We start from the raw sequence: 121,896 nt of genomic DNA, 5'->3' as shown, positions 1-121,896 counted from the left end.
TCAAGTTTAAGGCTCTAGAATGTTCCCAGATTACAAATCAAGTTATCAGTCTTCCTGCATCAGCTGTTTCATTTATTCTTGGCAACAGCACCCACCATAAGACCCTACTATGGATTAGGGCGGGAGGACAGTAGACATGTACCAACTCCAACATCACAATGCTGAATTGCCATGGGGACATATTTGAATCTAGACTTAAAGCTACCAGCCACATCAGTTATTTCATTACAAAGTGAATCTATTTAGTAAATCAATACGGAGGAACATCTCATTTTAGTGTTTTAGTGAAACAAAGAACAATAAAAGTGTGTGTTGAAGGGGCAGGTATAGAGAATTTTGGCAGCAGGCACTGTAGCGTGAAATCTGGAGCTACATTACCTGTGTCTGAACCCTGGCCTTGTCATTTACCAATTGTGTGACTCTGGACCAGTTATCTAACCTATTTCTGTGTTAATTTCCTCCTTAGTAAGAAAATGGGAATGTTGTTGGCTTTCATGGGAAAACCAAATGGAAACCTCTTTTCCAGAGGAGTTGGGAAGAGAAGTGCGACCTCAAAGGTCAACCTTTTTATGTGCATTCAAATAACTGGAAAAAGTCATGGCATTTTCCAGTTCAATAAGTATTAGATGTCTAGATATATGTCTACATTGTAAGTACGCAGAGAAGCTCACAATAAGTAGTGATTAAATAAAGTTTGACATTGGAGTTAAAATTACAATTCTTTGAAATTTGAATAGGAGGCAAAAATAATCCTAAATTTAAACAGATTAGACACATTTGCACTTCTGAAGCATTCTCTTTTAAGAGAAGTTCATGGAATACATTCTTTAAACACAGAAACACAGTACAGTCCTTGAATCTTAATTCTTGGTACAAGCTTACCAAGAAACTATTGAAAACCAGATAGGATTCAGGTGTTCAAAACTCATACTTGTAGAAAATTATTTTTCAAAGGGAAAAAACTCCTGAATAAAAATTGGCAAATTTTAATTTCACCATAATTAGATTTTCAATCTTATTCAAAAAAGATGCCACCAAGTATCTCAAAAGAGGTATTGTCCCCAAAGGATTAAAAAAGGAGTACAGAAAGCATGTTGAAAATATATTATTTTGCTAATAGAAAACCAACTTCACATTTCCCACATATCTTTGTTTTGTGATTTTTCCTCTTCAGGAAAATTCCAGTTATTTTAAAAATGGTCAGGACTGGGGATTTAGCTCAGTGGCTCTGCTGCCTGCCTCGCAAGTGCAAGGTCCCGAGTTCAATCCCTGGTACAAAAAAAAAAAAAAGGTCAGACTCTTACTGGTTTAAGTCAATCCTCTAATGAAATCAACCACAGCAACAATGTTCATTTTGAGCTATAGAAAAATAAACATATTCCTTTGACCCAACAATCCAGAAAAAAAAAAGCAGAACACAAAGAGAAAATGGACTTGGATTTTTAATTTTTTTAAAGATTATCTATATATATATATTAATAAAAAGTGCAAAGAATAGACCTTCATGTTTAAATTATATTCTAAAATAAAATATATATTTCCATTAATGCAGGAGACAACTGGCAAGTAAAGAGCCTGAGAGAGTCCAGTCCCTCTCCATCACTATAATGGACATACATTTCAAGGAAGCACCTATGAAAAACAGTAGTGTTCACAACACGTCTGGTAACACAGATAGCTTCTGGGTGTTCTTGAAAGCAGTTTGCTTGTATTTTCAATCTAACATGAAATAAAGCAAAAAATCCAATTCAGAAAGAGATGACATTGCTTAGAACAGTCTAGTATTCAGAATTCATGTTTTACATGGCTTACATGGCCGGGAGCCCAGCACTTCCCATGCAGCAAGCCACACTCACATGTGCGTTACTAAAAGCTATAGCAGTACGTCTCAAGTGCTGATCAGTTCTTTGTGCAATGAATGTCCTCTGCTCCTAACACTGCTGGTTTAGCCACATAGGTGAAAATCTAGTTAAAATTGAATTTTTTAAAAAGTAAACAATTTTTAGAAAGCATATCATGGCATTCACTTCTGTTACACAGAACTGAGCTTATATTTTGGGCTTAATTTTCACCAAAAAGTCTTAAAACCTAAAGAGCTTATAATTTCTGATTTCTTATGTATTTATGTTGGCAATGTTGGTAACAAATTGCAGAAACAAAAACTTTTAACAATAAAGACATACAACTTTGGACTTAAGAAAGAAACCTGGGATAGTTTCACAATTCAAATTCAGAAACTGACTTCTGTGGCTTCAGCAGCTATGCATCCACATGTAGAAAGGATTCCTTGGTTTTGATGCTACTTTATTTTTTTTCATAACTGAAAAGAATTTCTACTTTAGAAAAGGTTTGTTCTATACCTTTATGCCTGAAGCATCATATCTATAATACTGGCTATAGCTGCATTTTGCCTCATAAATGTCAGTAATATGCTCTACTGGATCTGGATGAAGTCATTATTAAAATATGGATAAGCTACAGACAATCCATTATGCATAACTTGGAGACTCAAAGGTCCATGGTTTCTTCTCTCCTTCTTTCAGACCTATTATAAAAATAATTTTGGTTACAAGTGTTTACACAGCACCAATTTTATTTCAAAAGCAGCATCTTTACTGAGCCACCCAAATGAATCTATAAGTACACATGCTCAAATAGCTTTTCTCATTTACTTCTGTAACTCTGAAAGACCAGTAATTTAATTAGATATTTTATTAATCAAAAATTATTCAGCAATTTTAAAACCATCAATTACAATGCCCTAAAAATACCCACATCGGCTGAATTAAATGGGAAGTTCCCTCTACATGCAATTGTATAATAAAAGAATTTATGCCTGCAGTTGATAAAACACTGTGTTCTGTAATAACAGAAGAAACAGGTCTCTAATAGTAAAAAAGCATTTCATAAAACTTTGTCATATATAAAATATCTTATTCTGACCATTCCACTTATGATTAAAGCATAAGTGTTCACTCTGCCTTCTGCTGTGGGACAATCAGGGGTCATATCACTTCAAAAAATAAGAGTGCATCTGTTTCCCAGGCTGACAAAAGAAACGGGTTCAATTACATTATTTCTCTTTCAAACTTGCCTGTACTTGTGTGCATATACACAAAGCACTCAGTTTTAACCTTCATGACACTTGCCACACTTTTTTCCTATTTCCAAAAACCTGTCAAGAGAAATGTGAATGGAAAATAACTGTTCTCGTCTATACTCAGCCTGGATCTCCACTGCTCATTTTTGTGATTTTGCAAGATAAAAGTCTGCAGCAGAAGGAGAATAGGCTTCATTCATCTTTCTCAAACCCTTTGGTTTCCATCTTTAATGTTACAGTGAATGTAGATTTGCCTCAGAAGGACTGAGTCAAAGGCTTTACAGATACTGAACCTGAAGCGCATTAAGAGAATAAACATCTGCCATATGGCACAGGAAAATTTAAAAAGTAGCAATAATAAACACAACTCCCCAATACATGAAGAATTGAAAATCATCTAAAAATTCTCTAAGAAATTAAATTCATAGGAGGGGTAGAATCATTAACAAAGCTCAAAAGATCAAATGCAACTAGATAATAATTGCATTCTCTGAAAAATACTTCACTTGCCTACCTTCTCTGCCCTACGTAGTTATTTCTTAAGTCTCCCACCTATAAACATGGTGGACCATGTTTATATATACTAAAGAAAAGGATTACATCTGATTTCAAAAGGAATAGAAACAAACAAGAGTTGAGGGCAAATAAGGGGCCAATTTTAAAAGAAAAGTGCTTTAAATGTGCTTCTGCAAAAAAATATGACTTGGGTGCAATTTGGAAGTTTTAACATAGATTAGGCAGAGTTATTCTTCTATGGCGGCAACTAAACTGAAATGTAAAACAAGAACTGTTTAATTCTTACATCCCCAAATCTTACAAAATGGAAAGCAAAGCCCCCTTTGATTAAAATTTCCCACCTTTAATGCAAAGTGCAAAAACAAGGGCTTCAAATGGGTGACAGGCAAGTCATGAAGCCCATTTGCCCATATCCCAAACTCCATTCCTTAACACACAGCACAGATCATCGATTAGCTGATGCTCTGCTCTCCTGCCATGCACATCCAACATTCTACTGGCTTCTTCATAAAGCCAGGTCTCTATTCTCAATAGTTTAAATTAATGAAAGAGAAAGATATGAGGAAATATATTCAATAAGCAAAAATAAAATAACTTGAATCTGACATATTTCATGTTATGGAAGTAATGACTGATATACTCTATAAAGGACATTAAAAGTGAGACAGTAGCATATAAAGAGATCAGACTGCTCTACCAATACTTCTAGAATAATAGTAAATTTTCCTGGAGTTTAACTTTCCATCTATTCTTCAAGATCCTAACAGAGTTATAGGTTCTTACTGAGTACCTGAGATCAGAATCAGGTTGCAAAATGCTTAAAAGACTCAAAATTATTTCAAAAAGGAGAAATGAGAAAAATCACTCAAGTTGAGAGGTAAGTTAACTATGAACAGGATAAAATTATTAGCTAAACATATGTTGACACAAGTCAAAGAGAAAACCAAACAAAAGAGGAAAGGAGGGAGAGGAAGGTAGACAGGAAGAACCAAGGGAGAGAACTGGTGGTCCTTCCTGTGAAGATTCCTTGTCTCCTAATGTAAATATTGTTAGACACCCTTGAAGGAGCCTGCTGTTCATGCTCTCTTCACAAGCATACCCAATGGTAACAAAACCAAGCGGCAGACAAACCCCAGGGAACACACTAAGAAGTTGGTGATTTCTTTGCCATCTTTATGAGAGCGGGCATATGGTCTGCAGATGTGGCCAATTTTGCTGGCTGAGCTGAAGAAATCTGTGACAGAAAATACCAAAAACAGCCCCCTACCCATCTTAGGGGAAAAATATGAAAAATACCTCCCAAAGGTAAATAAAACAGAACAAAAAAAAGCAGCCTTCTCCCTCCTAAAGAAAACCACACCAGAAACAAATGCCCTGCAAGAGTTCTTATGTGTGTTTTTACAAGGCAGGTAGGTTATTTTGTTTTGGACTCCACATAAATTTTATCTCCATCCCTAATGCCAAAAGAATGCAATGCGCGAGAGCTGTACTTCATTTCTTCTGGGCCAAAGGGAGCTTCATGGTCAAAATAGTAGAGAACCATGTTGCTTGTGGGTAGTTGCACTAGAGTTTTTAACTGTTTCTTTAGTTCTGCAACTGTTTGGTCCAGACGAATGCTCATTTCTTCCACTTGATCATTAAAGTGGACTTCTACTTTTGCACTGCTCTGGGGTCTTAGGTCCACTTCTGCCAAAGGTTCCAACTTCCCATATTTTGTGATCAGTTCATGATACCTAGAAGGATAAGAACAACAATGTCAGCTTGAACTACCAGCTCATGATCCATGGACTTCTTCTGAACTACAAGTACACTACACTGTTACTCTCAACTTTCTAATATTATTTACTAATATTACCCCTCTATTTCTATGTCTGTCTGTCTGTATATATGTACCTAGCTATTGGATGACTATTGTGGTTTCTGTGACCCGATACAGTTGCTCCATTGAGGCCTCAGTAAAACTATGTCCTTGAGGACAGAGGAAATGTTTCTACTGAAGATGGTCAACACCTGCGATACATTGAGAATAAGCTTAGAAAGGAAATAGAACCTAGAAAAGCAAATGCTACAGAGAAAAGAGAAGAGTTAAATATCTCCACAGAACTAGCTTTTTGGGGGTGTCACTGAGAAGGGCAGATATCTAAATACATGTTCTTTAGTAATAAAGATGGAAGGAGGTCAGTGGTGTCTGAGGCCTGAGAAGCCATAACTTGCAGGTAAAAACATATATGCTAGCTATTAACCCAACTCTTTCAGTGAAACTTGTCTGAATGTTCCAGTCTAGTCTCAGCTGTAATACAAGGATTTAATGGACGAGTTAAGGATACATTCTTGGGGGAAGAAATTTGACAAAGAAAGAACTCATGTTCTTTTACCAAGGCAGGGATAAAAAGCAAAGCACACCAAGAGGAAAGTGAATTGCAGAGATGATAATAGGGCCCACTAGGTCATTTCCCATGTGGAAAATCTTGTATCCACTTCCAGCCTTGGAAGATGTAGGTCTGATTTTATTGAGTTTTGTGCAGTTTCCTACATACCAGAGAGGGAAAAATACTGAAAAGATTTAATATTAGTTTTATTATAACTAAAAAACACTGAGGTTAATTAAGGATCACAATACCACAGTCACATAAGACTTATTATTCTCAAACCTCTCCCACTCCATTTTTGGCTTTTACTCAGTAAAATCAGTGTCATAACAAGGTTTGTAAGAACATTAATGACATGGTAAGACATCTGTGCTTAGAGATGGAGGTTATTATTTTCTTTAAATGGAGAAACAGGGTATGGCAAAAATAGCAGTGGTTCTGCCTTCAGAGTTTTGACTCCATCTTATAATTAGCTGTGTGACTTGGCAACTCACTCAGTCCTTTTGAATCTGTTTTCTCATTAGTATAATTAGGATAAGTCTTGTCCTTCCTACTTTATAAGACAGCCATAAATATTAAGTAAAATAGAAGATTAGTAAACATTTTGTAAATTGTAAGTTCATACACAAAAATATTAACATGACATCTCTGCTGCTCTGGAGTTTGTATTATTTAAGTAAACATACCCTTAGAAAATATAGGACTGAAATCTACTTAGGTGGGACTTCATAGAAAACATATTGATTCGTATGATCAAATGGAGTACAGAATCTGCTCCCAGAACTTGAATGAAAAACAGTATTTTTAAAAGGCATAAAAAAATCACCAGCAGTAACAAAAGAAGACATAATCTTATTATCACAGTGTTTTAAAAGGAAATAAAAGCGCTACACCATTTGGTTCAGTTAATCAAAGAACCACCCATGGTGGTTCCTGCAAACCACCATGGAGAACAAAAGCAGAGACAAAATTTTGACCATATTGACTTATTTAAAGAAAAGTGGATCAAGGGGCTACAGAGTCACCCAGATTATGGAAAAACCAGGTTGTAGAAAAACCTCAAGGAACAGAAGCCTCTATATACCACCGCCAAGTGTCAAGATTTTAGCAAAGACAAGTAAATCTAAAACCAAGCAAGATAAAAAAGCCCAAACAAAAACTGAAACTACCATGACTTGAAATGATCTAAGCCTCCAAACTAAAAAGATTAAATGACTCACAGTTTAAGAATATTTTCCCCAACTCATCTCCTAGGATATGCCTTCAAATAAGTAAAAGTAGATTAAGATAATTTTTTAAAAATTTCAGAAGACAGCAGAATCCATATGGTCAAATACCAGTTGAATCCCAACTCCAGAGACGTTCTCCCTTCAGACTACAGAAAAGTAGACAGACGGAGGGTTTAGCCTGGGAGGGACAAAATAAGAATGGGAAAGGCTCAAGGAGAGCTAAATCATGTTTCAGCAAAGATACAGTCTGGATAGAAGTGCCCACTTAAAAAAATTTTAATGAAAAATAAAACAAAATGTCATAACCAAATAACCAGAATAACAATAGTTAACACATTATGTATCACAATCTTTAAAGTAGTTATAGTATAAGACATAGACAAAAAACACTTCCTCTTACAAAGAAGAAACAAAAAGATAATAGCACAAAATTTCCATTTCTATGAACTGAAAGAAGCTAGGAGTAAATGAATCAAATTACTATATGTATTAAAATATTTTTGAAACAATGGAATAGGTAATTTGGGGGAATTATTTGAACTTCCCCCTACTTTCTATTTATTTATCTTCTATTTTGCTCTTTATTTGTATATACATTATTTTAGTTTCTCATATAAGAGAAACCATGAGATATTTAAGTCTGTGTATCTGACTAATTTCACTTAACATTAGGTTCTCAAGTTGCATCCATTTACCCACAAATGCCTCAAGTTTATCTTCCTTTATGGCTGAGTAGTATCCCATTATGTATAAATACCACATTTTCTTTATCCATTCAGAAGTGTATCCAACTTATATGCTGTTTCCAAGATCTAGCTATTAAAAATTGTGCTGCTACAAACGTAGGTGTGCATATATCCTTATAATATGAGGATTTTAATTTGGGGAGGGATATTTAAAAAGGGGATAACTGGGTCAAGTGGAATTTCTAGTTTTAGTTGAGGAATCTCCACACTGATTTCCATAGTGGTTGTACTAGTTTACATTCCCACCAACAATGTAAAAGAGTACCTTTTTCCCCACATCCTTGCCGGCATTTATTATTATTAAATATTTTATGATAGCCATTCTTTCTGAAGGTAAGATGTTATCTCGATGTAGTTTTTTTTTTTATGTAGTTTTAACTTGCATTTCTCTGACAGCCAGAGATGTTGAACATTTTTTTATGTATTTATTGCCCATTTGTAGAGAAGTGCCCACTTTTAGGCATAAATAAGAAAGACACAAAATAGCAACAAAGCACATACCACAGAAAAAAGAATGAAGGAGAGAAACACATAAACAAGTAAAAAGCAGAGGCAGAACTCAATCTAAAAGTTACAGATAACAGAGGAACAATTGCTCTACACTGTACGTTCTAGAAATTACTAACTGCACGAATATACAAAAACAAGAGCTCAAAGACAACTGATAAGCTGTAGCATGAGATGAAAAGTGAGAGTGCACAGCTAATGGAACACACTGAAGAGCAAAACAACACCATTAATGACCAAAAAGATAAATTAGAAAGGATGACCCAAGAATATTATATCTAGTTTAGCTTTGTTCAGGAATAAATTTAACAAGCAGATATTCTTTCTTTTTTGGTACTGGGGATCGAACTTGGGACCTTGCGCTTGAGAGGCAGGTGCCAGAACCACTGAGCTGAATCCCCAGCCCAACAAGCAGATATTCTGAAATGAGAAAGAACTTAAGGAATAGAGTGTCCTTGAGTCCTTTTAGGGGCAAATAAAAACAAAAATATAAATAAAATTATTCAGTTCTGAGATTAAAAGACTAGTAAAAAGGCTTGAATCTAAATATCAAACTAAATTTTATAATAACAGTAATTCTTGGACTCATTTATACTTGACACTATCGCCAATTGTATCAATCTCAATCACAGACATGTTTGCACAAAAAATTATGACCCACACACAGAAAGTAGCACAGTTGCTACAATGAGCAAGTAAATCTACAAATGAAATAACCTATAAATTGGAACACTGTGATGTTCTATAATTTTCTCAAAATCAACATGTCCAGAAACAATTCATGCCACTCCCATCCACCTTCTTTTCCAGTCTTTTATATCTCAGTAAATATTACTAAAATCTACCTAATTATCCTACTCAGAAACAAGATGGTCACTCCAATTCCTTCTCTATTTCTCTCATTCCATCAATTAACATGTCTTACTAATTCTCTGTCTAAATAATTGATTTTTCCACATTTCTCTTATCTAGTTTTCTTGTAAATTCAAGTCATTAAATAATTTGGATTGCTTACTGTTTTGTATGGATGCATAAGCTAGATGAGCTTTCTTAGTATCTGTTTCAACCTCCCCCAATAGGCCTTCCTATACTGGAAAGATAGGAAAGCCCTTAAATCTGTATTTCCTATACTACCTTGCAGATGAAATTTAGTGTCTACAAATCCTGGTCAGCTCTAGGTTTCAAAAGAGGTAGTAGGTCTAGCAGACATAGTCTTGAACAGTTTGGAGGCAGGCTTCCTAACTGCCAGACTTAAGTGCAAGCAGTCTGTGCTTGGAGTCAACAGCCCTGGCTGCAGATGTTGACCTCCAGATCACAGAAAAGGTGATGTTATCAGCACCAAGGACAGCACCCCGTTGTTCTTCCCCTGGCCTGATTCTGGTAGAGGTAGCAGTGCTTTGGTGGGGCACTTCCCTGTATGGTACCACCTATTCTAGAGGCAGTTCTAGGGAGGCAGCCTAACTAAGTCTGCTCCTCTAGGTCTTCCACGGATTTGGTAAGTACTTTATTCACTATGTGAAAACACTTTCTTCCTAAAACAGCTAATGACTTTTCCATGACTTCAGGGTAGACTCAAGACAACCTGTCTATAGTATTGTCAAAGTAATTATTATAAAACACAAATTTGATCACCTCCTTCCTCTTTTTAAAACACACAATACTCATCAAAATAAAGGCCTAACTAAATTTTTACAGGATTGTGGTAGGCAGAATTTCAGCCCCATGTCTGCATGTGCCTGATCTGAATCAGAGTTGTTTCTGTAGCTAGAAGTAGAAGTGAAAACCAGAGATTCCCCAGCTGGTAGCACAAGAAGGATTTGACACACCAATAATGGCTTAAAGACGGAGGGGGCCATATGGAAAGTGGACAAAAGAACACAATTCTGCTGTCATCTTGAATGAGCCTTCAGGGTGATTCTTCTCTAGTCTCCAGGAACGAAAACTGCCCTGCTGACACCTCGACCTCAGCCTTGTGAGACCCTAAGCAGAGAACCCAGCTAAGCCACACTTGGCCCAGAATTCTGACCCACAGAAACTGTGACAGAATACGTAGGTATTATTTTAAGCCACTATGTTTATAGTAATTTATTACAACAATGATTAAAAACTAATACACTGAATATAAAACGTACTTTGTGTTTTGCCTCCTTCCTAACTTTCCAACTTTATTTAGAGCCATTACTATTACCATTTCTGCACCTTCCTATTTGTTTAAACCTTAAAATTAACATGTATTTATTCATTTGCAGGTAAGGTCAGCAGATTTTATATTCCAGTTAGATTCTGGATGTGGACTATAAAAGAAGTACCCACTACTAAATAGAAATGAAGACTATTAAAGTTGTGATTCACTACACACACTGGATGTTTCCTGAAAAGTTACACAAATAAAAAGCAAGATTTTAAGATAACTTGTTTACTACCAATTTTCTTATTCTCCAATTTGTCTGCAGGAAAAATTGGTAAATATAACAAATCTTGATCTTACAAAATGCCCACTAAATCCCAGAAATCAATTTCTTCCTAGTCTTCAGCTTGCATACTTCATTCATTATTCAAAAGTCAATCCAAACTGAATTATATCTGCATTCTTTGTATTACCTGGGCTTTTTTAGTATCAGGTTAATGTCTTCCCAAACCTACAGTTTTAAGAGATAAACAGTTCCTGATGACTAAGTATTCTTCAAAACTAATTATCTCAATTTACACTCTACCAATCAGTACATTCACCTGGCAATTAACAAGTTCTTGATACTTACAAGTCTCATTTTGAAGTAGACAAAATGCTATAAACCTACTTTGGAAAATATTACTGATAGGGATATACTGAAATCATAAAATGCTAAAATGTAATATATACTGTATTTGTGTTTATATACAAACAGTATCTGGTCTATTTCACCAAGACCTTCTAACATACAATGATCAATCACAGGCAAAACAAAATTGACTGCATACCACATAAAAGCCAGCATGACCTCATGGGCAACTGAAAGTGACAAATGGAAACCAAATGGCCATTGAAACCTTGTGAAGACCTTTCACAGGCAAATGGAGGTGGGGGGGTTCTTCCTATTAAATATAGACACCCATTCTGTTTGAGAGAAAAACTCTTTAAAACTGCAAGGGTAAATAAATCATGAGTAGTTTGCCTCAAGCTAGCACCAGAGTGGGGCTGAAGATGGCACTACCAAAAAGGAAAGGAGAATGAAGCTGTTCCTGGCAGAGCTAGGTGAACTCTGCTCCCACTGTGTGTAAGCAGACCTTCACAGTCAGGGCTTCCTGCCTCATGGAAGGCTTGCCTAATGTGACATATGAGTAGATTTTAGGAGCATTATAGTCAAGTTTGGGAAAAGTGTATCTCTCTCATTACTGCCCATCCTCACTATTAATTCTCAAGAATGGGGAGCCTTTCAGTCACCATTCATAAGTCTATGGCTCCAGTATAAATGAAGACTTAATACACTACTTAAAAAAACACTTCAGGTTCCTACCATAAAATCTTAATCTAAGGGTGAATTTATGATTAAAAGTAAAGTCCAAAGATGGATAAAGATAGAAGATTAACTCATTCTCAAGGGTTTTTTGGTGTGAAAAGCTTCAATATTGAATATCATGTCCCCCAAACCTATAAAATAAGTATGGCAGCTTCTTAAAGAAAAATGAGGGGATTTGCATTTCCTGCAAATGCCTGCACCACAGTGCAATCATAAATATTTCAGAGATGTAGCCACAGCAATTAGACAAGAGAAAGAAATAAAAGGAATAAAGACAGCAAAGAAGTTAAACTGTGGTTATTTGCTGACAACATAGTACTCTACATAGAAGATCCCAAAAAACTCTGCCAAAAGACTTCTAGACTTAATTGCCAGATTCAGTAGAGTAGCTGGATTCAAGGTTAACACTCAAAAATCAATAGCCTTCTTGTACACAAATGACAGATTCACCAAGAGAGAAATCAGGGAAACAATTCCTTTCACAATAGCACCCAAAAATGAAATATCTAGGAATCAATCTATCAAAGGAAGCAAAAGACCTCTACAGCACCCTGAAAAAAGACATCAAAGAGGATATAAAAAATGGAAAGACATTCCTTGTTCCTGGGTAGGTAGAACCGATATAGTGAAAATGGCCATACTTACAAAACTGCTATATAGATTCAATGCAATCCTGATTGAAATCCCAACAGTATATTTCACAGAACTAGAGAAAACAATCCAAAAATTCATTTGGAACCAGAAGACTTACAATAGCAAAAGCACTACTAGCCAACAGAGACATGACAGGGGGTATCACAATCCCCAACTTGAAACTATAATACAAAGCTACTGTGATAAAAACAGCATGGTACTGGCAAAGAAACAGACCTGAGGATCAGTGGAATAGAAGATGCAGAAATAACTCCAGACATACTCAGCCACTTCATCTTTAACAAAGGAGTCAACCATCCTCACTGAAGGAAAGATAGACTCTTTAATAAATGGTGTTGGAAAAACTGGATTAAAGATTAAAAGATTAAAACTAGATTAAAGATTAAAACCAGATCCATATCTTTAACCATGCACTAAACTAAAATCGAAGTGGATTAAAGATCTAAATATTAAAATAGAAACACTAAACTTGCTGGAAGATAAGTTAGGTAGAACTCTTGAAGACACTGGCATGGGAAAAGACTTTATGAACAAAACCTCAACAGCACGGGAACTAACACAATCAACAACTGGGATCTCATCTTATTAAAAAGCTTCTGCACTGCAAGAGAAACCACCAACAGAGCTAAGAGACAACCTACAATGTAGGAAAAAATTTTTATCAGCTGTTCCTCAGAAAAAGGACTACTATCTAGAATATATAAAGAACTTAAAAAAATCAGACCCCCAAATATAAAGACCCAATTAAAAAATGAGCATCTGAAATGAACAGACATTTCGCAGACAAAGAAGTAAAAGGAGCAAATAAACATATGAAAAAATATTCAACATCACTGGTCATTTGAGAGATGCAGATGAAAACAATACTGAGATTCCACCTCACCCCAGAAAAAAATCTATCAAGAGATCAACCAATAACAGATGCTGGCAGGGTTGTAGGGTGAAAGGAACCCTTCTTTTCCGTTGTTGGTAGGAAACAGTTAATAGCAAAGCAGGGCAGGCAGAAGGCAGCAAAGCAGAAAAGCAACTGCAGCAGCCCTCTTTCTGTCCCTTACATTCCATCTGGGCTCCCCACCCTTAGGGCAGGGAGCACTCACACCCAGAGTGGGGCACCATTAATCCCAGCATCACATCCTTAATCCCGGCATCACACAGCCTAGATCCAGCCACCTGCAAAAAGCCCCACCTATGATGGGATGAGGAACTCAAAACTTCCAAATATCTTCTGACTGCCACAATCTAATTTCTTTTGCTGTAGTATTTATTCTGTTACTTTGATATGGTTTCACATCATAGCACATCAAAGAAATCTTAAAAGTTTTGTAACTGGAATATTAAACTCTACAGAAACAATTATGTTAGGGTCACCAATATTCTATTTACTAAAATGTAGTAACATCACATTTTAGAGGCAGAAGGAGTATTAGAAATCATCCATTATATACTTCACAGCTATAATGACTGAGACCCATTTTAACTCAGAGCCTCTTAGCTAGTGAGTGATAGGAGCAGTAGTCATTAGAATTCAGATCTTGTTCTTGGGCTATCTTTTTTTCCTTAGGTCTCATCATCTTCATGGTTTGCTGCAATAAAGAATATTTTTCTAGAAATTCCTTTCTCCTTCCTTCATTTTAAATACTCCCTTTCAATCTCTCTTCACAAGTTCTTGTTCCTCTTTTTGCCATTTACACATTGGTGGGTCTAAAATTTTACTCCTGGATTCTCTTCTCTTTTCTCTTTATGGATCTTCCATCACAGAACACATTATCTTACTTAAGTCATATGTGTTTCCTAACTGTATTCCTCAAGGCTCTGCATTTCACTTACCTCCAGAATTTATCTTTTACATATAGTAAAATATTTTGAACTGAATTCAGTATTTTCCACACAGTTTTTCATCAAAGCATGGGTCATGGAACTGAATTTGTTTCAACTCACACTTTTTAAAATGCAAGCTTTGTCAACATTACCAATGAATGGATAGAGTATGATCTACTCAAATGATAGAAAACCATACAGCAATTAAAAATGGTTCTACATTAAAATGGCTCCATAAATTTACATTTTAATGTACTTCTCCAAACTCAACAGTAATAATGGATAAAATATAAAACACTGAAATCCAAGAAGATAAAATACAGAGTCAAAAATGACAGAGCTCATCCACAGACCAGAAACTGAACATAAATACAAATCTTGGAACTGAGACCAAAAGATAATTGAGTTTCAAATCCAGAGCAGGTGGCAGCAGTTAGGCACTCTGGTCCACTATGGCAAAGGAGATTAAATGTACTCCATGGAAAAGAGGGAACCTCAAGCCAGGTTCACTGCCTGAAACAGGGTAGAGTGGGTGATGTGAGACTGAGCATGAAGTAATAGTAACAAACTCTGCTGCAGATCTACTGTCTGGGGCTACCTCTTTAGAGCAACAGGTCTAGGTAAAAAAAGAAAGAAAGAAAAGCTCTGCCACTCGAGGAATGGAACAAAATCATCTACTGCCTATGTGACAAGATCTGAACTATCTCTATAACTCTTACAAGACAAGTTCTCCAAAATCCATTGTACGAGTTCCTTCTAGATCATGAATCTGAGGAGATAGTTACAAGCAACTGCAAAACCGTTACACAAGGAGAAGCTCAAACTAAACAGGAAGACTTAGCAATTCTAAATGCAAATGTATCTAAAAACAGATATATACACAAGATAAATAAAACAATAACTGATAAAACAAAGAGTAAAAATAGACAATTACAGCTAGAGACATCAACATCCTTTTCTCAGTAACTGATAAAAACAGGCACAGAAAATAACTGTTAATCATTTAAGAGACTTGAATAACACTACCTGATCTAACTGACATTCAAGACACCACCCAGTAACACCAAAATACACATTTTTCCCCTACAGCGTGTGACATACCGACAAAGACCATATTGTAAGCCAAAATCATAACTCAAAAACACCAAAGCACACTAAAGAGAACTGAGATAATATTCCCTCACCCTAATAAAATTAAACTAGAAATAAGTAACAAAAAGATAATTGTAAAATTCTCAAATATTTGAGAAATAAGCAACATAATTGTAAATAACTCACAAGTTAAACAGGAAGTCACAAGGGAAATTAGAAAATATTCTAAATTTAATGAAAATACACATATGGAAAACTAGAGAATATATCTAAAGCAGTGTTTAGAAGGAAATTTATAGAATTAAATGTTTATAATAAAAAAGAATGATCTCAAGTTGAAGATCTAAGCTTAAGAGAGTAGTAAAAGAAGAAATTAAATTCAAAGCAAGGAGGAAAGAACTAATAAAAGATATGAGCAGAAACCAATGAAATAGAATACAGGGGGAAAAACAGAGAAAAACCCATGAAACTTGAAGATTCTTTAAAAGGTCAGTAAATTTGATAAACCTCTAATCAGACTGATCAGAAAAAGAAGATGCTAAAATCAGAATCATGGCTACAATCCTTACCGACATTAAAGGCTTATAATTAGTGAATATTATGAACAACTTTATATTTAAGAATTCAATAATGAAGGTGAAATGGGCAAATTACTTTAAGGACACAAACTACTAAGGCTCACTCAAGAAATAGATAACATGAATCATGATGTATCTATTAAATAATTAATTCATAGCTAAACCTCCAACATGGAAAATACCACACCCATTTGGCTTCACTAACAGATCCTACAAAGTATTTTAGAAAGAAATAACACTAATTCTATATGAGCTCTTCTAGAGAAATGGAAAGACCACTAACTTATTTTGAGGCCATACACACATACATACGTGCGTGTGTGTTGTTATAATCCATTATGACCAAATGGGATCTATTTTGGCAATTCAAAATTCAAGGCTTGTTAAACATTAAAAAATTCAATGGAGGGCTGGAGATTTAGCTAAGTGGTTCCACCGCCTGCCTCGAAAGCGCAAGGTCCTGAGTTTGATCCCTGGTACAAAAAAAAAAAAAAAAATTTTTTTTAAATTTCAATGGATATAATTCACTATATCGAAACATAAATTTTAAAAATGTTATGAATTCAAGAGATCCAAAGAAGTAAATTCTATATTCATGATTTTTAAAAAATCTTAGGAATCTTAATTTAATAAAGGTCATATACAAAAGGCCTACAGCTAACAACAAATTTAGTAATGAAAAGATTAAGATTCATATGGAGTCACAAGGGAATTCCAATAGCCAAAACAATTCTAAGAAAGAATATTACGAAGTCAGTGTAATCAAATCAGGGTGGTATTAGCATAAAGACAAACATATAAGCCAATGTAATAGAAAAGAGTACAGAAACAGAGCCTTATTTTTGAAAAAGGTGCAAAGAACATTTAATGGACTGCTAGGAAAACTAGGTATCAAAGGCCAGAGAATGAAGATGGATGGTAATCTGGCATTGTATATTAAAATTAACTCAAAATGGACTAAAGATCTAAATTTAAGATCCAAGCTAAACATGACATTATCATATGACCTAATACCTTCACTCCTGGATATTTATTCCACAGAACAAAAACTTACATTCACATAAAAATCTGAATACATTCATAGAAGATGACAGAGTATGACTGAAAAAATGTGGTGAATGTTTTAAAAATTTTTAAAAATTGTCCCCTTAAAATATTTCTCTTTACTTCTAACACACTTATCACATTGTTGTTTCCACTTCCTGAAACAATTCTGTAAGTCCACTTTTGTGAATATCTTTAATTATGCTGTCATAGCTACCTTGACGTCCTTAACAGATTTACAACATTTACCTTTCATGGTCATTTTGACTTTGGGAAAGAGCCGGAAATTGCATGATGCTAGATCTGGTGAATAAGGTACATGAAGACACATCATGTTTTCATAAGCTTGCCTTTCCAGCGAATGGCATTCAGTACGAGCATTCACTATATGTTTGAATACAGCTCATAGACACTCACAAAAGGGATCTTGGTTGTGATACTATATTATAGTTCTAAAAAATGTTGTAACTGGGAAAACTGGATAAAGGATATATGGGATTTTACCAAATTATTCTTTATAACTGCACATGAATCTATAATTATCTCAATAAAATTTTTAATTTAAAAGGGTTACATACTATGATTCCATTTGCATGACATTCTGGAAGAGTCAAAACTATAGGAACAAGAAACAAATTAGCAGGTGCCACAGGGTAGGAGTCAGAGAGAAAGACTGAGGAGCATGAGATATTTTTAGATGATGAGAACCGTTTCATATTCTGACTGTTCTAGTAGTCACATGAGGGCAGTATCTGTCAAAATTTAGAAATATAAACTAGTGCAAGGCTCTGGGTTTCATCCCAGGCACTTTAAAAGACATTGCAGATTCAGAAATGTAAACCTAAAAAGGCAAGATTTATGGTATGCCAATTACATATCAATAAACCTGACTTATAAAAGGCACAGTAATAATAGATAATCATTTAACAGGTCTGATTAGGAGAAAAGGCAAAGATAGAAATAAACATTTAAGAAATAAAAAATGAGATGAATAGTGATAGAATATATTTTTGTTTCTTTTTAAAAATTGATTTTAATGATACATTTTAGGTATACAATATAATGACATTCATCATTGGGAATTTGCACCTTAATCATTCTTGGTTCTTATTTTTTTCCCCATTCCCCTGCCTTCCCTTCAACCCCTCCAGCCCTCTCTATTTACAAAGACTTTCTTTTCATTTTCTCATATCAATTCCATTCCCTTCCTTCCTTTCCCCTACCCCTCACACTTCCCCTTTGCCCTTTTTCTTCCTATTTCACATTATCTATTATACCCTTTAGTCTTTATTTACACTTTAAGTTTCTCACAGTAGAGAAACTATTCGGTATTTACACATGTGAGTCCTATTTACTTATGTGAGTCCTATTTACTTCACTTAAGAGTATCGCCTTAATGTGCATCCATTTAGCTATAAATGTCTGTAATTTCACATTTTTTATGGCTGAGTAATACTCCATTTTATTTTTAAAAACCACATTTTCTTTATCCAGTCTCCAGTTGATGGGCAATTGGGCTGCTTCCAAGTTTTAGCTATCACAAATTGTGCTGCTATGAACATGGGTGCACATATATCACTGTGGTAGGATTCTTTTAATTCTTTGTGGAAGATACCCAGCAGGAAAATAGCTGGGTCAAATGGGACTTCCAGTCCTAGTTCTTTGAGGTATCTCCATACTGATTTCCATAGTGGTCGCACCAGTCTACACTTCTACCAGCAGTGGAACAGTGTTCGTCTCTCCCCACAGCCCTGCCAGCATTTGTTATTGGTTGATTTCATGATAGCAACCATTCTTTCTGGGGTGAGGTGGAATCTCAGCATTGTTTTCATTTGCATCTCTCGAATGACCAGTGATGTTGAACATTTTTTCATGTTTATTTGCTGTTTCTACTTCTTTGTGTGAAAAATGTCTGTTCATTTCAGATGCCCATTTTTGGATTGGGTCTTTCAATTTGGGAGGTCTGATCTTTTTAAGTTCTTTATAGATTTTAGATAGTAGACCTTTTTCTGAGGAACAGTAGGTGAAAAATTTTCCCACATTGTGGGTTATCTCTTCACACTGTTGGTGGTTTCTCTTGCTGTCCAGAAGCTTTTTAATAAGAAGAGATCCCACTTGTTGGTTGATTGTGCTAGTTCATGAGCAAACTGAGGTTTTGTTCATAAAATCTTTTCCTACACCAATGTCTTCAAGAGTTCTATCTAACCTCTGTTTCAGCTGGTTTAGCATTTCTATTTGAATATTTAGATCTTTAATCCATTTCAATTTCAGTTTAGTGCATGGTGAGAGATACAGGTCTAGTTTTAATCTTTGGCAAGTTGAAACCCAATTTTTCCAGCACCATTTATTAAAGAGGCTATCTTTCCTCCAGTGAGGGTGTTTGGCTCCGTTGTCGAAGATGAGGGGGCAGAATGTGTCTGGAATTGTTCCCGCATCTTCTAATCTGTTCCACTGGTCCTCAGGTCTGTGTCTTTGCCAGTACCATGATGTTTTTATCACAGTTAGCTTTGTAGTATAGTTTCAAGTTGGTGGTTGTGATACCCCCTGCCATGTCTCTGTTACCTAGAATTGCTTTTGCTATTCTACGTCTCTTCTTGTTCCAACTGAATTTTTGGACTATTTTCTCAATGTCTGTGAAGTATGCTGCTGGAATTTCAATTGGGATTGCATTGAGTCTATATAGCAGTTTAGGAAGTATGGCCATCTTCACGATGTTGATTATTCCTACCTAGGAGCAAGGGATGTCTTTCCATTTTCTGATATCATCTTCAATCTCTCTTTTCAGAGTGCTAGTTTTCAGAGAAGAGGTCTTTGATTTCTTCTGTTAGGTTGATTCCTAGGTATTTCAGTTTTTTGGATGCTACTCTGAAAGGAATTGTTTGCCCTATTTCTATCTCAGTGAGTCTGTCATTGGTGTAGAGGAAAACTATTGATTTTTGTGTGTTGACCTTGTATCCAGCTAATGTACTGAAGTTTGTTATTAAGTTTAGAAGAGTTTTGGTGGAGTTCTTGGGGTCTGCTATATAGAGTATCATGTCATCTGCAAAAAATGACAATTTGACTTCTTCATTTTCTCTCTTTATTCCTGTCACGTTTTCCACCCTTTAACTTGCAGTCTATGAGTTTTTTTAATTAAGTGTGTTTCTTGCATGCAGCATATTGTTGGATCTTGCTTCTTGACCCATTCTGCCAGTCTATTTCTTTTGATTGGTCAGTTGAGACCATTAACATTGATGGTTATAATTGATACATATTGACTTATCACTGTCATGACTTTTTTTTTTTGATTCTCCCCTTTTGTGTTTAATTTCTTGTCATGTTCAATGGATTCATTCTGCTGGGTTTCCTGGGGTTGTGATCCTCATCTTTTCCTAGGATACTGTCTAAAATTTTTTGGAGTGCTGGTTTGGTATTCATGAAGATCCTAAGGTGCTATTTGTAATGAAAGTATCTTATTTTCCATCAATGTTGAAAGATAGTTTTGCAGGGTACATCAATCTGGGTTGGAGGCTGTTTTCCTTTAGGGCTTGAAATATGTCACTCCAAGCTTTTCTTGCCTTGATGGTTTGCTTTGAGAAGTCTGCTGTGACTCTGATGGGCCTTCCTTTGTATGTGATTTGTTTCTTTTTTCTAACTACTTGTAGAATTTCGTTCTTCTGTTGGGTTTCTGGAATTTTAACTATTATATCCCTAAGTATAGATTTTTCTTGATCAAGGCTAATTGGAGTCCTATATGCCTCACTTATCTGTATGTCAAGTTCTTTTCCCCTGCTTGGGAAGTTTTCTGCCCTTATTTCTGTGAACAGCTTTTTTATGCTGTGTGTACTCTTTCCTGTTTCTTTATTGACTCCAATCAGTCTTATGTTATTCTTCTTTGCATCGTCTAGTAGCTGCTGGATTGATTTCTCATGTTCCCTTACTATTTTAAAGAAATTTTTCTTTTCTTGGTCACTTATTGCAATCTTATCTTCTATATCTGAAATTCTGTCCTCACATTGGCTCATTCTGCTGCGTAAACTTTCAATGGAATTTTTAATCTCCTAGAAATCTGCTTGCATCTGTTTTATGGATTCCATTTGTTTCTTATATTGGGATTCCATCATGTTCCTCAGCTCCTCTATTTTTTTATCTGTGTCTTCTCTGGATTTCTTAATCATGTCTTGCACTATGAACACAATCTCTGCTGTTATCTGAGAAATTATTTCTTTTTTTTTTTGGTACCAGGGATCGAACTTGGGACCTTGCCCTTGCGAGGGAGGTGGCAGAACCACTGAGCTAAATCCCCGGCCCATGAGAAATTATTTCTGATTTCATTTTTCCAGATCTTCCTTCACTGCCAGTTCAGGAAGTACAGGTGGTTGAGTATCAGATTGCTCCATCTCGTTTCCCTTTGGGGTTGCTTTAGGTTACCTGGAAGTCTGGTTTTGAGACTTGTTTACTTGTCTTCTCCTTTCAAGGGGGCCGGGGGGGGCCTGTGCTGCTGATGCCTGCGTGGCTCCCCTCCTTGGCGCTGGGGGCCGCTCTGTTCCTCGGCACTGGGGGTGGTGGTAATGTGGCCGGGAAGGTTCACCTCCTCTGCACTGTGGGCAGCTCTGTTCCTTAGCGGTGGGGGTGGTGGTAAGGCAGCCAATACGGCACATTTTTTAAATGACAAGATTTCTCAATTTGGAATGATATTTAAGACTATTAAATAAAAAAGGCAAAATATAGCAATGATTGTTTTGTAATCATTTGTGGGCAAAAATTATGCAATGAATTGCAGTAGAAATACAACAAGAAACTTGTACCACTGTTTGCCTACTTCAGTAGTTGCTAAGGATGGAGCAAGAAGACAACTTACAACATCTGGTTTAACATTTTTAGACTGGTTCCATGTGGAAGTATTACACATCAAAATAAAAATTAAACACAGTAAAATAGTTTTAAAACTAAAATTGGGCTGGCAATTTGGCTCAGTAGTGCTGCTACCTGCCTTGCAAGCTCAAGGTCCAGAGTTTGACCCTCAGTACCAAAAAAAAAACAAACTAAAATGTTTACTCTCAAATTATAAGAATGGAAATGGAAGAGATGTAGATAGAGACTAGGCTGGAGCTCATCAGTGGGTTGGGAAGGAAGAGTCACTGAGATCAAAGGAGAGGAGAGCATGTTTCCAGAAGAAGCACATACAACTATGTACAGTAGACAGTACTCATTAGTGTGATAAATGACTGTTACTGTTTTAGGTACTTATCATAACATGCTGTGCTTTCCATCCTTTAGAGCATAATCCTACTTAAATAAAAGAGTTTACTGTAAAACAGTGTGCTGCTATGCCAGTGGTAGCCTCATGTATCTTGTGTTTAGCTGCATATTTGGATAATATCAAGGGGCCATCACAGATGATTGACATATAACTTTTTAGTTTGCACTTAGAAGTTGGCACTCTGTGTGGTACTTTGTGATACATGTGGATGAAATTGCCTAATAACATATTTCTCAGATTATATTTCCATCACATGTCACATAACTGTATTGAAATTTAAATTTTAAAAAATTTGACTTATGTGGTGTCTACTAGTTAATTAGAATTTTTTCTCCAGACCACTATTTGTTCAATATTAGTTTTGAAAATCTTTGTAAAACAAATCACATCTTCTCATGTCTTGTTTTTTTTTTTTTTTTTTTTTTTTGGTACCGGGGATCAAACTCGGGACCTTGCGCTTGTGAGGCAGGCACCGGAACCACTGAGCTAAATCCCCGGCCCATTCTCATGTCTTGTTAATGCTTGAGATTTTTTTTTTAATTATATGGAAAAATGTTTAAGTACTTTTCAGTTTTGCTTTGGTTGAGTTCTATTATATTCGAATATTATTATAGTTTTTTTCCCTTGCATTGCTTTTCTTTGAATCATTTTAATTTTTGTATATGTGTGTGTTTAGTGAATGATAATAAAGTTATACATTATTTTTAAAAAAAGAATAATGGAAATGACTAAAAGGCAAATATGAAATTACCAACTCAGATCATTTAATGAAGCTAGTATAATTATCATAAAACCAGAACCACAGAAAATTATAGGTTAATTTTATATGTTAAAATAGATGGAAACACCTCTAATAACATTATAAAATGAAATTTTACACATTTTTAAAGAAAATGTCATGTTTCACAAGCAAGTTTAATATTCCAAAAATGCAAAGATGGTTCAACGTAGAAAATATACTTAAAATTGAGATTAAATGAAGAAAGTATGGTAATCTCAATGCAAATACTACATTTCTATAAAAGTCAGTGTTCATTTACAATAAAAGAAACCCTTAGACAACCACAGATAGAAACTACCTTAACGCAATGAAAAGTACCTATCAAAAGCCTACAGTAAAAGTCTTACTTCATATCAAAATACTTCACAGGGAAACTTTATTATCAATCCCTTCAAATGAGGAACAAGATAAAGATGGCCTCTTTTGGTGTTCATTTTTAATACTGCATTGGAAGTTGTATCCAAGGAAGAGAAATAAGAAGCAAAATCATTTGAGATATGGCTACCTAAATAAAAATGCAAAAGAAAGTAAAGACTAGCTATTCTACATGCCAATAAGACTGATGGGTAGATGATCACTATATAAAAACCAACAACATTCCTATACACCAACAATACCCAAAGAGAAATAGTAACAGAAAAATTCATCTAATTTAAAACAGCAATAAAATGATTAAGACACCTAGAAGGAAATTTAATAGCACAAGCTATTGTGAGAAAATCAGAAAACATTACTCAAGAATATAAAAACTTCTCTGAACTGAATGGAAAGACAACATCTGTTCACATATCATGTGTTCATAGAGCACATAATGGCAGTACAATGCCAATTCTCCCCCAAATAAGTCAAATTCAATGCATTCAAAATCCAATTACAGCAAGATTTCTGTGGAATTTATAAGTAATTCTAAAATTCATACAGAAGATAAATGATAATTTTGAAAACCACAACTTACCCTTAGTTACCCTTACCCTGGGTTGGAACTAAAACAAAATGTAATTTAGCAATGTTATTATAACGCTACAAGGATGGACATATACATCAGTGGACCTAAAACAGAACCATGCATTAAAAAAAGACATATGACTTAGGTGGCATTATACAGATGAATAGAGAATACAAATTATCCATATAGTGGAGAAGGAAAGAACGCTCAGATCTCTATCTGAAAGTACACAAAAACAAGTTCCAGGTGGGTCTAAGTCATAAATGTGAAAATTTCCAGCAACAAAAATTAGGAGATTATCTTAAGTGATCTTTGGAAAGAAAGAAACTTTTAAAAAATGATGCATTAAGAATAAAGCACATAGTAAAAGACTGATAAATTTGGCATTAAAATTAAATGCTCTTTTCAAAAAATATAAAGTAAAAAGATGAGATTAAAAAGCTACATACTTAGGGAAGAAACTGCAATGCATATTGACAAGAGAATTATAAAATTCCACTTAATAATTTAGTGGAGATGTAAAGAGTAGACATCAAAGATACACATCGAATCCATACTAGTGGTTACTGCTTGGAATAAGGAAAAGGACACAGGGCAGGGACAAAAAAAAGTACCAAATTTTATCTGTAATATTTCTTTTTAATTAAAAATGAAGTTAAGTAAAATATCAACTATCATCAGTTCTTAACACTGTAAATATCAATGTTTTATTATTTTCAGTATTTTTCAATATTTTTCTTAATTCTAAAATGCAAACAAAAACAAAAAACGTGAAACTAGTTTTCTGTCATGCCCCAAACAAAAGTTCAGAAAGAAAAAATAATGTCCCCCAAGACCACATTTTGGGAGGGCTGGTACCCATTATCTCTTTCCTTTGCAGGCATATTCAAATACTCATATATAACTCCAATCAAGATTAGGAAGGTAGCCTATCTCCACTGGGCTGGGAAAGTGGCAAGAAGTCAAAATAAAGCCCAAGGTAATTGGAATGACAAAGGCTGTAAGCAACAGGGAAAGCTAACATTTCAGAGGCTCTCCCTGGTGTGCCCAGGAGAATGACTCTTTTGTTTCTTAGTAGACTTGAGCTGAATGTGAGCAGTGCTGTGTCATGGCCCTTGTCAGAGGATGATGGAGCCTGGCAATATGGAGAACCCCAGGAGATTCGTGCCCAGTGTAGGAATGTTCCTTCACAACAGCAGGCCCTGTGTCTGGAAGGAATATGAGGTAATGAACCCAGCACACTAGGATTTCTCTAGCATCCAAGACAAAATGAGCCTTCATCAACCTGGTGTCCAAATACAGGCTGCTGTCCCACGCTCACAATAACATGGAGATACAATCAGCTCTATTTAGAAGAATCATTAGTCTCAAGCAGGAAAAAAAGTCATAATCTATATTTTAAAAAGCATACCACTAATGACATCAAATGAGCATCTGAAGAATTCATAGTAAAATCCCTGACAACAAAAAAAGCATTTCCCAGGACACAGTTTAAGGATTCCCTAGGACTGAGAGAAAACTAAGTACTAAAGGAGAGTAAAGGCAAAGAAACACCATCAAGAAACCTGTTAATGTCTCTGTCACTCTGACAACAGTATCTTTTCCTTCCATCAAACAGTTGTTTACTAGACTATGCCTCTTATAATTGCTCTTTATGGAAAGCAAAACTTAAGTCTGACAAAAAAAGACACCCTAAATCAATGTACTTAAAAATATAAAGAAATCATTGAGCCCCCAAAGATAGATGATATGTTGGTTTCTTTTTTTAAAAAAGAGCTGTATCTTTTTCCTTTCTCTTTAAAATTAAATAAAGGACTGTATTAATTTAGTAAAAGAAGCAATTTAAATTCAATCTTTCAGAGGAAATGGATAAAGGAAAAACTGATAAATGTAGACAACATGGACAGAGATCTGATAAAAGGCAAGGCAAATATATAAACATGTGGAAGAATGATAAACATGGAGGTTTTTTTCTCTTCAGATGATATTTATATACCCCTAAAGGGGTCAGGGCTATAAATGCCACAAAACAAAACTGTACAATGTGTTTTCTGGCTATTGCAAGTTCTACAGAGAAATTTAGTCCTAATATGTGTACCTCTCCAAAAAACCCAAGCAACCTCCAATACACTTGTCCTTTTTTATCAAGGTCTAGTTATTAACTAGGTCTCCAGGTATCTCTTAGCCTCTGCGTCTACAAACAAACCATAATCCACTCTTGAACTTTCCCTTACAATGATTTCCTACAACTTACCAGAAAAAACCCTCATGTTCTAGCACAGCAAACCTTCCCTGGCCCACACCATCTTCTCCAGCATCTGCCATCACTTCCCACTTCAAACTGCTGTCATTCCTTACCTGCACACAAAGAATTACTTTATCTTCTGTGATTTTACTTCCTAAGTATTCACCCCTATCCAGGATATTCTTCCTCACTCTCACCAGATTAATTCAATCATTATCTAGGAAAGTGCTATCTTCCAGCAGACCTAAATTCTCCCCCTGGCTCCCCCAGAGCATAACATGAATATTAATCATTTTACTGAAGACTGCTCCACTGCCTGGCACTGCTCTAGGCCCTGGGGAGATAACCAGGTACCCAAAAGAGTAAGTCTTACTTTTGCAAAACTTACAGTACTATGGGTGAAGACAGACAATATACCAGAAATATAGGTCAGGAGTTGATAAATTACAAGAGAAAAAAAAGTAGAGGGCCGGGGATTTAGCTCAGTGGTTCCAGTGCCTGCCTTGCAAGCACAAGGTCCCAAGTTCAATCCCCGGTACCAAAAAAAAAAAAGTAGGTTAAGAGAATTACAGGCAACAGAGGTGTGCTATTTTAGCTAGAGCAGAGAAGGAATCTCTAATAATATCCCAGCAATGAAGAGGCAAGCAGATAACGTGGTGCATTCCAAACAGCAAGTACAAAAGCTAAGCTACGAGTATGCTTAATGTATGTGAGGAGCAGCAAGGAAGGTTTGTTTGTCTGTTTGTCTGAATATATATAAACCTGGGTTCTTATCAACTGGCTATGTAGAGAACAGGCAATAGGGGAGCAAAGGTGGCTGTGGAGAGACTAGTTAGGCTACTACAATGTTATAGGTAAGAGATAGTAAAGGCTTGGACTGAAGTGAATGGAAAAAATAGCCAGGTTCTATATGTATTTTTTGAACATGTAACTGAAAGAAAAAAAAACAAATGGATTAGATGTAAGCAAAAGAGAAAGAAATCAAAGGTGACTCCCAACAGTTTCACCCTGAGCAACTAACTGGAAGAATGGGAAACATGCAAAGGAGCAGAAACAGAGGTGGAGCACTGGGTAAGGAAGGGTATCCAATCAAAGGTTGGGCTTCAGACACGCTGGGTTTAAACCCAGTTTAAATGTCAAGTAGGCAGTTGGAAATATTCATCTGGACTTCAAGGGCAGGTCAGAGTTGGTGGTACAGATTTGGCAGTTATTAGAATAAAGCAGGCTTTTAAAGCCATAGCACTGTTACAAGTACATGGAGGATGAGAAAAGAAGTACAAGGACCAAGACCTGAGATAATTCAACCTTTAGCAGTGGGGAGCACAAGGAGGATTCAGCAAAGGAAATACCTCCAGCTTAGCCCTGAGGGCAAGCTTCTTGAGAAGACACTACTTTTTTTGTCCTTTTATCTCTAGCGTCTGGCCCAGTGCCTCTAGGCTTTTAGTAGGTATTCAGTAAATAAATTAAACTGTCCTCTGAAACCCAGCTAGAATCTGGAGTTTTTTCCTAGAAGTTCTCCTTATAAGGCCTAAGAGTCCAATAACTAAAATATGACCAATCCAGGGAGGACATCTTTTCAACCACCTGTAGGCACACACTGAATTTATTGTGAAATACCACACCACAGCTACCCAGCCACGAAGAGTGGCAGACAAAGAAAGGCTTTAAAAGAAAAAGTCTATTGACTGGAAAAGCAAACACTGTGATGTTCAAAGACCAAGAGTCAAAAAACAGAAGCTTTTCATTTTTGGTTGTTTCACAAAGTAAATAAACATGAAACATACGGTTGACCACTCAGTTTCTGTGGGAGGCTAAAGTTCCAGTCCCACCTATCAAGAGAAGGCAATAAAAGAGATAATTGAGCACCTGTAAGAAATTATAAATCTCTTACAAGAAATACTTATAAAACGCAAACGTATTTTTCCCTTCAGGGCCCTAAACACTTTATTCTGGGATAGGAAAAACAGAACATGTAAATCTCTAGATCATACTCAAGGACTTCTATTGGCAAAATAACTTATCATATGGAAACAGATGTGAATAATCCAGCTGACTCAAAGATAACTTTGCTGCCATAAAGGACACTCAGCTGATCATAATGACTCTTTATTCATGCCCTCAAAGACATTTTGGGCAATTTATCTCACTTATGTCTAAGTAGTGCTATTTCACGTTTATCTGACACAAGATAGGAAAATTAAAGGAGGAGGAAAAGCTCAGGGAACCAAAATGAGGGAAGGTTGTTGTGACAGTTAAAATTCACAGCAAAATGAAGTCAACCATTGATTTAAAAACAAAAATGCTCGGCATGGTAGCAGTACTCAGGAGGCTGAGGCAAGAGGATAAAAATTCAAGCCAGCTTCAGCAATTTAGTATCCCATCTCAAAATAAAAAATTTAAAAAATGAATAAAGATGTAGATCAATGCTCCCTGGGTTCATTCCCTAGTAGTAGGGGGAAAAATCCATGACAAAATGAAATCTTTTCTCCAAAAGGAAACCTCCACCCTTCCCACAAACTAGAGCTCAAATGAGTTGCTGAAGGGCCAAAGTTTCATAACTATGCACTGTGCTCTTTATTACGAATATTTTAGGGAGGGATTATGCATGTAATTTGGAATACAGAGTAAAAAGTATGGGCCTAATGCTCTGTTTATACATCTCTATTCTTAATTCATGACAAACACATTTTAATACAAATTCCTGTGCTCCTATTTACCTGTCCCGCTTGACATCAGGGTGAATGCTACTACAGTTCCTTTTGAGTGCTTTACACAGTTTCTGGCCTTTGCAAAGGATTGAAAATACGTGCTGAGTAAGTGGATTGTTATGCCGGGATCTAATATGTCCCCTACCCCTCAAAATGTCTCATATATTGAAGAATTAGTTGCTGATGGGCTTTTGGGAAGTGAGTGGATCATGAAGCTCTAATTTCATCAGTGGATCAATCCATAATTTGGAAGTGAAGGGAGTGGGTAAAGGCGTGACCTTGGGGACAATATCTGGTCCCTGGCCCCTTCCTTCCTCTCTAGCTCTTTCTACACTCTCTCTTTCTCTATTTCCTGGCAGCTGTGAGTCAAGAAGCTTTCCTCCATCATATATCTTCTCTGCCATATGTTGTAATTCACCACAGCCCAGAAACAACAAAGCCATGTGACAATAGACTGAAATCTCTGAAACCATGAGCCAAAATTAACTCTCCCTTCTCTAAGTTGACACTCTCAGGTGTTTGGTCACAGCAACAAAAAGCTGACCAACACATGGATAATCCCACCACTGGACTTATATGAAAAACCATTAGGAAACAGGTAGTATATAGTAAATATATGTCAACTTTGGCTAGCAAGCATCTGAATGCCCTACTGATTGAGGAGGGATGCCTATTTTAATGAGTAATACAGATACGAGGTCTAAATGAGATTAGTAACAGTAGATATAGAAAAGGTAGAGCTTGCTGATGACCACCCAACAATCAGTGTCAGAAGCATATTTCATAGTGAGATAGAGAAATCTTGGCTGTGCCTTGCTTCCTGCCAATACTACTTCTCTATCTTCTTATCATTCTGTGAGTTACATAATATTCATTATTCTTTTACTAGCTTCCTACCTACTTCAACTGGTAATTAAGAAATTGTCACCAGACTGGATAAAGATGTGGTTTTTCTATAAAATGGAGTACTACTCAGCCACAAAGAACAAGAAACTAGAGACATTTATAGCTAAATAGATGCACATTGAGGCCATACTCTTAAGTGAAATAAATAGGACACACATATAAATACCAAATCGTTTCTCTGGTGTGAAAAACTAAAAGTGTAAAAAAGGGTCAAAATGTATAATTGATAATGTGAAATAGGAAGAAAAGGTCTAAAGGAGTAGGGGAAGTGGGAAGGGTGGGGAAAGGAAAGAAGGGAAACCAAAAAATATGAGAAAAGGAAAAAATGGAAACCAAGTCTTTGTAAATAGGGAAGAGAGGAGACGGTGAAGGGAGGGCAGGGGAATGGGGAAAAAATAAGAATCAAGACACATCAGGTAAAGATACAAGATCCCAATGATGAATATAACTGTATGTACCAATAAACTTAATGAAAAAAAAAAAGAAATTGTCACCAGGGAGTAGATTATGAGCAACAGATCCTCAGGTAATTATAAACAATGTGGTTTGATTTGTGGCCTACAAGGGGCCAATGAATATCATATTTGTGTTCATGGAAGACATTCTGTAAGTCTTCATGAAGCAGTGAAATAAATGTCATCAAGTCACATGGAAGGCTCTAGTTAATTGAGAGAGTGCTGAATGAAGGGCATGAAGAATTCAAGACTATGAGGTAGAGCATCTGCTATTCTACAGGTACAAGATAGGATTAAGAAAAAAATACATAAGGTAAGTCCCTACAAACTAGCCCCAATGTACAAACTGAATACAGGTACTGTTAAGAAAAGTATCTGCTTTTCTCTTGCAACAACAGAGCTGAGGCACCATGAAAAAAATTTTGAAAGATTGGATGCTCTAGGCTGAAGAATTAAAGTTAGTCCAGTTTGTATCCATGTTGCAAACATGAAAGTCAGAGCACTGATTAATAGAAAAAGAAGTGGAATGGCAGTGCCTTGAAAGATTGTGAGTTAGGTGTACCTTAAATCTCTAATTCTCACTTAGGCCCTTCCTTGCTAGTTGGGGAGCCCATCTTCCTTTGTCCTCTCTCTCTCTTGCTTGAGGAGGTAGTGAAATCCCCCTGCCTGAAGAAATTCTCTTGCAAGAGTAAACTAACTCCTATTTGCTTCATCCTTCCATACACACATCCTGCTCCACTTCCATGAGGTAACAGCATGCTTTGTGGGGTTAACTATCACATGAATTATAAGACTATGTTCATTAATATGGGTAAGCTAATTGAAAAAAAGTACAGGTATAGATTCTGACTGGTTTAGACAAGGAAGAAAAAGCAATTTTAGCTTCAACTGTTTGCTGATATAAGAATGCTTGTCAGAGATTCTGACAGAATTCTTGTCAGAATTCAAAATCTACCTTTAATACCTAAGAGGGGTTCTAAATGTTTATCCAATTGGCTGACTGGAAATTGGAGTTGGATACAATGATACTCTATGCTAAAAGAATATGTGTAGTGTCACATATTCTTAGGATAATGTAGAATTAAAAAACTGCAAGATATAAGAATGATGGATATGATTGTGTAGCTTATGTTACACCTTTACCCATTCTCTACCTATAAACCTTAAAATGGCCCAGAGAACACTTCCTACTTCATGCCTTGAAAATACACGTACAGTGGAATGTCCACATCTCTAAAAAATACTTTATAGGCCAAAGATAGAAGGCACCAAAATCAGACTACCCATTTCAAGAATAGAAGAGAAGCAAGTGGCATTTAAGTACCAGCGGTCGGGAAAGTGGGCATAAGTAAACAGGCAGCAGGCCAGAATGGATTAAAATAATCTGACAGTGTGAATCTTTTGCAGTAGTTTAAAGCATCACAGAGTCTTTCAGATTAGAATAAAGAGGCGCTCTAACATTAAACTAAAAGCATCATTGTTTCCTTAGAAGGAACAAAGACAGTGCTGCCACTAAAGACTTGATGATGACATACCATATCCCTATTCAACATTTCAGTTGGTAAGGGTCTTGAACAAAAATGCTGCCAGTTATTCCCTGGTCAGAAAAGTCTACAAACCTGGGGCTGGAAGTGAAGGACGTGATACATCTCAGGATTACATTCAGGGACTAATTTGTAAAACTGTTCTTTCATATTACTGAGCTCTGCTGGGTTCACGGGCTTTACACTCGAGAGAGGAATGTTTCCACTAGTACTATAATAATTACTCTGCTTGGAAGGTAAGTCTCTACCCATTTTAAATTCTTCAAATCACTCTGCCAAAAGCATACCACCCTCTCAAAAAAGTGTCAGGCAAGAAAAGTTACCTTGATGGTTAAGGAGAAATATAGCAAGGGGGACGTGTGAGTAGAGAGGGAACCCAGACTATCTCTGTAGCACTTCCTGGTATCTCCTGGTAAAAAATAATCCAAGATTGCTGAAACCACATGCAGGCAAAACTACCAAGGGTTCAAGTCCTAACACACACACACACACACACACACACACACACACACACACGCACAGATTTAAATTCACCTTTTACTCCAAAACAGGTTAAAAACAAACAAACAAAAAAACCTCTGTCTAAGTTACCTCAAGACAATCTTCATTGCATGTAAACAAAAAAGGCAGATAATGGAAGAGGAAAGTCATAAATACCATTTATGTATTCAGGGTCAATATAAAATGTGAGAATATCAATCCATACTTATATATTTATATTTTGTTTTTTGCCATTTCATGTAAATGTTTATAAATTTTAGTTAACTTTCCTTCTCTAATTTTTCCATTATTTTGTAAAGGGTATCCTGGCATGGTTAACTTTACAACTAAATCAATAGGTTCCAAGATATAGAAAGAAAGGAGAAATGGACAGATGCAGCAATTTATAAAACCAGTGTTATTTTACTGGAAAGGAATGTGATTTCAGCTATATAATGAATACATTAGGCAGCTAAGAATAATTTTTTATATAACAATAGAGAAAAGATACATAGATATTGGGAAGTCTAAGAGGAAGACTATAGTTACATATTTTTTTGCTGACTTGGTCCTATTTGGGAGAAAGTACTAAGATCAAGGGAAACAGTATTCTACCTCTCACTGCAGAAGCCAAAACTGGAGCAAGTAACCCTTTCACCGATGGCTAGGGAAAGACTTTGAGCACATGCCCTAAACAGAGCCAATCATTTGGTTCCCTATAGATTTCTGGCTCAGGGAAATGAGGTTAAGGTCAATGAGAGAATCCATTAAAATTGAGCTTCATAAAAATAGGAACAAAATCTTTGTAAATAGGGAGGACTGGAGGCATTGAAGGGAGGGTTGGGCAAGGGTGAAAAATAAGAACCAAGAGAGACTATGTAAAGGTGCAAATTTCCAATGACGAATGTCATTATATTGTATACCTAAAATGTACCAATGATTAGAATGAATAATCGATAATGTAAAATAGGAAGAAAAGGTCCAAAGGGGTAGGGGTAGTGGGAGGGGCAGGGGAAAGGAAAGAAGGGAAAGGAAAAAATGATGAGAAATGGGAAAAATGGAAATAAAGTCTTTGTAAATAGGGAAGGGTGGAGGGCGTGAAGGGAGGGCTAGGAATGGGGAAAAAATAAGAACCAAAGATGCATTATATAAAGGTACAATTCCCAATGAGAAATGTAATTGTGTTGTATACCTACAATGTACCAATAAAAGAATTTAATACAAAAAAATTGAGCTTCATAAAGTAGGAACTCTGCTCACTATTTACTTCTACTACAACATCAGTCTTATAGTAGGAACTTAATAAATAAATATTTTTAAATTGGAAAAAAAGGACAGTGAGAGATTCTTTTCAGGACTCACAGGGAAATCAAAAATCCAATACCCAGCTTCCTGTGTCCAGTAAAACCTGGCACTGCAGTGTCTAGAGATGACAGTGCCAACTATGGTACCTGAAGCAGAATCTGAGTCAAAACCACTGCTGTCCTTGTCCCCTTGATTCTGGCCTATGCCTGGTTCTTCATCCTGCCTAATAATGCTTTAAGTTTCCAATGTCCTTCCAATAAATGTTCTTCCAATAAATTTCTCTCCTGATTAAATTTAATCAAAGGTGCTCTCTGTGACTCCCATTCAAGAACATCAACTAGTACAGAGGCCTAAATACACTTCAGGATAATTAGACCCATGGGGTCAGGAAATAATTCTCCACATATATCTTCTTGTAGGAGACTGTAAGTTAAAAAACTATAATGATAGATTTATGCTCAAAGCCAAAATATTTACTTCCTTCAATACGTTAGACTGAACCAAATGGAACTGTACATATAAGACCACTTTTTAATCTAAATTTTTTTCATACAATTTAACCTAATATATATCAGTTATTTTAAAAGACACAGTAGTATCTACTACCTGTTTGCTCTGTTAAGTTATCTCAAAAATGTTTCCTTAATTTATGTAATATTTTTAAAGGCTTAGGCTTTAAAACACTGCTAATAAAACTACAAAAACCTTTTTATACAGCAGCATTGATTGAGGCTTACAGAATGTCAACCCTCTAAAAGCCCTTATAAATATTAGAGAATGGGAGGGGCATGTATTCAATAAGAATGAATTAGAATCACAGACATTTGTAACCAGGAGGCCCAACTACAATGACTCACTGTCAGCCCTAACTTCCATTCCAGTTGTCTGAAATTCCTCCAGCCAAATAGGTATCTACACTACAGTATTCTCAGAGTCATTAAGGAAGGAAAGTATGTAACTTCTTTAGTAGCCAGTTCTAGTTACCAACAAGTAGGAACCTATTTTGGAGGGGTTTTTTTTGCCTTATATATCTGCCTGTATCACACCTGCTACATTTCCTCTTACCTGCATAGTTTTAAAAGCAGTTCCTCACTATACAATACTTCATACATTTAATAGTATTTACTAACTTATTACTCAGCATTTCCCTTCATACTCAACCATCCTAATTCCTTTAATATTTCCCAAAACTCTATTTTTCAATTTTTTCTCTATTCTGAACCTACTGTACATTTTCCAAGTATTCCAAAGTGTTGAAATTAGTGAATTCTGAAAGCAAACGCAAAATAAGTGAGACCAATTTTGAGGGTCGGTAAAAAATGTGCCACTAGAGAAGAGAATTTAAAAAAAAAGAAATTGATGACAAGAAGTACAGAATGGGAATGACTGAACTGGTGAAATACACAATCATTCTTTTTTTTTTTGGTACCGGGGATCGAACTCAGGACCTTGAGGTTGCGAGGCAGGTGGCAGAACCACTGAGCTAAATCCCGGTCCCCCCAATCATTCTTAATACAAGTGTGAGATGAGAAGAGATACATTGTGGAAATGAGATACAACAGGCTTGCTTTCATTTTTCTTCTTTTTTTAAAAAAACTTATTATCAAAGTCCTCTAAGAATGATCCAAAAAATAAATATTAGATTTTGCCCTAAAACAATAGTTTAAAGTTGTCTCAACACTACAATGCTTTGCTAAGCTGATAAGAGGTTTTTACCTGAATGGTACTTCTTCCTTTGGAACATCCACATAGTAACGAATAAAAAATCGTTCAGAATCTTCTCGCTCACCATCGGTGACAACACTGCCATTAAGTTTAGAAACTGATGGCAATCTATAAGTTAAAGCCAAAATAAAGACCTTTTAAGACGTCAAAAATATTTAGGTTTAGAAATATAATAATTCGTTTGAGGGTCAGTCTTATTTCTTTGAATGGACAACATCTGACGTACTTTTCCTTGTGTATAAATACAGACACGGACTAAGGTCATATAAAAGACCAAAGAAATCCAGTTTCATTTTTGAATATGATACTGACTTTTCATAATCATACCTCATCTTTTAAAATAAGATTCTAGGCAGCACCAACATCCAACTTAAATAAATATAATGCAAGCCACAAAAGTAATTTTAAATTCTCTAGTAACCACACTTTTAAAAGTTAAAAGAGGTAAAATTAATTTTAACAATGTAGTGTATTTAATCCAATACCTCCAGGATATAATCATTTTGACATATACAGTAGGCACTACTCAAAAATAATTAAAAAGCTATTTTCTATTCTTTTATTCATAGAAAGTATTTGAAATCCAGTATTTATTTTACTCTTTAACACATTTCAACTCATTCAAGACATATTTCAGGTACTCACAGCCACACATAGCTAGTGGCTACTACATAAAACAACACATGTCTAAAGAGTGCTCAGTATAATATGATTATATAATTCAGGAATTAATTTATCATATCCGCAAAAGAATTGTGTAGACAATAATGTATAAGGTATTCTGCAAACTCAATCTTCTTCAAAGAGAAGTATGCTGACATTTCTTTCTTCAATTAGATACTAATATGGATATTAACAACTACAAAGTAGTAAGAATCTCCCAGGCATTAGCTGGTCAGAAAGATCAAAATCATGTTTAAAGAACCACTCCTCTTTAAGGAATCTTAAAGCCTATTTTCTCTTTCAAAACTACTATGTTTAGTGCACAAAGAGAACAAATCAAAGCTTTGTGGCCCTTTTCATTTTAGCCAAAATCGCATTTCTGCCACAAAATTACTCCCAGTAGGAAATAGTAGTCTGTGAAAGCAATGTCTGAGACACAAAGGCAAGAGAGTCTGACAAAGAACATAAAAAGAATGCCAGTCATAGTTAAGTCAACATATATTCAAAAAGAAAATATAGAGGCTGCTGAAATAGCCCAATTCCCATGTATCTGCACTTTAAATGACCATTACGTTAACTGAGGAAATGAGGACAACTACAAGAGGAAAGATTCCCTATCATATGGACTTTTACCGTGTGATCCAGAACATTTCTTCAAAAATCTTAACACTAAAAACCATATCAATAGAATAGATTTATGAGGGAACATTTTGGTGGCATTAGAGGACATTGGAGGCATTGAGGACAAGGTATCACATTTTCCTCACTGTATTGCACTCATTTTTATCCAGGACTGGAAGCTACAGATGCAGCTCCTTTAAGCATGGTCTACTCAAGACATGGGTAGATTCATAGTGCCCCTTTCCCAAATAGTGTACCACCCCTTTAAGAAAACAGTAAGGCCCTATGAAAAGAAAAGAGAAGAAATCAAGGCCACAGACCTGGCTACTACCAATTTCCTGCGCTCCTCAGTGGTATATGGCTGCAGAAGAGGAATTCCTAACAACCTCACTTCTTCAAGTTTGGGGAATGAATTTAGTTTGTCAATGTCTTCCCAGGACTGCAAACCTAATTTGAGAAAGATATTGTTTAAGTTAATATAGACAAGCACACAAATAAAAGGAAATCATTCTAATTAATAATTTTGGGAACGTTAAGATGATCATAGACAGTATGAAATTTTTTTCCTATCCAAAGAAAAACTGGAATACACACTATAAAAATTCTGCCAGAGTCTCTCCTATCTCTGAGTTTAGTGGTCAAGAAGAAGCAGACTTGTTCTCCAACATCCTCTCGTCTCCTGATTCTACCAAAATAACTCATTAGAGGGGTCAAAGATGGTTTCAATGAGCAGGAAGCAAGACACAATTACCTAATTTTTTTTTTAGAAAGTAGTATACCAACTCATTTTATTTTACAGACTCATGGAATGTAACTATGGATCAGAGTTGATCCTGTCATATTCAAGTGTTTACCTGACAAATTCTAAAATGGGATATGATCAACACAATTAGAAACTAAATATTATCATTTTTGTACTGTTCTTATTTTATGACAGGGAAAATGGATCCAAAATCACTGTTAAACAAAAACCTTGAACCTTTGAGTAAGGAGAACATACAACAAATTAAGGTTTTTAGTTGTAAAATCAAATTGTTCTGATGGTTGTGAGCAAATGAATCATCCAAGTCAATACTTGACTTGCAAGTCATGTAGAACTTGCAAGCAGGAAAAATATTCCTGTAATTATGAAGCTGGTCAATTTTACAACATAGGAAATCCATTCTGGACAGCAACATAGTCCCTTCGTATTTCTATAAAACTGCCACAAAGGTAAAGACAGAGGAACAACCTATGAGGACTCTGGTACAAATTGTTCCAAATCACAACTGTCCTCTTCCCTTACAATGGCATTCCATCTAGAAGGAAGAATAGAGTTAGATCAACTGGTGTCAAATTGTGAAATAAATAGCTTCCTTACACAAAATATTGGTTTTCAAAACTTTTCACTTGTAATAGCTATGGTGAAATAAACTAAGTTTATGTTTTTTTCAGTTGTAGGATAGAGTTACTTTCAAATAGGCGTTCTTTCAAGAAATAGGATAAATGACAATGTCTCAAGAATAAGTCATATTAGGAAAATATTTTTGTAAAACACATCTGATAAAGGACTATTAGGGAAAATAGAAAAAGAACTCTTAAAACTCTTAAAACTGTGGAGCAACGGGAACTCTTGCTCATTACTGGTGGAAATAAAAAAGGTATAGCTACTTTTGAAGACAGCTTGGCAGTCTCTTACCAAACTAAACATATATGCTCCAACAATCATGCCCTTACTATTTACTGAAATGAGCTGAAAACTTATATCCATACAAAGGCCTACACACAGATATTTAAAGCATCTTTATTCATAACTGCCAAAACTTGGAAGCAACAAGATGTCCTTCAGTAGGTGATGGATAAACAAATTGTGGTATATCCAGCAAAGGGTCTATTATTTGGTGCTAAGAATAAATGAGCCATCAAGCCATGAAAAGAAATGGAAGGTAGCATGGGATGTGGCTCAGCGGCATAGTGCCTGCCTAGCAAGCTCGAGGTCCCAAGTTCAATCCCCAGTACAAAAAAAAAAAAGAAAGAAAGAAATGGAGGGTATAAATGCATATTATTAAACAAAAGAAGATGTTATGGCTTGTATCCAGATGTCCCCCAAGGCCTCATGTGTTCATAGGTAGGGCTTTTAGGAGGTGGCTAGATATAGGATGTGTGATACTGGCATTAAGGATGTGTGGTAATGGATTGGTCAACTAACTGGTTTATCATAGTTCTGAGTGTGGATAATGGGAAGGCTCACCCTGGCTGTGGGTGGCACTACCCAAAAGTCTTATAGCCTGGATAGGATAAGAAGGAAAGGGGGCTTCCTGCTTGCTACTGCTGCCTCCCTCCTGCTCTGCCATGAATTACTTCTCCTTTCAATGTCCCCCTGGCATGCCACCCTGCCTTGAAGTCAGCTAAATATGGACTGAAACCTCTACAAACTGTAAGCCAAAATAAACCTTTCTACTTTTCACTTGTGGGTATCAGGTATTTTGTCTTAGCAACAAGAAAAGTAATTAAAACAAAAGCCAATCTAAAAAAGCTACGTACTATATGATTCCAAATGGATGACATTCCAGAAAGGCCAAAACTATCAAAAAGCTCAGTGGTTTTCTGGACCTGGGGATAAATAAATGGAGCAAAGGGGATTTTTTTTAGGGCAGTGAACCTATTCTGTACAATACTACAATGGCAGGTACACGCTATTATACATTTGACAAGACCCAAAGAACATAAGACGCCAAAAATGAATCTTAATGTAAATTATAATGGTGTGTCAGCATAAGTCGACTGATTTAAAACACTACAAATTTACTACTTTGGTGTGGGATATTGAGAGTAGGGGAGGTTCTATGTATGTGGGGAACAGTGTATATGGCAACTCTCTACAAATCCTGGTCAATTTGCTGTGAACTTCAAATTGCTCTAAAACATGAAATTTATTAATTTAAAAAAACCAGGCTAAATATACTCGTTCCTGTGATATGATCAGATAGCAAGATATGGACAATAAACTAGACATTAGAAAGGTGAGCATTTGAAAACAGATGGCATGTTGGGATTCCTTACTCCAAATACAGAAAAAACAGTCTAGTTTGTTATTCTTTTTACTCTTCCTTTTACTGTCTAATTCCTCAACTTCATTCCACTCCTTCCATAGCATGATCTCTTTAATGTATAAAATATAAATTACTAATGCAATGCTCTGTCACTTAATATTTATCAGAGCATTTATGAAAATGAATGTCTTAAATTTAATCAATCAATAGGCATTGGCATGTCATGTTGAAATTTTGTCTTATAAAAAGGTAGAAGCATGACTGAAATAAATACATTTTCATTGTATTTCATACTTAAGCTCAGAATAATCTACATACAGAATGAAAAAGAGGCTGTGCCTCACCTGATTTGTGGAGACTGATGGATCGCAAATTAGGAAACAACCTGGCCAATGAATCATCAGGCTCCTCAATGGCATTCAAATGATTGTTGGCCAGGATAAGGGTATCCAGTGAAGGAAACATAACTCCTAACTTTCGTATTTCAGTCCAGTCTTGGAGGTTATTGTCCGTTATATGTAGGAGCTTAAGAGAATGACAGCAAATAGACGAACAAGACACTGTTTCATAGTCATTAAGGCACAGGAAGAGCTCCTCCAAACTGCAGAAAAAAAGGGAAATATTTCATTGTTTAAAGAAGTTTATAGTTTGTACTGTTACTTATTTTTATTCATTCAATAAATAAAGAGTGTCTACTATACGTGAGACTGGTAAGTATTATAGAGAAAATATAAAGCTGCCTTCCTGAAGCTCAAAATACTGTACAGCTGAGAAGACAAAACCTCAAACATGTAAAACAATAGAGAATGATATAAGCTGGACTGATTTTGTGCTTAAATAATTAAGTGCTAAATTAAACAGTACTAACTGTAAGCATAATTATGGTTCATACAGGAATGAACTTGCAACTGTAGCTAGGATAACCAAGAAAAGAAGCAAGGAATTGAAGGAGAGCTGGACTTACATAAGTTGAGGGAAAAGAGAAGAAAATTCCAGAAACAACTATGAATAAATGTTTAGGAATAGAAACAATAATTACTGAATTCCTACTGTGTCTGGAACATTAGAGATTTTACTTCTATTTCTGCAAGGTAAATAATATTATCACCACTTTACAGACAAGGAAGCTAAGCCCAAAGAGGGTAAGTATCTTATCAAAAGTGATATGGTTAGTAAGTGGAACTGGGATTTAAAAATTCATTCAATCCCATGCTAGAAGTTGCATGTGGTAAGGAAAGCAATCTCATAGAGTAAAACATTAAGATGCAGTAAGTAGGGCCGGGGATTTAGCTCAGTGGTTCTGTCGCCTGCCTTGCAAGCCCAAGGACCCGAGTTCGATTCCTGGTACCAAAAAAAAAAAAAAAGATGCAGTAAGTACTGTGAGATAAAATTCTGAAGGGCTTTGATAATTTCCATATTTAGATAGTCAAAGAAACTACAGCCTCATAGTCAAGTGTGGTGGCATGCACTTGTAACTCCAGAACTGTAGGAGGCTGAGGCAGGAAAACTGCAAGTTCAAGCCTAGCCTAGGCAACTTAGTGAGAACTTGTCTCAAAATAAATAATAAAAAAGGGTTGGGGATATAGGCCCTGGGTTCAATCCTCAGTACTGTAAAAAAAAACAAAGAAAAAAAAAACAAAACAAAAAAAAAGAAAAAAACCACAAAAAATCTCCCAAAACCTATAGCTTCCTTCATATATTTCTTTAAAGTACTTTGCACTTTGCACCCTTATGTCCGTAAACAAAGACAGACACAAACAAAATATAAAAAGGCATTTTAAACTGACAAAAAAGTATGATTTCTTTCTTAAATTGCTGAAAAGAATACCAGAGGTCCATTTTACCATCAGGCCAGCTAGGCATTTAATCATCTAAATGTTAACATATTTTAGAGATACTATGAATTTTTTTCCTCCCAAAGAAAAAGGCTGAAGCAAAATTCTTAAATCAAGTAATCAGAAGATTAGAATGGAGAAAGGCTGAGCTGATCTAGAAGCAATAAGCGCTTCTCTGGGGTATTTTCTAGCCAAAAGATGACATATCTCATGTCTCAGTGCTACTCAACACTGAATAAGTACTCCACTGGAAATGCTACCAGATTACCCTCACACCTTCATGCTAATTACTTCATTTTTCTAGCTTCTTTATCTATTCAATCTGCAGTTCTAGTATTTCTGAGATGGGAGATGAGCGGTACTTCTATGTACTAACACAGACCACAACACAGCTCCCTCTCCACCATGCTCTCAGGCTTACTCTGGTAACTCCTGTAGGATGGTGTGCACTGTCTCCCATGAAGCTTTGCTGTTGTTGAGGACGAGTTTGCGAACCCCAGAGAAGGATCCAGCACACGTTCTTTCTAAAACTGACAAATTCAGAGGGTTGGAACTCAGGTTTAGGAACTCCAACTGGGGAACATTTGACACAATTTTACTGACCTAGGGAAGAGAAAAAAGCATATCAGGCAGTAATCAGAGCTTTTATATAGCAATCACGCTCAAGAAGTCCTAAGTGAGTGGGTCCCCAGGTATAGGCCCATTTACCTCAGGGAGTCCTACTTAGTGATGCTACCCACCGAGCAGCATAAGTGATGTCAACAACTCTTGGCAAATAATTTAATCTCTTTCTATGAAATAGCATATCTGATAAGTAATGGAACAAAAAAAAATTTCCTATGTCACCATTAGCAAAATTTCTGTTTTCTATGTGATAGTTTCTGTGATAAATAAAGATTAAAAGATAGTTTAGATGATATTCCAGGCTATAAATTTTTAAAGAGCTAAGACTGGGTCATATAATTCTCTTTGAGTATCTTCTTGCTCTCATTCTCAGAACATGAAGGCTAATTAAAGGTTTCTTTAAAACAACTCTAACAATTCACGTGTTCAAAACTGACTACATAATCTCAATCAAAAAAGTATGGTTTGAAGTTGTATCACACTTTAAAAACAAATTTATTTAAAAACGAATGTATACATAACTATATAACAAAAGTAAAAGAATAATTTTAGTTAGCAAACTGGTAGATTGAAAAACAGGAAGATACTGAACTATTACTTGCTCAGAACTAGTCTTTTTATATAGCTTGCTAATTACATTCTTAAAACAATTTGTTAGATAAGACTACTTTCACTCTAGTAAATGAAGAAACTGAGGTTCAAAGATGTTAAATAATTTGACTAACATCTCAGAGTCACAAATTTAGAATCTGGAACTCAAAAGTCAGAGTCATTGCTCTTTCCAATATACTAGTCATCATTAACTGTAACCAGAAAAAAATGAAGTAACAATTGAAGAGTAGTTGGTATAATGAGTAAGAAGGACAAGCTTAAACAAGTAAAAAATAAATACTAAATGCCCAGTAAATATACTAAGTGTCAAATGTCCAGACAATGTGGTAACTAAGTTATGAAAACAAGGGACTAGGAAGGGGTATTTAGGATTAGTTTCAGAGATGGAAAACCTGGGTTCAAACCGGTTTCCAGCACTTCCTAGCTGTGTGGTTTCAAATAAATCACTCAACTTTTCCAAATCTGTTTCCTGATTCATAAAACAAGGAACATAGTACCCATCTATGTTAGATGGCTGTTGGATTAAATGAGATACACATGTGATGCATTCAGCACAGCAACTGGCACCTCTTTTTGAAACTTCTTTCCTTAATTACCCATTAATTACATGTAAATGATGGAAGCAGAGATAGTGGAGCATTTAACATTTACTGAATAAATTATGGCACAAAATCATTCAATAGATGTAACTATTGCTAATATAAGAATAGTATGAACCAGTATCTCAACCCTGGCTATCCATCAAAATATAGTGATTCCCAGGTTCGACTATAAACTAGTCACAAGTTTCACAAGTGGGACAAGCTTCAGGGTTGGGACCTGGGTATCATTTTCTTTTCAAAGCTCTGGAAAAAAGTGTATGGCAGGAGCAGGGGCGAATCACAGGTAGAAAGAAAAAATAACTACTTTACACCAGGTCTCTATTTATATTCAGCTCAGGAACTCTAAAATCAGAGTAGATTAACTCCAATAAGGTTCAGAGGAGAATGTCAGAGGGAAAGTTCTTCACATTCACTATTTCATCTATCCCCCACACTAACCCTTTGAAGTTAGGATCACTTTTACTCTCACTTTAGAAATGAAGAAATAAGCTACCTTTTAGAGAAAATACAGAAGACTTATGTTTAAAGCACAGGGAATTTATATCAGTCTGCACATGTCTGTATGCTTGATCCTTTTGGTGATCAAAGGGTACCAAACATTAATGCAATATATGACTAGAATCTGGAGTTTAGTCTGTGATTACAATACAGCTACATAGTTCATGCAAGGACCAAGCTTATACTACATTCTATGACCTCAATACTAATGATACAAAGGACCTTCACATAGAAGATGATGACCAGCTATATCTTACATTGTTTTTTTTTTTTAATCTTACATTTTTAAACAGGGAAATAAAGTGGAATTTTACTCCATCTAAGGCATGAAGAGTAACTGCTCATTTTGGTAAAACTCAGTTAAACAGGAACAAAACATAAGCCCTTTGATTTCTTCCCCTATTTTACTTTTAAAATAAAAAGGAAGACATTAAAATATGGGTAACTTAACGGTTTTAAAGTTATTTCAGCGAGATTTCCCAAGGCTAATAGCTATATGATGTAATCATCAGAGCCTACATCTACACTACTGTTCAGTGGAAATACAGATTTATAACCACGTGTATATTCTAAAAATATAAAATTGCACTAGAATCTCATAACTTAAGCAGGAAAATGTATGTTAAAAGTAGATAAATCTTACTTCTTAAAGGGCAGGAATAAAAGTTTTTTGTGTAAACTCAAATTGATGATAAGATTCAGAAAAATGTAATATTACACAGAAAAATTTACTTATGATGGAAAATTTCCCAATGTTAAAGACTAACAAACATTCCACTGAGTTTCTAGGGCTGTAGATTGACTGTCCTTTCTTAAATTCTTAACAACAACAACATCCAAAACACTCCTCCAGTTGGACTGAGCTGAGTTTGCTCATGTGCAGAAACATGGAGATGAACTTGGATCACATCACCCTCTTAGGCCTTCAATCTCATGATTTAATAGGGGCTCCTCCACTCTGGCTTCTAAAAGAGAAGACACTAAAGATTTAAGAAACATGGGGAAAGGGTTTTAAGATAACAATCTGTAATTTATACCCAAGCTATTCTCTACCTTACCCGACTAATTCCTCCCTCCTCTCAATTGCTTTAATTTCTTTTATAAAATGGTTTTGGTAAGGAAAGAAGAAAAAAGGAGGTATCTTGGAAACGGTCCAACAAAATTTTACCCGGCAAAAATTTTAAGTCAACACCTAAAAAATGCATTTTATTAACATATCAGTGCCTTATTTTAGTAGGGTGGAAATAAATCTCCTCCCCCACACTCATATTTATTGTAGCCTTTGGATATATAGCAACCAATAGTTTAATTACAAAAGAAGTTACTCATAATTCATAACATTAGTGATAATTCAGAAAACAAAGAACCTATTATATGATTTTGTTCCACATTTATTAATAATTAATACTGGCTAAAGTGAACCTAGTTAATGATTAATACTGGCTTAAGTATTAATACTGGCTAAAGTGAACCTAGTTAATGATTAGGGACAAATGATATTTTCAGTGATCAGACATATGCACTGCAATGAGGTTGAAATGTAAGGTCTTAAAATCAGTGATCACATGAAGCTTTTTGTAGCATGATAGCTTATCAAGGCAAAAAATCAATATTCCTTTAGTATTTCTCCTGTATCTTTGTTCTCTGATACATAATCTAAAAGATTGGGATTAATTGTAGTTAAGGATAAGGAGTAAATATAAAGGAATGACAAAAACAAAAATAAACTGGAGCCAGGCATCCCTATACTCCCAGCTACTCAGGAGGATGAGACAGCAGGATCAAAAGTTCAAGGCCAGGGCAGGGATTTAGCTCAGTGGTTTCACCGCCTGCCATGCAAGCGCAAGGACCCAAGTTCGATCTCTGGTACCAAAAAAAAAAAAAGTTCAAGGCCCGTCTCAGCAATCTAGCAGGACACTGTCCAATAATAAAAATAAAAAGGACTGAGGATCTAGCTCAGTGCAAAAGTATGGGGTTGTCTCCAGTAACAAAATGGTAAATAAAAACCTGAAAAATGGAAACCTGAAAGTAGCAGCAACCAATGTTTACCTGAAAACTGCCTAATGAGCATGTAAGAGAGAGAAAAGTGAGTGCAGACAGAGTACAAATACATATGTGACTCTCTGACTATATGTCAATGTGGTCTGAGAAATACTTAATACAAAACTTTGTCTAAGTAGAGAAAAGGCTGAATTATATAGTGTAAGCACTGTGTAATGACCCATACTACATACAGGTTGCTTCTCAAGTGGCAACTACATCATTATTAAACTGCTCCCACCAGTTAGCAAAAGCTCATGTACACAAAGTACAAATCAACACACAAAGCACAGAGCCTTTGTGAAATTTTATATTCCCAAGGAAACAACTTTAGAGGATTCAGCACATGACCATAACAGCTGCAGTGACTCAAAGAAAGAACTGGTCTGACTTGTCACCAATCCAGACCACAAATCTCACTAGAACTTCAGTAGCAGGACACAGGAGAATTGCAGAGAAGAAGAAGGATTAATAAGGTGCTCTTTTTGCATTTGTGCAGTGTGGAAGGAATATGGATGGCATAAGGTATCTCAAAGGACTAAGAAGGTACAGACTATAACTTGTCAAATAGTAAATTATACTAGTTGTTTAGATAGATAAATGTATACATAGAGATTATTTCTTAGAACAGCCCTGTAAATCTGTGTATCATTTAGACATTAGGTGACACACATCTCCAAGAATTTTGGTAAAAATCCTATGAAAACAAGAAGTATAACAAACAGAATAGTTACCAGGCAAAATAAAATTATGAAATAGATAAATATTAAAAAGTGAATAAACTAGGATATGGACAGATTTTTCTTTAACAGGAAAGCTGTCTTAGCATTTGTACAGCATTCAATATTTACAAAGTGCTTCAGTGATTAATTTTATCAACAAACATGTATTATGGATGAGCAAGCTGAAGCACTACAGGACTTGGTAAATTTCTTAAGATCACAGGAAAAGTTGGAGCAAGTGATCTTGATTAAACCTTAAGATAGTATCATTTATTCATTAACACATGCAATAAACATTTGACTTCCTAGTATGCTAGGCACTGCTAAATTTAAAGACAAAACTCTCCACCCGAAATAACCTCTTAGTCTAGCAAGAAAACTGTCAAGTAAGCAAGTGACTACAGCACTGTGATGAATCCTTTTACAGCAGTAAGATACAGGGCTGCAGGATAATCTGCTTGAATGCGAGCCAGGGAAGACTGGACCAAGTCTGGAAGGATAAATAGGAAGTGACCAGGTAGACACAGGAGAGAGAGAGCAGTGGGTTTAGCGTGAACAAAAGCTCTTCATGTCATGAGTTTATTATGGGCTGCAAGTAAAAGTATATGGCTAAACATGCAAATAAAGTTCCAGAAATAGCCAGGCATGTTGGTCCATGCCTGTAATCTCAGCCCTCAGGAGAATGAGGCAGGAAGATTGCTGAGAGTTCACGGCCAGCCTAGGCTAGTGAGTTCAGGGTCACCCTGAACTACATAACGAGACCCAGTCCCAAAAGAAAATAAAAAGTTCCAGAAATCACAAAAGGTCACATGATGAAAGACCAAGCTCAAACCATTCAGACTTTTGTTCTGAAACGAAAGCTATTAAAGGACTTCATATAAGATTGTCACAGCGTGGTTCATGTACTAAAAGGAGTTGGTGGTAGCACTGTTCAAGATTTATGACCCAGGAATGGGAACCGTATACAAGAGCTGAAGCAAAAAAATTAAGAGTCTAAATTAATAATAATAATTTAATAATAATGCTGTTATTTTTGTACTTAGAGTTACTCTGAAGCCAAAAGACATCAGTTATATCAAACTACCTGCAGGACTTGATAATATAAGAAAAGTTCTAATATATTTGAGATAAATTTCAGTAATAAGAATAAATATTTTTATAATTTTGGCTTCAAGCTCTTAGCAATTGTATGTCAATTTATAGTAATAAGTACTGAAGCAGAAATGGAAAATCAGTGTAGGATGTATAAACTAGTGAAGTAGGAGAAAATTTAATGCATTGGTAGTAGTCTACAGACTCATTAACCTCTTGAAGCCTGGAATAAAGTTCCTCAGTCCTTCTTACAATGATAAAAAACAAGTTGGCAGCAACAAAGCTATTGGAACAATCACCATCAAGTCATTTATCTTGAGATGTACAGACAAGAATCTCAAGTGAGGGCCAGAGATTTAGCTCAGTGGTGCTGCGCCTCCCTGGCAAAAGCAAGGTCCAGAGTTTGATCCCTGGTATCAAAAAAAAAAAAAAACAATCTCAAGTGAGAACCTGAATTCAGCAGAATATATAATAACATAAACAATAATAGAGTGGTTATTTTCTGCCTTCACAAAAATAAGAACTTTACCTCATGCCAGTCTTCAAGTTTGTTGTCAGAAAGATCTAATTCCGACACATGAGCGCAAAAGGCAGCAATTTCTCTTTCATCTCCTGCACAGGTAATTCCACAGCTGTTCAACACTAGTACACTTGGGAGGTTGAGGCGATCTGCATCACAGGGCACACAAAACACTTTTGTATCAGCCTAATTTTTGACGACCCCATTTAGAACCCAGTAACTGTCAAGAAACAAAAATCAAATAGTGTGAAATTGCACAAAGACCTGAAAATGAAGAATATAACAGGATCCAAGAGCCCTGAACTCTAAGGGGAGATGGCCAAATATGGCTAGGAGGAGCTCAGAAGTACTAAACCACCAACACCTCAAAGCCCTTTGGATTTTTACTTGCAGCAAGACTCTTTTTCTCAGTTACAAAAGAGCCATCATCCACACTATCATCTTATCCCTGGAACACCCCAAATGTGAAATTCATGTCCGGACTACCACCACTTCCTATTGGCCTTGATTCTTTAATTCAGTTCAAAAATATTCTGTTTAGCTCTTCTCTATCTAATGTGTATCTTTACCTTTTGCTGCTTATGAAAATTATCTCAAACCAGTTGATTATCTGCTAAACCATTTCTATTCTTTAAGTTCATATTCATGAAATTCCTCACTTAAGGAGATTCACTCAAAACTCTGCATCTGTTTCTTTTGTACTTGGCTACTAGTTGTCCCCATTTCATATCCATGTAGAATTTGCCCCTTATGAAAATCAGCTGTCTTTAAAACATAAATTGTAATATGAAAAAGTGTTTCAGTATCTGAAATATTGAATGAATTCAGCCAAACAGAGGTAACAACTCTTTGGCTACTGCCTAGTTCAAAAATGTAAGTGTCAATAAAATCACTCTTACTATCTCTACTAAAAGGGATAAACATAGAAATTCAACTACTCTTCCCACTTGGTATAAAACAAGGAATCATGAAGGTGATATTTTATTAAATGGATACTTCAAATTATATGATTTTTCAACTTAATACCTTTCCGTATCAAATTTCTCAGAATGGGAATGGATGCTAAAAAAAAATAACCAAGATGTCCACTTCTCTTTGCCATTCCAGATTACATGAAGTGAAAAGATAATTGTATTGGGAAATAATAAATACTCAGTGACCTCTGAATATAGAAACTAAAACAATGATTCACCATTAATTCTCCTTAATTACAAAGAACCAATTCCAAGGTCTGTTAAATCAAACATTAAGCTAAAAACACATCTTGTACATTTCTAGTTAGTTACAGAACTTTGCTCCTCTCTAAACAAATTCTACATTCCTGAAGGACTAGTTTGAGTCACAGCTTTGAATACCTTCCTAGTCATAGTAATTATCTAAATTTATTTCCCAATCACTGTGGCATTCACTTGGCTCATCATAGACTTTTTGTTATATCTTTGTAAACATAAATGTCTTGTAATTTAATCAGGCTGTTAAGGTCTATGAGACACAGACCAGCCATGGACTGTATCCTATTCCCCCAGTTCTTAAAAGAATATCCATTTAAAAGATTGTCTCACTCAAATATTATTCTTGCAACTGAGATACCTCCTGGTCAATCTAGAGGAAAAGAAGTTCTGTGTGGTTTAAAAAAAACCTGAAATCCAGCCAGCAGCATGGTGGCACATGCTTGTAATCCCAGCACTCAAGACACTGAGGCTGGAGGATCACCATGAGTTTGAGGCCATCTGGGCTACATAGTGAGTTGAAGCCCAGCCTGCACTACAAAGCAAGACCCTGTCTCAAAGAAAAGAAAAAAGAGAAGAGAAGAGAGAAGAGGAGCTGAATGAAATCCAAACAAGAATGATTAGCCTCATAACTTAAAAGAAATCATCTGTGAATTAGGCAATTATTTCAATATACATAACTTCCTAAGTACATTCCAGTAAATGAATAATTTAGGTCCCATCTTACCTTTCATAGGAGAGCCCTGCGGTGTGGCTGGGACATGGACTCCCATCCCAGGGCCACGGCGGTAAGGAAAGTTTTCAGGACTATATTTTTCACATAATACTTGCATAAAACTTCTTCCACTGGGTTGGTCCATCTTCCTTCACTAAAATTCCATAAGAAACCAAGAAATCATCAAAATTATTTACTCATATAACAAATGTTTATTGAAAACGCGATTATTTCTCAGGTACTAGGGTCAGCAGTGCGACATACAAGACATGCTCACGACTCCCAGCCACTTACATTGTGGTGACATCTTATGATTTAGGGAAGCTATATATGCTGACAAATGACAGCAGTAAAAGCTTAGCATATGATATTTGTAATATAATAAAAGGATTCCAAGATTTAGAAGGATGTGATCACTTCCAACCTAGAATAACAAGAAGGCTTCTGGTGGGTGCCAGTATTCATGTGGCACTCTTCTAATAGTCCAAACATTAAATAACTCTAGCATTTCTTAAAAAAACATGCATACATTAAAAGAGGTAATATTAAACGTGTGAACTTGTGAAAGCCTGATAAGCAGTTATCTGAAGGGGCTGGTTTATGCTTTGCATTAAAATTCAACCAAATTATCAGTGACTGTAATTAACACCTGTAATTCCATTTAGCAGCTATCAGTTTACTTTTTAACAAATAAAGTAACTAGAAAAAGGATAGAGAGTGCTCAAAGAATAAAGGACATCATAAAAAAAGTTATGGCAATGGGAATGTACAGTGGTATATATGAATAACCTCTAGAAATCTGGTATTGCCAGTTCAGCATATCCATGGCAGAAATGGTCAGGAGAATCTAAATAGAAACCTCAGAGGAGAGCTTATATGCCACACTAAGAAGCTAAATTTTTTCCTATAATAAGCAGGAAGAAACTAAAAGGTTTTAAGGAAGGGAATACAATAATCAATTTTTTGGAAAGCTCTCCCAGGCAATTTTGTAGTTGATGGACATGTAGGAAAGAAGACTGAAGGCAGGAGACAAGTTAGGAAAATACTGCAAAAATACGACTGAGATAAAAAGAAGGCCTGATGTGATACATCTACAAAATAAGCTATTGTTGTGTATACTATTTGTATTACAGGATTGATACAGAGCCCTAAAATGTATAAACATATTATTTGATTATAGGGCTATATTGGAAAATTCTAAAATATACAAATACTATTAATTATAAGAGAAAGTTATAGTAAGGTAGAAAGAACACAGACATAGGAAATTTATGCTCTCACTACCAGGTTACATACAAACTAGTTATCTTCTCTATTTCTAACTTTCTCACCTATGGTCTAAACCTTTCCCTCCAATCTGCAACAAAAATGGTGGTGGTGGGGGGTAGAGCATGAATATAAAATATAAAAGTAATCATTAAACTCGGCCCATATCCTAGACTACTACCAGCACCACATTTATTGGGCTTTGTGAAATCAGTTCACAAATGCCTAGGACACAGTAGATGCTTGGCAAGTACATGGCTATCCAGTAAACAAAAGTTTTCTGGATGTAATTCACCAAAGTTTAGATTATGGAATACATTTCAGGAGTATATCACAAGTCACCTCAAAAACAGAGCAACAGACTCACTGACAGAGAAATAGGGCAAATAATTCCTTTCACAATAGCATCCAAAAAACTGAAATACCTAGGAATCAACCTAACAAAAGAAATCAAAGACCTCTTCTCTGAAAACTATAGCACTCTGAAAGGAGAGATTGAAGATGATATCAGAAAATGGAAAGACATCCCTTGCTCCTAGATAGGAAGAATCAACATAGCGAAAATGACCATACTTCCAAAACTACCATATAGACTCAATGCAATCCCAATCGAAATTCTAGCAGCATACTTCACGGACATTGAGAAAACAATTCAAAAATTCATTGGAATAAGAAGGGACCTAGAATAACAAAAGCAATTCTAGGCAGCAGAGACATGGCAGGGGGTATCACAATCCCCAACTTGAAACTATACCACAAAGCTGCTGTGATAAAGACAGCATGGTACTGGCAAAGAAACAGACTTGAGGACCAGTGGAACAGATTAGAAGATGTAGAAACAATTTCAGACACACTCAGCCACCTCATCTTCGACAAAGGAGCCAAATACCCTCACTGGAGGAAAGACAGCCTCTTTAATAAACTGTGCTGGAAAAATTGGATTTCAACTTGCCAAAGATTAAAATTAGACCTATATCTCTCACCATGCACTAAACTAAAATGGAAATGGATTAAAGATCTAAATACTAAAACAGAAACGCTAAATCAGCTGGAACTGAGGTTAGCTAGAACTCTTGAAGACATCGGTGTAGGAAAAGATTTTATGAACAAAACCTCAGTTGCTCATGAACTAGCACAAACAATCAACAAGTGGGATCTCTTCTTATTAAAAAGCTTCTGGACAGCAAGAGAAACCACCAACAGTGTGAAGAGACAATCCACAATGTGGGAAAAATTTTCACCTACTGTTCCTCAGACAAAGGTCTACTATCTAAAATCTATAAAGAACTTAAAAAAATCAGACCTCCCAAATTGAAAGACCCAATCCAAAAATGGGCATCTGAAATGAACAGACATTTTTCACACAAAGAAGTAGAAACAGCAAATAAACATGAAAAAATGTTCAACATCACTGGTCATTCGAGAGATGCAAATGAAAACAATGCTGAGATTCCACCTCACCCCAGAAAGAATGGTTGCTATCATGAAATCAACCAATAACAAATGCTGGCAGGGCTGTGGGGAGAGACGAACACTGTTCCACTGCTGGTAGAAGTGTAGACTGGTGCGACCACTATGGAAATCAGTATGGAGATACCTCAAAGAACTAGGACTGGAAGTCCCATTTGACCCCGCTATTTTCCTGCTGGGTATCTTCCGCAAAGAATTAAAAGAATCCTACCACAGTGAAATATGTGCACCCATGTTCATAGCAGCACAATTTGTAATAGCTAAAACTTGGAAGCAGCCCAACTGCCCATCAGCTGGAGACTGGATAAAAAAATGTGGTTTTTAAAATAAAATGGAGTACTACTCAGCCACAAAAAATGAGAAATTAGAGACATTTATAGCTAAATGGATGCACATTGAGGCGATACTCTTAAGTGAAATAAATAGGACACACATGTGTAAATACCAAATAGTTTCTCTAGTGTGAGAAACTGAAAGTGTAAATAAGGACTAAAAGGTATAATAGATAATGTGAAACAAGAAAAGGGGCAAAGGGGAAGGGGAAGTGGGAGGGGTAGGGGAAAGCAAAGAAGGGAATGGAATTAATATGAGAAAATGAAAAAATGGAAACAAAGTCTTTGTAACTAAGGAGGGATGGAGGGGTTGAAGAGTGAGCAGGGGAATGGGGAAAAAATAAGAACCAAGAGTGATTATATAATGGTGCAAATTTCCAGTGATGAATGTCATTATATTGTATACCTAAAATGTACAAATAAAATTAATTAAAAAAAAAAAACAGGGCCAGGATTTAGCTCAGGGGTTCCGCCTCCTACCTCGAAAGAGGAAGATCCCAAGTTCGATCCCCGGTACCAAAAAAAAAAAAGACAACAACAACAACAAAAGGTGTCCTCTGTTTTTAAAAAAAATATTCATTTTTAAACTAAGTTTATAATGTTTTTTCTATCTATATAAAGAAATACTGTATAGGGCTGCCCTCCATCCTAAGACTGATTGTGTCAGTCTTTGAACTGAGTTTTCTCCATTTCTGGCTTCAGGAACTTTCAGGTTGAAAGGTTTGTTCTTTTCTAATATTAACTTATTACCATCAACAGCAGACAAAAAAGAGTTCTGCCACTACCAATAGGCACTACAGCCCTTATCCAAGACCTGTCTCAAGAAAAACACTAACAGAATTTTTAGAATCTTTAACAAAAACATCAAAGAAGTTACACTGCCATCTTCCACATAATTGGCAGTTCCAAAAATAAAAGGGTGTGGGGAGGGTGACTGTCACTGTCAAAATAATGATATCTTTTATGTTCAGGCTTCAGAACAACTTAAACCTATGTAATTCAAGGGCAATAACAAAACACATTTGAAATAACAGAGGAAGGGGTTACAAAATTAAAATATTCAAATGAAATTAAGTCCTAGTAATAGCAAGCAAGAATGGGAAATCAAAAAGACTTTCCTGATAGCCTCATGCTTAACTCTTCTAAATAGTCTGGAATTTTAAAACTTTTTTTTTAAGGATAGAAAACAGACAGTAGGCAGCTTTACTGGTCATTTTCCAGGATACACTATTGAAACAGCTTTCTATGAATCCAGATGTGCGCACATGCATACATGGTTTTAAGAACAGTAAGGCTGCAAAGCGGATCTGTAACATAAATCTACTCAATATTTGTTGGGGCAGTTTGAAGAGGAATGGTAGGTGAGAAAGGAGGGCTGACAACCAAGAAGACTGAAAAATGAGGAAATACAGGATGGAAAAAGATCTTTAACTGGATGCTTTTAAAAGGTTTTCTGGGAGTAGAGAGGTAATCTATGACTTTCTGTAAATAACAGGTATCAAATCACATCAGTCTACCTCTACAGCTGGCAGAGTCCTAATGCATTTGTAAAAACAGTTCTGAATTAGTGCTTTAAGCCACGGAGCCAGGAATATTGGGTGATGTTGTTTGGTTTCATTACCAAGTCATGGAGTGTGCCTGTGAAAATCTCAAATCCTTTGTGCCTCACGATCCTGACTATAATAATATCCTCTCGTAAAGTGCTTGAACGAGTCAAGATAAAGTACAAGCTGGAAGATAAAGTGCTCAGAGCACTTTTGCCAGGTGGATTAATAGCAGAGCTGAACATCCAGTCACCTAAGTACCCTCAATTGCTATCAAGCAGTTTGTACTTTACGTTCCCAATAAAAGGGTCAGCTCAAAATTAGTATGAAACTCAACAAACTGAAGGCAGAAAATAGAAAATGCCTGGCCACTCACCTTGGATGATATATAAGGTATATGCTTTCCTGTTATGCAACATCAATATTTATTTCACAAAAATAAATGTGGAGTAGTGTATGTCAAAAAGTATAAATACAACCAGCCTTACAACTTCCAAGAGATATAAATACCACCCCAGAGTGGCAAAATATAAATTCTGAATCTTATAAAAGTACATTCATCATTTTGGGTATGCACAATTTCCAGAAGGAAAAAAATAGAAACAAGTAAAAGTAGTACCAATAGAAAACTCCTGAGGAAAAATGAGGATGAAAAGAGATTTGTTTTTCAATGTCTACCCTTTTGAACCACTTGAACTCACCAAATTCATATATCATTTTTTCTAATTGTAAAATGTTTTTAAAATAATATGTCTGGGGAATAACCAAATTATTTGCCAAAGGTTTCTCAAAATTTCCTCATTATTACAGTTTCTATAAAAAAAACTCCAATTTTGTAAAACAGAAGTAGGAAAGTAAAAGCAAAGCAAAAAAATAAAACAACAACAACAAAAAAAACCACCTGAGCCTCAGAACTAAAGTACAATGAAACTAAGAGGAGGGTTTGAAAAGAATAGGAAGATGACAGCACCAGACCTGTGTTGTGCTGCTCTTTACTATGGTTTTAACAAAGACAATACAAAAAGTCTACTACGGATTGGGGGAGGCAAGAGATTTGACCAGAGAGGTGAGAGCAGTCAGATCATGACGGGCATCCCTTTATCTGGCAGAGGAAACAGTTAAGAAAAATGTTTATAGGCCACTGTAAACAGAGTACACAGATGGGAGTTACTGATCTTCATAAGTAGAAAACAAGACAGGTCAAAGTTATGAGAATTTAAAAACCTCTAAAGGACTAGGCAGTCAGGAGTTTGTTCACCTTAGAGGAAGCAAGTTCAAGATAGTCAAGCAGGTAGAGGCCATAACATACCATAGGGCAAAGGTGGTAAGCTAATTGCACAAGTTCCTCAGCGGGTTGGGTGTATCACTGAAAGCCCAGAAGGTTTCCATCACTGTTATAGGGTGTTAAGGAAATAAGTGGAGACGATGAGCATGATCCAATCTTTCAGAAGCTTAGATGAAAGTGCAAGAGACTGGACAGTGGATGAAGAAGAATCGAGGGGTTAAGAAAGAAGTTTTTTTGTTTATTTTTTAAAGGACAAATAGATGTGTAGTCTAAGTTTGGGGTCAAAGGGCTTAGGGGAGGCAAACAATAACTAAAACAAAAGGAGAAAAATCTCCTGGATAGCTTCAAGAATCCCTTAGGACCAGTAGGTTTCTGAATGTGTCCAAGTTTTTTTTTTTTCTTAAGCCCACTTAACTCACTCACTTTGTAGACTCCTCTTTTAACCTCATCCCAAGAAACCTATTTTTTGAGCAAATGCCCAATGAATCAAACCTTCCCAGATTCTTAGACATTTTAGGTAGTTGTAATTTGTGTTTGGTTTGGTTTGTTTTCCAAATCAGCCTTTCTGATCCTCAGCATAAGGGTATCCCCCAGTAAAATAGAATTATTCTGGGGAAATGTATACATGTTACATATTTTTTCTTCCAGGAAAAATTAAACAAATCAAGAGAAACCTGTTAATCGGCCCTCTTCTAAATATTTGCTTTTAAAATACAATGTATAATGTGGCTTTTAAAAAATTTCCAACTCAATATAACTAAAACAACAGCAAAACCTGTAACCCACCATGTAGTATCCCTTTTTATTAGCTAAGGATATGTTACCAAAGCTTTCATATCTGAAGTGTATTTAGAGTCACAGCAATACCAGGAAACTTCAGTGACAGATTTAGCATGTAGATTAAGACTGAGGATATACGTCACAGTGTGTATCACTCTACATCACTTTTTCCAGGCTATGCAGATGTATTTTTTTATACAAAGATTAAGTTGCTTTATGACCTGTCTTTTTGCTATAAAGTTCATGAAAAACCTTCCATGTCAATAAATATATTTACACAGACATTTTTAAGGTCTTTAAATAATAAGCTTTTAATCAGCTTTTCTGGCTGAAGCTATTTCTATTTTTACTCTTAGCTATTTCTCCCATATAAACACTTAAAGGGCACAGGAGTCCAACTCATTGCAATTAGGCTGTCTCATTCTGTATGGCTCTTCTAATTTCACTTATCCTAAATTAAGTACACCTGAAATTCTATCTCATTTATTGCCCAATGCCTTTTTTAAATAAAAAGGAAAATAAATTAATTCCAACAAACTTTTAGAACTATTCTGTAGAATTAGAATTAGCTAAGTCACCATCTTAACACTTAGCATTCCAGGTGCCAAACAAGTCTAGCTGATAAGTTCATTTTCATAACACAGCACACCACCATGATTTCACAGCCTACTAAGCACCACCCTGCTCCTCAAAGTCTCTTTCTCAAATGCGTACTATTACTACATCCAAGTGTAATAACGTCACACATCAGCTTTTCTTGGTATAAAGTTAAAAGAAAAAAATACTGAAAGATGAAATGTGAAATCAAACTCTTGATGATTCCTTCAACTATGCTATTTACCAGGCACTGACACCCTCTTGTCATGTCCTGTCACATTTCTTAAAAGCACCACAAACATCAGAATATTTACCAATAATCCTGTATTTCACTGCATTAGCAACAACAAAGCTGTCTAAAACCATAGCTGTTTCAATGAGAAGCACAGCCTCCAAGCTGTCAATATTTTCTACTAAAAAAACTATATTCCATTCAAAGCACATTTAATGTTGGAAAAAGTGACAAAACTTCTCATATGCAACGGCACATTAGCAAATACGACTGGCTCCCATGTTTGTAATCTAATGTATGGAACACAGCACTTGAAGTACCTGACTCAAATGTCCAGACTAGCCATAGAAATTTATTATAATGACAAATTTGAGAAAAAAAATATTTCTAAAAACTTATTTAGACTAAAGTATCTGTGTGTGAAAATATTTCAAAACACTTATTTCTTGATTTTCATTGCCTAAAAATGTGAACTTAAACTGTCTGTATCCCTATTAAATTAAGCATTTTGAAATACAGAACAAGAAACTCTTCCCAGGCACTTGACCACAACAAAAAAGGTTTAATATTCACTATACCCTTTGCCTCAACAGCTTCCAAGGAGATCTGCTCTCCTACCCCCACCCAATTCCTTCCCAAACAGATTACCCAACCTTTCTATTTGGCCCAGATTCAATTCGGGAAAATTCCAGTTTTATCGTTGCACTTACTCAAAGCAGAATTAGGCATGTACTCTTGAACTGATGTTCCTAAACCATGTGTCTCCACACTGAGATTAACAATCAATTTAAAGCCTAGTAATTTCCCACAACCACTCTGAAAGAGACAAACTAACACTTATCTCAGTATACAGGCTAGGGAACTGGGTGGGGATTGCTCAGGTTTTTGTGACCTGACCAGCAGGCTAAGTCATACTTTGCGTATTCTTAATTTGCTGAACGATGCTGTCTTATAAAGAAATATTTCCTGTCAACAGAATACAGCACCACACACACAAATCCTAGAAATGTAACATTAAAAGTGTGTAAAAACTATTACAGCCAAAATACCTCTTGTAACCATATCAAACTGAACCAAAAAAACTAAGCCACTCAGTACTGCCTAGGTATAGTCACCAAAGGAGGGGAAATTCTTCTCAACTTCTCTGTCCTTCCAAATAGTGAGGATTTTTTTTTTCTTAAATGGGTTAGGTTTCGTCAGAAGAAAACTATATATGCCTGTTTTCTTGCAACTGTGAACACACCCACAAATTTAAGATCTGTACCAGGTGTTTACAGAACAGATTACCTCATTATCTCTACTCTACAGAAGCCTCCATGTTAAGGAAACGACTTATTAGGAAGTGACTACTAGTTCCTCACTCTGCAGTTCTAGAGATTACAAACCACTCTAATAATCAGGGATTGCCAGAATATTAAAACATGTGCCATGCAGATAGGTGGCATAAATTTACACATTATAAGAAATTTTACCAGCTCCTCTCACATTCCATGATATGGCAATATGGCCCAATGGTAGTTAAGTGCCAATTCTTAAACTAAACTGCCTGGGAGTAAATTCTTGACCTACTCCACCACTGTGGAACTGCAGGCAAGGTACTGAGGTTCTCCAAGACTCTATCTCATCCACATGAAGGGCTAATACATAGCTCCTAACTCCAAGCTCAGAGAGTGGAAGAAAGCATTTAATAAATATTAGCTATTATTTCTACTGTCCCTATTACTATTCTCACCACCCAGTGAACATAGCAACATGTATGTAGGGCTGGATGACTTGCAATTTGTTTTAAATAGACTTAACAAGACTATGCTAATTAATGTTTCAGCATAATAAAAATGTCTGACATTTATAATGTCATTCTTCCTTAGCTGGAAGATGTTGCCTTTACCTCAATACTTGTCTAAATTTTATGCCTGTTTCAATACCTAATTCAAAATGCACCTTAGAGATAAAGTCTTTTCAGAGATAGCTCCTGGCTTTAATGATGTTTCCTTTGTTCTGAGCTTATGGTATTTACTGCATAAAATTTCAATATGCAATTAATCATATATTGGCATAACATCTTTTTACTTTTGTCAGTACACCATTATTAAACTCATGAATCATAACATAATTTTCATCTGTTCATTTCTTGTATCCTGTGTCTTGGATAAATTTTTGAGGGTAAGAACCATAACCTAATGCTCTTTTGTATCTATCATAGACCTGAACTTTGGATGTGAATGTAACCCAGTAAATATGCTAATAAGATTTTTTAGTCACTTCTAATTGTTCATATTAAACATTTTACAAAATATGAAAAGCAGGTTTATTAATAAACTCTGAAATAAAACACAGAATTACAATATGATCAGAAGTTCTACTTTTGGGTATATGCCCAAAGGAACTGAAAGCAAGGAGTCAAATAGGCATTTTCACACCTGTGTTCACAGCAGCATTAGTCACAACAGCCAAAAGGTGGAAACAATCCAAGTGTCCATCAATGGGTGAATGGATAAGCAAAATGTCATATACACAATGGAATACTGTCCAACTTTAAAAAGAAATTCTAACGCATACCATAAGACATTAGAATCTTGAAGATATTATGCTAAATGAAGCCAGACACAAAAGGACAAATACTGTATGACTACAGTTACATAAGGAACCTAGAGTAGTCCAATTCATGGAGACCAACAGAATAGTGGTTTCAGAGCTGGGGTCTGCAGAGGGAATTACTGATTAATGGGTACAGTTTCGGTTTGGAAATATGAAAAAGGTGTGGAGATGGATGGTGGTATGTATGTACTTAATGTCATCAAGCAACATACTTAGAAATGGTGAAATGGTATACAATCTTCATTTATCTTTTTCTTGGAATTATTTACCAATGTTCATGAGGAAAAACATCATTAAGTGAGTAAGAGGCTATGTTTTCATAAAGAGCACCTGCCTTTACAAAACTTATCCCTTAAGCTATCAATAACATCCACAAGAATATGCGACTTTCATAAAAAGTCACAACAATAAAGATTTGATAATCTGGACTTGTTTTCAACATTTTAGGAGTTGCAGGGCTTTTTTCCTAAAATTTTTTGCTTTTAACATTTATGTGTGAACTAAATAATACCATGATTATAAATATAGTAATAATATTCTCAAAACAGAAGTCTCTAATGAAATAATGGCATCTATCAATCAGAGCACACTATTCAAAAGTTTCATTGCATTTTTCTTTAAAATAATATCTTATAAAGATATGTATAAATCTGACAAGGAAAGTGCTAAAGTGGTCTCTCCCCCAATATTTCATAGCATAGACCTAGTCTCATTCTCCATGAATTCCATATTCATAAATATGCAAATTTTATTTACTCAAATTTATTTCTAACACCACAATCAATACTTGCTACATTTTTGCAGTCATTTACAGGTGCACGCAGAAACCATTAAAACTTTGAGTGGCCAAATGTCCACACTCCCCACTGAGGCAGAATAGGGGACACTGTCTTCTCACTTCAGTTCTCATGCCAACATGTGCCCTTTTCCTGATCTATTCAGTGGCATGCTTTTGATATTTTTGTGCTTTTAAGTGGTGATTTAACTATTTAGAATGAATCCCAAGACTAGTGCTCAAATGTTAACTAGTATTCTTAAAGTACAGGAGGCTAACATGTGCCTCATGAAAAAATGAGTTAAATAGCTTCCTTCAGATATCATACTGCTGTTTGTAGTGAAGTCAACTGAGCAAATAAAAAATATATATTAAATACGGGGCCTTTAAAAAGAAATGCATAGGGCTGGGAATGTAGCTCAATGGTACAAGTACCTGCCTAGCAAGTGTAAGGCCCTGGGTTTGATCCCCAGCACGACACACATATAAGACAAGATTCATATATTGATCATTTGGCAAAAACGTCACTAGGACCACAGGCTCACAAGAAGGCAACTCTATACAGTACTTCCCCTAAGTAGTCATTTCATATTCACTAATTCAGTGTTTGTGGCAACTTCACATAAAAATATTCCAAGTAACACATTTCAAGCATAGTTTATTAAAGAAAACAACTCTAGGAAAAGAAAAATGGATCACTGGAAGAGAAAATAAAGTCAGAAACAGTCTTAAATAAGGCATTGAAACGGCATGGAGATCAATAAAGAAAAGTTATACTAGTCAGTAACTGGTTCCGGGACAATGAATGTCAATCTAAGAAAAAGTGAAACTGAATCCTGACCTCACAATACAGAAAAAATTTCAACTCTGAATAATATGAGAAAGCAAACATTTTCTTCTTGAGAAGAAAAGCTATTCGTTTTAATAAAAGTGCTTTATGATCTTGATTTAGGGAAACAGTTCATTAACAAACCATGTTTTTAATCCATAAAGGAAAAGTTGGCCAGTAAAATGAAAAGCTTGTGACTAACAAAAGTCATTAAAACAGGCTGGGGATTTAGCTCAGTGGCACCACACCTGCCTCACAAGTGCAAGGCCCTGAATTCAATTCCCAGTATGGGAAAAAAAAGACATTAAAACATAAAAAGACAAGTCAGAAAGTGTGTGTGGGGGGGGAGACACTCATAACACAACTAATATGAACAACTCAAAACAATTTAAAAGGTAAACAACTCAATAGGAAAATGGACAAGAAATGTGAACAAGTATTTAACAGAAGACAAATCTCAAAAGGCTAATATATATAAAAGATGTTCATGTTCAATAATATTCAGAGACACATTAAAATTTCAATGAAATACCATTTTATATAAAGAAGCAAAACTGAAAAGCTCTGGTAATACCAAATGTTGGGGAGAATATGTGGAAAAATAGTATTTTTTTAAAGAATAGCTTATTTATTTATATATTTATTTTTTGGTTTTTTGAGACAAGGTCTTGCTATGTAGTACAGGCTGGCCTTGAAGTCATTTTGCAGCGCAGGCAGGCTGGCCTGGAACTCACAGCAATCCTCCTGCCTCAGCCTCTGGAGTGCTAGGATTACAAGTGTAACCCATCACATCGAGCAGAGAACAGTAACTCACATTGCTATTGTCAGTGGCAGTATTTACTGTGGAAGCACAACTTATCACTGTTTAATAAGGGTGAAATACAATACCCAGTAATTACACTTCTCAGAGTAAGCTCATAGGAAGTTGTACATGTGTTCCTGGAGTCTGGTACAAGAATATCCTTAACAACAATATTTGAAATTGTAAAAATCCTGGAGAAAAAAGCCCTCACATCTAAGAATATGCAACAGGATATATTATAAACATATTCATAAATGAAATGTTACACAACAACGGAAATCAGTAAATGCCAATTCATTAAGCCTGCTTCCTCATCAATGATTTATAAAACAATGATAAATGAGTAAAATAAGTAATCAAAGAATACATACAGTACAATTCCAGTTATACAAACTTCAAAAACATGGAAAATTAATCATCTTGTCATTATTCATATATCTGTGATAAAAACAAAACAAACAAAAAGCCAGAGAATAAACACAAAATTCAAAATAGTGCTGTCTTTAGAGGATGGAAGTATATAATCAGTAACAGACACACAGGACAAAAACAAAACTCAAAATTGCTTCTCCAAATCTGCTGCTCCTCCACACACCCCAATCTCAGAAGTTATATTTTTCTCTTCCTCTCAGTAATTAATCACCAAGACCCATCAACACCACATCTGAAACATCCCACTTTTGCCCAGTTCTTTCCATCTCTATAACTTTGTTCAAGTCATCATCAACCCGTCATGAGGATTGCTGCATGATAACCTCCTCCCTGGTCTCTCCTGACTCGTCATCAATTCTGCACAAAGCAGCCAAGTGATCTTTTCAAAAATCGCCTCAAATCATGTCTTCTAAATTCTTCAATGGCTATCTTGCCTACTTAGAATCAAGTCCAATGTCGTATAGTCTTCAAGGCTTCATTTAATCTGATGCCTGCTTACCTCTCCAACCTGACTTACTTCTACTCTTCCTAGCCCAGCAGGCTTCAAACTCCCTGGATTTCTACTTCTTAAATTTGCCATATTAACTGCCCCCTTTCCTGGCTCTGGCAGAGCTGTTTCATCTCAGCATGTGAATCTCAAATTTAAACACAAATGTCACCTTCTCAAAGAGGTTGCCTCGACTACTCATAAAAATGGCACCACTGCCACAGTTCATCACTCATTATCACTTCATCCTTTTATTCTTTACAGCACTTATCACAATCTGTTGGTTTAGTATTTTAAGTTCTCTCTCCACCAGAACTTCTGTTCCACAAAAACAGGATTTGTCAGTCCAGTTTAACGTGACACTGAGCAGAGCAGTGCTCACATGTGCAAACAAGTACTTGGATGAACAGAAAAGTGAACTTTATTTTGAATAGACGTGAATTAGTATCTTTTGGCAGTGAAGTAAAAATCAAGTGCACCATGAAACACGGCAGAACAATTTTGAAAATTTCTGGCAAAGCATTGTTCTAAGAACAATTTTTTTCTTTTTTTTTAAAGAGTAGGAATAGCTATGTCTGGGGATTTAGCTCAGTGGTTCCGCTGCCTGCTTCACAAGCACAAGGTCCCAAGTTCAATCCCCAGTATCAAAAAAAAGAGTAGGAATAGTTTATTGGGGAATAGGAATGGGTATAGGAAGAGTTCCTGAGATATAGGAGGGGACCTGAGTGGGTTCCCTCTAAGACAAATTTTAAAGAGCAATTTTTTTACAACAGTACTTATGGATCACATTCCTAAGGATGATTAGTGAAAATCCTGAGGTTTAGAAATGTGCCACCTTCTTAAATCCTCTTTGGAGAAGAGCACTGTGCTTAAGAGCATGGGCTCTAGCTAATTCTGGGTTCATTGTGACTGGTGTGCTGTATACACAAGTTACTTACCTCTCTCTGCATGAAGCTATTAACAGCTGTTTCATAAAGTTACTGTGAAAATTAAATAAGTTTTAAAAACTAAACCATCTAGTTTAGTACCTGGTGTGTACTAAGCAGTCAATAAATTGTCAATATTATTGGAAAAGCTGAGTAGTCCAGACAGAGAAGCCAAAGAGTCAAATAAACACATCTCACTCTAGTATAGATGCATTCATAACCAACACCAGAAACATACTGGAACATATTCCATTTAAGACAAATGTTCACAAAGGTAATATGTAAGTCTAGACAAAGGACTCTGAGAGCACGGAGGAAGTAACTATCTGAATTAAGGAGTTTGGTTAAACATAAAGCTGAATCTTCCAAGAGAGCAGCAGAACTTACTAGATGAAAAAGGGGGAGAGCACAAGTGTAGGCAACAATTAAGCAAAAGAAATACAAGACAAAGAGATATGGACCGTTGCTGGAAGTGGGCTAGAAGATGACAATGGCTGGGTAGGGCTAGATGGGAAGGGACTACAGGTCTCTGTTAGAAGTTTACACTTTATTCATTTGGCAGTAGGGAAAGGAAGGGAAAAGAATTGAATATTCTAATTTGATACCCATCTTTCTAAAGAAGACAAAGTACCTTTAAGACTTAAAATTACTGCATAGGCTGATGACCAGTTAACCTAAAATGGAAAATGTTGTAAGTTTCAATTCTTGAAAGCACAGAAGAAATTTGTATTATTAACAATGACACTTCACCCCAGAAAGAATGGCTGCTATCAAGAAATCAACAAATAACAAATGCTGGTGGGGTTGTGGGGAGAAAGGAACCCTTCTCCATTGCTGGTGGGAGTGCAGACTGGTGCAACCACTGTGGAAGTCAGTATGGAGATGTGGAACCTATTCTTAAAACCATGTTTGATTTCCACAATGACCAGCGTCATCCTAATTGTCATCATGACAATAGCAGATAAAATCTGAGAGCTTATTTATGCCACGTGCTGTTCTACATGGATTATCTTATACAAGTCTCACAACACTCTTGTAAGAGGTATTATTATCCCCATTTTACAGGCCAGAAAACTGATGCAAAGGGAGGTACCAGTCACAAGGCTAGTACATGAAAGAACCATGATTCAAATCTGGCCGACTTCAATGCCCTAAAATTAAACCAACCTGCTAAACTACAATACTGCTCAGTTCATTAACATCATTTGCTCAAAAATTGTTCGTGTGAGCCTCCTATAATTTAAAGCACGCTAACTCAAGAGATTCTTAAATTTTATCGTACAGAAGAATAACTTGGGCAACTTGCTAAAACAAGATTCCTAGATTCCACCAGATTTTGGTTCAGAAAGTCTAGAGTAGAATTCAAGGATCTGCATCTTTAATCCTAAATTCAGTCAATTCTGCTTCACTTGGCCTTTGAGCTATGTGCTGATAGACCTTATGCTGGAAGTCCCAGAGATTAAAGGATATTGGAGCCTCTTGACTTCTAGATGTTTTGGATCTAAAGGGGGTAAAACAAGGTGTGTAGACAATATAAGCAAGACCTTACAGAGGGAGGGATCATCTGATCTGAAATGATGAAAAGGATTTCACAAAGATACTGATCCCCACCCACCTGCAATGGAGATTGAACCCACGGCCTTCAGCAGGCTGGACAAGCCTCTACCACTGAGCTATCCCCACAGCCCTAGGGAACATCTGTAACACACAAGGGAAGACCGAATAATCGAATCTTAGTGGAAGACAATCTGCTTTGGGAAATGGAATGATACCGGAAAAAACTGAGAAGGCCTGGACAGAAAGCCTGAATATCCATCTGAATAAACAGTACAGATTTTATTCAGTGTTGACATTGGGAAGCAGCTAGTGCTTTTTGAAAAAAATGAAATAATCACAGCCATATTCTCAGGAAGAGTACTCTCAAGAAGCTATGAATACAAACAATAGGAATAGTTGTACTATTACTATCCCAATCCTAAAGAAGTAAAATTCAAGAACAAGGCAGTCTGAAAAGGGAACAGTCAATCTTAATGACTAATTATTTATAGGGCAGAGGAAACAACCACAGGTCAATAATTTCTTCACTCATGAAACCTAAATTGATCACTACCAGTTTCACATTACTTTTTAGTCCTTGTATAACTGACTAGGCCCAAAATACATGAAGAGTTCACTTATTTAGAGCACAGTCCAGGACCAAGAGGTAATTAAACAACTACACAGTTTAAACACTAAGGAAAAAAAAATATTTTGTGTGTATGTGTGTGTGTGTGTGTGTGTGTGTGTACACATTAAACATTATTCAGAGCAACGTGATTTCATTTTACACCAAATTCTAACAAATATATAAGTACCTGATTTCCAAACCCACAGCAATATGGAAGCAAAAATTACAAAGGGAAGAGAGCCTACAGTAAGTCCTTAGATTTACAGGAGAAAAATGAAATATAAAAAAGCACACATAATCACTCAGAGTAAGTTCTCCATAATTGTTTATTGACAGGTACACATGATTCTCAGAAAAATGAAATTAATGAGAATCTTCCTTGATGTTCCAAGCATTTACAATAAAATAAAGTCATCTTTAAACATTCCTTAAAGCTAAATACTTTAAAACAAATAACATTTACCTGATTAAAAGAGAGAATCTGTAAAGGATGGTTGACCTATGCCAATATCAGGCCCTGGAACCCAGACATCGTCAGAGAATAGTTAAAGGCAAGATGTGTTTTATAACAAGGTTAGAAGATGAAAGCATTTGCTTTCATAAGGTATCTAATCAAGAATGTATCCCTACTGATGAAGTTTTAAATTGGGTGATTCTTTCCTGATGACTGTGCCTTTGAATTCCATATCCCAAATAATATGAATTCATCCTCAACAAAATTAGCACCATTAAACCAGTCTCATACACCCTATAAATTTACCTACTGAAATTAGGCAACATCATTTGGCACTCAATGTGCAGCAATAGGCTGTGTGACAACTTTTCAAAGCACATACCAACAACACATTAAGGGCTCTGGCTTTGTTCACCAACACTCATTAATGTTTATTATGAATTGATATTGTTTTTCTTATAATCTCATCTATTTTAAAAACAGATGAAAAGCATCATTTTCTTATGGGGAATTAAGATGTTAACTGATTCAGTTATACTTGTTATGATTATATTTAAAATAATACTAAAGCCATGAACTCTATACCTTTATACACCGTAGCAAAAAAGTATGCTAACTTGGGAGGCTGAACAGGAGGATCATGTGTTTCAGGCTATTCTGGGCAACTTGGGAATAAAATAAAAATTAAAAGGCTAGGGGTGTAGCTCTCAAAGCCCTAAGTTTCATCTCCACTACCACAAAAAGAAAAAAAGTATGCCACATAATGATTATTGGAGCAAAAGAGTTTAAGATGTATTTAAATAGCAGAAAAGAAAATCAATGTATTTTACAACACTGGAAGAGTAAAATAAAATACCCTTAACTATGAAACAGAGATAAAACAGCTAAATGAAACTAGGCCTCTCATATTTCTCAGACACACCAAAGGACAGAAAAATTAAGACATGATGCAGAGAATTTCATCAGTCAAATGACTGGGCAACATTAACATATCAAAGATTAAGATTATGGTACATTAGGAAAAGAGTCAAATATGCTATGTTACAAACATTAACCAACTGAGGTAGGCAAGTGCAACTGCTTCCTTGTCCCTGCCCCAAACTTCCCTCTTCTTGGAATCATCTTTGTTCTCTAGAAGCTTACAATACAGGGACACTGACTAGTCAAATGTCTCAGAAATAGCAGTTTTCAAACTTCAGGGTGTGACCCAAAAATCAATTTGGTGGTTTCGGTCAGCATTTTTCTAATGAAAGAGAATGGAATAGAAATCGTCAGAACACATCACATTTACATTTGTTTGTGGGTACGTACCAGATCATTCATGCATATATGGGAATGTACTAGATCACAACGCCAGACGTATATTTTACTGTGAGGTAGAACTTTTTTTAAAAAAAAGGGTTCAAAATTTAAAAACTACTACCCTAGAGATTTAGGTCTAATAGCTCAGGACCCAAAAGTTGAATGTTTTCCTCAGCCTTCAGCACCTATGGAGTCTCTGCTCAAGATGGACTAGAGGAAACCAAAGTTGGAATGCCGCGGCAGCAGGAGGAAACCGGGCCAACCCCCAGCTCAGCCAGTCTGGCTGGCCCTGAAGGCCCTGCCAGCTTCCCTAAACACCATAGGCAATGTTTACAAGCTCTGCCTAATTTGGCAACCTTCAAAGTAAAGCTCCTCCTTCCTCCACTAACTGTAAACGTTCAACTCTTTCAACCAACTTTCCTCAACTACAACTTCTGGAATCACGTGCCCTCAAAGAAATCTGCCAGCAGAGGACCTAGAATCTGTACTCCCTACTCTCAAGGGAATCTCCACCCAGAACCTTACTCCCCCGCAAAATAGGGTACCCTCCTGCCAGCGCCCATCTTCACCCCTTTCCCCCATCTCAGCGTCTCCCAACTAGGGGCAACTTCATTCTCCCAAAAGCTCTTATCAAACCACGTCGCATCAGAGCCTAGAAAGAGCAGGCCTAGTATCCCAGGAGTCCAGGAATGGTCACTCTTTCCCCATCCCTGGGTACATTTTTTTTTTAATGCAGTGACTTAGAGACAGGTTTCCAACTTCCCCAGCAGTCCGACACAAGTCTCGGTCTCCTACCAGTCAGAGGGCATCTTCCCATCCCCCAATCCTGGGGCACAGGGAGAAGCAGGGGTTCTCCCAGGCCGGCCCCAGAAACCGGGACCAGCTTCCTTCTCCTCCCAGGGCCTCCCCGCTCCGCCACAGCCCAGCAGGCCCCAGCCTCACTCCGACCCCACGAAAGGCCTCCCGCCCCGCTCGGAGTCCTTCCCCCTGGGCCCAATTGAGAGTCCTCCGCGCCCGGCTCCGGCGGGGAACGCCGCCAGGCGGGTTCCACTCACCCCTCAGCCCGGGAGGCGGGGGCAGCTGCGGCGGCTCCTCCAGCTGCGCCTCTCCTCCCCCCTCCCGGCCACAGCCGTCGCCGCCGCCGCTCAGCCTCCGGCCTGCTCCCAGCCGGCCCCAGCCCGGCTCAGCTTCACCTTGGCCCCCACTCCGGCCGCCAAAGCCCAGTGTCCTGCATTGACCCGGAAGCAGCTTTCCCGGCCCAACAACAACACGTGACCTTGCCACACGTGTCACGTCCGCTGCGTGAAGGGGAGGGGTCGACGGAGGAGTCGGTCCTCCCCAACCAACCTGGGGTTGCCATGGCGACGCGGAAGCCTGTAATCACCCCGAAAATAGCTTATCTCCTCCACTTCCTTTTCCACCCCCGCCCCCAGGTTCAAAAGAGGAGTACGGATTATCATTTCCGAATGACATGGAGGCAGGTTACAACAGTCTCCTTAAAGAAAGGAATATTGGACTGAGTCTCTCCAGATACACCAGGACTCTTGGTCTGGCTCTGTCACTCATTTGCCTGTCTCTGGCTTCAGTGACCTTATCGATAAAATGAGGAAAGCGTACTAGGTGCAACTTCATTATCATCTATAAGATCCTGTGCTGCTTCTAGATCTGGATGTGCTGGCCTTCCTTGTATTTCCTTTTCCTGGGCCTGTGGCATCTGAAACTTCGCCAGTAATGGCATCTTTCATTTATCGAGCAGCTTCTCGATATACCTATTGCACATATGAGATTTTTAATTTTATCGGCCCTCCAGAAGTCTGTATTTTTTTAGCCAGTCGTGGTAGAGCATGCCTGTAAACCCATCACTTGGGAGGCTGAGGCAGGAAGACTACTGAGAGTTCAAGCCAGCCTGGACTACATATTGATTTCAAGAAGGACAGCCATGTCGGTATTTTCTAGAATTGAAAACTGAAGTTCAGAAGTGTGAGCCTCTATATGCAACCTCTATATTCAAGACCCTGCAAAGTAACCTTCGTGTCTAGAACGTCATGGTTGTGGAGAGATGGAATGTTGCAGAACAAGAGGCAAAGCAATCCTGGGCTATCTTTAGTCCTTATTGACCATCATTTACTGTCAACCTCCTATCTGACCAAGCATTCTTATGACTATTAGATAAACTCTTGGGTTATATACTAAATTTCATAGACCTCTGGCCTTCAGTTACCCTAAAGCTAAGAATGTAGTAATACCTCAATCCTATAATAGATTTCCCTGCCTTGTTAAAGATAACATCTAAAGCTTATAGAAAAGACATCTCTGCTTCTTTGTAGTCTCCCTACAAAGGTCCACCCCTTTGATGTCCCCACTTACTTTCTTTTGAGACTTTTCCTCCATGGAAAACCCTGTTAGGGGAACCTCTTGATCCATGTTCCCAGGCCATGATCACTCATATTTGGCTCAGAATAAGCTATTATTTCCTTAAAGCAGAGTTGTTATTTGTATGATGTCTACAGAAAAATAATATGCCTACAACCATCCAGTTAGTAAAGTGACCAGACTGAGATTTGAATTCAGGTGAGGCTGGCACCAAAGAACATGCACTTCACATTATCCCATGTTATTGTTCTAGCTCCACATGCATTATATCTGACTGTTGGTTTCTCATTGCTTATGTACTTCTTTAAACATTTCTTCTACAGGGTCATTCATGGCTGATCTTGAGGAGAATTCAGCCTTGTATGGATATGTCCCTGAAGTGCTAGAAGCTGAAGAGCTCTTTGTACGTGGAGTGCAAGTGCTTCTGTATGCTGTGTGTCAGGGAGGAGGTAGGGGATGTATCAGATGCTTATGTATCAGTTTCTAGAGAGTGAAACATACAATTCTGTAGGGGACAGCCAATGACAGTTTACCATCATCGGTCCCTGAGTTCCTGTTTTTGTCACTTCATTTAATTTTGTTTTACCTCATAAGTAAGGGTTAGAGCCGTTGCTTATATCGCTCAGGTGAGGGCTTCCTCCTCCTTCCACAGAAAATAAAGTGCTTTTTTGACACCTTAAAAATCCATGGCCTTGGGCCAGGAATTTAGCTCAGCATCTGCCTCACAAGCGCAAGCGCAAGGTCCCAGTTCAGTCCCCAGTACCCTTCCCCCTCAAAAAAGCCATGCCCTTGGAAGCACTGAGGTCACTGACATGACCACAGGCAAAAGTAGCCTCAGTGGTGAGGACCTTTAAAAAAGCAGAGTAAAATGTACAGAGAAGAGAAAAAACTAACGGCATGTGGCATGGCATAATATTATGTTGACAGGCTTATTTGGAGCTCAGGTGGAGATTTGAGTATATGGAACAGCACTGTCAAATAGAGCTCACCCAGAAATAGGTGAGGCTAGATGCCTTTTGAGCATTAGGAAAAGCAAGAATTGTAAATCATAACTGTTAACAAACACTGTGTACACTATATATAAATACATACATGAATACTGAATGTGACTGGGTGTGATTGGTTGTGTATTTGTTTCTTTGAAATATACATGAGTCACTTTTCTGTCTTTAGTTTTCTCCTGTAAGAGAGCAAACTCCTGAAGACAAGATCGATATCTTTACCCATCTCCTGTCAATCTCTTCAAGACAAACCAGAATTATCTTTCTAAAACTTATATCTGATTGTGTTACTCCCTCGAGTTTACCCTTCTGAGATTCTCCGTGGCTCTCAGGATAAAGTCTGCAATCACTAACATGCTTCTCGAAGTTCCTTATGATCAAGATCCTGCTGACTTTTCCAGCTTCATCTCTTGCCTCTTGCCTCCTATTCTACAGCTGCTCTGCTTCATCTGGTAGCCACTACCCATTTGTGGCTATTTAAATTTAAATGAATGAAAATTAAGTCAAGTTAAATGTCATTTCCTCAGTCACATGACACTAGTCTTACATGTCATTCACCATATGTGGCTAAATGGCCACCATATTGGACAATGAATGTATAGGATATTTTTATCATCACAGAAAGTTCTGTTGGACAGTGCTGATCTATAATCTCAAGTCTTCACATATGATATGTTCTACGGGGATTCCTCCTGCTGAGCCATTTGTTTGAAACATACTTCTTCCATCTCCTTGATATGAAAAATCATACATGATTGCTTATTTCCTTATGGTCTTTTATGTATGTTTCAGTAAAAGCAAAAGGTAGGTCTCTGGTGCTCAACATTAACTCCCCATTATTTCTAATGGTCTGTTGTTAAAGGAAGTAACAGAAAGTTAAGTGTATGGTCATTTTATGAGAAACTTGATAATTGACCATCTGACCTACAAGCAGCCATTTTACATAATTCAACCTAACAATAAGGAACAACTTCAGAAGAATCAGAGCTGCTTTAGTTGGTTATAGTGAATTCCCTGTCATTAGTAGAAATTAAGCAAATGCACAATGTTAAAACAATGTATAATTTCTGAATCAGTTGGATTAGTTGACCAATTGATTCTAAAATTCTCAGTTTAACTAATTTTTAATTCAGGATTCACTATGCCCTAGCATTAATCATAGCCACTTTCTGAGATTTTACTGTGCCAGATGCTGCTTGAGATATTTTACATTGATCATTTCCTTTAATCCCCACAATGATCTCATAAAGTACATTTGGTGCTATCAGATTTTCCAAGTGAGAGCTGGTTTAAGTAATATGCCCAGTGGGCCGGGGATTTAGCTCAGTGGTTTCACCACCTGCTGTGCAAGCACAAGGACCCGAGTTGGATCCCTGGTACCAAAAAAAAAAAAAGAGTATGTAATATGCCCAGTAACATAAAGCCAGTTAAGGACAGAGGCCAAAATCATAGTTAGGTCAGTCTGACATGAAAATCCAAGCTCATTATAACCCTGTAATTATGGGCTATAGTTCTATTATGAAGTTTGGGCTAGATATTTGCATGTCCTTTTAACTCAACAAATGTTTACTTTATGACTGTGTGCCTTCTATGTAGCCAGATGGTTTGGGGGGAAATGACATTCTTCATGTGAAGGAATAATGACTGGTTGGGAAATTCAGAGTCTTCAATACCCATTCTAGATTTTCCACTAACCAGAGTTGTTTCTTGAGCTCTTTTGGCCTTAGACCATTTTGTACTAAGTACCCTGGATTCGATAAACTGCCAAATGAACCACCCAAAATGATGTGTTATGTGTCGTGTATATTAATATTGTGTATACCATACATATATGTATTTTCAAGAGATTCTATAAGATTCAGAAACTAATCACAGCTCAAAAATGTAGAATACATGATCCCTTTAAATTTTGCAATTCTCAGATTCTGTATTTTATTTTAGTCAACATTATTGATATATTTTCAGGAAGTAACTTGTCATGCCAAGCTGAGTGAGCAAGCAAAACCTAAAATTTTAAAGTGGAGAGTCATATCTGGAACTCTTTAGAAAGTATTGGTGTTTCTTTACTGGCCTTAAAAAACATTTCTTATTTTGCTTTTCTGTAGTTTCCATGGATGGATCAGTCATAAGAAGTTTTATATCTAAGGTCTTTCTTATATTCATTGAATCATTTACAATAAATTGCTGGCAGCCTCACTAACCCCTCTTAATTTTTGTTGTGAAGAATATACATACAGAAAAATTGATATAATATACATAAATGTACATAGCCCCGTGAATTATCACAAAATCCTTGTAACCTGTTCACATCGCAGAACATTTCCAGTATCCCAAAACCTCCCCCCAGACCATAAAAACACTATTCTCCTTAAAGTTAACTATTGTAACTTCTAATTTTGTAGTTTATTTTCCTCTGTTTTTAAGCTTTGTATGAATGGAATCAAATGAGATGATTTCACTTAACATTGTAGAGTCATCCTTGTTGCCTGTAGCTATAGTTTACTTTGTTGCTCAATATTTCATATTACAATCATATCATATAATCCAAATACAAAAATGGATATTTATTTATCCATTCTACCAATAATAGAAACTGGAGTTGTTTTTAATTTTTATTATGTATAACACTGCTATGAACATTCCTGTTCTTGAAATATAGTGCACATAAATACCAACTTCTGTTGGAGATATACACAAGTAGATATAGCTTTAGATCAGCATTGTCCAATAAAAATACGGTGCAAGTAGAGTCACATGCATAATTTAAACTTCTCTAATTACCACATTATAGAAATTTTTTAAAAGTGTGATTATTATTAAACATGCATCTTATTAACCTAGTATATCCAAAATATCATTTTAATATGTCATCAATATGAAAATGTTATTTTTTTGTATACTAAATCTTCAAGCTGGGGATTTAGCTCAGTGGCACCATGCCTGCCTCACAACAGCAAGGTCCTGAGTTCAATCCCTGATACAAAAAACCTTCAACATATAATATGTACCTTATACTTATAACAATTTAGGCTAGCCACATTTCAAGTACACAAAAGCCCAAAGTAACTACTAAGCACCACATTGGGCAGTGCAGCTGTAAGTAATACAAAAAAACACTTTTTTTACAATGGTGGTGCCACTTTGCCATTCCTGAAAGCAGTGTATGAGTTACAGTTGTTCCACATCTTCCTCAACACTTGGAATTGTCAATCTTTTTTAATTTTAGCCACTCTGATGGTGGTTGCATGGTATATTTTGTTTTAATTTGCTTTTCCTAAATGATGAAAAGTTTAAGTATGTTTTAACCTTTTCATGTTTATTAGCCAGTTGATGTTTTCTGGTAACAAAACTAAACCTTTTTCTATTGTGTTTATTTGTCTTATTTGCCTCATTAGATTAGTTGAGAACATCTCTTTTTCTATTCTCTGCAAAAAATTATATAATATTTATATTACTTATTCTTTAAATATTAGATTTCTCAAGTCAAGCCATTTTGACAAAGTTTCTACGTGGGACAATTTTTAATTACAGACTCAATTTACATTGTAATTACAGTGCGAATTAAATTTTTGTGCTTCTTCCTATGTCAGTTTTTTAAGTTTTACTTTAAGAATTTGTTCATGTCATCTAAATTTTCAAATTCATTTGCATAAAATTGTACATGATATTCTGTTTCTCATACTGTAGGCTCTGCTGTGACATCTCCTGTTATTCCAGATACTCTGCCATACTTTCTTTCCTGTTAGTCAACAATTCTGTTGCTCTTCTGAAAGAATCAATTATTGATTTTGTTAAACCTCTCTTCTATGCTTTTTTCTGTTTTGTTATTTTTTTATTTTATCTTTATTATCTTCCTTCTGCTGTTATTTGTTATAATTTTTATTCTTTTTCTAACTTTCTTTTCTGAAATATGCCTTTCAAAGTACAACAGCTCTTTAAGTACAATGGTAGTTGTGCACAACTCATTTGACAATATTTTTATTGTCATTCATTTCTAATTTCTTTAATCTGTTGACATCGATGGATTACATTAATTGCTTTTCAAATGCTAAACTAGCCTTGCATACCTGGCATATATCCAGGTATAGTATGTGATTCTGGTTATACATTTTGGATTTGATTTGGTAATATTTTGTTGAGGTTTATTTCACCTATGTCTATTACACATATTAGCCCGTGGTTTTGTTTTCTTGTAATGTCCTTGATTTGTTTTGATATTATGGAAAAGCTGGCATAATGGAATGAGTTTTTAAGTATTCCCTCTGCTTTCATACTCTGGAAAGATTATGAACTGGTTGTGAGTTCTTCCTTAACATTTAGCAGAATTTCTCAATGAACAAATTTGGGCTAAGGACCTTCTTTTAGGGAAAGTTATTAAATAGTTACTTAATAACCTTTTGGAAAGAGTATTAAATATTAATTTGATTTATTTAACAGATATAGGCCTATTCAGATTGTCTGTTTCTTCTTGTGTGAGTTTTGGCAGACTGTCTTCCAAAGGTTTGGTCCATTTAATTTAGGTCATCAAATGTGTGGTCATAGAGCTTATAACATCCCCTTGTTCTTTTTATATCCATGGGTTCTGTAGTGATGTTTCTCTTTCATTTCTGATATTGGTAATCTGTGTCTTCTTTCTTTTTTGTATCAGTCCAGCTAGACACTTTTTAATTTTAATCTTTTAAAAACACCATGTTTTCATTTCATTGATTTCTCTCTATTTCCTGTTATGGATTTCATTGATTTCTGCTCTCACTTTTATTTTTTTCTTTTGCTTAGTTGGGACTTAATTTGCTCTTCTTTATCTAGTTTCCAAAGTGAAAGCTTAAACGATTGATTTCAGATCTTTTTTCTAAAATATGTATTCAGTGCTACAAACTTTCCTCTAAGCAATGCTTTTTTGTATGCCCCAAATTTTGATTTCTTTTCATTTTTATTTATTTCAAAATATTTTCTAGTTTCATTTGTGATTTCTCCTGGGTTATTTAGATGTGTAGTTATTTCCTGTTTTTTGTTCCCTCAGCATTCATTTAAAACCAAAGTTTAACTTTCTCATACCAGGAGCATGTCTTAGTCACTTTTTATACAATTTCTAGTTCCCCACTTCCTTCCAGTTCCTAAGGGCATTGATCCCATTATCTGCTCTATACAATCACCTTTTGGTGACCACCTCTTTGCGGGATAGCTAGATACAGCCCGCATGACTTGCCCACTACAGCTAAAACTGACTGCAGAGGTATGATACAATGACCCCCTTCTCAGTCATATTGTTACCTGGTGGAACACCTACCTGCTTGCTCTAAACCCACCAATTAAAACTCTTCATGGGAAACCTGTGTGGGGAGTACCATAGACCAGTGATGGTGAACCTTTTAGAGACTACATGCCAAACTGAAACTTCAAACTCACTTATTTATCACAAAGGGCCAACACTGCAATTAAACTTGAACACTGAGTACAATGGTAGTTGTGCACAACTCACTTGACGATATTTTTACTGAATATTGAGCTTTTGGTTTAGAGAAAACAACTCATACGTTAACATCTTCTGTCTTAAAATAAAAACGCAATAACATGTGTGCTATAGGTTCCCCATCACTGCCCTAGACCGTAATAAAGTACTGTGCCCACCTCTCTCCTGCTCCTGTTCTTCCTCCTCCCCCTTTCCCTCCAACCCCTTTCACCAGCTGGTTGAACACAAATGTGTTCCCAAATGATTCACTCCTTTCTTTCTGTTGGCCCTGCAAGGTGGCTAACCTTTTCCCTCATTCTATAAGGAATATACTGCTTCTATTATTTCAGTTTTTTTGTTATGTTGCCTCTTTTGTATCGGTCTTGACCCACACACCTGAACCAAACTACTTTCCTAGTCAGGACTCTCCTAAAGAGTGGCTATCTTGGTAGGAATGAACTAGACATCAGACAGGCAACAGAGAGGTGTTTGTCAATAAAAACAAGTTTCCTATGTGAGGGACACCTGCTCACAGGTCAGACACTTGGGCCTTAGGTCATCGGCCAGGATAAAGAAGTATCCCATGCAAGGTCATTATAGTTTCAACCTGCAGTGTCTCCTGAAGGCTTGGTCCTTAAGTGGCAATGTTCAGAAGTGAGGCTCTTGAGTGACTGTATTGAAAGAACTTGTGATCTCATGAGTGAATTAATCCATTGATAGATTCATAATATGATGGAAGGTAATGGAAAATTTAGGAGTTGGGTCTACTTGGAGGAAATAGATTACTCAAGGCATGGCCTAAAAGGGTATATCTTGTCCCCTCCCCTTTCCTCTCTTGCTCACTCTCTCTCACTGTCTTGTTTCCTGGCTTCCATAGGGAGCTGCTTTCCCTGCCACCTTACCCTCCCACCACGATGTCACCTTGACACCGGCCTAAAGGCGATAGAGTCAGCCAACCACAGACTGAAATCCCTGAAACTGTGAGCCAAAATATACTTTTCCTCTTTTAAGTTGTTATCTCGAGTATTTTGTCTTGGTGACAGAAAGCTGACCAACACATCCATTACCAAGCCCCCTGGAGCCCCTGGGCTAGAGTTCATATGCTCTCTGCAGAAAGAGACTTCAAGACCAAAGTAGAGAAAAATATAAGAAATATATTTCTTAATTCTCAAATGTGTAGAAATATTAAAGGAATTTTTAAAAATAAATTTTATTTTATTTTATTCCTTTCCCCCCCAAGCTCCCCTGTGTGCAGAAGCTTTGTTTCCATTTTTTCCTATTTTCACTTTTTTCTTGTCCCTTGCTTTCTTTCTCGCTCCCTCCTCCTATATTCCCCTTCCCATTTGAATACTTTCTTCCCATTTCCCAACATCCTTTATACATTTCACTCCTTAAAGGAATTTTAAAAATCAATTTCTAATTTGTTTCATAATGCAGGGGATCAAACTCAGGGATTTCACCATAATAGGCATGCACTCTTACTGCTGAGCTACACTTTCACACTCTAATTTCTAGTTTAATTAAACTATGATCAGAGAACATATTTCATAGGATTTCAATCCTTTGGAAACTATGGAGTTTTGCTTTATAACTCAGCTTATGATAAATCTGGGATATATTCTATTGAATGCTTAAAAACAATTTGTATTACTTAGTTATTGAATGCAATGTTCTATAAAAGCAATTAGATCACGTATATTAATTGTGGGATACAACTGCCTATATCCTTATTGATTTTTGCCAGAAATTGATTTTGTAATAATTGGATTTTTTGGTTTTTTGAGACAGAATCTCACTATGTAGTCCAGGCTGCCCTTGAACTCAGTATGTAGTCCAGGCTGACCTCAAACTCATGGCAATCCTCCTGCCTCAGCCTCCCAAGTGCTGGGATTGCCGGTGTATGACACCATACCTGGCTTATAATAATTGTTATAAGCAGAATGACTGCTTATATTTGTAACTGAGAAAAGTATGTTAAAATTTCTTACTGTAACTATGAATGAATCTGTTTTTTCCTATAGTTCTAACAGTTTTGTATTTGGAGGTATATGATACATAACAAAGTTATATTAAATCAATTAAAACTATATTATTTTCCTGATAAATTGAACATTCTCTTATTAAGAAATATCCACTTAACACTTTCTTAATAGTTTTAAAGACTATTTTATATTAGCTTTCTTTTTGGTAAATCTATATCTTTTTATATCTATCACCATATTTTTTTGCTTAAATTCTTTCATTGGTACATTTTAGGTATACACTACATTTACATTTATCATTGAGTACTTGTACCTGTACATGATGTATCTTGGTTCTTATTTTTTCCCCATTACCTGTGTGCCCTTGACCCCCTCCACCCTTCCCTATTTACAAAGACTTAGTTTCCATTTTTCCTTTTCTTATAATTTTTCCTTTCCCTTCTTTCCTTTCCCCCACTCCTCCCACTTTGCCTACCCCTTTGAACCTTTTCTTCCTATTTCAAATTATCAATTATTCATTTTAATCATTTTAATCCTTATTTACACTTTCAGTTTCTCACACCAGAGAAACTATTCAGTATTTACACATGTGTGTCCTATTTATTTCACTTAAGAGTATGGCCTCAATATCCATCCATTTAGCTATAAATGACTCTAGTTTCTCATTCTTTATGGCTGAGTAGTACTCCATTTTATAAAAAAACCACATCTTCTTTATCTAGTTTCCAGTTAATGGGCACTTGGGCTGTTTCCAAGCTTTTGCTATTACAAACTGTGCCACTACAAACATGGGTGCACATATATCACCGTATCACTATGTATTTTAGATGTATCTCATAACAAGCATAGAGTATTGTTTTTCAATTTAGTCTGATAGAATTTATCTTTTAATTGAAGAATTTTATCTGTATGTTTAATATAATTATTTATATATTTGAATTTAAATCCACCAGTTTACCGTGTGATTTATTTTTGTTCTATATCAAGTTCAGTTTTCATTCTTTATAAAATTGAATAGTTTTTACTCCTTTTCCTCCACTATTATCTTTGAAGTTATAGGTACTTCTACTATTCGTTTAGTGGTTAATGGAGATGATAATAAATATCCTGGACATAATAAAATCTAATATTGCTTGATATTATTGCCATTTCCTTAGACAATGCACAAGTTTCTAATTCCATTTATCTCCATCTGAATTGTACACTATTACAGTCCTGTATTATAGCTAAATATGTAAAGCCAGAATATAATGCTAATATTCCTTTAGAAGTCAGTATTCATTTAGATACATTTGTATGGTTATGAATTTAAAGCTTTTCTATGTTTAGCATACATTACATTTCCCATTTAACCACTTTTAAGTGTGCAGTTCAGTGGCATTAACTACATTCACAATGTTGTGTTGCCATGACCACTCTCCATTTCTGAAACTTACTCATCATTCCAGAGACAAACTCTGTACTCATGAAACAGTAACTCCTCATCCCTCTATTCCTTACCCTGGTAACTTCTGTTGTACATTGGGATCCTATGAAGTTGCATAGGTACTTCCTCTAAGTAGAATCATAACAATATTTGTCCTTTATTGTCTTGCTCACTTCACTTATCATGATTTTTTATGGTTGAAAGTTTATGTTGGAATTGAAGGCATTTTAAAGGTTATATAATATTTGAGGGAGATTTGGTTACAAGACCCCATTGCAGATACCCAAAATCTGCTAAAGTATTTGCATATAATCTACATTCATCCTACGATATACTTTAAATCATCTTTAAATTATTATATTATCTAATAAAATAACAGGTGCCATACTGTGTTGCTAAGGGAATAATGATAAGAAAAAAATCCATATATGTTCAGTACATGCATAATTTTTTCCTCAATATTTTCCATCCTCATCTGGTTGGATCTCTGGATGTGGAACCCAGGGATACAGAGGCCCAATTGTACTGCATTTTGCTTATTTATTCCATCTGATTATGAAAATTTGTGTTTCCACCTTTTGAATATTGTGACTAATTTTATAAACACTAGTGTCAAGTACTTGCTTAATTCCCAGCTTTCAATTCTTTGGGGTATATACTTTGTTATGGACTTAATGTTTGTGTCTTCCCAGAATGTGTATGTTGAAATAAACCGCTAGAGTGGCTGTATTTTGAGAAGGGCCTCTAAGGAAGTGATTCAGTTAAATAAAGACTTAAGAATGGACCCTGATTTGATAGATTTCCTGTCCTTGCAAAAAGAGATATCAGAGAGGAAGTGTGCTCTCTCTTGCAAATTCTCCCCACCCTCTACATTTGCTCAGAAGAAAGCCTGTATTAAGACAAAGTAACCATCTGCAAGTCAGGAAGTGTCCTGCTAGAAATTTGATCTTGAACTTTTCAGCCTTCAGATCTATGAGGGAAAAAAAGTTGATTTTTATTTTGTTTTGTTTTGTTTTGGTACCAAGAACCGAACTCAGGTGCTACCAAGCTAAATCCCCAGCGCTTTTGTTGTTTTTTAAGCCATACTGCTGGGTTTGGGCCAGCAACCTCTGTTAGATGAATTAAAACACAAGAGACAGAGAATATCTTTGTGGAAGGTCAGGGAACTTCACCGAAATGAATCCTTGAACTGACTCAAAGGCCCAAATTTATTGAGGAACCACAAAAAGCATAGTGTTCTGCTGAGCACAGAGGTTGTTTCAGGTTAGCAAGCCATAGTGACAGTTTGGTGAATTATTAACTTTTATCTGACTGTCCCCTAGGGAGCTTCCTTGTTTTCCCTGTAAGGCCCATCTCTGCTTGAGTTGGTAAAGCATCCCTTCTTCACAATGTTCTAGCTTCTCAGAGTTAGCAGTCTTCTGCTCCTTAAGTCAACCTGAGCAGACACTAAGCCATCAGGTGTCACAAGTAACTCCATACCATACAGTCTGTGTTATTTTGTTATAGAAGCCAGAGATGACCAATCTAGAAGCAGAATTGCTGGAACAAAGTATAACTACATACTGAATCTTTTGAAGAGCTGCCATACTGTTTTCCACAATGGCTGAAGCATTTCTCTCATTCTTTTGGTTGTTGACACTCCTAATAGTGTCCCTTGATCCTTCCTTCTTTTATCAGGTACGTAGGTATCCAGGAGTCCCTTCCAGACTCGTGTTGTCCTGTTCAAAGAATTGGACAAGACAAGTGAAAAACACAGAGGTTTTACATTTATGAAAGGTATTACTTAAGAAACGTAGGGAAAAGAAGTGCTCTGCAGAATGTGGATCAATTAAAGTACGAAAACAAGTACATCTGCAGAGTGCAGGCTAGTGAAAAGGCTCACAGTGGCCACAAGGTTAATGGCCACCATCTTTGATACCCCCATTCTGAGGTCAGATCTAGGCCATCGTATCAAAAATGTGCTTGATCTTGTGCTAGAGGAATTGAAGATAGCATTCTCTGGTGGTAACAGGTGCAGGGCTCAGAAGGTGTTTTGCCACATGTGTCCTGACCATGATTGACAAATCATGCCCACTTGCTCAGCTAGTTTGCTACACCCTACTCTTCTGCCTGCCTGCCTTCTTCCCTCCCACCCTCCTTTCCTCCTTCCTAATCACTCTGGCTAGTACATCTAATACTATGTTGAACAGAAGTGCCAAAAGTGGGAATCTTTATCTTGTTCCAATCTTAAAGGAAAAATGTTTCATCTTTCCACTGAATGTGATGTTAGATGTGGGCTTTTCATATATGGTCGTGGTGGTTAATTGACTAATTGTCAACTTGAGTGGGGAATGCCCAGCTGAATTGAGTCAGCATGGTGCTGGGCATGGAAGACCCATTTAAGGAAGCTTGTTGTCATACAATTTAAATGGAGAATGGGAGGGAAAGATTTGGGCTAATCTTCCTTGGAAGAGTTTTGTTGCTGCTGATTTTGGTTCTAGCTACTTCAGAGAAGCATTGGCTGTTCTCTTTGGCTGAACTCTTGTTTTCACCTTCACAAACATGGCTGCTGTTCTCTTGAGAAGAGTTTTGGTCTTCACCTTCACCTTGAGTGTCATCCCCCGGTTCTCAGCACAGATTCTTCAGCTTCTAGCACCAGCCTTTTGGCCTGCCAATCCAGACTTTCTAGCCTCCAACACTGGCCCTTGGGCTTCTTCCATCACATATTCCTCCGCCTCCTGATAAGGATTTGCACTGGGACATTGCTATTGTCTCCAGCCCTTCCACTTGGATTCTTCAGATCTCTAGCTCAAGGACAGATCTTTTGCACTCTTCTACATTTGACTCTGTGGGTGGATATTGTCAGCTAATCTTGTAAATTTCTGTGCCTTGTATTAAATCAGTTCCTCTTATAAATACTATTCCAATGGCCTTTATCATATTGAGGTAATTTCCTTTTTTTCCTATTTTGTTGAATGTTTTATCATGAAAGAATGTTGATTTTGTTAAATTATTTTTATATATCTACTGATAATCATGTGACTTTTTCCTTCACTCTGTTGATCTGATGTAATAACATAGATTTTTTTTTTTTTTTTGTACCAGAGAGCGAACTTGGGTCCTTGAGCTTGCGCGGCAGGCGGCAAAACCACTGAGTTAAATCCCCGGCCTACATAGATTTTTGTATGTTAAAAATTCCTTGCATTCTGGGAAAAGTCCACTTGATAATGATGTATAACCTTTGTACTATGCTGTAAAGTTAGGTCTGCTGATATTTTGTTAAGGATTTTTGTATGAATATTCACAATGAATATTGGTCAATTTTTTTGTAGAATCACTATCTGACTATGGTATCAGCATAATGCTTGTCTCATAGAACAAATTAGGAAGTATTTCCTCCTCTTCAATTTTGTGGAAGAGTTTGAGAAGGATTAATGCACAGTCACTTAATGCCTAACAGTGAGGATATCTTCTGAGAAATGGATCTTTAGGTGATTTAGTCATTGTGATGACATCACAGAAGATACTTACACAGACCTAGATGGTACGGTCAGTCAGCCAATGTGGCCCTTGATGTAATCAATAGATGTGATAAATACAAGATGCATAAAGCTGCTGGAGGCATAACAGAAATAGTGTTTTACAGTTAACATTTTTATAAGTGGAAGGAGCACAGTTGAAAGCAATGATAAAAAGCATAGTACAGTAAATACATGAGCCAGTAATGTAGTCTCTTATCATTCTCAACATTATGTACTGTTCATACTTGTATGTGTTATACATTTGTACACCTGGCAGTGTGGTAAGTTAACACCAGCATCACCACAAAAACGCGAGTGTTGTGTTATGACATTAAGAAGGCTTCGATGTCACTAAGTGGTAGTTTTCCAGCTGCCTTATAGTCTTATGGGATCACCATTGTATTTGTGGTCCGTTATTGATGAAAATACTATCATGTGATACATGACTATATGTATAACCAGTACACTGGGTTATTAGGTTCTGGGCCTTTATTTTTCTGCAATTTTGTCTTTCTAGCCCTGTGAGGCTGTCAGAAGTATTGTTCAGTTGCCAAGCCTCTCAGTTATCTGTCCTGAGTCTGTAGTTACTAGTGGAAAACAGTGCCAGTGCCTTCTAGGTTTCTGTCTTCCCATAGATCCTGGCACCTTTTGTTGTCTTTTAGTTATATGATGCTTACAAGTAGATTTTTAAAAAATATTTGTTCAATTTTTCAATTTTCTTCAAAGGAAGGCTTAATTGATATTATCAATTTCAACGTGAAATGGATAGAAATGGAAGTTGCCAATTCATTATGACCCTCTTTTTTTTTCTGATATTTTTACTGATCTCTGACACCACTCAAAAAAATATGAGAATGGATATGAATAACTTAAGAGAATTGTGGTGAGCATTTTGGTCTTAAAAGAATTGTAGCTAAGTAGTGTTCTTAGCTTTTCAAATATTTAGCTTCTAAAGATACATTTTATATGAACACAGGATACTTTTCTTCAGTACTCAAAGATTACTCATTTAAAAGAAAATCTGCCTTAAAATGATATACGTCTAGGCTGGGAATGTAGAGTACTTGCCTACCACGTGTGAGGCCCTATGTTTGATCCCTAGAACTGCTCTCCCCGCCCAAGAGACCTGTAGTTGGATGATAACATTCCATGAGAAGTTAAGACTTGGCTATGGTAATTGGGTTTTTTTTTAAGTTGAATAAATGAATGAATGGACAATATTTCGAACATAACTGAACTAATGGTTGTATTATTGAGTTATACTTAGAGGAACCATCTGTGGGCCCAAAGGAGGCTGTGTGGAAACACCTAATCAAGTGTTCATAAGTATGTATTAAATGATGCCTCACAATAATGCAGCTGTTTGGCAGTCTGTTGTTCTCCACTCACTGTAAACATTTAGTTCAGCAAAATGGTGTCACAGTAAGCATTCCTTCCAAGCCAGGAACTTGTCATAGACAAACTTCGCTTATTGTTAGGATTAAATACTGCTCAGAGGTAGCCATCTGTCTTGGAAGCTTTAGCTGCTCACCTACCTCATAAGGTTCTATTGAACTCTATGACTCTATGCCATTTAAAAAACATTACTCCAATTTAAAAATAGCATGGAGTACAATTACATATTGTATGGAATGATAGTCCAAAAAGTCCAGCCAACAACTGAGGTACTAGGAGATAATTCACCTTGATATAAATGTCTCCTGTTGTATGTTTTATTACTTATTTGTTGGAAGTTTATAGCTGTTTTTCACTAAAAGTTTTCAAGATACTCCCAGATGACTCTGTTAAACTTTGCTCTACTCACATGGACTTATAAAAGAGAGAAGTAAGGCAGACTACTAAAAGAGAAAAGGAAATGAAAAAATAGAGTCAGGAGGAACTTTGCAAGATTAGATAGTACTATTTTACACAGTTCACTTGAAGAAATTACAATAACAATAGACATCATTGCAGTGCTGGTTGAGTAGCTTTCCTTTACATTAAGACCTTCCCTAATTTAATGACCCTAGTCACTGACTCTGTTAGCTTCAGAATATGTCCAAAAATTCTTTGACTCTCCTCCCATTGAGTGTTGGAGACTATGTCCTCTTCTCTGGAACCTAGATGGGCCTTTGTGACTGTCAATCAGGGTGAGAAAATGACAGATGCTACTGTCTTATTCTCTTGGACACTGGTACTTAGAATTCAGCCACCATGCTGTAAGAAAGCCCAAGTTGCCATATATATAGGTCAAAAACAACCCAGACTAAGGTCTCAGACAAAGGCTAACATCAACAACCAGATCTAGATTTGATATGAGCAAATTAACCCTTATGTTTCCAGTCCCTAGCACAAGTCACCCCCAGCCTTTGAGTGTTTCCATTTGAGGCCCCAAACATGAAACAGAGATAGGTCATCTCACTATGTCTTCTCTGAATTCCTGACCCACTAAGTCCACTAGCATAATAAAATGGCTGTTAAAAGCAAACCAAGTTTGGAGTACCTTATTGCATAGCAATAACTAACCGAGGCACTCATAATTGAAGCTGGAATCTGGGCACAGTTGGTTTTCCTGGCTCACCTTCCATTATTCCTTCTACCCCTGCCCCTGCCATACTCCTCCATTCTTTGCCACCCTATTCCCACCAGCCCAGATGAGCTCTTCACATTTTCACATCCCCAGGACTATGTTGGTCCTGGTCCTTTATCTTGGGTTCACCATCAGGAAGACCTGGGCTTGAGTCCCATATGGGCCACACAATGGTAGAGTAATTAATCTGTCTAATCTTCACCAGAAACACAAAGATAAAAACAAAACCTATTCATAGATTAAGTGGCTGAAGTATATAAAATGCTTAGTGCCTAGCACCTAGTAAACACTCAATATTTATTATTAGTTCTTTCTATTCCCTTAAGAGTTTCTGTTGCATATCATAGCTTAAGTGAAACCTTTTGTCTGAGTTAATATATCAGTTTCTGTGAAGACATCCCCACCTACAAGATAAAATTAAGTTGTTCCTTCCATTATGTTCCCAAGTACTTGTCACATTCTTCTTGTACAGCCTTTTATTTTTATTTTTTATTTTTTTGTTTTTTTGAGACAAGGTCTTGCTATGTGATTCAGACTGGCCTTGAACTCGCTATGTAGCCTCGGCTGGTCTCAAACTTGCAGTGATCCTCCTGCCTCAGATGCCCAAGTGCTGGGATTACAGGCATGTGCCACCACACCCAACACTTTTGTAGCTTTGACAAATAATTTTTTGTATATCTGACCCACATTAGATCTCACATTTGTGAAGGAAAAGGTTGAAGGCAAAATCCTCACAAAAGAAAAGAATGCCTTTATCTCTTGCCCATATATGTATATGCATATATTTAATATTAAATATCATAATGGGGAAAGAAAGTGAAAAATTAATTGTATGGACATGTTGGGCAAGACTCAAGAATTTACAGAACCAGCTCCTTGTCCAGTCTCTCTTCACTCATGAGAACACTACTTTTCAATTTTTTTGATGATATATAAATTAAGTCATGTAAAGAAAGATATATAGGATTCATTAGTTCTTTATTTTCCACTGTGAACCAGCCACTGAATTAAGTGTTCTACAATTCAGATTCCATGGCCCATTGATATACTCACTCTCTTGCGAATATCACCGACTTCACAGCTCTCTTCATTTTCTGTTCATCTTGGATGACAAATCCTAGAATGAACCTGACTGGAAAAGTAGTAGATGAGCAATTGCTGCTAGGAAGATTCCATAAGTGAGCTGGATACCCTTTAACTCAAATTCTAAATACAGACAGGCACTTAGGACTGCTCACCTCTAATATTAAGTTTTTCTACTTTCCTACATTCCTTAGGATGCCTTTATTTTTCTTCAAACTTCCTACATAACTCCTCTTCCTTTTTCCTGAACTGACTTCAGACTTCATTAGGAACAATAAACACCATCAGTGTGGAGTTAGTGGCATTTCCACTCCTCCTTAAAAGCCTTGCCTTTGACCCCTCTTACCCTGCTAGAATAGAGGGTGCATCCAGTCACCTATTTCACGCCAGTTCCACCATTTCTGTTCTGGACTTTTCTTCTCTCACCCACTCAACATCTACCTTTTGGTTTCCCTCTCTTTTTCATGTGTCACCAGTCTTTTTCTCTTAACTAGATCATTCCAAATAGAACATAAATGTTCCACTGCCCTTCTTAACTTCACATTCTATACCCTCTGCCCAGCTAATCTATTTCTCTGCTTCCTTGTCAACATACTTTCCTTGAAATAGTCACTGCACGTTATCTCTGCTTCTTCCCTCACCATTCACTCTTCAGTTTACTATAATCTGGATTCTCTTTTTACTTCTACAAAACCATTCTTGTGAGGATCATCAGTGCACATGTCCCTGTTTTCACATTCAATTCACACTTGCTTTTGCTTCACTTGACCCTTGATGTAGCTAGATATGGAGTGGCCTCAAAAGGTTCATGTGTTAAAGGGCTGGTCCCCAGGGTGGTACTATTGGGAGGTGATAGAACTTTAAGAGGTGCAGCCTATTGAGAGGTCTTTGGATCATAAGGAGTATACCCTTGAAGGAGATTTTGCCACCTGTCTTTTCTTCTTTCTCTGTATTTCACTTTCCAGCCATGAGGTGTGTGATTTTGCTCCTCCACAGACTCTCTTCATGATATACTGCCTCATTGAAAGCCCCAGAACAACCAAGCCAGTCACTCATGAACTGAAACCTTCAAAACTTTGAGCCAAAATAAATCTTTTCTCCTTATAAATTGGTTATCTCAGGTATTTGTTACACTGATGGAAAGCTATCATCCTCTCCTTCCTTTCTGATCTCTGGGAGATTCCTTGCTTGTGGTTTTTCTCTTTTGCCCTGGCTGCTCCCCCTTAGCCTGCTTGACTAGTTCACCACCCTCTATCTTCCTCCAAATATTAGAGTTGCTTAGGATTTTGGTCCAAGGCCTCTTTTCTGCTTTGTCTTGAGTTGCTTCCAAGATTGCATCTATTGTTCTGGATTTAAATTATCTTCATGCTGATGAATTCTAAATCTTCTGGGCCTCCAGGCTTGTAAATCTAACTGACTATTTAGTATTTCTATTCAGACAGTCTATAGACATCTCAAATTTTATATACTCCAAAGAGCACTTTCTGTCCCTTCCCAATCTATCTCTGCCATTTTAGTAAACAATGTCATTTTCCATACTGATTATTAAAGATAGCAACATAAAATTCATTCTTATCTCTAGCAAATGCTGTCTACCTATAAAATACACTTATGTCTATCTTTGCAAATACCCAGCTCAAATAGGCACTCTATAAATATGTGTTTAGTGAACCAACAAGTAGGAAAAAGTTTAATATTTGCCCACTTGAGAAACTCTGGAACTGGTTATTGGGAGTCTTAAGAAAAGAGAAGTTGGTGTTCTTTTTGCTAATAGGGTAAGAAAATACTAGAATTAAAGCTTGTTAAAGATGAATGGGGAAAACATCCTCAGCTTCTGGGATAGGTTGGGAATTTTCCTGGGACAAGTTAAGGGGTCTAGATTCTTTTGAGTCCTTATATTGTGGTATACAGGAAAGAATGCTCATACAGGATGGAGGTTAAAGGCTTCTAATCACAGCTTGAGGACCTTGTCCAAATTTCTTCACAGAAGAATTTGTAAACTCAGAGACTAGGATACCAATTTGCAGTGTCTATTAAATGGAGGGTAGCATCCTAAGAAGAGGACTGGCTCTAAAGCAGCTTGGACAGCAAATAGCAGGAGCCAAGCTACAGAAATGCTTTGTAAACTACTGACCATGCATGAAAAGGAGGCCCAGTACAGGTATGTTTCCAAGCCTCACGCTCCCAAGTTGCTACCGATGCTTTGCATGTGCATGCATGCACACACACACGTACACATACACACACTCCTATACACTCACACACCACATCTCTTGTCAAAAATGTCCAGGAAAAGCCAAAAATGATCTCATCCTCTTGAGAGTTACTGTACACAATTCGCATTATAAATGGTGTACAAACTTCTACAAAAGAAAAAATGGTTCAACTTTAGTTCTTACAGCATATTCCAAACATGTTTGGCCTTGGAACCTTTGTCATGTATACATTTTAACATGATATAGTTTAGGTCTAGAATGTCCCCCAACAGCCACATGTTAAAGGCTTGGTCTCCAGCCCATGATGCTACTGGGAAAGTGGTAGAACCTTTAAGAGGCAGGGCCTAGTGGGAGGTTTTAGGTCATTGGGGGTGTGCCCTTGAAGAGGATGTACTACCTTGGTCTCTTCCTCTGTCTCGTTTTCATACCCAGCCATGAGGTGAACAGAATTCCTCTGCAAATGACTCCTACTATGAGGAGTCATTATGTCACCACAGGCCCAAAGAAATGGGGACAATTGTTCATGTACTGAATCTTCAAAAACTAGTCCTTTATAGATCAATTATCTCAAGTATTTTGTTACATTAATGGAAGACTAACTAACACAACATGTCACTAAACTCTAGTCCACAAAACAGTGGGTTATAGGGAAGCAATGTTTCCTTATACATGGACTTGGTCCCCATCGTTGTAGACAGTTATTCCTAAGGGATCTGAAAATTCCCAAGTACACCATGTCCTGAACATATAGGAGTTCTCAAATATACATGTACTACTTTGAAAATATGTATTAATGCATATAATTTTTAAAATACTAATTCTGAATCATTTTATACTACATAAATATATAACAGGGACCATATTATGTGAGAGGATAGAGAATTTTTTTCATTATAAAGGGATCTTTCTGATAAAAGTTGAAAGTCTGTGGATCAATCATCCTTAAAATGACTTGACCCTAGAAAGAATTATGGTTAGTATCTTCTGCTGCTTCATATGCTCAAATCCTGTACTAAATGCTTTACAGAAATTGTGTCAATTAATCCTTATAGTTACTCTATGAGGTGGATACTTTTATTATCATTCACATTTTATATTTGAGAAAAAATGAGGCTTGTTGATGTTATGTGCAACAATTTGTTGAAAGCATACAATCTAAAGGGGCAGAACTGGGATTTGATCCAGGAGCATGACTTCAGAGTTGACATCTCAACCACTTGTGTGTGACCCTCAGCAGGTCAATGTGTCCTGAAAGGAAGAAATTGCAAGGCACATATCTGATTCTTTTTAAACAAAACCGGGCACTTCTTCACCCTGTCTTACGGCAGCTAGCTCTGTTCCTACAAGTTCCTGAGGAACTTCTCTATTGATCTCTCCTTTGCAAGCCCCACTCTCCCCTTTGCTCATCATTTGTGCAATGAAAAAGCAAAGGCATTTCAAGGAAAATAATGAAGGTAGAAAGTACTTTTTCTTGCCTGTTAGATTAAAAAAAATCAACACTTTTCCCTCATAAAATCACATCCATTTCCACAGCATCTCACCAGGATTTGGCCTTAAAAATTACAAAAAGAAAACTCTGACAGAATTCCCAAGAGAGTTATGAAGCCAAACAGTTCCTGAGAAAGGGAGAATCAATGCGCTTTTCCTACAAGGGGGAATTATGGTTGGGCCATTTGTGTCTGTGGGCTCTACATCAATCAGGATAGAAAATATTTCTTTTAATTCAATCTGTACTGAACATGTACTGACTTTTTTCTTGTCATTATTCCCTAAACAATACAGTAGATTATTTATATGGCATTTACATTGTATTGGATATTATATGTAATCTAAAGGTGATTTAGAGTATACAGGAGGATGTGGGTGGGTTATATGCAAACATTACACCATTTACATAGGGACAGAGACCTCTCTCGTCCCTCCTGGTTATAATACTGAATTATGCTCACTCTTCTCAGTTAGGAACAAGGTATGTGTTAATGCATGCTTTTGAACCCATGTTGGCTTTAGTGTATATATTATAAAAATAAAGCAAACACATCAGAGACCCAAAGGAAGACAGAAAGTATAATGGAGATCCTTCATGCATAAAGATGGGAATGACTGAAAAAGTACAAGTCCTTGGCTTTCTGGTCCATCAATTATCTGCTGAGTGCTACTGTTTAATGTCTCAGATTACAGCTGTTTTTGCCTCTCATTCAGCACAGAATAGACTTTTGCTTATGCATAAACAGTGCTACCCCATTCCAGATAGTAACCCACCAGGAAAATGGAGCATAAAATTGCTTTCCTGAACTGTTTTCCTTTTAGCAAGGTATTTTCCAGAGTTCCCCAGCATGTCTCAAGCGGTACCTTCATACCTCCATACCTCCATTTCTGAGGTGCAACAACATTATAAATGATGTGTTGGGAAAAAATACTTACTTTAGATCTAAATGGGAGTTAACAACTTAACTGCCTTTTAAAGGGCTGCATTTTGGCATGTGTATATGGTGTTCCTATGGGAGAAACAAAACTTTACACTAGTCTCCTCATTCTTATTCTATTCTTAGAATACCCAGAGTACATAGTTTGCATAGTTTCTTCTATAGATTAGTATGGAGTATCTATATTATAGATACAGGTATATGTATCAATGTAAGTGCATTTTTTAAAGTGTTGGGTAAAAGGAGAAGAAAACAAGGACAGGAATAAAATGACTTCAAATGCTCACAGTGGCAACATACACATTTTACAGATGGGCCTCGGATTTAGGTCTCCACACAATTCATTCAAAAAAGGAAAATAATCTCATTAGTTCACAGGATCTATAGGCTAAAACTGATTGTTCAAAGGACTTTTAGCTACTTTTGAGGACAAGATCAATGGGGGATTTTCCTTGGAGTCCTGATGATGGACACTGTAAAATGCAGTTGTCTTATACTCAAAAGCTTCCTTTAAAATAGAGCCAGTGAGGGTTACTGAGATACATCTAAGTTAATAGCCACTCACCAGAAAGTAATTCTGTAAGGTTATAAAGAGTCACTCACATAGTAATATGTAGAGCTGATTCATTCCCCTTATTATTGTGAATTGTTGCATAGTATTATTTAAATCATAGCTTTAAAAATCCACTCCTTTGTTGGTTTACCTTTAAATTGTTTGTGACCTAACGCCTCCCACTAGGCTTCGCCTCAACTAGTTCTACCACCTCTTAATACAACAAGCTGGGACCAAGCCTTTAACTTATGGGCCTCTGGAGGATCTTCTAGAGACAAACTATAACAATGTTCATTCCAATCTTGGAAGATTTTGTTAAGGGAGACTCTGGGGTTTTTTTGTTTTGTTTTGTTTTTACATAATTACACTTTCCCACATAGGCTGTGGTAGGGCAAATTCTGGTTGACCCAACTGTAAAATAAGCTCTTTATTTCTTCATTTCCAGAAAGTCAGCAGGATGTCACAGAAAGAACCAGATCTTTGAAGCCTAGCAAACTTGAGTTCAGACTCATGTTGGGAGAAGTTTGTGGACTTGGGCAAATTACTTAAACTCCCTGGGTCTCTGATTTTTTTCAGCTCTAAAAGTAATAAGGTGACCTTAGAGAGGCAATTGTAAATATTGAATATGAAAATTTACGTAACAGTACCTAATATATCCCTGGGACACAACAGACATGACAGAAACATTAGTATCTTTCTTCCCACTCCCTTTCTTGCCCTGTCTCTGGGACCAGCTTGTTCCCAGAGGCCGGTGACGCTACAGTTCCTAAATGGAGCCAAGATCCTTCCAGGACCAGGCACCAGGCCCCTGTGAATCTCCATCGAACTGACCTCTTATTGAATTTCTGTCTCTTCTACTGGGTAACAACTGACTTATAATGATTAATTCAGTATTATATCTCCTTAACCCAAAGAAACCACTTTATTGGTGACAGTCTCAGGTACCACTGCAGCTAAGATACAGTGTCTGGGGAAGTGGAGTCTTGCAGTAATTAAAACTAAACTCTATATCATACCATTTACCTGTGGGGCAAGCTTTGGTGTTCAATTTGAAGTGAGCAGATTTTCTTCTGAAAGGCCCCAGGAGCAACTGCTGTCCTCACCTTCCCTTACAGCTACTGCTTCCTCTCCCAAATGGAACAGCCTTAGGATCTACAGATGGAATTACAAATATTCTTGATACTCATTGGTCTTAAGATGCTTTTAATAGTTGGTGGCTGGGTGACTAAGATTCCTTTCATCTCTCAGTTACTGTTTCAAATTTGCCTGTGCAACAGCATTCTCCAGGAAGAAGGTGGCCTCTGATAAGGAATTTGAATGGGGTCTCAGTCCCATACCTAACCCGCTGACACTCAGCTAGCCAGGAACATCCTTCACTCAGGCATGACAGTCTCACTGGGGGAACTGAAGATCAAACAGGTTTAATCTTTGACCTCCACTCTGGCCACCTAGCTGAGTTCTATCTTGGGGACAGGGGAGTCTGAAATAATTCATGTTGCTCCCTTCCCAGTGTTCTTTCTCCATAGGAGGCTGTAGGCTGCTTTGGGCAATCAATCTGACATATTTCTCTAGTTCTGCACAGAGACTAAAATACCATTTAAATCTTCTTCCAACATTTCTCAAATCATGTGGGTATTATGAAGCATAAAATTATCAACTACAAACTCAATTTTAAAGAGCTGATTCTTTGGGAAAAATAAAAAAGAACATTTCTTCCTGTTAATGTTGTGCTTTGCTTCCCCACCAATAATTTAGTTATTGTGTTTCTTTTTTTTTTTTTGGTTTTTTTTTTTTTTTTCGGTACTGAGGATTGAACTCGGGTCCTTGCGCTTGCACAGCAGGAATCGAAACCACTGAGCTAAATCCCCGGCCCCCCTGTGTTTCTTAATCTCTGGAGATTAGGCTTGAATTTTTCACCTAGACTCCAATTTGCTCATAAATCTCTTTATTTTGCCTAATTTAAATGTTTTGGCCAACTTCATGGTTTAATAATGAGAAATAAAATTGGAGCCTTAATGACTACTAAGAGGCAATTTTCATTTCATCTGGAATTAAAAGAGTTGTTAAAGGGGCGAACATCCCGTCAGACAAGCTGCTACTACCTTAGCTAGAGTGTGGCAAATGCAGCTTGATATATTTCTTTACACCCAGGGTAATTCTCCAATGTGATTATTTGAAAATCCTTAAATCCACCTCTGCTTATATCCATCTGATTTCCATGCCCCTATTGATTAGCTGTAAACTGTTAATTGAATGCAAGCCATCTGAGAAGTCCCCCATGTGTCTCATGTGTCCCTCACATGCTACACATCAGAGCCAAACCAAGTCTCCCAGCTCCAAATCCAAAATGCTTCAACATAAGTTATATTATGGGCCTGAGATCAGATAACTAGGCAGTGGAGAGTACTGTTTCAGCACCTCCATCTGAACAAACTGAGAGAAAGAGAGAGAGAGAGAGAGAGAGAGCGCTATTAAAAGCGTAAAAACCCTTTTCTAGTAAGTTTACCACTAGAGAAAGATATCTGCATCATGGCTATGCAGCCTCAAATTCCCTCCTTGTCCAAGAGTTCTGAGGAAACACTAGCTGGGTATTTCCCCTTGTAAAGAAAGAGCAGCTCTGGTTTCTTTTGCTTGCATAGAATGTAGTGGGTCCTCTGAGACGGTGGATGGAGAGACCGCCTGGCACCGGGGAGAGAATGGAAACTGGCTTGAGATAGACCAACCCATTCTACAGGGGTCTTATTGGATGGCTATAGAAAAATAATCTCAGATTCTTCAGGTATGTCCTGGCTCATCTTTCCTCTCACACACCACTTCTTTCTAAGGAATGTCCTATAATTACACATCTAGCACCTTATCATACATTGTCTTGAACTTGACCTTCAAAACAGATTGAAAAGATTGAAAAACAAAATACTCCAAAAACAAAAAGCTTGCTGCATATTTTTTTGTGTTTACCCACTTGTGATTGATAAATGAGTCAGCAGTAAATCCATTTGTTATCTCATTACCTACACACTTAGAGAATTGGGCAATGGTTACTTCTCAGTGTTCCAGGGGTTCCAGAGAAGGGTGTTACCTAATTTCTGCTTTCTAATAGCTTACAATCTTTTGGATAAGTTTGATGTGCACAGAGAGAAAGTTAGCTAATAATGCCGTAGCAGTCGGCAGGAACACAGTAATTCTAAACCATATAAAAATGACTAGAGGACAAAATTTTGATAATGAGTATCTTTAGCTACAGATGGGAAGTTTATTTCTTCTATTTTTGGATTTCCCAAGTTTTCTATAATATATGTGTATTGGGGCCGGGGATTTAGCTCAGTGGTTCTGGCACCTGCCTCGCAAGCGCAAGGTCCCGAGTTCGATCCCCGGTGCCAAAAAAAAAAAAAAAATGTGTATTATTTTATTGAGTGTTATAAAATAAGGTCTAGAGTATGAGTTAAGTACAAATAGAACAACAGAAACTTCAAAAAACCAAATTAAGATCCAGGGCCAATTGAGGGATGCAATGAGTTCCTTCAATGTTAATCTCATACCTTCAGTATCTAGAACAAAAAAGTGTACAAAGTAGAAGTTGAACACTTTTAATTAATAATAAACACTTATTGAATATCAGGTTTGTTGGGTGATAATTTCCTGTTATGCCTTTTGTAATCATATTTTTGTTATTAAATATATTTTTTCTATTATTTTGTAACTCTACGTTTCATATGTCAATGGGATAATGTTTTTGTGTTATATATTATTTTCCTCTAACATAATAGTGTGTACATATGGGTACTTTTTCTCTTCTTTTTTGAATGAAGGCATATTCCATGTATAATTACAGCATCTCAAAGTTAAACTGGAAAGGTCTTTTACTCAGAGTCATAAAGACTTTGGAGCTAGGCAGCTGTGTTCAAATCTGGTTCCATCAGTGACTTCTAAGGTGATGCTGGCTAAGTTTTCTTTTCTGTAATATAAGGAAAATAATGTCTACCTGTTGCTAACACAAAAATAGCATATATAAAATGAAACATATCTGGCAGTTATTAAGTACTCAATAAAAGACAGCTATTATTATTATTATTATTATTATTATTGTTATATTGTCACCATAATAAGTCATCTAGTCTGACTTCTAACAAAATATAAGAATCCTGCCTGATATATTTAATTTGTTAAGCTATCTCTGGTAACATTAATTCATACTTACAATGACAGGGAATGCACTGCTTTGTTTAAATGTTCTCTTGGTATTCTGTGTTTCAGCAATGTTCACTATTACTTACAGGGCCCACACAGAAAATAAAGTCAACTGCTTTTCCATATGACTTCATGCATCTTCATATCCTCAGCTGTCTCCGTAAACCTTCCTCCCTCTCCACCAGCACAAATACAATTTAATACCGGGTAAAAGTTTAATTGTTTGAATTGATAGTTACATTTTTAGTCACAATGGCTTGGGTATGGTCCTGATGCTAGAGAAATAAACTTGCATGGAGCCACTGATTGCTGGAGGATCTTGGAACCAGATTTCCAAGTCAATGTGGCAAACTTCTGGCTCTGTACGGTACTCATATATAATTTTCCTCAGTTAGACTGTTTTCTCTGATCACTGAACATGACTTTTGTACTCTGGAAAAAAAATCAAAGCAGACAGATGCATACATAAACTAAATGACTGTGTAGGTTGGTTGATGTGTGCTATAATAAAACTGTAAACCCTCATCACAAGAAACATCAGAGACCCCAATAAAAAAACTTTTCTTCTAGTAAAATTCCATCACTCAAGTAGTATATTTAACATCTCTGATGATTCATGAGCATATAGAAGCCGGGTGTTTTAAAAACTAATGCAAAATCCCAATGATGAATGTCATTATATTGCATACCTAAAATGTACCAATAAAATTAATTTTAAAAAACTAATGTAAAATATTAGGGGTGAATAAAGCTATAGAATCAAAATGATTTGTCTGCTTCAGACAAATCAAAAAAAGCAAAAGTCCTAGCCAATGAAAACCAAACAGGTATTGGATCTTGCCAGGTTTCTATCCTTTCTGGAGCAAATCCACAAGATGGGATCATTTGATGCAATGGAGGATATCCTGGTAATGGAAAAAGGGAGAACTGGGTTCAAGTCTTTGCCCTCTACCCCGGAGCTTGGCCTTTCACGGATTCTTGAACTTCGAGTGTGTTATTTCACTTCTCTCCTGAAAATGGTAAGACATAACTCATAGGCCACCACAAGGATTAAACATACAAATATATTTGTCATGTAAGAGATACTGGAGAAATGCTGGTTTCTTCCTTCCATGCCTCTCCTCTTTCTTCGATATAAATACTAACACTTAGGAAAATAGCAGCATTTTTCTAAACTTGTCAAAACTGGCCAGACTTCCCAGTACGGTAATCACTCTAAATGCTAGAACTATAATTTTCTGCCCTTCAAACCTTGATGATGTTGTCACATGTTAAATGCAAACCACCAAGAGGAAATTTGCCTTGGCAAGTAAAGAGAAAACAGAGGTTGATTTTGATCATTTTGGTATAGAAGACTGCATTTCTAAGTTAAGTACCACCTTTGATGGATAGCCCATGAACCAAGTTTTGGTAATTTTATTTGGGGGCAGAAATAACTTTTTGAGGATAATGAGGAGAGAAGGGAAAAGGCTGGCTGATTTTTCCAAAGCTGGCTTGAGAGTTGAGAGGCTACAACCTGTCTAGCAGAATGGAGACAGCTGGAAGAAAACATTTCTTCGTACCTACTGACTGGAACCAACATGCTACTAACCTACAAATATTATCAACTTTCTCTCTTCATGTCCAGCAAAATAAATGAAGGCATATTTTTGCTTGATAAAAATTATTGAGTTGTTCTTCACTTGGTTGCTTTAAATCAAAGGTATATTAGCATATCCTTGCCACTCAGTTTCCTATCTGCAGTATTTTTATGTGCATTTGCTCTCAGTTGAATTTACCTCATTCATTCATGGAAACCAAATATGTGCCAGGAATTCTATACACTATGAAAGAATGGAAGGTGGAAAAGTTGTCTTCTCTGCACTTTAAAAGCCTTACTTGGGTACATGGGAGTAAGAGGATCAAATGTGTATCACATAGAGTGTAATATAGGGAGTTTATTCTTTCCTCCTTTGGGTTGGGGATCAAGGGAGACTCACAGGAGATGGTGCTAAAGGTGGTCTGAAATATGGGTAGGCTTTGGCAATGCAGGGGTGAACAGAAGGAATGTTTCAGGGGTTGAGAACAGCTGGAGCAAAGGTATGGAAGGAAAGCATAGGGCAAATAGATAATCTCAGAGGCATAAGAAGTGCAGTTTTATTATAGACAGCTAAGTTAGGTAGAAATATCATAGGCAGCCAGACAGGGGTAGGCCCTTGAAGGAGTCACTGCAGAAGATGAAAATACATTACTACTGTGGCTGGAGGCACATCTGTTGAAGGACAGACTTCAAAGATGGAATGACCAAGCCCACTTGCCTCCCTGAGGGATAAACATGAAATTAAAGATTATACTATAATTGATATCACCTGGTCCAATAAAGTCTATATAGACATCAATCACCCAGGTGGGTAACCAGAACCTCCTGATTCATCCCTTCCTAAAAAGGTCTTTGTTCTTTCCATGTACACTCGCTATGTGACCTGCTTCCCCATTGGATCAATATTACCTAAACTGCTATACTTATAATCTTATTGGTTGATCATAGTTTTGACCCACATTATACCCACCTTATGATTTTGCCCTACCTCGTGATTTTGCTCTATAAAACTTCCTTTAAGAAGGGGGCTCATTGCCAGCCCACTTCCAAGTCCCCTCCTGTCTCTCAGGAATTCTCTCAATAAATTTTTCCTACTCTTAACCTCTATTGTTTCTTAAAATTCATTCTTTGATTTTGGGGAATGCAAAGTGGATATATCTGATATCTAGCAGGTTGGAAGTTATATTATTTCCCCTATATCAGTCTGACTATAGCATGGGGTGAATGTCAGGAGAGGATAACGTCAGGAGAAAGTTGAAAGATCAGCAAGGGGCCACATTAGTGATAGCTTGGGGTGCTTTGAAAAAAATGGCAATCTCAGCAAATCTACTGCTTTATTTTAAACAGAAGACAGACTAGCTGGATTAAAATGTTGTTTTTGAATTCTGTACCTTATTGGCCAATCTAACCGCTCAGATTTTAACAATTTCACTGTCTGACCTTTTGGAAAATTGTTTTCTGTCTCAAATGAGTGAGGCTACCAATGAGTACGGAGTGGAAATGAAAGTTGGCTGCATCTTGTTCTCACTGGCTGCATTCGATCAGTCTATCGGCAGAACATTTTGTCTGGTCACTTATTAATGCTGGAGGAACTTTGTTTTGCAGAAGATGGGGTGGAGAGGGAATAGGTTTTAAGAAGTCAGCTCAGGCATGTTATCACTCAACTGGGAACAGAAAAAAAACACCTTCTGCCTCATGCATCTACATACACATTCAGCTTAGAAATAGATTACATCAAAGACCATTCAGTAAGAACTAAGCCACTAAAAGCCAGAAGACTAAACCCACCAGTGGTAACTACTTAGGAACATAAGAGGAAGGACGAAGTGATAAGGGAAAGTCTTTTGCCTTTTGAAATGGACACAGGAACACTTCAGGAACCAGCAGGTCTGCATAGAACTGTTACACACACACACTATCACACTCAAATACACTCACCCATTGCACACTCATATCCATACACACTGTACACTCACAACACCACACACACATTGTATACTACACATTCACATACCACCCCCAACATTCTCACATAAGCATGCCACTCCCACCACATGTACCAAACACACAGGCACCACACATACATATCACACACATGCTTTCACACACCACAGGCTTACAGCCATCCATCACATCTCCATACTCACTCACCTCACACCACACACTGACAAGAACTTACACATCTATGCTAAACTGCTATACAAATACACAAACATCACACACACACACACACACACACACACACACACCAGTTCAGCTAATGTACAAAAGAAAGCAGTAAGGAAAAATAATATTAAGTCTTTTTACATTTTTATCTGATCTCTTTAAGCTGGTTTTAAAGTCCTGTTGCCATGTTTGAGTTCATGGGCACACACAGTCTCTTGGTATTGCTGGCCTGGGCTGTTTACTTGCTTGGAACTTCTTTCCCTTGGCCTTCACATTTGGCCAAGTTTTAGGGATTTAAAATGCTGTTCTAGCCTACTTGGTGCTATAGGATTATAGACAGTGTAGAAATAGAAGTTACATTCTGTTATTTTTAATGGAAAAGCTTCTAAAAAATATAACCAGAACAATCCAAGTAGAATAACTTCCCAGGCAGACTCCTCTTGCTACAGATAACAGGATGGTTTAATAGACTGAAGAGAAATACAATTCCAAACATTCCTGTACATCAGAAATTTGGGGATTCTGTTCTGTATTAATTTCACATTGGCTCCAATCTTCACACGCCTTCCCCACAATTTTAAAACCACTTGATCCTTTTCTAAAAAGAGTTCATAATCCATTTCAGATGGTTGCATTGCTCATTTCAATCAGCCTTTTTGTATTCTGTAGGCTGAGGCCATTTGTCTCTGCAGCTAATTCCACTAATACAACTTGAAGAAGCCCAGGGATGAGATAGTGGCAAGAATCTCTAAATAGCATTGGTAGCAAGTTAGAATTTGCATCATAGGAGAGCCAGAATTCCCAAAAAGGTGTGCTGTGGGGGGGGCAGCAACAAAAAACTATTTTTTATCAGAGGAGGGCTGAATTCATCAACATGAATTAACCATATTTCATGCCATATGCAGCAACATCTTGTTTTTCCAGACATCAAAACCATTTTTAACAGCACAAAGACATAACTGCCTCCTCCACTAAACCTTCTCTTGTTCTCTTGACCACCTAGAATCCAGAGCCCCCTGAAATCCTACCTGGCTTATGTGCCAAACTCTATACCCTAGCACTTTGTTATTTTGTGGGGGGTTTTTGCCATTTTTTTATCGGTAAGTTTTGTCCTTTCGGGCAGAGTACTGATTCTTGTATTTATTTCTTCACTATTTCTCACAGACTCTAACACAGTGCTAGGTACTCCAGGCCACTTACCAACCCGAAAAAGTGCCAATAATCTGCCAAACTCTTCCATTCCTATTCCCCTTTGACTTTTCTGGTACAGCCCAGAGACATTAGGTTGGGCATAATAAATACCACATTGTGGACACTATTGAGCTAATTTTCAAGCAGGAGAACTTTTGCATTTGCATATTTAACCTCCATCCTCTATAATACAGACTGCAGTTAAATCTATAAGTAGGATCAAGTCCCCTCTCGTGACATCAGCCACAGGCTTCAGTAATTCCCAGCAAGGGAAATATTTGTGTGTACACATTTAATTAACATATGGACACATTATATGCTCAATTTCTTTACGTCTTTTGTACAGCCTCAACTTTTCTGCCACTTCTGGTCAGAGGGGTTGTTTTCCACTTTAACACATTGTAGCCTCTCTTCTTTCCTGATCTCAGCACAAGTTCTCCTGTTTGCTTCATAGTAAGATCAGTCATTTTCCATTCATCTTTCAGATTTGAAAATTAGTATGAAACTAATAAAACCAGTTGTAACAATTGTGCCAGAACTTCTCTTGCCTAGTTGCTCTTAAATAACAATGAGGTTGTTGACCACTTCAGTTCTAGAATTTGCAGGGTTTCTTCCCTCTCCCCTTTCTGGAAGCTGTAACTGGTTACAACTTTTATTTTCCTGCTATGAGAAAAATCTTGACAGAAAATCAGCACCAATCTTTGAGGCATACCAGAGGACATTCAAATTGTCAGCCCCAAGGCCACACTCTGTTTGGCTCTGGTAGGGACTTGCCTTTAGGGAGAAAGTCGCTTTTCATGGAAAGGCCTGAAAATTACTCAAAAAGCTCAAGGCAAGTTAAGATTCAATTTTTCTCTTGAGAAGGTCCCATAGGAAGCACTAGCTTTAAGCAAAAATCTTTCTGAAAGGATTCTTTCTGTGCATTTTCCAAACAGGCCTCTTTGTCGTTACCCCCAAGAGAGCTGACAACCATTTGGGAACCAAATCTCCCTTATCATTTCCAGACTACTTTACCTTGCTGTGAGCACCCCATTGGCAGGAGGGCCACAAATACCTCTCTCAAGCATCACTCCAACCAACAGTCTGCTGTGTCTGCAATGTCCCAGCCCTGTTCTGGCCTCCTACACCACAGGGAAGTGCCCCTTGGATTCCAAATGAAAATTAAGCTCCTTGGAATCCAAAACTAATAAACTTTCACAGAGTGGCCCCAGGTAGATTGGTTATCATGATATTTAAGTCTCACCTAACCAATAAGATAGCTGGTTGGCAAGTTCCCAGGATGAATATTCTCATATGAGCACTGGATTAGAGGAAGCCAAGATTTTCCGCCATCTACATGCTCAACTTACACCCCACCTAGGTTCTGAGGTAGAGATCTTGTGACGGTTGGGGCCCTGCAGAGCAATTAAAAGAAATAAAGCAAAGTATTATATTTTAATTGATGTAATCTTCAAGCTCCCAGTGGAATCTGGGGTGATATCTGACTAGAGTTACCCCAGGTATCAATAGATGACTATTCTGTAAAAGTGCATTGAGGAAGACAAAACCCCATGAATCCTGGACTTCATTAACATGTGTATCCATTTTGGGAGGGGGGATTGGCTCAGACTCCCAGGACTAAAAATTGAAAGAAGCCACCTAGATTTTCCTGGGATCTGAACAAAGAGTGGAATGGGGTGGGGGAGTGTGAGAGAGGTAGAAAAAGAGAGACAGAGAGAGGGCAGGTGGAGGGGAAGGCACAAAGTGAATTTCTAGTTTATTTGCTTTTAGAGTCTGGTGCCTGGATATTAGACACACTGAACCACACTTTCCAAACCAAAACAGCTTCCACCCGTCACTAACATTTCAGGGTTTGTTTCTGTTTTATTGTAAATATTCTAGTTGAAGAAAGATAGACGAGAAAAAAATTGCTTTATACAGTACACAGAGTCAGATAGAAACTACACAATGGAGAAGAAAGCCAACAACCAACAGATAAAAAGGGGAGACAAACCAAGAAAGGCTGCAAATTCACACTGTAGCTGGAGGGAGGTGCAACAACTGTGTCAGCAGCTAAGAGAAACCGCCTAGCGCTGTCAGTCTCAACTTTATTCCACAAGGTGAGGGAAACATTTATAAATGATGCATGGGGACATTTATTTCACGAATCCATTTAAAAAGTCTGCTATTGATCAAGATATCCTACTCATAAAAATGTGTTGTTTTTTTTTTAAAAAAAAAACAAAACAGAAAACCTTTCCAGTCTCAGTGTGATTTGGCAGGAGGGACCAGAGAGTCAGAAGCAAGGGATGGAGCTGCAGGATGGAGCAGTGTGGCGCCACTGGGGTCTGTGGCCAGTTGGCCTTCCAGTGCCCTTCCCACCAATACATGTTTCTTCCCGGAGTTTGAGGCAAGGTTCAAAAAGTACATAAGTGTCCTACACATCTTACTATCACTGCATGGTTACAGAAAAAAAAAAATTTAAAAGGATTCAAATTTATGAAAGGGCAGAGGTCAGCTGAGGGCAGAACTGCATCCTGAATAGGAATAATCAGAGTACTCCCTTGGCCCCCAGGATGGCAGCTCTTACTAGATGTCCTGGCCCAAAGAGGATGCTGACCTACCCAAACAGGAAAAGCATGGAACTGAGCTTATCATCTCCAAAAATGTCTTTATTTTAGTACATTCAAAACAGAAGCTATGTGAGGACAACTCCATTCAAGGTGGTGGTGGCAGCAGTGGAGGTGGTGGCGGCGACTGTTTATTTTTCTCTCCCTCCGAATTTTGTTTACAATCAGAAATTGCATAGAAATGGTTTTCCATCAGAAAATGACAACTCTCTGTGTGAAACTCCCAAGTGGTGATGTCAAGCATAGGTGGAGCAGCTGCTGGGAAGCCTCATCCCTCTCTTCAGGTGAGTACTCTGGACCCTGTAGACTTCTTACAAGCAGAGCAGTGACCAGAAACACTTGATAACCCAGAAAGCATCCGTGTATGAACTCCTACTCTGTTGGAACAGAAATCAGATGCTTCGTACCTAAAGTCACACAAAGTGGGTGGGTGGCTGCTGCCCAAAGCTGTGGTCAAGACCCCAAAATCCCTCCTTCCCAGGCTTGTGATTGGCTAAGAGAATCTATTCCTCTTCCATAAACCTGGCAAATTCTTGATTGCTTAAGGTCTTTCCATTTAATAAACAGACACACAAAGACACACACGCACACACGCACACACTCAGATCTCACATCACAGTAGGAAGAAATCACCCAGTCCATGATTGCATTGAGGATGGGGCATCTTAGGCAGCTACTGAGTTTGGTTAAAATGAAATGCAGTTAATAAAGTATGCACCATTGCAACGCAGTGGTCCTGTCCTTCCTCTTCTGTGAGCAGCAAGTTGCAGTGGAAGCCAGGCCAAATTATACCCACTCTCTCTGCTCCTTAACAAGGCCCATGATGCTGTGTGTACTGTTTTCCTCCCTCATTTGTCTTCAGAAACCACATTTACAAAAGACCAAACCCAACCCAGTAATAGTGAAAGTCCAAAAGTAAAGAGAAAGAAAAGACAGATTAACCTGTGAAATCGGAGACATTTCAGGTCTCTCCAAGTAAACTATGGGTTAATTGCTTTTTGGCATTTAAAATCGCTTTAATGGACTTTCACAGAGACTCCCTCTGCTTCTTTCTCCAGTGCCTCGTCCTACACTGCTCCTGTAGGTTCCCAACCAACACAGCGGGCAGAGTTCAGCACCTGAAATCAGATGCAGTGGGGACTTCTATCCCAGAATGGAGGAGAAAGCAATAGGGATTATTTAGGCTTCCATTTCCTAACCCAACTTCTCCCTCCAAAAAAACTACAAAACAAGTAAAGAGGACTGAGAGGGCGACAAAAGAAAAGGAGGGAGGGAAAAAAAAGAACATTAACAAAAATATACAAATCCAGAAAAGAAAAACTTCCCTGTTGACTTTAATTTTTCTTTTTTTCCTGTGAGAACTAGACCCAGGATACGAACAATAGCCCCTTCCTGGGCGGAAGTTCAACTGATGATTCCATCAACTCGTTGGACTGGTCTGGGCAGGGCCCCCCACCCCAGACTCTGTTATTCGGGAGGGAAAAGCCCACTGGGAGAAGATGGGTCCTTGCGCCCAAGAGGAACACTATCCCTTTGCCACTTGGTTGCGGCGTCTCTGGGTGGACCCGATCCCCGACCGGGCACTGTGTGTCTCTGGCTGGGGCGTCAGGCTCTTTGACCATTTTGTAAAGTGACTGGATCCCAAATCCGGGGAGAAGCGTGGCTGCTGTACAAGTCCGAGCTCCCCGCGACAGCGGCGCCGGTCCTGCCCTGCGGCCTCCCCACCTGGCTCCGCGTCGGTGGTCGCCGGGCTACTCCGGCTCGCTGCTGTTGGTGGTCTTCTCCCACTCCAGGCTCTCCTCGCTGCGGGCCGGGGACGGCCGCGCTCGCAGTCCCTGGAAGCGGCGGCACTCGGGGCAGACACGGATATGCGTGCAGCCGCGGGCCACCAGGGCCGCCTCCTGGGCCAGTCTCTGCGCCAGCTGGTCGGGCTCCCCGGCCCCGCACAGCTTCCCATTGCTGAGTGTCGCGGTGCCGCGGGGCCGCCGCTCTTCCGGGATAGGAGGCCGGGGCTGCGGGATCCCAGCGCGCCGCCGGCGAGGATGGATACTGTCCTGACACAGGATGATGCTGCGCAGCTCAGTCACCATCTCCTGGCAGACAGACACCTAGAGGAGACAGGGAGGTCATGGCCAGCCTCTCAGCGCCAGCCCCAGGAGTCCCTAAGAGTCGGTGGGGCTGGGGCCTGAGACCAGGGCTCACGGAATCACATCATCTTAGGTATGAGAGCCTCTCAATCCAACACCTCTCTTCCCACCTCACTTAAGGTTCAAAAGCTCTGCCACCTGGCTGTCCATTCTTCCAACACCGCCTAAGACAATGAGCTCACCATCTTGGGAAAGACCTTGTACCACTTTCCCCATATCCATTAATGCCTGCTTCCTTCTACTGCGTTAATTTCTATCCCTGAAATTTTCTTCCACTGATCCTAGTTGTAACTAATTTAGACTTTGAAGCCTACAACAAAAAACCCTCTACCACCTCAGTCACTCAAGTCTCTACCATGTTGTTTTCAGGCCAAAGACTCTCATTTCTTTTATCTAATCGTGATGAGTAGAAATGATGCATTCTGATAATTATTAAACGAAGAGCAACCATTGCTACTATAGGTCCAAAATCTTCTAATACAGACACTAGGCTCCAGCTGTTTCAAAATTTGGAATACATTGGATTTCAGGAAGGTAATACAATGCACAAAGGATATACAATGGGTCTAGGGCTAACTCCAGATTCAAACACAGTAATATTTCTGTAGCAAAATGTGAGAATGATCACTCTGAGTGAGATAAAGACCATAAACATTAGTTAAGTCAAGTTTTATCACTGAATATATTTGCATCAAACTTATATATAAAGAGCTTGGAAGTTTCCAAGCTTTGGGGAGTTTAAGAATTGTGGATGAAGAATCATGAGCCTGTTTTACCACTATTATTCTAGCCGCTTCCCAAATGTGCAAATGCAGGCTCAGGAAGGTTATATATTTTGTCAACAATTAACTAATAAACAGCTGGCTGAGAATTTGCATTTAAACCTATCTAATTCCAAGGCCCATGCATGCTTGGTTGAGTTCTCATCTCTGAGTGTGAAAGGCCATTTTCCTCAACCATGATGGTAGAAGAACCTCCTGTTCTTCCATGTTTTCTCTCCCAGTTCTATCAACAGGACAGCTGTTCAACCATAGCCAAAGAACCAGCAGAGCTTTTATTCTTTATGTTAGCAACTGAGAATGCTCTAACTTTCTCTGAGTTTGTTGGTGTTCAGCCATGGGTGAATTATTGGGAGAAAAACCAAATGTAAAGAAGCTACAGATAGTAACATGTCATTGAATATGACCTGCTTTAGGACTTGAGACCTAGATTTTAGACCAGTTACTAAATAGCAGAGATTATTGGTAAGTCACTTAACCTCTAGTTACTATGACAAGAAAAATTTCCCTGCCTGCCTAGTCCATCACATGTGACAAAAATAAAACAACATATAGTTGCTGACTGACTAAACTGTGTCAAGCACTGTGCTTTACAGTGAATATAGAGATAAAAGACACAGCTCTTCAGGCACCTCAATGTCTAGTCACTGTAACATAGTGTGTAAGTGCTCCATGCCTAGTTACAATGGTGTTGGGAAGGAGAAGGAATCAAGAGCTCTACTGATCCAGGGGAGAAGGCAGGAGAGATGAGGAAGGTTTCACAAGGAAGGGATCACCTGAACTTATGGAATCAGTAAGTATCACTGTCATTTAGTGAGTGGGCAAAAGTAGGGCTCCAGTAGAGTTGGTGAGAGGAGTATGAGAAGACCCAAGAAAGCTTGGTGCTGCACAAGGCAAGGGAGGGGAGAGATTCTGGAAGGAGCTGTCCACTCTTCAAGGGGCACACTGAGATCCAATAAGGCCCAGTGGATTCTCTTTGTTTTTGTCCTTTGAGAAAATAGGTTGGATCGTTTAGCAATGGCCTTCAGTGTAGAGTTGGAGTGAAGTCAGCTGGGCCTGGATTAAGGACCAAATGGAAGGTAAGGAAAGAGAAACTGACAGTATATTCAGATCTCCTTGGTTTGGAAGAAAGGAAGGATAGAACAATAATCATATTGCAATTATTTTTGAAATATGGTTAACAAGAGCATATTTATAGATTCTAATCAGGAAGAAAAATACAGGAGACATAGAGGATAAACCTAGAGCACAAGGGATGCTGGAGAAACACAGTGAATGTTTAAAGTTTTTAAAAATTACATTAAAAGGCACATGGCCACTACTCCCCCTTATTCAGACACCCTCATCCCATCATTCTTGCTACTTTCTAAAGCAGTTCTGGAAGTCCTCTTTCATGACTGTCTTTAAGCAGTATGACAAAAAACACTGTCAGTGTTGCTGCTGAGTGCCAACCAACAGAAGAGCAGGAATTAAACGTTACAGCATGTCATGATCCACCTTATTCACCTGAGCTGGTATCATGTGACTTCTGGCTTTTCCTAAAACTCAAAATGACCATGAAACAGAAACATTATGAATCAATTCAGGACATCAATCAGCTAAAATTGCACAATTAAACATACTTTATGAAAAAGGATTTCCAGAACTGCCTCAGAAAGTGGCAAGAATGATGGGATAAGTGTGTTCAAAGTGAGGGGAAGTCCTTTGAGGAGGATTAGCATCAGTATCTCTTTTATTGTAATAAATTTTATTTAAACACACATTTTTCCATCACATCTCATAGCTGAGGAATGGCAAGATCAAGGATGAGACAAGAGGAGAACAGGACATCTGCTGTAGCTGCAGGGGTGGGTGCCATAGTTATGTATACATTTTTAGGTAGTGATTTTAATTTGGGGCTATTCACTCCTGATTTCTTGGGGAGGCTGGAATGTAACAGTAAGCTCTATGCTTGCAGGACCGGAAAACATGAGGACTGAGTGAGATGGCACAGGACTACTGTGAGGATGGGAAATAGGCTCAGCCCAGAAGAGGAAAAGGCCTGGCAGGCAGAGCTGTGTTGAGGTCCCATGTGAGGTAGAACTCCACAGGCTTCTAAGGGATGAGCCACACAGTCTTGAGATGTTTCTGCATCAGCAAGAAGGGAAAGGGGCTTCAGGAAGATCCAGAGGTGGGAGCTTGAGGTAAAGGTTAATGTACTTTTATTTTTTTTGGTACTGGGAATCAAACTCAGGACCCTGAGCTTGCGAGGCAGGTGCAGTGCCTCTGAGCTAAATCCCTAGCCCCAAGACTAATGTACTTTTAAAAGTCTCATAATGCAATTAACATGAAAGGATTTGTATACTTTTTCTGGAGTGGAAGAGAAGAATGTTAAAAAACAGAGTCATCTTTCTTTTCAGTCTCTTCCTTCAGTGTAAAATTTATAATAACCTACCTCTAGGTCCCAAGTAGGGAACGAAATTTACTCAAAATCCTTGAGAAGGAAGATCTAAATTTTGGGTTCCTGTACATTGGGATATCTCAAAGGGCAAAAACATTCAAAATGGAAGGAATGAGTCTGTATTTTCCATTAGTAACCTGGTACTTCTAAGTATACACCTACACATTTACTATGCTACAGCTTGAATTATTGTTCCAGAAAACTCTTTTCATACACATCTTTCACATATGTATTTGCTATGCTGTTTCAAAGAAAAATCAGGAGCCCAGAGAGACCAGTACCCTTTCCATGGCTGTGTAATTAGTGGGTGATAAAGTATTAACCCAGAACTCGTACCTTGGGGAAGTGGATTCTTTCCACTGTGCTCTCCTGGGCATGGTTCTGTGGATTTCACAGGTCCTGTCTAAAACACAAACCTGTACCCACTGCCAGCACTGTAGGCCACACCCTTTTGGAAGTTTACCTCAGTTGCTTCTGAGTGTCTGAGAGTCCATAAAAACTCCAACATTGCCATAAAAATGGCCACGATTAAGCCACAAATAAGAACCACAAAGATTCCACCAATATTCTCCATTCCCAGACCTGTAAGAAAGTGAATAAACAAAAATGATTGTGAAAGAACAAGAGGCACAATAATTCTACCATCAACAACAATATTAATCTCATTTAAACTGTGAGATCTCAAGTCTTGTAGATGTTTTGGAAAGACATTGCTGAAAAAGATTTAATTAATTGTTTGAAAAAAATTCAGTGTAGCTGGAATAAAGTGGGGGAGGGAGCTCTAGCTGCCAATGAGGGAGACTAGAGAAGCTACAGCAGAGTATCTGGGGCCAGGAGGTAAAGATCATTATAAGAAAAGGGTGCAGGCAAAATTTGATTTAGCTTACAGCTATATGAAACCAAAATATCTGTAAATGCTAGCAGGCTCATAAAGACTTGTCAATCAATCTTCTTAATACTGTGTTTGTGTACTATAACGCAACTGTTCTGGATGGAAAAAATTTATGTTTACTACTGTCAACACGTTACAACTTGAGCAGCCCTAATCCAAAAATCTGAACCTTTGAGCACTAGTGTGATGCTCAAGAAGTTTCTGATTTTGGAGCATTTTGCATTTCCAATTTTTAGATTAACAATGCTCAAGTGGCACATATTACAAAATCTGAAGAACTGAAATTTGAAACACTTCCAAGCATTTTTTTGAATAAGGGATACTCAACAAGTTACTATAAGACCTACTTGGAAAGTAAAGCTTTCTATCTTACAGACTATCGGTTCTCAAACCTGGCTGTGATCAGAACTTCCTGGAAAGCTTATTAAAAACAGATTCCCAGTCCTTACCCCAGATCTAGTGAGTCAGTATCTCTGAAGATGGGCTCAGGAATCTGTATTTTAAAACAAGTTTCCCAGGTGATATCTTTTTAGTCAGTCAGGCCTACAATTAGTTTGCAAATTGGTGTCTCCAGAAGCATTGTACAAGTTTTCAAGCTTGTTGAAGTCTGGTTGTATCCTCATTGCCTCATGATACCTGAAGTATAAAATATACTCAATACATTTTATAGAATGATATGACTATATCATTTGCAAAGCGTCCAACAGTGAGTTTAGCTATGTAACTAAATGCTTTTTGGGGGGCACCAGAGAAACCCAAACTTTAGGAGGAGTGTCATAAACACATGAAACCTTCATTCAACAGGGGCCACAATCATAAATCACAAGACATATTTTATCCAGGAAAATGCCAAGAGGGACACTTATATCTTGTGCTGTTCATAATGCTTGCACATTGGAATGTTCGTTCAATCATCATGAACACAGACAGGGCTATGCTGTTGTCAAGGAAAGCAAGTTTCACATAGCACTACAAAATGAGCCACAAGTAAGGAACAGAGATTAGATGCTGCCTTCTGCACCCTGGCAAGCTGGAAAAATACCGCTGGCTGGCTATTTCAAGATGTGTTGAGCTTCCTCCCACAAAGCCCCAAGTGGGTGTCTGTTGTTTTTGTTTTTAAAATAACAGACAGAATACAGTAGCAGTACCTGCTTTCACTGGGAATCCTCTTGTGATGGTTTTGAGGACTTACACAACAAATGAATCAAATGAATTATTGATTCTGGTTTATACAGCCACCATAGTCAACTCTTGTGTTCCTGTGTGAATGCAGGAACCACTATCTTGAATAAGCAAAACAGGAGATCATTAAAGATAGGGAATCGTTCCAGGATGAAGGTGCTTTGGTTCATGTGAACACCTGCTCCTCTCACCTGCAGCCATTTGAGAAAGTATCTTGTGACCCTGAGCATCAGGAGCCACATGAATAGGAACAACAAGGGACACCAAAGAGGGAATACACATTTAAATGAGTCTGGCTGGGGTTTGTGGGCAAGTGCTCCAGTTCAAGCTTTGGGAACAGCAAGAACTGGGGTATTAGGATGTGTTCAATGCATCACAGACAAACTAGTTTCTCTAGCCAGGCCCTGTGAAGAGGAAGTAACAACAGTGATACTAAGGACAGCCACTTGCTCAGGTAGAAAGATCTCAGATGACTTGTACGCTGGGACTCCCCTATCACTTCAGGGGGGATAGAAAAAATGACTAGGCCTCCTTGAAGGGTTTCCCCCTTTTCTTGGTTCTGAAAGGGTGTGTTCCTTCTTCTCCTGGGTCTCATTCTGCCACCTGCACTCTAGCTGCATTCCCTGCCTCCCTGTCAGTCACCACCAAGTCCTCCAATCTCTTTCTCCCTACTCATTTTTTCTCACCCATGTTACTCTCTCCTTCAAGAAGAAATATCTTTCTGACCCCTTTGATTCTGTCTAATCAACATTCCTTCTCTCTCTTTTCTGTCATAGTCAAGCTTTTTGAAAGCATTGTCTACATTAGAGCCAGTTTAAGACATTCTAAAAGCCCTTAAAATGCTTACCGTTGGAGGCCCCTTCCCACATAAAAGTAGGTAAGAGAAAGTGCACATCTTAAATTAAATGCATTTCAACAATTTTGCTTCTGATATTACTGAGTGGCAAGAAACAGTTAATTTACAATTGGCTGCAATTTCTCAGCAAACAGTGTGCATACAAGGGAATGTCTGCAAAATGAGAAAATCTAACCAAAAATTGTCTCTAAATGTGATGAAGTTTTTACCAATATTAAATTTAAAAATTAATGAAGTTGAAACAATATTCCATTTGGGAGATATTTAATTAAACATGTCTTAATTTAATTTTGCAGTTTTCTTTTTGTATCAGGAAGCCAATACATGTTTTCAGGCCTCAAGCATAATTTGGACACCTGAAAAGCTGTTAGACCCCTGGTGCTCTGTCTACAGTATCTAAAGGAGAAAATGATTCTGTGCTAAATCGACTTTTGTTCCTCCTATTCACTCCTCATCCCAGGCAATTTTGCCTTGCACCACTAAAACTGCTCTCACCATTTTGTTTCTAATCTACTGGAAAATTTCCAAGCCTGATTTTGTACAACCTCTCTTAGCACTTCATATTGTCAATCACACCCACTTCTTGGTTTTCATAAAGCCGTCGCCTGCTCCTCTTTTCCAGTCTTACATCTTTGCTTGCTCTGGGAACATTCTTGCCTCATTGTTCTACATTTGGCCTTTTGCCCCTCCTCTACGCACTGGCTACTTGTGATTTACTTCCTAAATGCTTTTCAACTTCTTATCCTTCTCTCCATCCCTCCTATCATCTAACTCTTGCTTGGACTATTGCAGCAGCCTCTGAAATGATTTCCCTGCTTGGAGCTGCTTCCTCTTCAACTCTGCCTGAGTTGTCTTGCTGAAATGTAAAATCTGGCTGTGGTATGTCTTCTAGTATCACAGCACTGTTTATAGTTCCTAGCACATGTTATTGTTGCTCCTACCTCTGTACCTGTACTCCTGTTAGCACATTCGCCTGGAATTACAGACCTGTCTAACCTCAGTCCTTTCCTAAAAGGCTCAGCTCCAGGGTCACTTCCTCCAAGGGCCCTCTGATCTTACCTGACCCTGTTAGCTATTCTGCTCTTGTGTTTCACAAAACACATTGAATATCACTCCAGTCATGTAAAAAGTACATTAAGGTTATACATCAGAATTTCCTTGAGGGAAGAATCAGTCATATCACCCATAGCCTTGTTTAATCTTATAACCCACAATCATGGTACCTGACCCACAAGGGGAACTCAACTAATGTGTTGAAAGAATGAGCAGAAAGAAAGAGGATAAAGACATTCCAGATGTACAGGGCTGCATTACCAAAAGCTCTGGATCCATATTGTGATATGTGTACATTTCCTAATTAAATTTTGTTTGGCATAATAGCAAATTTTGCAATTGCCATTGAGGAATTCAGGCAGATGACCAAGACTGCCCTGGCCAAAGGGGGACTGAACGTTGACATGGGTAATACACAACACAGATGTCCTGTGTTGGGTGGGGAAAGTAAAAAATGGGCATGTGATCTGTACTGGGATAACTCTGAATCTTTCAGAGTAAGCTTCTTGGAAGAGCTAAAGTTTGAACAAGATGCTGGTAGACACCATGTGTCACCGCGTTGGTCCCCCAGTCTTTCTTTCCCAGCTCCTCAAATTTCTGGCCCAGCATGTTAATCATGACTGTTGCTTGAGCATGTCAGTTCCTGGCTGAGTAAGCCCCTCCTCCTCCTCCTCCTCCTCCTCTTAGGAGTGAGGCTTGTATACCATTCGTGCTTTTAGGAAGTTATTGGAAAGTGGAAGCAAGAATAGACTCCTGGCAGAGTCATAGTTGAGAAACAGATGGAGCAGGGAGTGGAAAGGGAGTGTTTAGAGAGTGCAGCAGTTCTGCTTAACACTGTCATCAGTTATCCTTGAGAAGTTAGATGCCTTGCACAGCATACAGCATTCATCAGAAAGGGCCTTTGTTGTGGACTCCCTCCATTCTGAGAGACCCTTGCCTCACTCACAGATGCCTCCACACCTGCAAGAGAGACTGGGGAGCCATCTAGTCGCCCCCTCCCTTCTCTTCTTCAGATGGGACCACACATGAGCCATCCAGACAGATGGCTTGGAAACTGGGATTTGCTCCTGATGCTCAAGTCTCCCTGAGCCTCAGCTATGCCCAAGCAATGAGCCTGCATTAGCTGAAATAGAATCAAATTTTCCTCAAAACCTCCTGGTTGGCTGAATACTAACTTTGGTGTCACTCACAGATTGCCCATAAACACACATGATAGTTCAAATGGATCACTTTCTCTGTCTCTAGAACTGCAGAGAGGAATGGCAACCAGGAACAGACTACCTTTGAAGTGATGTGAATCTCCACCTACCCACCTGTCCTTCCTTTGGTTCTGACTGGTTAATGATGACTTCTTGGATTTGGGCACACTTGTGCTTTGCTCTTAAGACTGTCACATAACTCCAAGGAGTACTGTGGTTGATTACAGCAGAGGGGGTGCTTCCTTGGAACAAAGGTATGACAAGCACCTGTACCTCAGAGGCACAGGCAGAGAATGCAAGCTATGGAGGCAAATACAAAGAGTACACAAATACACATGGGGGTGGGGGAGAGCACAGACCAGTGCCACAATCCATACAAGGTGACAGAATTCTTTGATGTTACTTAACAAATCATTATGGAGGATCTGGAGCCCATTAGTTGGGGACTGTGCTAAGTGCCAAGCTCTGTGCAAGCTCACATATCAAGAGTATTTGACAAATTCATGTATCCTTGGACCCATCTGGTTTCAAACACTTTCATCTCAGAGCCACATTCATCAGCATCCATGTAGATAGAGCAAACAGTCCCGTCTCCATGGGCTTAACGTAAATACCAGCTTCACATGCCCATGTGTAAACTGACCTATATGACAGTCCCAGAAAAAGAAAGTGACTTATTATGTGTGTGCTGCTGAGAACTGTGACACAGTAAACTTGCCATTGCTTCTTGCATCACTGTGACATCTGTTGAATAGAGGCCTACCCGATTTGGGAAAGAATGAAGGAAACATAGGAGAAAGATACACCAACTAGAAGAGGAATAGGAGAGGAATTTGATAAATTTTGCTATTTATCAAAATGAAAGTTATGAGAGAAACTCTTTATAATTTATCAAAATATAAGCTCAAGTATCTCATGTTTTAAAACTTTTTGTCTCATTCAACACTATACAGCAGACCCTATTTCACAAAGAAACAAATTCAAAGATCTTAAGTTGCTCAAGTTTTCACAATGAACATGGGAATTTTAGATAAATCTGATTCCAAAGTTTATGCTCTTTATAGATATGAGACTGACTTTGTGACTGTTTAGTATGAGTAAAGTTTTCATGATATTTTGCCCCTGGTACTAGAAATTAAACCCAGGGATACTTTTCCACTGAGCAATATCCCTAGGCTTTTATATTTTTATTTGAGACAAGGTCTCCCTAAATTGCCCAGTTGACCTTGAACTTGTGATCCACCTGCCCCAGCCTCTGGAGTAGGGGATTACAGGCATGTGCAACTGTGCCTAGCTCCATGCTATTTTAATTCAATCCTTACATTTGCCTTGTGACACAATACTGTTCATACCTCCATTTTTCTGTCAATTACCCAGGTGTGAGAAGTTCGGTAACTAACTATGGGTAACAAGTGAAAGTGCCCAAGCCCATATGAAGCCAGGGCCCTTGCCCTCCCAATGTCCCTGGTCACTGGATCCACTCAGGCTGCACAGACGTGATGACAGAGCCCAGCTTCCATGCCAATGATGAGTGGGTTCATTCCTGGGAACCTCCAGAGTGACAGAGGGGAAGAGTTCTGTGCATGGGCTACAAATTCAGCTCATCAAATTCCTTTCTGTCCCATAGAACATCACATCAAATGTTTGAATTGGTGAAATCCACTTCATCTTGGCTCAGTTTCCAGACAGAGATGGGCTGTAGTCTTTGTAATTGCTGCCTTCCTTTGCTGCAGACTTGCTGGGATACCATTTGCCTCTGTTTCTGATCATGCTTTCTGGCAAGCCCCTGGGGGTTTCTCCATCACTCAGCAATCAATCTGATTTGATTAGGGATGAGCTTCCTCTGCAGCATCTCTGAGACACTATCAAGCTCCCACATTCAGTTTCAGCCTTCATGCTCTCCAGTGAAACCAGAGAACCCAGATAGCCAAGCTGGGCCCCCTGAGAAGAGAGAAAAACGTCCCCAGAGTCCCCCTTTCCCCATCACCTGGCCCCACTCCTATTAAGATGTCTCCTGCTTTCATTCCCATTGAGCCAGACAGCAAACTTCCTGTTCACCAAGGATTCTGAGTCAATGCCACTGGCCTCTTTTTTATTCCTGAAAGGGGACCCTGATTTTCACAGCCTGGTGGTGTATTTCTGTTTCGTTGAAGCCTGACTGTAAGCTTGCATTTTTCAAGATAAATGTATTTAATTTCCTGGGAGTTCACCAACCACCTTTTTTGTCTAGTAATTATTCTGCAAAGCCTTCAGTAATCCAATCTCCTTGAATTGGGTTGCCAGCATACGTGAGTGGCTAGCAATATTTCTTTTTATAGGAGCTGAGTGAAAAAATAAATAAATAAATAAATAAATAAATAAATAAAATGTTTTTGCAAAGAGAAGGTAGAAGCAAATGAAACTGCTTGGAATGGAGCTTTCTCTGTTTTGTAATCTCCAGTCTTCCACACAATCTGCCGTTTCATTTTTCAGGCGGTTGTATAAAGGTAGATAGTCATTAGGCTATAGGCAGGGAAAGCAAGAGGGGAGATGAAGTGAAGGGGGAAAGAAACAAGGAATACCTGATGGCAAAGCTCGAGATGGGTGGCATCATCCCAATGTTAGGATTCTTCTCGATGTTTGGCAGTGATGTTTTAGTTGGATTATTGGATTAGAAGTAGAGTGAGCACCAGTTCCTTTTCTTTGCAAATTCTCACATTTTAATAGGATAACAAAGCAGAAAAGTATTATATTAGGCACTGGCATGTTGTTTAGTACATTTTAATTGAAACCAAAAGTGTCTATAGCCGCTGTCACCTTTAGAGGTCTCTGAAGAAAGGACCCCCCTCCTACTCCTATCTAGAGGACCTCCATCTCTCTCTGCCAGTTCCATACTCCTCTTTAGGCACATATGAAAGCCAGCTGATTCAAATTACAGAAAGAAAGATCACCTAGGAGCTGCCATGGAAAGAAAATTAAAACTACTGCCCTCTGTTCTTTTTGAGACACAAGGGAAAAAATATTCCTGGTGCTTGGTTTCTGGTGGCCATTTGAAGACTTCAAGGAAGGGATCTTTTGGGTCATGGCAGTCCTGTTTCTCTGATGAGTCTCTTGAGTAGTAAGTTATACATCATAGTAAGCCCAATGGCTAATTTGCGAGAGAGAGAGAGAGAGAGTGTGAGAGAGAGAGATGGATGAAGCAATAACACCTTATGTTTGAGGCTAGTGCCTCTTGCTTACCCTGGAGGAAGTCATGTGGAATTTCACTTAGCCAAGAAGGCTTTGAGCCTCTTTGAGTGATGTTTGCCTGGTCTCCATCACAGCCAAAATGGAGCCACTGCATAACACTGGCCTCGCTCGCTGCTGGCCAATGCCCTTCTTTCATGGCAACTTGCACAGCATCTCCTGGACAGTCCCATGCTTGGACATCACCGCTTGATGAGTAGAGACCACCCTTTGTTCCAAAGGACAGTGGCAGACAGGCAAGTTAATGCTGGTGGGTAGATAGAACTCAGGCATTCTCTGAAGCCCTGGGATCCAGGAAAGATGACTTCTGTTGATAATCCTCTTTCATCTGTTCAATTCTCTTCTCTGTGCCAGGGAATTTGGTCCTCATGCACAGTAGAGAGGCCTCCTGCTCACACCTTCCTATCTGGGATCCTGATCTCCCTGTCAGCTCTCCTCCACCCTGAGCTCTGCTGTAAGATCAGTCTACCTGGATCTCCATGGAATGGGGAAGCATTTCCAAAGCCAACAACTGCAAAATTGGTGACTATTTTTCAATGTGTGAACATAATTTTTACTTGTAACTTTCATTTCTATGTGATTTCCAAATGCACAGAGAATTCTCAGTCATTTCAGGTTTAAATTCAATGTTTTCTCCTTCCCTCTGGGGGAATATTTCAGGGCTGGGATTCAGAAGGAGGACCAATCTGTGTCAGCATGGGGTGGGGGTGGGGGTGTGGTCTTAACTGGAGTCCACTTAGATTTCTAATATCCCTGTCTAGGGCCTACAAAAACTCAGGCCTTTCACTGGGTCTTCTCTGCCCTGGGTTCCCATGTACCATCCTTCATGTGCCCACTCCACTGTGGCATATCACATATTTCTGGGGTTCGCCAAACTCCAGAAAAGGCAGAAAAAACTTTTTATAACGCTTTCAATTCCTAGCTAATTCTATAGGTGATACCTGTCACTACTCAGCTCCCAAAAAGGCGCAGAGGCTCATTTTCAGGGACTGGCCACATTCCAATGTGTCCTGGCCAGGTCATCTTTTTATCTGGTTTGCAAATTTGGTGGCATAGGCTCTTCTATTTCATTTGTTTCACTCTCTCACTTCTAGCATCAACCTTATGCACAATTTCTTTTGGGCATCCATTTCTGTATTCCAAAATAATTCCCTAGTAAATCAACAACCTTGCTTTAAGAACATTGTTTCTCCAATGAATTGTAAAAAGACTTGTTTTGGAACTTAAAGCCAATAATTTGATTTGCTTTCTCCTGAGGTAATAACTGTCCCTTGGAAATAGGAACACCACTAAGAGCTCAGAAATCACTCTATGGCTCCAGCCTTCATGGTGCCACATGTCACTCTAGAACCTCTGACATTTTCAGCCAGTTCTCTCAAACTGGGTCCAGCATGCTCTGCTATGCCTGGGCTGCAAACTGGATCCCAGCTGCACCTTCAGTCCCAGCACACAGGCCTGCCCACTGTACTAATTTCTGCTTCTATGTCCTTCCTCAATGTGCCTATTTGCCTGCAATACCTTCTCCCCGGTATTGTTACTTGTTCAATTCCTGTGCATTGTCAGAATCTAGTTCATTCTACCCAATGAAAATGTTCTGATATTTTTCTCTATATCTCCTCTGTTTTTTTCTCCCTGTGCAAGTAGTAGAGTTAGTCTCCTCTGTATTACCCCCACCCCCAACAGAATTTAATTGTAATTTGGCTAGAATCTATAATTTTGCTAGTCACTTAAGTTTGTTGGTTTTGTTTCCAGAAATCACTCTAGGATATTTCATAGGAAATCTGTAGGATTTTCTTATTCTCTGGAGTAAAAACAATGGTCTGAAATACCATCACTCAGGATTTCTTTGTTTATTGAATGGCTGGCTGACCATGAAAATAACTTATCTGTAGACAGCTCACAGAACCAGCCTGCCCTGGAGTTGTTTTGTTTTGTTTTATTTTGCTACTGGGGATTAAACCCAGGGCACTCTACCACTGAGCTACACCCCCACCCCTTTCTATTTTTTTTTAAGACAAGGTCTTGCCCAGGGAGGCCTTGAACTTGAGATCCTCCTTCTTCAACTTCCTGAATATCTGGGATTACACTACCTGGAGTTGAGAGCAGTATGGCACAGCAGGAGTGCAGAACAGTAACACTGTGATGCCTTGGGCCCTTACCATGAGCTAAGCTCCATGCTACTTCACTCAACCTTCACAATAACCTGATCATGCCCTGGTTATTGTATTCATTCCGCAGATTTTTTAAAAAATGAGAATTCAGTAGTGGTAACTAATGTGCCTAAGCTCACAGATTAGCAGTAAGTGGAGCTGGGAATCAAACAAGATCTGCCCATGCCAATGTCCACTAGTGGCCAGTGCCCTCCTGAAGGGCAGCCCTAGTCTTTGCAGAGAGAAGAGCCAAGAAGTGTGTGGCCTGCCCAGGTTCTTTTGAAGACAGCACTTCCTTTACATTACAAATGACTTGCACTTTACATCCCTATTCCGGAAACCTCTCTTTGCCAGATAAGAGATCCATGTGTAGACACTTAGAAACATAGTTGTTCATTCACTGTCTCATCAAGGATAATCATTCATGCTGAGAAGAAAGGCAAGTGCATGCTATCCTTCATTCTGCTCCTCAGCTACCTTCCTAGGGGATGATGTGCACAGGTAAATTTGTTGCATGTTTTAGCAAGGCTATAGTGGATTACTAGTATGATCATATGCTGTTTTCTCCAAACCAGGACATTTTGAGAATAAATGTTATCTAAAAATAGCTAACAGATATTACTGATCTACAAAATATGTAATCGGGACAAACCAGGATATGTTCCCCTGTAGAAAATCTGGATGTTCAGGGACCCTCTACACTCTTATTACACATGTAGTTGGTGGGAGACTGCTTTCCATTCAACCCAATGCAAATTCAACATTCGTTTATTCATTCAGTAAAAAATATCCATGGACCAGGCCCTCTGCAGAAGACATACCTTGCCCTCATGAAACCCACTTTCCAGTAGAAGAGGTGGAAAGTAAATACACAAACACATTACATCAGGTGGTAATGAGGTCTGAAATTGGGGTTATGGTGGGAAGGGGAGTGAGGACCTCTCTGAGGGAGGGCTCCCAGGGAAGCTGGGGAGGGTGCAAGCACGTGCCCACCTTGGTATGGAAGCAAGCTGGGAAGTGTGAGGAGGAGAAAGAGAAGAGCAAGTCACAAGGGGAGCCGGTCACATAGGGCCCTGAGGTAATAGCTTGAAT

The 121,896-nt window shown here is 37.7% G+C and overlaps 2 protein-coding genes across 4 annotated transcripts in view; both read right to left on the bottom strand.

The window, feature by feature from the left end:
* Positions 1-1,424: 1,424 nt before the first annotated feature.
* On the bottom strand, positions 1,425-69,842 carry Tbcel (tubulin folding cofactor E like). The gene is made up of 8 exons (XM_004870917.3): positions 69,626-69,842; positions 50,305-50,446; positions 48,358-48,497; positions 42,060-42,241; positions 40,148-40,404; positions 37,092-37,218; positions 35,479-35,595; positions 1,425-5,349 (listed from the first exon to the last, which is right to left on the bottom strand). The coding sequence occupies exons 2-8, from the start codon at positions 50,435-50,437 to the stop codon at positions 5,031-5,033; spliced, it is 1,275 nt and encodes a 424-aa protein (XP_004870974.1). The 5' UTR covers positions 50,438-50,446; positions 69,626-69,842; the 3' UTR covers positions 1,425-5,030.
* Positions 69,843-104,902: 35,060 nt separating this feature from the next.
* Positions 104,903-121,896, bottom strand: part of Grik4 (glutamate ionotropic receptor kainate type subunit 4) — a 436,311-nt gene continuing 419,317 nt past the window's right edge. For 2 of the 3 annotated variants that reach the window (XM_087212564.1, XM_021249070.2), the window contains 2 exons: positions 110,711-110,829; positions 104,903-106,989 (listed from right to left, as the gene is read on the bottom strand). In XM_087212564.1, the coding sequence (XP_087068690.1) occupies positions 106,633-106,989; positions 110,711-110,829 (476 nt within the window). In that variant the 3' untranslated portion in view covers positions 104,903-106,632. Of the gene's footprint in view, positions 106,990-110,695; positions 110,830-111,588; positions 111,776-121,896 lie in introns of those variants that run through there. The other variant, XR_015451727.1, reaches the window with a different exon arrangement.

This window comes from Heterocephalus glaber, unplaced genomic scaffold, assembly GCF_053883595.1.
Source record: "Heterocephalus glaber isolate CG9 unplaced genomic scaffold, H.glaber_assembly_v1.0 deba00001431, whole genome shotgun sequence".
NCBI classification, from domain to species: Eukaryota; Metazoa; Chordata; class Mammalia; order Rodentia; family Bathyergidae; genus Heterocephalus; species Heterocephalus glaber.
The sequence above is the reverse complement of the archived record's forward strand: the minus strand, read 5'-3'. Positions and strand labels throughout refer to the sequence as shown.

Coding starts and splice junctions, on each gene's coding strand:
- Tbcel (XM_004870917.3), bottom strand. CDS start 50,437: ATGGACCAACCCAGTGGAAGAAGTTTTATGCAAGTATTATGTGAAAAA. Junction 42,242..48,357: donor AACTTGAAGACTGGCATGAG/GTAAAGTTCTTA, acceptor TCTCTTCCCTAG/GTCAGTAAAATTGTGTCAAA. Junction 5,350..35,478: donor AAGGAAGAAGTACCATTCAG/GTAAAAACCTCT, acceptor TTATCCTTCTAG/GTATCATGAACTGATCACAA.